General features: G+C 46.2%; 1 protein-coding gene across 1 annotated transcript; it reads right to left on the reverse strand.

Moving 5' to 3' along the window:
- Positions 1–11,678: 11,678 nt before the first annotated feature.
- R3HDM4 (R3H domain containing 4) lies at positions 11,679–117,367 on the reverse strand. The gene is made up of 8 exons (XM_082248002.1): positions 117,151–117,367; positions 66,191–66,345; positions 48,988–49,106; positions 46,617–46,734; positions 26,563–26,648; positions 19,594–19,679; positions 17,044–17,099; positions 11,679–11,788 (listed from the first exon to the last, which is right to left on the reverse strand). The coding sequence occupies exons 1-8, from the start codon at positions 117,210–117,212 to the stop codon at positions 11,685–11,687; spliced, it is 786 nt and encodes a 261-aa protein (XP_082104128.1). The 5' UTR covers positions 117,213–117,367; the 3' UTR covers positions 11,679–11,684.
- Positions 117,368–144,179: the final 26,812 nt, after the last annotated feature.

Genomic DNA, 144,179 nt, shown 5'->3' on the forward strand with positions numbered 1-144,179 from the left:
CATATGAAACTGAGTTGGTATGCAGGAAGCAAGGAGGTATTGACTGAGGGGACCACCCCCTGGAGGTGGGATATGCTAAAAGCTTTGATAATATATTCTGTTGCCTAGCACTCCTACGGAGCAAAGGTCAATAACCCCATTAGTGACGAATATGAAGAGGCGGCGACTGTCGGAGGACGTAAGAGAAACCTTATTTTATAAGCTTCTGCCAGTTGCTTGCATACTGACCATATCTCTGTTTGCCACCTGAACTGACCCTAAGCCTGTTTTATTGACAATGTTTCTGGCTGGTGCCTGGACTGATCCTTTTCTTGAATACTGACTTGTCTGCCTGCCGCGTGAACTGACCCTGGCCTGGAAATGTACATTTTTACCTGCCACCTGACTGATCCTTTGACTATTTCATGAACCATGTCTCTGCCTACCATGACCCTGGTCTAATTATCAACCCTGTTTTGCCTGTCGCTTGGACTAATCTTTTGCCTGCATACTGATCACATCTCTGTCGTCTGAACTGACTGTGGTCTGTTACGGACCATGTTTCTGTCTGCTATCTAGACTGGTCCTTTATATGCATCCTGACCACATCTCTGCTTTCTGCCTGAATGCACCCCACCATTTTTTACTACGTTTCTGGCTGCTACCTGGACTGATCCTTTGCATACTGACCACGTGTCTGCCTGCTGCCTGAATTGACCATAACCTGTTAATTGACCACATTTTTGCTTGCCACCTGGATCAATCCTTTAGTTATTTGCTGACTATGCATTTGCCTGCTACCTGTACTGACCCTGGCCTGCTTTTTAATCATGTTTCTGCCTGCTGCCTGGATCAATCCTTTGCCTTTACTGACCCATCTGCATGTCCCACTGACTACGTTCCTGACACCATCCTCTGCAGACAACTGCCATCTGCACTACTGGAAACACAGGTAGTCTTATTCACCCTTTTTTTCAGTCTCCTGTACTTCTTGGCCAGTGAACATATTGTGTTGTGAGGGCAGCCACGTACCAGTAGGTTAGGCCTCCCTGGCTTTTTGGAATGGGGAGTCTTGTAGGTGAAGCTACACTAAGCTGCAGAGCTCAGCATAAATGAGTACATCCAACAGATTTGTCAGAAAACCTTTACTTTCCTTTCAGAATCAACATTTTCTATGGGACACTATACTACATAATACGTCCACAAATGTGGGCCATTGATTGCAACTGTAAGGAAAGAATTACATTCTGTTAGTCAAACGCTGACAATACTGAAAAATGCTTGATACCTGCAATGTTCTTTGCAAGTTTTGAGAAAAATTTCTGTTATCTGTTTCCAGTCTCTGGTTCCTGAGAATATCTTATTACTACGGAATGTGTTCATGCTACTTTGTTCAAAAAATGTTCCACAAAGAGCGTGGAAAAAAAAAAAAAAAAAAAAGGAGGTTATGTGGTTGGTTTCACCAAATAGGCAGAGAGACCAATAGGGTTATTTCTGTCAATTTAATGATTGTAATGAAATACGTACCAATACAATAAACATGCAGGTACTTTGAGCATTAATAAAGGAATAAGAAAGTGACATAAAACACTGAAGACAAGACAATACACACGTGTGTACAAAAATTGCAACAACCGGCCAGTGTAGATTGATGTCGATTTGTCTGGGGTAAATAAATTCCACAGCATTGGCTGTATAAATGTCTAATAATAGGGATATACTTTCCTGACAAAAATCCCCTGGGAAGCACGAATCACGTGAGGAAGCCCAAACACTCATTGGAGTGTGTGTAGATGCCAAGGAATGGTATAAAAAATACCCGACTGTCAGAATAAATGGGAAACAATGTATTCACTATCACTGCCGATAATGACGTCAACGCATTTCGCTATTGAATAGTGTAGCTTCGTCATGTACGGCAAACCACTGGCTGAGTCCCAGTAATCGCGAGTGTCCAGGAATTAACCGGAGCAAATACAGCGGACATTTCCCCCATGGATACAAGCAAATAAATCTGCATCTCTGCCTGCAGGAGGAAAAAGATGAAGGAAGGAACAATATCCACTTGCAGCAGTGAGGTTAAAGTGTTGTGCACGAAACTGATAAGTAGTACCTATGCCGGGGACTGCACATATGATTTTATCATACAGCATAGGAATGCACCCCTTTATCACCCACAGCCTGCATTTTTGTTCTTTCCACCAGCAATTCAAGAAAGCAATATAGCTGCAGTGACATATCTTATGCAGATTCAGTATCCTTCATGGGGGGATACACCGCTACACTAAGGTCAATGTCAGGAATAATACAGACATTACAGGAGTCAAACAAATTTTTTGCAAACCTTCCCTGACCCTCCATATAGTGTTATTGGTGCTCCTATCAGACTCTCAAGAAAATGTATCAAGTATGAAACAATTTAACACTCACATCCTAACCATCTCGCAGCGGATTCTTTTGTATGATTAAAAGTATTAATTGCACTCCTCACACAGTACACTGCAAGATTTTCTCCAAACCAAGTTAACAGCCCTATAGGAAATTCTGCAGTTCTGTTTCAAGGATGTTACGCACCTATCTGGGATAGTGAATACATGGTTTTCCATTTTTTTCTGACAGTCGGGTATTTTTATACCATTCCTAGGCATTTACACACACTCCAATGAGTGTTTGGACTTCCTCACGTGATTCGAGCTTCCCAGGGGATTTTTGTCAGGGAAGTATATCACTATTATTAGACATTTATACAGCCAATGCTGTGGAATTTATTTACCCCAGACAAATCGACATCAATCTACACTGGTCATGTTACTTTAAGTTCTATAGTCGAGAAGATACTGGAGAGTTTAATAAAAGACCACATAGATGAGTTCTTGATGAAAAAACGGAATTTTTGTAAAATCTTACCTGTAAAATTCCTTTCTCTGAGTCCTCCGACAGTCGCCGCCTCTTCATATTCGTCACATATGGGGTATTAGACTTTGCTCCGAAGGAGTAGCTAGGCAACAGAATATGTTAACAATAAAGCTTTAACATATCCCACCCTCAAGGGGTGGTCCCCTCAGTCAATACCCTCCTACTTCCTGCAACCATATCTCAGTTTTAGTGGAATAGCAGTAGAGTATACATTCAAACCCCAAAAGAGGGGCGGGGGCGGCGACTGTCGGAGGACTCAGAGAAAGGAATTTTACAGGTAAGATTTTACAAAAATTCCGTTTTCTCTTACGTCCTCCGACAGTCGCCGCCTCTTCATATTCGTCACATATGGGGACGTCCCAAAGCAGTGCAAACATGAGGGGTGGGAAACGCATCCGCGCCGAAAGGCAACGCAGTCTCCACATCAAAGAAAGGAACCTTACCAAAGGAAGGAAACCAGCTGGGCAACAGCAAAAACAAGTGCTCAACAGGAGCAACAACCCAGGAAAAGACAAAAAAAAAAACCAGGGGATACAAAAAACTATCCCAACAGCCAGGAGTCCCCAACAAGGGACCCTATGGAACAGCCGCACTAAGAACCTTGCGGCCAAAGGAAGCATCCGCCGATGCCTGAACATCTACTTTGTAGAATTTTGTGAAAGTGTGTACGGTCGACCAAGTCGCCGCCTTACACACCTGGGCTACAGAAGCCCCATGACGGCAGGCCCAAGACGTACTCAGTGATCTAGTAGAGTGCGCCTTCACAGACACAGGGGGAACCTTCCCCTGCAAGGCATAGGCCTGTTCAATGGTCTGCCTGATCCATTTGGCAATGGTAGAGGCGGAAGCCGCCATGCCCTTCCGAGGACCCTCTGGAAGAACAAACAAGGAGTCAGTCTTACGAAAAGACTCAGTCGATTTAAGGTAAACCCTTATCGCCCGAACAACATCCAGAGAGTGCAATCTCACCTCCTTCGGATGTTTAGGCTTCGTGCACAACGAAGGCAAAACAATATCCTCGTTAAGATGGAATTCCGAAACTCGTTTCGGCAGAAAAGAAGGATTAGGTCGCAAGACCACCTTATCCAAATGAACAACCAGGTACGGAGACTTGCAGGACAAAGCCGCCAGTTCCGACACTCTGCGAGCCGAAGTGATCGCCACCAAAAAGGCGACCTTTTTGGACAACATAGACAACGAGATCTCCCTGATCTGTTCAAAAGGAGCACGTTGTAACACAGATAGAACTAGATTCAAGTCCCAAGGGGGCAAAGGATCCCTCCTAGGAGGAACCAGATGCCGCACACCCTGAATAAAAGTGCCAACCAAGGAGTTGGAAGCCACGGGACGTTGAAACAGAACGGCCAGCGCCGACACCTGACCCTTAATCGTAGCCAGCGCCAAACGCTGATCGACACCCGTCTGAAGGAAAGACAGCACACGGGAAACCGAGTACGTGCGGGGTGAAAACCCCCTGGACTCACACCAGGCAAAATAGGCCTTCCAAGTACGGTAATAAACCTTCCCCGAGGAAGACTTCCTCGCGTTGATCAAAGTATGAACGACCTCTGGAGAGAGACCCTTCTCCTTCAGGACCTCGGTCTCAACAGCCAGGCCGTCAAAGCCAGCGACTGTAAAGCAGGATGGTAAATCGGTCCTTGAGACAGTAGATCGTCTCGAAGAGGCAGACGCCAAGGAGCGTCGACCGCCAGATTCACGAGGTCTGCGTACCAGGACCGGCGAGGCCAGTCCGGTGCCACAAGAATCACCGTGCTGCGTTCCGAGTGCAACCTGCGAAGGAACCTGGACAGCAACTGAATCGGTGGAAACGCGTACATCAGCCTGTACTGATGCCACGGGGCCACTAACGCGTCCGACGCGTCTGCCCGAGGGTCGCGCGTCCTTGCCACGAACCTCTTCACCTTGTAGTTGAGGCGAGACGCGAACAGGTCCACATCTGGAAGACCCCACTTCGCGCACAACATCTGGAAGACAGCCGGGTGGAGAGACCATTCCCCCTGATCCAGGGTCTGGCGACTCAGATAGTCCGCCTGCCAGTTCTCCACTCCCGGAATGTGAACCGCCGTTATCGCCGGGACATGAGTCTCGGCCCAAGACAGAATGTCGGCCACTTCTCGAGCCGCTCGGGCACTCCTGGTGCCCCCTTGGTGGTTGATGTAGGCCACCGCCGTGGCATTGTCCGTCTGCACCCGAACCGGGCAGCCCTGCAGCCGGTCCGTCCAGCGATGAAGACAGAGCCTTATCGCACGCAATTCCAGAATGTTGATCGGAAGGGAAGACTCCCCCTCCGACCAGGTCCCCTGTGCGGACAGAACGCCCAGAACACCACCCCAGCCCGACAGGCTGGCATCCGTGGTGATTATCGTCCACGAGATCGGACGAAACGACTTGCCCCCGGACACCAACGGGGACTGGAGCCACCACAGAAGGTTTTCCCTGGTGCGATGACTCAACGAGATCTGAAGATCCAGAGATTGAGGTCGCCCGTCCCACCTGGACAGGATCCCCGCTTGGAGACCCCGCGTGTGAAACTGCGCGAAAGGAATCGCCTCGAAGGCCGAGACCATCAATCCCAGACATCTCATACCCGTCCGCAGAGACGAGTGTGGAACGTCCCTGAGGGACCTGACTTCCTCCTGAAGAGTCCTGAGTTTGTCTTCCGGCAGGAAGACCTTCGCCTGCACCGAGTCCAGTATCATTCCCAGATAGGGGAGACGAACCGACGGACTCAGTGTCGACTTTGGAACATTTATCGTCCAACCGAACTCCTGCAGAGTTTGCATTGTGACAGACAGGTCCTTCTCCAGACCCTGTCTGGTCGCAGACCGAACCAGAATGTCGTCCAGATACCCCAGGACAGAAACGCCCTGGGCTCTCAATAATGCCAGAACCGGTGCAAGCACCTTGGTGAAGACCCGCGGAGCCGAGGCGAGCCCAAAGGGCAACGCCACAAACTGGTAGTGATCCTCCGCAATGGCAAATCGAAGGTACTTCTGATGACCCTCGAATATGGGGATGTGAAGGTACGCATCCTTCAAATCGATGGAGGCCATGAATTCCCCCGGAACCAGGGCAGCCACCACCGAGCGCAGGGATTCCATGCGGAACTTGCGAACTCGCACAGAGCGGTTCAGAGCTTTCAAGTCCAGAATCGGACGAACCTTGCCCTCCTTCCTGGGCACGGTGAACAGATTGGAATAAAACCCCCGAAATCTGTCCCGATGAGGCACCGGAACCACCACTCCCTGAGCCCTCAGGTCCCGCACCGCCAGGTGCAGATCCCGCAGGCGCTCTGGAGACAGTTGAAGATTTGAGGGAAAAAATCTGCTCTCCGGCCGAGAGAGAAACTCGATCTTGTAACCAGATCGAACGATTTCCAGAACCCATCTGTCCCTCACACGGGCCAACCAGGGCTGAAGAAAACCGAGCAAGCGTCCCCCCACCCCAAAACTGGGTGAGGGCGCCCCTTCAGGCCGAACTGTTATGGGCCGCAGGTCCGGATTGACCGGACTTCTGTTTCCCAGACCAGGGCTTCTTCTGAGAGCCTTGGCCCTTGAACGGTTTGCCCTTGTAGTGCGGCCGAAAGGCACGAAAGGACCCCTGAGGGGGCCGAAAATGAGCATGCTTCTTCCCAGAAGCCCCCTTAGCCTTGGGGAAATGGGGCAAGAGAGTGCTCTTACCCCCGGTAATCCCCTTAATCAACACATCCAGGGACTCCCCAAAAAGGCGAGACCCATCATAAGGCAGATTGGCTAAGGTTTTACGTGAAGATTGGTCCACCGACCAACATTTCAACCAAACCAGGCGGCGAGACAACACCGCCACGCTGTGCACACGCGCGGCCAACGGAATCAGGTCCAGGTCCGCATCACACAGATACATGACACCCTGGTGGATCTGATCCACCATATCCAGGGTCGCCGCCGAGGCCGAGTCGGCCACTAGGACGCGCCTAAGCATCTGCGTCCAACTTGCGATCGCCTGGGCCGCCATGAGAGAAGCAAACAGAGCCTTAAGCATAGAACCCGTAACAGAATAAGTATGACGGGCAAGAGACTCCAGTCTCCTATCCGTGGCATCACGGAAAACAGGGGATCCCTCTGCAGGGATCGCAGTGGCTTTGTTCAAAACCGCAATAGCATGATCCACTGGCGGAGGCACACACCACCGTTCATCAGTGGCAGGCGAGAAAGGATAACGCAGCTTAAATTTACTTGGTACCGCAAAAGGCTTGCGCAAATCGCGCCATTGGTCCTTAACAGCGCGCTGAAAATCAGCATTGCAGGGAAAAACCTGCGGCGTCCTGCGTTTTCTCTGCGTCCCATAAGCCGCCAAGGCAGCTGGGGGACACACCTCGTCCTGCAAACGTAGCGTCTGCTTAATGGAAGCAATCAACTCATCCATGATTGCAAGCTCTTCAGGCGAGCCAGGGGGAGAATTATCAACCCCCTCAACTTCAGCCTCTACCTCAGACCCCACACTAGATCAAGAGAGGAGCGGGACCCCGATAGGGGGGTCCCCGCCAGAACAGCCCCATCACCTTCACCCTCAGAATCAGAGGACAGAGCAACTCTGGGCCGTTTAGTAGATTGAGCAGCCACCAGCATTTGCACCTGTGCAGCAAGGCCAGCCACAATAGTGGCTAAATCCCCCCCTGGGGGGGAAACAGCGGTCCCCTGGCTTTCCACCAATACTGTGGGAAACTTGCCCTCCTGAGAATCCATTGCCCCTGTATGCCAGACAACCAAGGGTTAACTGCCCCCTTACAGCAAGCGCGGCAAGCGCAGCCCACCGCACCACACTCAGGCACAATGAGACCCCCACAGGGAATATACAGACTGAATACAGGCAATGGAACACAGGAATAGAAGGATAAAACCTGAGGAGACTCCGCTGCTGCTGCTGCCTCGATCGGTGCTTCCAGGAGAGAGGAAGTGATGCTGCCAGGGCGCTCTATGTAAGCCTATGGAGGCTACAAGAAAATGGCCGCCGGGCATGTAAACCATGCGGCCGGAGCGGGCGCCGGTAAAATGGCGTCGTTTGGCGCCGAAATCGCCGCTCCACAGTGCATAAAATCACACACAATATTATCCCATTATATGGATACATGTTAGATCGCCGCAGCGATCGCTGTATATGCCCCAACATGCCATTAAAAACATGCCCCACAGCACACAGCTCCTCACACTGCCCAGCCTGACATACTCAGTGTCATACAGCTCCCCCCCCCCTTGCAGCCCACAGCATGCAGCCGAGAGATAGGGAGACAAGCAGTGTGATTAAAGGCAGGTTACACAGTCCCAGACTGAGACCCCCCCCAGACAGACAGGTCCCCACATAGATACACTTACCTCACATGGCGTGGGGAACCCGCACAGGCGAACAAGCCGCTGCACATGAGGCAGGGAGAGTCGCAATTCAAGACGCACACAATGGCGGTTCAGAAACCGCACAGCGTCCGGTGAGGTAGCCACCTCACCAATCATCCCTGCACCGAACAGGGATGGGTCGTTCACTGTGCCAGGAGCGTTACCTGGCTGAACGCTCGATGGCAGACTGGGAAGCCACTGACCCACGACCTGCGACCAGGGGGATCAGCCCGAGACCCAGTCCGCATGATCCTCTTCGTCCGAAGAACTAACTAATGCTGACAAAAATAACAGCTAAGTAAAGGTAGAGAGAAAACTCAAACAAAATATCAAAAAGAAGAAAGAGTCTGGGACAAAAAGTCCCAGCACAGAGAGAGCCAGCCACTCCTGACAAGCTAGACATTAAAACTGAGATATGGTTGCAGGAAGTAGGAGGGTATTGACTGAGGGGACCACCCCTTGAGGGTGGGATATGTTAAAGCTTTATTGTTAACATATTCTGTTGCCTAGTTACTCCTTCGGAGCAAAGTCTAATACCCCATATGTGACGAATATGAAGAGGCGGCGACTGTCGGAGGACGTAAGAGAAACAATATTTTAAGCAACTGACAGCATAGATTCATGAAAGACAGAAGTTGTCAAACAAACCTGATTTCTTTTTATGAGGTGGTAAGTAGAACCTTGGATAGAGGGGTGGCTGTGGATGTAGTATACTTGGATTTTGCAAAAGCGTTTGACACAGTTCCCCACAAATGGTTAATGTTTAAGGTAAAGTCTACAGGCTTGGAAAGATCAGTTTGTAAATGGATAGAAATTTGGCTAAAAGATAGAATTCAGAGAGTAGTGGTTAATGATTCTTACTCTGAACAGTCTAAGTTTATCAGTGGTGTACCCCAAGGTTCAGTGTTGGGACCCTTACTTTTGAATCCCTTTTTAAATGATATAGGGTCTGGGATTCAAACTACCATTCAGTCTTTACAGATGACACCAAGCTTTGCAGTGGAATAACTTTCTTATAGGATGTCTACAACTTATAAGCCAACCTCAATGCACTGTTTCATTGGGCAACTATGTGGCAAATGAGGTTTAATGTTGATAAATGTGAAGTTATGCACTTTGGGGCTAAGAATATGCACGCATCATACATACTAGTGGGGGTATAACTGGGGGCATCCATAGCAGAGACGGATCTGGGTGTCTGGACAGCCAAGTTCTTCTCCACCCTGAACTTGTCCAGTGGCTACTAGCAAGTCCCAGTATGGGACCAGAACCAAGGGAAAAACAGCGTTTATCACAGCTTTGGGACTATTTAAATTTAACTGTATGCCCTTCAGCCTTAGTAATGCTGTAAGGTGGGGCCAAATTGCGCAGTCTATGCATATAGGAGCACAGCTCCATAGACACACAGCTTGAGAGCAGACATGTGCCCCGATAGAAGGCAGCTTGCTAGGAGCCACATGGAGACAAGGAGGAGGAGTCAAGATCACCAGCTGGGGAGCCCAGAATAGGAAGTTCTGGGCTACTTGTGCAATACTACTGCACAGAGCAGGTGAGTATAACCTGTTTATTATTTTAATTTTTGTTTAAATTGCCTTTAGTAACATTAAGTTCTGTTCCAGGCAAATATTAAAAAAATATCAAATGGGGATATAAAAGTAGAGAACACCAGCAAGATAGTATAGCTATTGTTATGATAATTAACACACAGACACAAGAAACTCCAGTTCACATTGTATTGGCATATGTATTACACAGATTGGTAACATAAGCACAGATTTCACTCCATTTTCAGTACCCACAGAAGTAGTTTAAAACAAGGTGGCTGCATGCAATCCTTACAAAGTCTGAAAGGTTTTAACAAAATCATATGAAAAGGTCTCAAAGCTGCGTACACCTCCTAACATTTTTTGGCACTGTGAAGAAGTGAACAGACTCAGTCCTAACATCTGAAAATATAGCCTAGATTTAAAAAAAAAAAAAAAAATTCGTTTGATTAAGATACCACAAGGTGGTAAGGATAACAGGACATATATGACAGTGTCTCCCTACTTTCATATGGGTTACAAAATAGCACCATATTCTGCATCAAGAGCTAAGTATGCCATTTTACAGATTCTGAACCCCGGTTTAAAAAGGGCATGAAAAAGCATAATTGTGTAAACCATAAAAAGCCTAGCAAGCGACATGGTTACTAATCTACTATGCCTCAGCATATGTAATCTTCTGGACTATGAGATTTTGGCCTGCTTGTGCAGCCATCTATACAATTACATATGTACAATTTTACATTAATACATTCCACTTTAGGCCCATCTGTCAGAAAGAATTCTGCACATAATAGTATAAATACATTTGATTATACCAAGTTCTGAAAGAGCGTTAGGAATAAATACAAAGCAGCTTAAGACAAAGAAAGATAAGCCCACCAATAGCAAAAAGGCTGCCAGAAGCATTATTTCCAAATATTGCATTTGCATAAAATTTGACTTCGGGCCTGTTCACACCATTTCAATGCGGTAACATGCACAATAAAACGCATTATGTGCATTAATACAATGCCATTTATTCTCAATAGCACCCCTATACACCTTCTCAGTGCACTGCCGAAAAACTTTGTGCATAATTTTCAGTTTGTTGTAGTGTGTTAGATAGCCCTTTTAACTGAATGGGATGACCAAACACAAACTAACCTACAAACCAACACGTGACAATGTACTGTACATATGTTTAATGCACTGCAGTGGACTGGACTAGTGTGAAAAGGCCCTTAACCATAGCAACCAGTCATTGGTCCTTATGTAACTAGTACATAGTATGATCTGGTTCTAAACAAAGTTACAAGTAAATGCAAAATATGCAAATAAAGCCGGCCAATAGATGGATCAAAATGTAGCCGGTTCATCGGGAACTGACTGAATTTCAATCCATCTATGGGGACAGGGATTGTACAGAAGCCGATCTACCAATCGACTTCTATACATCTAGCCTGCCGGATAAATGCTGCTCAATCTGCCGCTATAGGAGGCAGCACTTATCACTGTATTCTTAACACAATAGCTCAGCGGGAGCGATTTTCCCGTCCACTTAGAATGTGTGGATGGGGAATCGGGGCAGTTTTTTTTTTTTTTATCAACCCATTGGTTGAATGAAAAAGAAAATCATCATCATCATCATCTACTGGCTGCTTAACTCTCTGGAGCATATAACAGGCAGGAGAAAAAGCACTAGTGTGCAATAACTCATAGAAACCAAACCACACAGTAGCTTCTGAGAAGTCAGCTTTTGTGCTAAAGTTACTGTGAATTATTGCACAGAACTGTTCTTTGTACCCTGTTATTAGGCCCTTTTGTTTAAATACATTGTCAAACTGACTCGAGCATCCACCAGTTTATTTATGGGTCAGCATTTCATTTGAAGATAGGCAGAGAGAAGCAATTCTGGGGGGCAAAAATCTCTGTTCCTGTTCACCACACGCATCTGACGTTGGCCTTGGAAGTCGGCACCTATAATAGGAAAAGATAGGAGAATGGAAATGAGGATGACAGTACTGATAGCATTTATTGCTGTCTAAAATTACAAGTGTCACAAATACGGTTTACAAAATCATTTGAACATTAGCTGTACAAGCAAACATGCTACTAAAAATTATAATTTTTCAATTTTAACGCTGAACTTCAAGCATGTATAAAAATCATCATTTAATTTATTTATGTATTGATATTACAATATTTGATTCTTAAAATGCAGGAGGGTAGAAAAAAAACAAAAACAAAATACAAATGAGAGTGTGGGCAAATCAGCTCCCTTTGCTTTGTGCATTGCTGTCAATTTAACTCAGGAAGCTTGCAGCCAGGAGGGAGCAGAGAGGTGACCTAATCACAGTGATGATGCTTTTGCATTGTCCAACAAGCCTGCTAGCCTTCCTCATAAGACTGTATGAGCAGATTTCCAACTCTACTAATATTTAGCAGTATGTCTGCAGCTTAGCTTTAAGAGTGACATTTTTTTGCACTATTTATACAGCAACTGGTAATATTGCTTAGTAAAAAAAAAAAAAAATTATAGCAAATGGGACAAACATTACATTTTTAATGCAAAACATTATACCATATGCTTTGGGCACTAGATGAACAGCGAGTTTGAGAATGCCATGACTAAACCTAACTAACCTAAAATGATTTTTGTACTCTCCATAAAATTTTTTTCTTTGACTCCATTGAGGCGCACAAGAAGTCTTATACCGTCAGGTTATACTGCCACCTACATGAGAATTGGACACTGGACCAAAAAAAAAGGCCAGTGCAGGATAACACCCCTCCCCCCCAACCACTCTCCCAGCATGCCTCAGTTTTGAGGAAAAGCAGTACAAAGCGCATGATCATATACACAGAAGCATGGGACTGGGACCTACTGTTCCTCAATGGATCCCAAGAAAAGGATTTTACAGGAGTACAAAAGCCGGTTAGCTTTCTTGTTCATTAAAGGGACACAAAAAGTCCTATTGTTGGGATGTCCACATGCAGTCCAACTGAGAGGTGGGCAACAACAAACAAATCAGTAACAGGCCCGCAACAAAACACAGAACTGGGGACCGCCTGCAGCTCAAACAGCCACCTGAAGAACCTTACTTTGACATCAGATGAGCCCTGAAGAGCCACCTGGTTAAAACTTGGAGAATAGGTGAACAAAGAATCAGGTGGCAGCCTTGCAAATCTGACAGTAGCCTGATGCTGAAGATCCTAAGAAGCACTTACAAATATAGTAAAGTGCGCCTGGACAGGAAAGGCACCTGATCTTTAAGACTAAAGCCCCGTACACACGTACCGAATGTCGGCCAAACGATCGGCCGTCTTTTGTCCGGTGCTGTCCTGTCGGTTGGAAAGTGCTAAAGACTGCACACAAATTTTTTCGGCCAACAACAGCCGACTGCAGAAGTGATGCCATGTGATGGTTAACTTTCCATGTGTTTTTTCTTCTCTGAGCATGCCCAGTCTTGCTCATCTGCTGTTAGTCGGCCGAATTCTGTACTGACTGGCGAACAATCGGCAGTTCTGGTGACGGCCAACAAAAATTTTATAGCCTGCACACCCGATTCTGTTCGGCCGAAAAGTCGCAGTCGGATGTCGGAAGCATCATACTAACAAGCCGACAATCGGCCGATCGTTCAGGGGCCGAATATTTACGGCCGACAATCGCTACGTGTGTACGGGCCTGAAGTCTGAATTATGGTCTGTTTGACCCACCAGGAAATGGTTGAACGAGAAGCTGGTTTGAACCATCAGGAATGACAAAAAGAAAGTCAGTCTTTCTGAAGAAAATACTGGCTGCGAGATAAACTCCCACAGGCAAACTACAACCGGGCAATGGAGGAAGATTTCCTTTTGATGAACTGGAGCCAGAGGAATGGAAGGACAGTGTCCTGGTTGAGATAATTGGGCTGAAACTACTTAGGGTAGGTAGAAAGTTCTGGGCCTTACCACCACCTTGCAAAATACCACGTTGTTCTTGTGCAAAAACCAAGTAAAATTTTTACAGCTCAAATGCCACAATCTGTTCATTCAGGTCAACTGGCCATTATGTTTGCAGGTGCATGTCGGGTTGAATACTGGTTCGTCAGACACATTAAGCACCTGTTAGCACACTGCCTCAGCATATAGTGAGCCCCTCACTAAAAATTAGCTTCACAATTAAGCCTCTACTGGGCAAAACATGTTAAGAGGGGGTTCTCTTATGGGTAGGAGACTAAGCTGAAGCCCTTTTTTACTAAGAGGAGCTCACTATATATGCTAAGGCAGTGTAAGGACCGGCCCCATTTTATTATAAAGTAGTCTATACAGGATAAGGTCACAAACTCAAAGAGAGACTTACCTTGCAGAGTTGGTGGATATTAAGAATTGCAACTTTGTGAGTGGAAAGAGGACTATCCCTGATAGGTTGTTAAAAGGCCATTGTTAAAGTGCCAAGAGAACCAAATTAAGATCCCACACTAACAGGGGAGCCCACATGGGAGATGCCCTACATGAAAGTCTGTATTAATGAATGGGAAGCCAGCAGTCCCTGGAACATGACTGCAAGAGTAGATCCCCTACCCTTGATGGTGCTATGGGCCAAATGCTGGTCCAGGCCCATCTGTAAAAAGGCAAGGATTTGTTACTTTGAGAATCTCATGGGGTGAAAGTTCCTCGTCCATCCCCAAGTGAACGTCCCCTACCATGTGCGGGGATAGGCCTTCTAAGAAGTAGACTTTCAAGCCTTTCAACATCGTGAAAATCACGTATTCACAAATACCTCTGTAGCTTACAACCTGGACTTCAACAGCCTTGCCGTTAAATCCAGCGACTGTAAAACAGAGTGGTAAAATGATCTTTGAGACAGAAGATCCGGATGATGTTGAAAAGCCCACAGAGCATCTGCCACCAGCCTTCTGAGGTTGGAATACCACATCCATTGGACCAGTGTGGAGAAGCAGAAGACAAAATGAGTTTTAGGGAGAAAAAGCATAGATTAGGGTGCACTGATCCTACAGAGCCACCAGAACATCCACTGCTTCTGCCAAGGGATCCCTGTAGCTGGAGACAAACCCGTCTAGTTTATTGGTGAAACGTAACTCCAGGTCTAGGTTCCATTAAGTTATGTGTCCCAGTGAATGTGCTTTATAAAAAATATGTAGCTGTATACGTTATTTCACAGCGCCGATCACGTGACAGCCCCCTGCTGTCTTCCCGATCTGAGAACTACAGCGGGAGGGGCAGAGAATCCCCTGCTGTGAGCTGGGAGGAGAGCGGCGGGCAGTCACGTAAACGCTGAACGACGCTCTAAAATAAGGTATACAGCTACATATTTTTTTTTTTTATAAAGCACATACACTGGGGCACATAACCTAATGGAACAAAGAGGATTCTACTGACAAAACACAATTATTATAGCTGCAGGAGGGGATGGGTGGGCAACAATGCCAAGCGATTTTGAGAATAAGTTAGCAATCATGTTGCAAGGATCTGCAGCTTCAGGTGTATAGGAGTGTAGGGGTGAGAAATCCTTCACACCCTCCTCTAAAACTGCCTCCATATCCTCTTCATTCCTTTCCATGCCCACCTCTTCTTGCTCAGGCACGTCCGAATCTGACTCCGGTATAAACAAACAAAGAAGATGGAAAAGCCCTGAACAGAGATGGCTGTATTATAGCAGTTTGTGGTTTGAGGAATTGTGACAAAGTTGAGGAAAAATCTTTTGTCAGGTAGGCCACTCTTTGCATTTGGGTCCTGCTCTGGTTCAAGCATTGTCACTCTGAGGTTGACTGTTGTACGGGCCTTTCGCAGATTGAATATCCACCTGAGATTTTGCCATGGCTTCCACCATAGCTACGGGCGTTTCTCTGTGGGGTACTTACGGAGTAGGGTATGAAATGTAGGGTAAGCATGTCTGGAAATAGAATGCAGCAACTCGGGGATGTACACCATCCTGAATTAAAGTCCTGGCAGGAGGAAACACCCAAGTTACCTTAAAAGGGCTATAGACAAAAGTGGCAGTAAAGTGAGCAACCAGTGGGGTAGTTGTAACACCTTGTAATCCACTTGAGACCAAGCTCTGAGTGGTTGAATTTTAGCACCCAGTTTGAAATATTTTCACTAAAAAGTTAATACATCCCAGTAGCTGTGAGATACAGGGTGACTTTGTCTGTCCACGACACTGCAACATATATAGGAGTCCAGGCTTTGCTCATCATGGTGGGCATACCCTGGAAGAGGTCCCTTAAAAGTCTGGATTTCATAAGGACGGATCACAGCCCTGGACCTGTATAGCACCCTGTGGCTAACTACATGTGTTGCATCAAGTGCCAAGGTAAATGCCCATGCAGGATCTAGTGCCTGCAGAAACGTTACAGGCCATCCCTACAGCGTGCGGTCCGGGTATGGCTCCAAAGGTTTTACCAAAGTTGCACTCATCCAGAAGCACAGTTTCTATTGTGCTATTAAAAGACCATGAAGGAGTTGATTGAATAATCCTAAAATAATAAATTAGGTGAAGAGTGATTTCTCTTCAAGAGAGGCGATCCATCACCTTTGGATACTAGCAAAAAAACCGAGGACTCTGAAAAGCTTACCTTGTCCAATCACCTTAAGGAATAAGTCTACAACGCAGGGTCTATGAAAACTTAGCCTGTGTCCTATATGATAGTTAAATGTTACTCAGCAGAGCTGAAGAAAAGAGGTCAATCCTCCTTGGGACAGTAGTTAGGCATGCTGGGATTAGGAGGAAATATCCTAGGCTGGCCTAGTTTTTTCTTTTTTTTTTGCCAGAATCCAAACCTCCTTGAGGTGGCAGTATAACCCGACAATATAAGACTTCTTGCATCTCTTCATGGACAGGAAAGAAAGAAGGTTTTGCTTTACTAAAAGCAAATAAAATCATCAGCTGCCTTTAGAATGATGAAGAACTGATACATTGTTTAGGCAGCTGTGTTAAAAATGAAACACACACTTTGATTAAGTGACTGCAAAAGTAGTTACCACTTAAACAGAACTGTGCTTCATCTCCACCGTTTATCTAACAGTTATTCAATATTATCATGTAGCAAAGAAGGAAGCTTGATTGACATAGTAAATAGACAGACAAACACCTATAGTTTTATACATACATACATATATACATACTTGAAATAGCTAAAAAAGCCCTCCAAGCACTTCAACAATCTGTATAATATGCCACAGACCTTCCTGCACTGCCCCCATCCCAAAACAAATCCCACAATTCTTACTAGCAGAGGCCAGATCCATGTACTGACACACAGCGTGCAGCAGGAGGCGCTGGTAACTGCGAGAAAACCAGATGAGATTATATATTTGAAATGTACAAGTTTCTATACAATTTATTATTGAAAAGCATTTAACAGAACAACAATGACAAAAAAAATAAATAAAAAACTGTAAATTATACATTGAAACCAGTTTCCTATTGACAGAGAATACATTTTACATGAATTTGAATTTATGAAGTATAACTTTAAAAAATAAATAATAAGTGATTGCTCAACTTAATTCCAGATATCAGACAATTTAAATATAAATGTAATTGCTATGGGTGCCATTTTTTAGGTTGTATACATAAAATCATAATTACAAAAAGTCTGACTGCTTTTTCCCCTTTAATATAAAACCCTATGTGGCATTACATCCAGTGTAAAACCAAGGGATTAGCCAGAAACAATCAGAAACCTAACCGTAGACATCAATTAGGGGCGATCATATATACAATTATTAACCACTTGCTGACCAGCCGCCGTAGATATATGGTGGCAGGTCGGAAGGTTCCCGCGAAACGACGTACCCATATGTCGCTTCGCGGTAGCGATCGTGTGGGGCGCACGTGCCCATTCTCCAGCGGGGAAGCTAATCTGCGGGCCGGCGGCCGCAATTGCTGCCGGGCACCCGTGGAGACCGAACGGCAGTCTGCTGTTGTAAAACACAGCACACCGTTGTACTGTCAGCAATCAACACAGGGCTCCGGTGTTCCTCCTATTTAGGAACACAGGTGACGGTGTGGATTCTATAAGCCCATCCTCCCCACAGTTAGAAAACACCCCTAGGCATACATTTAATCCTTTGATCGCCCCTGGCGTTAACCTCTTCCCTGCCAGTGTCATTAGTACAGTAACAGTGAATATTTTTAGCACTGATTACTGTAGTAATGTCACTGGTCCCCCCCCCAAAAGTGTCAAAAATGTCAGATAGGTGTCCGATCTGTCCGCCGATATGTCACAGTCCCGCTAAAAATTGCTGATCGCTACCATTACTGGTAAAAAAAATAAATAAATAAAAATTACGACAAATCTTTCCCCTAGTTTGTAGAAATGATAACGTTTGCGCAAACCAATCAAAATACGTTTATTGGGATTTTTTTTTACCAAACATATTTAGCAGAATACAAATTGGTCTAAAATGATGAAAAAAAAATTTGATTTTTAATTTTTTTTTTTTTAATTAGGAATGTTATATAGCAGAAAGTGAAAAATCTTTTTTTTTTTTTTTTTCAGAATTGTCGCTCTTTTTTTGTTTATGGGGACCCTTGCTCTCTGGGGAAGCAGTGATCTAGTTGCAGTGGTTTAACAACGCTTGTTCATACATATTGCGGTGACTGGCATTTTCCCTACACTGGATTATCTCCAGTCACAGCTATGGCAATTGTTTTCTATGTGCCCTGTTCACACAGAAATGCAGCCCAGAGGTGTGGTACATTGAGCTGCAGTAAAATGCAGACATAACATTTTACCGCTGCACACAGGTAGGCACCCCATGTCACAGAACACCACAACACACCGCATTGTTGTGAGGAGACATGAATAAAGGTGTCACTTTGTACACTTAAAAGAAAGCTTAAAAAAACCCAAAACACTGCAGTGGCGTACCAGTGGGAGGGTGGAGGCGTTTCTACCCCAGGTGCCAACACATTGGGGGGGGGGTACAGAGAATTGGATGAAAAACGGATTCGGACTTCAGTTTTTACATTCGGTTGTGTACATCCATTTTTAAACATATTTCAAATTTTTGGAATAATTAGAATTTTAAAAAACGATTGACCGAACAAGATTCTTTTTTTTAGGAATAGCTGGTTGCTAAGGAGCCTCTCAGCGAGCCGGCTGCCTCGTCCCTAACAGCCAACAATGACTCAGCGGGGAACCCTGCTGACAGCTGAATCGTCATCAGCTGTTAGGACGCCGACATGTGTCGGCTCTTAACCAATAAAAAACAGATGCAAAAAACGGACCATTTGTCTGTTGACACCCATTTAGATCCCCTCCTGTTTTTTTATTTTTTACCTGATGAAAAATGGGGCTTTTTTTTCCATTTCAAAAAACGGACGTGAGCGAAGGTGGATGTCAGCGGAAAAAGTAGTAGCTAGCAGAGCGAAGAAACAGCTATAAACCCTTCTAGGAGACCACCAAAAACTGAGGCATGCTTGGGAGGAGGAGGGGTTATACCAGGCCGGCCACAATTCTGTTTTAGTGTCAAAATCCTTCTTTAAGCAGCAGTGAAATTCAACAGTCTCAAAGTTCCTGTGTCCCTCAGTGAAGAAAGAAAACCCATTTGATGCAAAGTGCATCAGCTCTATAGTTTTATGTTGGAAAGGGCCAATGCTGTGACATGTTTAACACCATACCCTAACAATATGAGAATTACTAAACACACACATAAAAACAAAAGACACAGATTTATTTTTTTAACTTTAAGTTGCGGATAGGTTATTAAATGCTAAAAAAAAAAAAAAAAAAAAAAAAAAAAATGTAGTAGAGGAAATCTAGATTCGGTACCTGTTTTCCATCATGGCAGTATACACTGACTCTGGACTGACTGAGAAGAATGAGAGAATCTCTTCCTCCAAGCACTCAAGGGTACCCTGAAGGAAATGGGAAAAAAGGCAAACTGTTACCTAAATTTCAGCAACAGTTTCACCACACATTTAAGGGCCTTTGTGTTTTGCTTCTGACGTGAACTTAAGATTTTTTCCAGATGTGAAATGCAGCATTTACATTTTAAATAAGTCCTAATGGAGCAAAATTAATTTGCATGTGTATTGTTGCTTTTACTATGAATCATGCTGCTTTGCAAGTAATTTTTTTGCATTTAGTTTTCTTCAAAAGCTGGAACACTAGCACCTAAAAAGGCAGCTGGACCAACTTTATTAGGCAGAGCTGTGCTTTAAAAAAAGGTACACAAACACACCTAAAATGTTGCCAAATGCAGCGAATATTTTTTTTTTTTATTATTTATTTTGGGGGGTGGGTTAGTGGAATTGACTGCTTGAAATACATTTTTCTAAATGGCTATTATTACTGGAAGTAAAACCAGACCCATGAGTGGGCTACATAGAATATTAACAGATATGTGAATGTACACATTTATACCACACCAGTCCTATGGAACGAATAAGCAGCTCAGATTTTTTGATAGTTGTTTTATACCTGCAAATAACTTTAAAAGGAGGTGGTAAACACTTTAAAATGTCACATTGGATGGGTAGAGGAGACATGAGTAGAGGAGACATCTGCCATCCACATCCAGTGTTCCTGCTGCTTGGTCTGTATGTGACAGGATAGAATAAAAATCTCCATAGAAAACTAGGGGAAATCTTTTGGCACATAAGTTGAGCAAGAGGAGAATGTTAGATTGCTGGCAACTAGTATGAATATGGAAAAATTAGCATTAAAAAAAAAAAAAAAAAAAAAAAAAAATACAAAATATACTACTTAATACACCTCTTTATAATGACACAGATAAATCTACCTTTTCAGGGTTTTTTTGGGACCAGAAAGTGTAATAGATTTTGCATGGAACAAGTTTCACCAGCAGGCTGTGGTTTAAGACTGATAACCATTTCCTTGCAAGTCAGTAACTAATGCTGACTCACGAGGGAAAAGTTATCAGTTTTAAACATATTGATGATCACCTGATGAATTATTTCAGAAAGGGATGCTTCTCATCTGACTAGACTAAAAAAAAAAACATAAAATTAACCATCAGAGAAAATGAAGAACACAACCTGAATAAAGGCTTAAATGAAGGAATAAAATCAGATTTTTGACTTACCGTAAAATCCATTTCTCTGATGTTCATTGACAGACAGCTCCTGATTCTTCTTAACCATTGGGTTATACTGCCCCCTACAGGAGTAGGACACTAGGCAGGAAAAAGCTGGACTTTGCCTATGGGCAGCCCTGGGGGGGGGGGGGGGGGGTATACACACCCGCTCTCAGCTATAGGCACTCAGTTTTATTACAAGCAGTGTCAGAAGAAAGTCAACTCCACAGAGGGGTGGGTGCTGTGTCCATCAATGAACATTCGAGAAATGGATTTTACGGTAAGTCAAAAATCCCATTTTCTCTTTCATTCATGGACGGAAACAGCTCCTGATTCTTAACCATTGGGATGTCCCAAAGCAGTGTCAAACATGAAGGGTGGGAAACCGCAGAAAAAAAATTTCCAAGGCTAGCCATAGCCAACCAGGTCCTCTAACAGCAGCAGGCAAAACCTTGCGGCCAAAAGAAGCATCCGCAAATGCCAACACATCCACTTTACAAAAAACTGTAAAAGTGTGCATCGACGAACAGGTGGCCGCCTTGCAAACCTGCATCACTGACGCTGGATGACGGAAAGCCCCAGAGACAGCACCCTAGTAGGTGTGTACCTTGACAGGGAAAGGAGGAACCTGACCCTTGATGCAATAGGCCAGAACCAGCGTCTGATCCATCTGGAAATGGTCACAAAAGAAGCGGACAACCCTTTGAAAGGTCCGTCCGTGAGCACAAATACAGAGTCTGATTTCCTAAAAGACTCTGTAGCTGCAAAGTACACCCTAATTGCCCGCACCACATCCAAGGCATGCAAGGCATGCAAGGCAATTTCCTTCGGTTGTTTAGGCCTGGGACACAGGGTAGGCCACACAATGTCTTCATTCAAATGAGTCAGAGACCACCTTAGGAAGGAATGAGGGACAAAGGCAAAGCACCACCTTATCCTTGGGAAACACACCATAAGGTGAACGACAGGATAACGCCACCATTCCGACACCCTGCACGCAGAGGTGATAGCCACCAAAGAAGGCCACCTTCTGGGGCAGTGAAGCAGGTAAGCCTCCCAAATGTTTTCAAAGGGAGGCTTCTCTAGAGCTGAAAGCACCACATTAAGATTCCAGGGCGGCAACAGAGCCAACACTGAAAGAAGCATATGTCGGACGCCCTGAAGAAAAGGTACGCACCAGAAGTGTGTGGCCAAAGGTCGTTGGAAAAGGGCTGCCACAAACCGATATCTGGCCCTTGATGGTAACTCTAAGGCCAATTACTGTTCAACCCCCTATTGAAGGAAGGTTAAGATCCGATCCACTGAGAAGGAGCAACGATGAACCCAGAGAGACTCAAACCACGCAATGTACGTCCTCCACATACGATGGTAGATCTTTCTAGAAGATTATCTAGCTTTTAACAGCGTAGGAATCACAGACTCAGACAAACCTCCATCCTTCAGCACCTGGCGTTCAACAGCCAGGCCGTCAAAGCCAGTGACTGTAAAGCAGGATGGAAGATTGGTCCATGGGACAGCAGATCCTCCTTGAGAGCAAGTCCCCAAGGAGCATCGGCGACCAGTCTTACCACATGAGCGTACCAATACCGACGAGGTCAGTCTGGAGCCACTAGAATGACCGGAATCCCTTCTGCCTGGATTCTGCACAGGCGTTGTGGCAGACGTTTGAGAGGCTGGAATGAATTGGTCAGCCCACCTTAGAATGCCAGCTACTTACTGCCAGCTACTTACTGAGCCGCCGGGACACTTCTTCTTGGTGATTGATATAGACCATGGCCGTGGCATTGTCCGATGGAAATTTGTATCGCAGACACCTGAGGACGAATTATTCAATGAGCCAAACAAAGATCGCTCAGAGTTCCAGTACATTAATCGACAGTCTGGACGCTGCCAGAGTCTGGACCCCCTGAGCACGTTTGTGCAGAGGACGTTTTCATGCGCTGCTGGAGGAGCAGAGGAAACATCCTCAATATCTGAGCACTCCGGGTGCGGGGACGCAGACCCAGGAGGGAAGCTATATACCAAGCTCACCCCGAAAACATATCAGGAGGCCACCACTGCAATCCCACAAAGGGGACGCTGACGGGCCCAGGAATGGACCACCTACTGCACCCCGCAAAAAAACAAGGGGGGGGGGGGTCGCCCTCCAAGTTCTCTATAGAGGGCAGAATAGAATATAGCCCCCTTCAAAGGGGCCACCTGCCGGGACGCGAACGTGCAGGCAGGGTGCCCCGATGGTGCCGCAGCGCTAAAAAGGGGCAGATGCCCCACACAATAATGGCAGCAAAGCTGTCATTCACATAAGAAGCGCCCCCCACAGTGCCACCTCTTCAAAAGCGAGACGCCAAGCTGACCAAATAACCTAGCAGGCCACAAGCTGTGCCCTAAATTTTCGTGGAGGCCTAGCTGCAGGTGCACGGATCCTCAGCCAGGCAGATGCCCAAAAGGAAAAGCAGGGGCTTCGGCTAAAATGCACTGGGGACGCCCGCGCACCCCCCCCCCCAACGGAGGCGTCCTGAATTTTTGTGGGCGCCCAGCAGTTTGGACGCAAGCCCCAGCGGAGCGGACCACCCAGGGGAAGGCGGATGCCCAAATGGGAGGCAGTGGTCTCAGCCACTCTCACAGGGTCTGCCTCACAAAGTTTCCAACGAGTAGGCCGCAAGGGCCACGGCCTAAATTTTTGACCAGATCAGGCCGCGTGCAGCGCGTACCAGGGGATGTTAAACCATCCGCTTCCCCAGCCCAACAACTGCCGCAGGGAGCCCAGAGGAACCTTGCTCAACCTCCCCCGTTGCGCACCAGGAAACCCCGGTCAGCAGCAACTCCAACCAGCACCCCTTAAGAGCATGTGGCAATAGCCAGCTCATAACCTCACCCAGGGAGAAGGGGGACCGAAAGACTCACAGTGACCACCGAAATTTTAGAGGGGACCCAGGGTTCCCATTGTCCCAGGGAGGGGCCCCACGTCCACCCCAAAATGCTCCAGGGGTAGAGGGAAGACAGCTACTTACCACACCAGGAACAGGGTGGGCACCACAACATCGTAATGCGGGTGCTGTCGGCCGGGAGGAAGCGCTGCAATTCAGGCCAAATCCAGTTCATATGAGCTCTCGTGAGAATTAAACTCGCAGGCAGGCCATCTGTCCTGTGGGGCTATGTCAACGGCCGACCTACCGCGAAGCAACGGTCTGCACGCGCACGCTGGCCAGACTGGGGGGGTCCTAAGGATCTAGACTATCCAGTTCGTCGCCCAGTCTGGCACTTGATTGTAGATCACAGGTACAAAATAATAAAATTCCATTTAAAAAGAAAAAAAGTGCCAGGACCAGAGATCCCAGTCAATCCCAGAGTGCCAATAGCTGAGAGTTGGTGTACCTCCTCAATTTTTTATGCTGAAATGATTTAATTATTATTAAAAAAGATAGAACCTAACAGAAAAACAAACAATCTACTTACTACAGTGATTACAGTTACTAATTGTGGCACAAATCATCCATATGAATCGGAATTCAACATTTTCATTTGATGATGCAAAGTGTACTTGCTACTTTTTGGAATCCCAATATCCAAACTGACATTTTTTTTAGATCATAACTCATACTACAAACCTATCATAAATGCTGAAAACAAATCTAAACCCTTGGTTTATAATCAACCATCTATTCTAGTCACATTTGGCTTCCACATTGCCTCTTCTATACCAGCTTCTGATTTGCCTCCTTTTACCATCTGATACCACTTAGACACAGTCAGGTCTTATACTGCCCTCTCTATCCCCAGTTCACAATCAGCTCTCACTCTAAATGTCAAATACTCGCATCACAGCTCTTTTCCACCTGGCCATGATAGTCTCTCTTTCTGTTTTTTTCTCATCCATCTCCGATCTACAATTAGCTCCTGCTCTGCATTCCTCCCCTATTCCCCTTGATCAGTTTCTCCCACTGCCTGTTCTTCCAATAGTAACATGACCAACTCTGCCTCTAATCTCATCCTCCCAGTTATCAAGTCTGCCGCTCTTACCATTGCGCCACACTCTTCTCCACAGACCCCTTACCACCACTAAGAGTTTTTCACTGTCTATTTTACCCACAAATTGTCCTTGAATAGTTATTCTGCCAGATCCTTCTTCCCATGGCCCATCATCACTTCCCATTCAGCCTCTTTTCTGAAGAGACCAGTGTGTGATTATTAAAAGCTGCATTCCAGGTATGGATTTCTTATTGCATAGTTACTTTGGTCCAGCTATCCATATGCCATACCTGCAAGACTGCTGTGAAAGCAGAGAATCAGTGTAGTAGCTGACTCTAGTACACTGATTGCCACAGTCTTCTTGGTTCCATGCCTAATTGCTTTCTGACTGAACATTGTGGACAGGAGGAACAGTGATGCATTAATTGAGAAAAATGCAAGACATTCTCTGAATAGTGCTCATGCCAAGTAAACAACCCCCTGTGGTAAAAATGCAGCAGATCAACTGCTCAGCACATGACCTGGAAGATGGCAGCGATCACTGTAGTAGCGGCATCTACTACAGTTATTTTTAGCTTCCACAGCACTCAGGTGCCACAAGTATGGCATATGCATATCTGGAGTTAATAATGAAGCATGCAATCTAATTTAAAGCAGAATTCAACCCAAATGTTTATTAAATTGCAGCTCATCAGTTTCTAAATGTGTCAGCTTCAATTTTTTTTTTTTTTTTTAGGCTTTTTTCCTTTAATTTTCACCTGTGATCTAGCCGGTAACACATTTCTTGTTCTAGGGTGTCTCCACTCTTGATGGAGGAGCAACGAAGACACGCTTGGACAACAGCATTGTACACCTAGGGAGAAGATAGAGATAGATGCTAGTGCATCTAACACTATCTCCATCTCTCTGTCTATCTATATATAAAACCAAACTCCAGCTAACATTTTAATTGCAGTTACAACAGTAACTGGTATTTTTCCCCTTTGGGATAAAGGTTGTACATGAATGAATGAAAACTTACCACTGTAAGCATCCCTATCAGTATTAAATGATTTGTCTAACTGCCACTTTAGCTGGACAGTCAGTCCCAATCAGGGGACTCAGTAAGATCGAGGCAGCGGTGAAGCACATACCTCACTGGAGGGCCGCACAAACGTGATGATGCGGGGGGCGGTAACCGGTTTCGGAGCACACGTGAACCGCTCCTTCTTCATACCTCCGAAAAACGGTTAACGACGCAGCCCCCCGCGTCATCACGTTCATGTGGCCCTCTAGTGAGGTATGCGCTTCACCGATGCCTCGATCTGACTGAGTCCCCTGATTGGTTCTCCCCTAGTGTCATCTCCCAGCTGCTGGCCAGCCTCAGGGACAGAAGGACGCCGAGCTATGAAGATAAGTTTTTAATATGTGTCAATAAAATTATTTACATCTGCTACACTGAGTGGCACCCTTCTCTCTTTTCTGCATATTCAAATATACAGTGATTGTGAAACAAATTTCCATGACTTTTCCAAAACTTTGTGGGTTAAATTATTTTCCAATACTTTTCCAGGCCTGGAAATTGCCATTTTAAAATTCCATGACTTTTCCAGGTTTTTCATGACCGTACGAGCCCTGTGTAATACATTTTTGTTTTTGTGTTTAATACTGCTTTAACAATATACTCTGGATGAAACATAGTTTAAGGATGCGTGTCTGCAGCCACCTTTAGTATGTAAAAAAACAGTACTTGCCATCGGAATGTGACGTCTTTTAAGGGTACAGCGCAAACTACGGTTGATCCTCTGGTAACACTCCTCAGGCGTGTAAGCAGGGTGCTCTTGAAAAAAAACAAATAAATAGACATAGCGAATTTTAGCAAAGCATCAACAGAAAATTAGGACCCTTCCACTGAACAAGCTGATTAAGCATTATAATGTGTTTTCACATCACATTTTTGTGGGCGTCACTGCTGGTCTTTGGATTCAGTAAATGTATTTCTTTAAAATGAAAATAACATCCAAAATCTGGATTGTACATTTATGAAGTTCTGAATTACTTTTTCTTTTTTCATTTTCTTATTATTCATCTTTCTTCTGAAAATGGTACATTTTCTCAGTTGAAACATTTGATAGGTTTTCTATTGTAAGGTAATAAAATATGGGTTTATGAGATTTGCAAATCCCTGCACTCTGTCCTTTTCAAACTGGCACCGTATTGGCTTGTGTCAAACACAGCAGTGCACCAGAACCAGAACCTTAGCCTTGTGAAGAGGATCTGTAATCACTGGAGGGAAGATTTCTACTCTAGGCAGCAAGTAGATGAACGTGGGATACGCTTAATTACGGGTAAATTAAGTGACTGAAGCTTTAACAGAGCCTGCAGCTTTAGAGGCCAGTTAGAGCTCATTTTAAAGATCATATACTTCTTAAGAGTAATATTTCAGTGTTTTTACCATGGCTATCAGTGTATGAACACATGACTAATGCATAATAAAATCTACATTCCCAAAATGTGATTTTTTCCTGGAGATTGACAACTTACGATTGCTTTTTCAGTCAATGAGTACGATTCAAACATCTCTTGTGGAAACATTCATATAGTAATACGTTATTAACAAGCACTTGCGAACATTGGTAACACAGAACAAAAAAATTCCCCTTGATCAGCATATGCGTAAAACGGTCTATGCAGACAAGGGGACCCATTATGCAACAATGCACTGTGCATTTTTGCAACAGTGTGAATGGCACACCGGTAAACCTCTACTGGTATGTCATGAAGCCTGACCGATTTACTCCTATAAAGTTTACCTTGGGTTGTCTTGTCCCTAAAAGCTTCTGGGACATGGCAAAGGTTGGACACTCGTTCTCAGCATCACAACAGTGCACTTAACTGATGCATGTGCAGTGCACTCTTCCTAGAGAAGAGAGTATTGCTGGGAGAGAAGGAGAGAGCACACACTGCACATGTGCTGCTTTAAAAAAAATGAAAAAGGAAGAAGCACGCTTCCATGAAGCCGAGAAGGGGCATCCAAGAAGCTTTGATGTGTCCTGGAAGCTATCAGGCACAAGTGAAAGTAAACAATATGGGATTATATCGGGCAGGCTTGGGGGGATTCAGCAGATGCCTAAAGGTGTGGCAATCACATTACACTGCATTTTCCAAAAAGACAGTGCATTGTATTATACTGGAGCTCCTTGTCTGATGGTTCATTCTACTTATAAGATGGACTAGGAGTTTAGGAATATATACACTGAAAAAAAAATTTGATTTTGACTTCCTGTAAAATCAATTTCTCTGAGTCCACTGACGGACGTAGCTGCTGCTTTAAAATCAGAGACGAATGAGTAATAATTCCCTTCCACTAGGAGTGACCAGGTAGAGTCAAAGGCTTTGACACGCCCAGGGGGGCGGGGTCCATGGGTCTAGGCCCCGACCCCTTCAACCTTGGCAAACAGATAACACTAGAAGTCTAAAAAAGTATAGCCGTGCTCTTGAGCGCCTGTGGCGAAAGACTGGGTCTCAGATAGATTTCCACCAATATAAATCTGCCCTCCATAAATACAATTCCAGTCTCCACACCGCCAAGCAGACCTATTTTATCACTCTCATTAACAACTTGTCATCCCTCCCCCGGCAACGTTTCGCTACATTTAATTCTCTACTCCGTCCTCCACTACCTCCTCCCACTGACTCACTCACTGCCCAGGAAATTGCCAACCACTTTAAACAGAAGATTGATACAATTCGTGAGGAAATCACTGCTGTTCAGATACCTTCCATGCTTCACGCTTCATGCCCACAGGTGCGATCACTACTTCCCTCATTCAACCCCACTACTATAGATGAGGTTGCTAAACTACTTGCGAACGTCCACTTAACCACCTGCCCTCTGGATCCTGTTCCCTCGCAAATGCTACATTTACCCTCTGGCCCTATTCTACGCTCTCTAACCCACATCTTCAATCTCTCCCTCTCTTCCGGCATCTTCCCCAACTCTCTAAAACATGCACTAGTCAGCCCCATACTTAAAAAGCCCTCACTGGACCCAACCGATCCTAACAACCTACGCCCTATTTCCCTGCTCCCCTTTTTATCCAAACTCCTTGAACGTCTGGTCTACAACAGACTGTGTGACCACCTTGCCGAGAATAGCCTCCTTGATCCCCTTCAGTCTGGATTTCGGCCTCAACACTCCATTGAAACTGCTCTCCTAAAACTGACAAACGATCTACTAACTGCCAAAACCAATGAACCCTACTCTGTACTCCTACTCCTGGACCTTTCTGCTGCCTTTGATATGGTTGACCATCCCCTCCTCCTCAAAAAACTGTACGCCTTTGGTCTCCATGACTGTATTCTTCACTGGTTATCTTCCTACTTATCCAACCGCACCTTTAGCGTTACTTACAATTCTACTTCCTCCTCTCCTCTTACTTTTTCTGTTGGGGTCCCCCAAGGGTCTGTTCTCAGACCCCTCCTATTTTCAATCTACACGGCCTCTCTAGGTCAGCTGATAGCCTCCCACGGCTTCCAATACCATCTCTACGCTGACGATACTCAAATCTATTTATCCACCCCTCAGCTCTCTCCCTCAGTCTCCTCACGTATCACTAATCTACTATCTGATATATCAGTCTGGATGTCACACCATTACCTCAAACTCAATCCGTCCAAAACCGAGCTTATAATCTTTTCTCCACCACATGCCCCTTCCCCTGATCTCCCTGTCAATATCAATGGCATTACTATCAGCCCATCCCCGCATGCCAAGGTCCTGGGTGTTGTTCTGAACTCTCTTTTAAGCCCCACATCCAATCACTGTCCAAATCTTGCCGCCTCAACCTCCACAATATCTCCAAAATACACCCCCTTCTAACCAAAGACACAACAAAGCTCCTAGTTCACTCACTGGTCATCTGGCGCCTCGACTACAATTCCCTTCTCATTGGCTTACCTCTACACAGGCTATCCCCCCTTCAATCCATCATGAATGCTGCCGCCAAGCTCATCCACCTCACCAAATCGCTCAGTGTCCGCTGCTCCTCTGTCAAGCCCTCCACTGGCTTCCGCTCACTCAACGAATTAAAATTAAAAAATACCAACAACATCTTACAAAGCCATCCACAACTTGCCCCCAGCTACATCACTAGCCTAGTCTCAAAACACCAACCGAATCGCTCTCTTCGTTCCTCTCAAAACCTCCGGCTCTCTAGCTCCCTCATCACCTCCTCCCATGCTCGCCTCCAGGACTTTACCAGAGCCTCGCCAATCCTATGGAACTCCTTACCCTTATCTGTCCGATTAGCTCCTACTCTATTAGCTTTTAGACGATCTCTGAAAACCCTCCTCTTCAGAGAAGCCTATCCTACCCACACCTGACAACTGTACCTCCATTTTCTCCATCAGCTCATCCCCCACAGCTATTGCCTTTTGTTTCACTTGACCCCCCTTCTAGATTGTAAGCTCTGACAAGCAGGGCCCTCTAAATCCTCCTGTATTGAATTGTATTGTAACTGTATTGTCTTCCCTCATATTATAAAGCGCTGTGCAAACTGTCGGCGCTATATAAATCCTGTATAATAATAATAATAATAATAATTACCCCTGGCCTCATCGTTGCATCTTCAGTTTAGTTGCAAGCAGTGAATAACCAAACTTCAGAGAAAAGAGGGGTGGGAGCTACGTCCTTCGGTGGACGGTAAGTAAAAAATCCCATTTTCTCTTTCGTCCACTGACGGACGTAGCTGCTGCTTTAAATCATAAACGGATGGGACGTCCAAAAGCAGTAACCACTGAGGGGTGGGGAAAGGACATACTTAAAAGAATGCAATGCCCACGGCCAACATAGCTAACACATAACATGGAGCCCAACAAGCAACAACTGGGGCTCAATTGTAACATAACCATAAAAGGAGAAGGAAAATTAGACTGCTCCTTAATAACACATCCACTCTGTAAAACTTGGTGAACATATGTACAGACGACCAAGTGGCCGCCTTGCAAACCTGCATCACTGACGTCCGATGGCGGAAAGCCCAAGAGGCACTCAACGCCCAAGAATGAGCCGTGACAGGGAAAGGAGAAACCTTGCCCTTAAGAGAATATGCCTTCACCACCGTCTGTCTGATCCACTGAGAGATGGTCGCCACAGACACAGCCTGACCCTTATGGGGTCCATCCGTATTCACAAACAGAGAGTCCGACTTACGAAAGGACTCAGTAGTCTCCAGATACACACGTATCGCCCGAACCACATCCAAGCAATGCAAGGCAATTTCCTTAGGATGTGAAGGTTTCAGACAAAGTGACGGAAGCACTATGTCTTTGTTCAGTTGGGCGTCTGAAACCACCTTAGGAAGAAACTACGGATTAGGTCGTAACACTACCTTATCCATGTGTATTACCAGATAAGGAGAGCGGCAAGATAGCGCGGCTAGTTCAGAAACCCTGCGTGTAGAGGTGATAGCCACCAACAAAGCAACTTTCTGCAACAAGGCGAGCAAGGAAATGTGTCTTATGTTCTCGAAAGGAGATTTCTGAAGAACCAATAGAACCAAATCAAGGTCCCAAGGAGGTAACGGAGACCTCCTGGGGGGAGCCAAATGGCGAACCCCCTGAAGAAACATACGAATCAAAGAGTGCATAGCCAAAGGGCATTGGAAGTACACAGCCAAGGCGAGATCTGACACTGAGTGCCCAACGCCAAAAATTGGTCAACCCCTTTCTGTAGAAAGGTAAGAATCCTACTGATAGCAAATGATCTAGGATGCAGCTTCAGCAATTCGCACCAAGCAATGTACGCTTTCCACGTACAATGATAAATCTTCAGAGAAGTGGACTTCCTAGCCCTGAGTAAGGTAGGGAATCACAGAATCGGACAGACCCCTGTCCTTTTAACACCTTGCTCTCAACAGCCAAACCGGTAAAGCCAGCGTCTGTAAAGCAGGATGGAAGATCGGACCCGGAGATAGAAGATCTTCCCGCAGAGGAAGTGTCCACTGACCTACGACCTTCAGCCGAATCACGTCGGAGTACCAGGATCTCCGGGGCCAATCTGGAGCCACCAGAATTACCGGAATCCCCTGCAACTTGACCCTGCGTTGCAGGTGAGATAAAAGTTTCAGCAGAGAAAATGCATAAAAATTAGCCCGTACTGGCTTCTAGGGACCCACCAGGGCGTCTACTGCATCGGCCAGAGGATCTCTGGACCGAGCCACAAACTTCAAAACTTTCCTGTTTTGTCTGGCGGCGAACAGGTCGACATCCGGGGTCCCCCACCAGAGACACAGCTGGTGGAACACTTGTGGATGCAGGGACCACTCTCCCTGATCCAGGGTTTGACAACTCAGGTAGTCCGCCTGCCAATTGTCTACGCCGGGAATGCACACAGCGGATAGGGCTGGGACGTAGTCCTCTGCCCAATGCAGGACCTCGGCTACCTCCAGAGTCGCCAAGGCACTCCTGGTGCCCCCTTGATGATTGACCTATGCCACGGCCGTGACATTGTCAGACTGGACTAAGACAGAACACCCCTTCAGATTGTCCATTCAGTGGAACAGGCACAACTTGATTGCTCTCAGATCTAGAACGTTGATTGGGAGCTTGGACTCCTTTGATCTCCAACCCAAACGAACCAGACTGTCCAAGGATCTCCTGTTGCAAAAAGTCTCGTGTGAAAGGCCCAGCACCTGCATAGATGACCTGAGAGACACCAGGTCGCAAGCCAGCAGCGACAGAATCGCTTCCCTTAACTTCTGTAACTTCTGAGGTAGAAATACCTTTGCCCAAGCTGAATCTAGGATCATCCCTAAATACTCCAGTCTGGTTGTTAGGACCAGGGCAGATTTCTGAAGGCTGAGATTCCAACCGAACTGCTTCAGAGTGTGAATGGTCACCTCCAAATCCCGTTCCAATGTCACAGACGAGTCCGCTCGGAGAAGAAGATCATCCAGGTACCCCAGAATCGATATTCTGTTGTAGCAGAGCCAGGATAGGGGCTAACACCTTGGTGAAGACCCTGGGAGCAGAGGCGAGACCAAACAGCAACGCCACAAATTGAAAATGGTCCTTGCCCACCACGAGATAGGCATCCTTGACATCGATCAAGGCCAGCAGTTTCTCCTGATGCAAGAACGCCACCACTAACCGCAGGGACCCCCCCCAAGGAATCGCTTCCTGCAGCCCCACAAGGCGGTCTGGGGACAGCTGAACATTGGAGGGAAAAAAAAATCTGTCTGGCGGACGGGAACTAAACTATCTTGTAACCGGACAGAATTACCTTGTGGACCCACCTGTCGTGCAACAGTGAGGTCCAAGGATCCGGGAAGAAACGTAGACCGGATCTTTTCCGCCCAAAGTCTGTTTGGTTTTCTGCGATGCAGTCGCATGAAAAAGACACTTCTGGGCTGTAAAGGAAGGACCTCGCTTATGCGAGGGAGACTTACCCTTAGTTGAGTGAGGAAGGAGTGTGCTCTTTCCTCCAGTGACGGTCTTGATCAAGTCATCCAAGGAGGAACCAAATAGGCGATCACCCTGAAAGGGAAGATCTGCCAAAAGCTTCTTCGAAGCCTGGATGGCTGACCAGGACTTTAGCCAGATTGCACGTCTGATGAGCACACTTACCACTGACGCTCTGGCTGCGAGCGGAAGAACGTCCAGGTTAGCAATGCATATAAAATTGCAGAGTCTGCGATAATTGGTCAGCGAGTTCCAGGGCAGATGACGGTAACAGGGTTACCGTCAGTGCCTCTCTCAGAGCCTTTACCCATTCAAACAGTCTGAGAGACTAGAATGGTAGTTAGGGCAGGCCTGAGAATAGATCCCACTACCGTATACAGGTGTCGGGATAAGACCTCAATACGTCTGTCAACCAGATCAGGTAGAGGGGAGGATCCTGCCACTGGTAAAACCGTGGCCTTGTGAATACCGCAAATCTGGGGGTCCACCTGAGGGGGGACCGTCCATTTGCGTAAGATCTCTTCCTCAAACGGGTAGCGTCTAGCCAAATGTTTGGGAATTGCAAGCGAGTAGTTACCACATGGAGAACACAGCAAGGTCCATCAGCAGCATGTAGAAGGAAACGCCCCCGCCCAAAAGAGCCAGAAACTCCTTTGTCTCCGGCTCCAGCAAAATGGCCACCGGCATTACAGTGATAGGGATACCCAGGCAGGCTGCTGAGGCCTTTTTAGGCTGCAGGCCGTAGCAAAATGGCGGCTCCGCGCCGATTAGCACGTGACTTCGGGCCTAGTGAGGCCTAACCTAGTAACAGGCCTGGGGGCCCTGGTGGGGGTCATTCCGGTGGATGAAAGGATGAAACCCCCCCCCACACAAGGTAGCGGTATGAGGCGCAACCATGTACCCCCCTCTGGACGAAGTACCACTTTATCCCTGTGAACCACCAGATAGGGAGTACGACAGGACAACACCGCCAGTTCCGACACCTTGCGCGCAGAAGTAATTGCCACCAAGAAGGCCACTATCTGGGATATAGTAAGCAGGGGAATCTCCCGAATACTTTCAAAAGGAGATTTCTGGAGAATTGACAGCACCAAATTAAGGTCCCAAGGTGGCAGCGGAGGTTGCACTGGGGGTACCAAGTGTCGCACCCCTTGGATCAATTTACGCACCAGGGAATGGGCAGCCATTGGCCTTTGGAAAAAAAATGCCAAGGCTGAGACCTGACCCTTGATAGTACTCAAGGCCAACTTTTGATCAACACCACATTAAAAGGAAGGCCAAGATCCGAGCCACCGAGTAAGAGGGAGGGGGAGCTCCAAGAGAGAGACTCACACCACGCAATGTACAACTTCCAAGTACAATGAAAGATCTTACTAGACTTTCCTTGCTTTAAACAGAGTGGGAATCGCTGAAGCAGACAATCCCCTGTCCTTCAGCACCTGGCTTTTAACAGCCAAGCCATCAAAGCCAGCGACCGTAAAGCAGGATGGAAGATTGGCCCCTGAGACAGTAGATCCTCCCTGAGAGGAAATCTCCAAGGAGCATCTGCGACAAGCCTGACCAGGTCAGCGTACCAAGCTCTGCGAGGCCAGTCTGGAGCCACAAGAATGACCGGAATCCCTTCCGCCTCGATACTACCAAGAAATCTTGGCAGCAACTTGAGAGGAGGAAAAGCATACATCAGCTGCTACTGACCCCACTGGGCCACCAACGCGCCTGCCAGAGGGTCCCGGGAGCGGGCCACAAAACTCTGCACTTTTCTGTTGATCTGAGACGCCAACAGATCAACGTCTGGAGTGCCCCAATGAAGGCACAACTGCTGGAACACCTCCGGATGGAGGGATTATTCCCCTGCCAAGGCTGTCGACTGAGGTAATCCGCCTGCCAATTTTCCACTCCTGGACAGTGAACAGCGGAGAGAGCTGGAACAAAGCGTTCCGCCCATCGAAGGATGCCAGCTACTTCCAAGGCCGCAAGGACACTTTTGACGCTCTCTTGGTGATTGACATAAGCCACGGCCGTGGCATTGTCGGTTGAATGCGCACTGGACAACCCTGCAGGTGCTCGGTCCAGTGGACAAGGCAAAGCCGGATCGCTTTCAGCTCCAGAACATTGATCGGTAACCTAGATTCCTCCAGGAACCAGATTCCTTAAGCAGACAAACTGCCGAGAACTCCTCCCCACCTGGACAGACTTGCATCTGTGGTGACAATCGTTCAATATACAGGGAGGAAGGATTTCCCTTGCTTGAGCATCGGGACCAAAGCCACCAGATCAGGGACTCCCTGGTCACCTGGCTCAGCTGGATCGGATTGTCCAGGGAATTTGGATTCTTGTTCCATTTGAGAAGGATTTCCTTCCGGAGGATCCTCATGTAAAACTGAGCGAAAAGGACCCCCTTAAAAGGACAACACCATTACTCCCAGGACTCTCATACAGGTCCGAAGGGACGACCATTTGCCGGACAGCAACAGCTGAGCCGCAGTCTGGAGTTTTTCTGGAGGAAGAAACACCCTGGCTGAGGACGAGTCCAAAGTTAGGCCCAGGTAGTCCAGTCTCATGGACGGGACCAGGGACGACTTCGGAAGGTTCAGAATCCATCCAAACTCCTCCAGAGTTCTCATGGTGATTTCCAGATTTGTCACCAACCCCTTGGGAGACTCCGCAAATAGAATTAGATTGTCTAGGTCAGTGGTCCTCAACTCTGGCCTACAGGGCCCACTAACAGGCCAGATTTTAGGTATTACCTTGGGGAGATGCAGACTAGAGTACTGCAATCACTGAGCAGCAAATTATATCACCTGGGATGTATTTCAGTTATCTTGAAAATCTGGCCTGTTAGTGGGCCCTGTAGGCCAGGGTTGAGGACCACTGGTCTAGGTGACCCCCGGACCGATATCCCCCGCTGCCGTAACAGCGACAGGACCGGAGCCAACACCTTCTTGAAGACCCAAGGCGAGACCAAAAGGGCAACGCCACAAACTGATAGTGATCCTCCCCCTATGCAAAATGGAGAAACTGTTGATGTCCTGCCCATATTAGGATGTGAAGGTAGGCATCTTTGATGTCTATGGAGGCCACGAAATCCCCCTGATGTAGGGAGGCCACCACCGCACGAACCGATTCCATCTTGAATTTTTGAACTCGCACAAAGCAATTCAGTACTTTCAGGTCCAGGATTGGACGCACCTTGCCTTCCTTCCTGGGAACCGTGAACAGGTTTGAATAAAAGCCCCAAAAAAGTTCTGCACACGGAGCCTGAACTATTACTCCCTGTTGTACCAGGTCCTGAACTGCCCCAGAGAGCGCCAGCAAGCGATCCAGGGACAGTCGCACATTGGAAGGGAAAAACCTTACCGGCGGAAGGGATCGAAACTCGATCTTATAACCTAACCGTATGACCTCTTAAACCCATTTGTCTGGTATCCGGGATAGCCACATGTCCGAAAACAGGCAAAGACATCCCCACACCCCAGAGACGGGTGAAGGCGCACCTTCAGGCAGAGGTGGTCTTGTTCTCAGGTTTGGAGAAACCAGATCTTTGTTTGTCAGGCCAGGGTCGCTTGGAACGGCCCGAGGGAATCTTGAAGGGCTTTGCCTTATTGACTGACCCTGAAGGGAGAAAAAAAAAATCTTGTGTGCTGAAAAGGAGGGGCCCCATCTGCAATGAGGGGCCTTAGCCTTGTTAGCCTGCGGGAGAGAGGTACTCTTACCCCCCGTGAGACCTTTGATAATTGCATCCAGAGTAGCTCCAAACAGGCGATCTCCTTGAAAAGGTAGATCAGTCAGGGCCTTCTTAGAAGTCTGATCCGCAGACCAGCACTTCAGCCAAATTTTACGCTGGAGGACCAATGCCGAAACAGTCGGACAAAAATATGGGAGCAGTGTCCAGCATGGCATCGCAAACACATTGCAGCCCCTGCACCAGTTGGTCCAACAGCTCCTCAAAAGGCAGGAGGGAGACGTTTTCCCTCCAGGTCACGGCGTAGTAACTTAGCTCATTCAGTCAATGTTTGCGTGACAAGGGCAACCGTAAACACCGGTCTTAGTGCAGACCCCGCCAGGAAGTACATATTGCGGGCCACAGACTCCGCCTTCCTATCTGACGGATTCCTTAAAGGACGGGGAATCCTCCACTGGGATCATGGTAGCTTTATTCAGTCTTGAGACGGGAGGGTCCAACGCCGGTGGCACAGTTTACTTCTTTATAAAGGGCATTTTTCAAAAGGGTAGCATCTAGCAATCCGCTTCGGCACCCCAGGAGAACGCTTTGAGCGGTCCCATTCGTTGAGCATGTTTTCAAAATAAGCAGGAAAAGGGAAAAACCTTTGCCAGTTTGGATGGCTTGAGTGCCAAATGGTAATCTGTGCCTCAGTCGCAGCTGCGTCCTCCATTTTTAGGGTCTCATGCACAGATACAACCAGTGCGTCCACCAGCGCCCTATCTTGCGCGGCAGTGGAGGTAGAAATGTCATCCTCACTGTCAGAGGAGACAGGGCGCGAAGTAGCGGACCCGGCAGGGAGACCCGTGGCTGACTCAGATTCAGAACCTGAGACATCAGATGAGGCAAGAGTAGGCTGAGGGCATTTATTAGCACCTCGCCCTTTAAAAGCCACCTCTACCCGAGACACAAACTAATCCAGGACCGCCGAAATGGCATCTACAGACAGCTGGGGTCCGGAAGGCCCTGCGGCCTCCCCAAGGGGTTCTGTTGGGGACACATGATCTGTAGGGTCCATTTTGCAACAGGGGGACCTGTCAGCAAAAGTTTTTTTTTAAAGTCCCACCGGGCTACAGCACCCCACGGGAGGTCAGGCAAGCACACTGGAGGACCCCAGCAGAGAGAGAACGAGAGACCCTCAGACTCATCACCCATTACCAAAGATGCCCAGGAGGCCCAGAACCTCTGCACAGCACGTGTCAGCAGCAATCTCGATCCAAAAGGGGAGAATCTGAGAAAACAGCCCAGGGTATAGGGAAGGCTCCCCCCACAAAAAAGCACCTCCAGGAACTCCCATACTGATTCCTATTAGAGAAACCACCGCAAAAAGGCTGTGCCGGGTGTACCAAGATCGCAGCCGATCTCAGCACATGAGGGTACAAGAAAATGGCGGCTGCAGAGCAGCTGACGACCCTCGTGGGGACCCCTTGGACTCCAAAACGGGATTGACTGGCAGGGGGCCCTGGAGGAACAGGCAGAGACTTCGCCCGCACAATCGTTCTTCCGATGCCACAACCCCCACCCCCAAATCCGGCCTGAAGTGTGGTTCTAGCCCCCGGGAGTAGGCCCAAAAGCCCCCAGCATGGGGGGGGGCAGGTAGAAGAGGAGGTGCGTGACAGGACAGAGGGGAACCCGGGAGTGTGAAGTTCCGACCGTCCCAGGAAGGGGCGCGCGTCCACCCCAAAACCTGCCAGGGGAAGAGGGGGGGGGGGGGACATTTACTCACCATACCGGAACAGGTAGGCGCCATCTCCTGACAGAACCCCTCTCCGCCAAAGTGGGAGGCTGTTGGCCAAATAGAACGCTGCGACTCGGCGAGACGTTTAACTCGCAGGGCAAGTCCCCGTCCAGTGGCCAACCCATCGTGGAGCTAAGGGATGCGCGCGCTCGTTTGACGGCGGCTGGGGTTACCACTGGATCTATACATCCAGCCCGTTGCCCAGATCTGGCATAGTTGCTTGTAGATCTCAAAGGAAAAAAATCCGCAGAAAAGCTAACTAAAAAAAATGATCTAGAAAAATCTTTGCCAGGACCAGAGATCCCAGCAGGGAACTAGGTCCTTAATCCTGACTAAACAGATTAAAACTGACATCCTATGCAGAGAGGGTGTACCCCCTGGGACTGCCCATAAGCGTAGCCAGAACTTTTTTTCCGTCTAGTGTCCGACTCCAGTAAGGGGCAGCATAACCCTACTGATATGGATCAGAGACTGCATCCGTCAATGAATAGAGAAATTTAGATCCTTTTGGCAGGCAAAAAACAATATAATACAACCAAAAGGCTTTTGCGTTTTAAAACCTGGTGCTTTCGGTTTAGAAACTATCAAACAAGCCTGCACCTAATCCATACTAGACAAAGTAAGGGTCCTTTCACAAGGGTGTTCCGCCCGGGCGACTCCGCTTTGCCCAGCGGGGGATCAATCTGCTGACAATTCATCTCTGCTCACTGGGGAGATCGGGGGGAGAAAATGGATCGCCAGTCCGTTTTCATCCGATCCCATCCTCCAGAAGGATGGAAAAATAGATTTTTGTAAAATCTTACCGTAAAATCCTTTTTTCTTAAGCTCATTGACAGACGCAGTCCTCTTGATTAATATCAAATCGGGTCATACTGCCCTCTACAGGAGTAGGACACTAGGCAGAAGGAAAACGTTCTGGCCACACCTTAGGGGCAGTCCCAGAGGGTATATCCTCTCTCTCCCTGCTACAGGATGTCAGTTATGTCACAAAGCAGTGTCAGAGAATTTAACCCAACCCAACTCAAAAGTAGAGGGGCGGGTACTGCGTCTGTCAATGAGCTTAAGAGAAAAGGATTTTACGGTAAGATTTTACAAAAATCCATTTTTCTCTGTCGCTCATTGACAGACGCAGTCCTCTTGATTAATATCAAATCGGGACGTCCCAAAGCAGTGCCACAAATGAGGGGTGGGATAACAGAAATCAAAATTTAAATCCAGAAGGCCCAACCGGTGCCGACTAGAAGTCTTAAAGGCTCATCAAACCAAAGGATGAGACTCAACTGAAAATCCAACAGAAAAAAACCCTTGAGGTAGACAAACGGTCTCCTCAAATTGCGGCCTGCAAAACCTTGCGGCCAAAAGAGGCATCCGCCGATGCCATCACATCAACTTTATAAAATTTTGTAAAGGTATGAACCGACGACCAGGTAGCTGCCTTGCAAACCTGGACCACCGACGCCTGATGGCGGAAGGCCCAGGAAGCACTAAGCGCCCGAGTGGAGTGCGCCTTAACAGGGAACGGAGGATTCCGACCCTTAATAGAATAAGCCTGTACCACCGTCTGTCTGATCCATTTGGAGATAGTCGCGGCAGATGCAGGCAACCCCTTTTTGGGGCCATCCGTGATCACAAAAAGTGAATCCGTTTTACGAAACGAGTCCATAGTTTTCAGGTATACCCTGATTGCCCGAACCACATCCAAGGAATGTAACGCACACTCCCGAGGATGACTGGGCTTAGGACATAGGGAAGGTAATACAATGTCCTCATTCAGATGAAACTCTGAAACCACTTTAGGAAGGAAGGATGGATTCGGACGAAGAACCACCTTATCCCTATGAACCATCAGATATGGGGGAACGACAAGATAATGCGGCCAGTTCTGACACCCTGCGTGCAGAAGTGATGGCCACCAAGAAGACCACCTTCTGGGATAAAGTAAGCAAGGGAATCTCCCTGATATTTTCAAAGGGAGGTTTCTGAAGAACCGACAGCACTAAATTAAGATCCCAGGGCGGTAAGGGCGCACGCACTGGCGGAGCCAGGTGCCGCACCCCCTGGATGAAATTCCGCACCAAGGAATGAGTAGCCAAAGGTTTCTGAAAGAAGATTGCTAACGCTGAAACCTGACCCTTGATAGTACTCAAGGCCAGCTTCTGCTCAACTCCTTGTTGCAGAAAAGCCAAGATTCGGGTCACCGAATAGGCTCGTGGAGGAAATCCAAAGGATTCACACCATGCAATATAAGACCTCCATGTGCGATGATAGACTTTTCTAGAAGTCGCTTTCCTTGCTTTAATTAAAGTAGGAATAACTGAAGTTGACAATCCCTTGTCCTTCAGCACCTGAGTCTCAATAGCCAGGCCGTTAAAGCCAGCGATTGTAAAGCAGGATGGAAGATCGGTCCCTGAGACCGCAGATCCTCCCTGAGAGGAAGTCTCTAGGGAGCGTCCGCGACCAGCCTGACGAAGTCGGCGTACTCGGGTTGACGAGGTCAGTCCGGAACTACCAGGATAACTGGAATTCCTTCCACCTCTATCCTGCGAAGAAGCTTCAGCAGCAACTTGAGAGGAGGAAAGACATACAGTAGCTGATATTGTCCCCACGGGGCGACCAGCGCGTCTGCTGTGTTCGTTCGCGGATCTCGGGAGCGGGTTACAAAAACTCTGCGCCTTCCTGTTGAGCCGAGCTGCCAACAGATCCACCTCCAGGGTGCCCCAATGAAGGCCCCGCTGGTGAAATATCTCTGGATGAAAATCCAGAATCTAACGGCTGACCTAATCTGTCTGCCGATTTTCCACCCCCGGAGTGCATACTGCGGGGAGAGCCGGAACCAACCGTTCCGCCCAATGAAGAATGCTGGCCACCTCTATGGCCACCAGGGCACTCTTGGTGCCCCCTTGGTGGTTGACATAAGCCACGGCCGTGGCCTTGTCCAACTGAATCCAAACCGGGTAGCCCTGAAGCTACTTGGTCCAGAGAATCAGACAAAGTCTGATCGCTCTCAGTTCCAATAGATTTATCGGTAACCTGGATTCTGTCGGAAGAAATGACTTCCCCTGGCTGAGCATCGGAGACCGAAGCTACCAGACCAGAGACTTTCTGGTCAGCTCGCTCAATCGGATCCGATTGTCCAGAGAATAGGGATTCTGATTTCATCTGAAAAGAATCTCCTTTTGTGATCTTTTGCAAAAGTGAAGAAAACGTTCTGCTCAAGGAGCGGGAACTGCCGCTCCCTGTTGAATCAAGTCTATTACTGCTCCCCGCAAAGCTTTTAAGCGATCCGGGGATAGTCGAATGTTGGAAGGGAAGAATCGCACCGGTAGAAGTGATCGAAACTTGATTTTGTATCCCGACCGCATGACCTCGCAAACCCCTTTGTCTGGGATTCTGGAAAGCCATGGATCCGGAAACTGGTGAAGACGTCCCCCCCACCCCAGAGATGGGGTGGCTTCAGGTTTGGCTGAGTCGGGCTTTTGTTTTCCCGACCAGCGCCCTCTGAAACCCCCTGAAGGGGCTTTGGAGGACTTCCCCTTATCGCCCGCCCCAGCGGAGCGAACAAACTTTATGAGCGGAAAAGGAAGGTCCTCTTCTGTTACGAGGTCCTTTACCTTTAGCTGTCTGTGGTAAAAAAGTGCTCTTACCCCCAGTGAGATCCTTTATAATCTCATCCAAGGTGGCCCCAAACAGGCGATCCCCCTTAAAGGGAAGATTCGCCAAAGTCTTTTTGGAACCTTGATCAGCCGACCAGCACTTTAACCATAACACGCGTCTGAGGACCACTGCTGAAACAGATGCACGCCCTAGCAAGGGAGTGGCGTCCAGGGCGGTGTCACAGATGAACTGTAGCCCCTGTATAATCTGCTCCAGCAAATCTGATACTGCCGGGGGGATACTTCTCCCCTTTATGTCACGGCGTAACAATTTGGTCCATTCTGTCAATGTTTGTGAAACTAAACCAATGGCAATCACTGGCCTAAATGTTGACCCTATCAGGGAAAAAAAATGGAGCGGGATTCGGCTTTCACTTTTCGATCCACCGGATCCCTAAAGGACGGAGCGTCCTCCCAATGGGATAACAGTGGCTTTATTTAGTCTGGAAATTGGTGGGTCCACCACTGGTGGTACCGTCCATTTCTTAAGGAGGGATTCCTCAAACGGATAGCGTCTAGCAATGCGTTTGGAAATAGCAGGGGTTCGTTTTGGATGATCCCATTCCTCCTTAATTAGGTTACCAAAACATTTGGGCAAGGGAAAAACCTTCGCCATTTTGGTAGGCTTGCTGGTACCAAAGGGAATCTCAGTGTCATCTACCTCTGCCGGTGTAACCTCAAGACTTAAGGTTTCCCGGACAGACATGACTAGTGCGTTCACTAACGCTTCTTCTTGCGCTATGGCAGAGGCAGAGACGTCCTCCTCACTATCTGAGGAGACCGTACCCGAGACAGCAGCCCCAGCAGAGGGACCTGCAGCTGCAGTGACCAGCTCAGAATCCGTATCTGAAGTATCAGATGAAATAGGGGTAGGCGGGGGTCGCTTCCTTGACCCCCTTCCCTGACAGGCTACCTCCACCTGGGATACCAAAGACTCCAAAACTGCTGATAATGCATCAATCACAAGCGGGGTACTGCGGCCACCTCGAGGGGATCAGGTGGGGATACATGTGTGGCAGGGTCCATGATTATACAAGACACTTGCCAGCAAACAAAAAAAAAATAATAATAATTTCAAAGAAAAAACTTTTTTTTTTTTTTCTTAATCCCCCAGCGCAACAGCGCCCCTCAGTGTTACAAGAGAAAAAGAGAAAAAGAGAAAAAGAGAAAAAGAGAAAAAGAGAAAGAGAAAGAGAAAAAGAGAAAAGAGAGAAAGAGAAAGAGAAAGAGAAAGAGAAAAAGAGAAAGAGAAAGAGAGAAAGAGAAAGAGAGAAAGAGAAACATGGCCGCCCCCATGCTGGAGACACGAGGCTACGCCAAGATGGTGGCCCCGCGCGACCTGCGGGAAAATGGCGGCGGCCTGTGGAGGATGGCAGCGGTCTGTGCAAAATAGCAGCGGCCTGCGGGAGGTAGTCATCGGCCTGCGGGAGGTGTACAGCCTGTGGGAGGATGGTGGCCTGCGGGAGGATGGCGGCCTGCGGATAGCGGTGTCCAGGCACAGGCATCAGCCTGTATTGCACCTTATGTATCAGGTAAGCCCTCTTACATGGCCATCCTAATAGTAATGCCAGCCATTGACTACAGTCATGATCCCTTACAGTGCCCCTCATACAGTGACCGATTGTCAGCTCCCAAACCAAGCTTCTGGTTCATATTCACTAAATCACCCTCAAGAGGGGGATCTGTGGCACCTGTTATAGGAGAGAGGGGGGGGATCCAGGATTCCGGTCATCCCAGGGAGGGGCCTGCGTCCACCCACAAACCCGGCAGGGGGGAGAGGGGGGAACTTCTTACTCACCATACCGGAACAGGCGGGCGCCAACTCCTGACAGAACCCCTCTCCACCGAGGTGGGGGGGCTGTCGACCAATACGGACGCCGTGACTCAGTTCCTAACTGGTCGTCGGCGTCCAGGCGAGACGTTTAACTCGCAGGGTCAGTCCCCGTCCAGTGGGACTATGTCGCGGCCGACCCAGCGCGGAGCTAGGGCCTGCAAGCGCTCGTAGGCTGACTGGGGTGACCACTGGATCCTAACATCCAGCCCGTCGCCCAGTTTCAGCATACTTGCTTGAAGATCTCACAGGAACAACTGGAGAAAAAAAGCCGCCTAAAATTTTTTTTTCTAAAAAAAAAAAAAAAAATCTTGCCAGGACCAAGATCCCAGCAAGGAACTTAGGTCCTTAATCCTAACTAGACAGAAAAAAAAACTGACATCCTGTAGCAGGGAGAGAGAGGATATACCCTCTGGGACTGCCCCTAAGGTGTGGCCAGAACGTTTTCCTTCTGCCTAGTGTCCTACTCCTGTAGAGGGCAGTATAATCCGATTTGATATTAATCAAGAGGACTGCGTCTGTCAATGAGCGACAGAGAAATAGGGTTACGATCCATCTGGATTTCACGGACAGGATCAGGTCAGATTAGCAGCAGGTGTCAGCGGACATATCCCCATTGACCTCCACTGCCCCATAGGGGTGAATGGAGTGTCCGATCAGGTCTGCCTGAAAAAACTGACAGGCGGACCTGATCAGAAAGCCCGTGTGAAAGGGGCCGTAAGGTTTGGCTGGAAGTGCAAGTCACCTGTGTTGATCATTTACACCATCCCCCCACTGCCCAAATCTGCTGCCACATCTCTAAGAATCCTCAGGCCTGTGTAAAAATTACTAAAAAGTTAAAAAACACTTTAACAGGTGTTTTTAGTCTGGCAGTGGTGGTGCATTGGGGAAAAAATGAATGGCTGCTTATGGCAACTCCAAACCTGCAATCCTAAGATATTGCCAAATACGAGCAAAGAACACATTTACTTTGGCAACTGTTTGGAGAACAGGCAAATAAATCGAACATTTCACTGTGTAATCTTCTGTGTAAAAGGCACCATATATCAAATATAAGAAACTGTCAACTAAATTATTTATTTTTTTACTATAATAGAAAAGCAAAGCTTTTATTCTGTCCCTTCAGAGTAGTAAAAGTAGGTCATTTTGCTGCTGTCCACATTCTCCTGTGTACCATAGAATACTGCAATTTCGAAAGAGATGAAATCCTCCTTGTCATGACACTTAGACTTTTAATATAACAAGAATCACATTACATCAGATACCAAGTGCATACCAGACGCGTAACTAGCACCTTCAGGGGCCCGGTGCAAGAAAATCATGAAGGGCACCATGGACCCCTGGCTGGGGCCCTTCCCTTCAAGCCTGGGGCTCTTCCCACTGATCCTGGGGCCCTCTCGTTGCGGGGCCCTTTATTACTTTTCACAAGTTCTGCAGTGGGCTCCCTTCCTGCCATCTTGGGGCCTCCCCACGGTGGTGGAATGCCAGGGCCCTGTCGCCAATGAGACCTTTGCGATCCTGGAAGTTCACCAACTGGTGTCAGTAGTTTTTATTTTTTAGTATTTTAATTGTATTTATTATTTATTTTTTTTTTAAATTTCACTGACTAGGACTCTGTCCATTCAGAAAAGGAAGGAGCTGGTAAATTACAGATTTACCGACCCCTTCCTGGATCACTATTGTGACACATCCCCTACAGCAGCCAGCAGGAGAGGGAAGGGCAGCACAGTAGGAGGGGGGAACCAGGGGAGCACACAGGGGCCCAGAGACAGCAGAACACAAGTGAACTGCTGGAGAGGAGGAGTGGTGGGGGCAGCATACAGAGGAACCAATCTCCTCCATTTTCTTCCTGCAGCTACAGGAGGAAACAGGAGGACAGTGATTTCTCTACATGCTGCCCCCGCCACCCCTCCTATCCAGGTGTACAGGGGAGCTGAACAGGCCTCCTGGAGCATGTGGCCCGGTTGCAATTGCAACCCATGTAGTTACACCCCTGGTGCATACACTTTTTGGAAACCTGTGGCTGCTTTAGGGTGGTTAGACTCCAGCACAAATAAATGACAAAATTGTGCTGAGGCAAAATCCTGTCCCTTCACCATTAAGCCCCATCACCTTCCTATTACGCCATGGCTGGTGCAGAAAGCTTTACCAGTGCTTAACCTATAAGGAATGTGTTTCCAAGATATCGGTCTTCTTACCCACAGGAAGCTGAATGGTCTAGAAATGGTCCCCTTTTCTATTGAACTGAAAAAATATTCTAAATTTGACAATAGTTTTGGAATCAACCACATTCTTGTAAGTGAAGCCCTTCTTTGTATTTGGGGATTTTTTTAATTGTATTTCATGATCTGTTATAGCAAGCAAAGTACCACACATTACAGCAAAATTATTTAGTAAGATACCTGTCCTCTTATCCTTTCCTTTATTAATTCTTTCCCTAGGTCTCCTCACTTCCTGCTCCAAGTACAGAAGAACCTTCTCTTGCTCTTCCCCAGAGCGGTTCATAAACTCATTCCATATCTGCAAAAAAAACATGAATGTTTTTTTAGAGGAGCTATGTAGCAGGACACTACTTCAAAAAATAAAAAGCACACGTCAAAAATTTGGCATAAGATGGTTAGATGTGACCTTCAGAGGTAAGTACTTATTTCACAATGTAGTATGTGCAAGGTTAGAATGCTAATAAGACTTTACAATCCATATACTTTATTTGGAGCACTTAGCAAAGCAGACAAATGGTTCCTATTGTTACAGCATTGAAAAGACAACATTGAAAAAAAAAAAAAAAAAAAAATCACTTTCGACGACTCAAGACACCGTCTTAAAAACACAGACAGGTAAGTTCAAGTGCCTTACTGCTAAATGGATTAGAAGTGTTTGTGGAAGTGGCTAAAATACACATTGCATAAAATGGAATTGATTGGGAAAAGCCATACTCCTAATAGTTGAATTTAAAGAGAACATATTTTTTTGTCCTTCTCGCAATGGAAGCACTGACTGCCGTAAATGGTATAAAATTCAATAGAAAAAAAAAATATATTGCTGGTCACCAATCATTAGATGTGATGGCTGCATTAGTTTTCTTTAGGTTTTCCACCACATCACCTGTATTAGAATGCCTTCACTCTGGATGAATGAGCTTTATAAATCAGTTACAGCAAACATTTTTGTTTGGTGGGGGGGGGTAAAGGTTTTACACAGATAAAAGCTAATTGTTGTAAATCACCCTGCCAGTGTTAAAAAGTTTCTCTCATCTCTGTTAACTGATACAATCTGCAGCAGAGCTTGTTCTTTTGAAAAACAGACTTACTGGCTGGATTACCAGATGAAATTGGAAGATCTTAACATTGGAAAGTTGCAATAGAATAAAATGTTTAAGGGTTTAATACTACTTTAAAGACATTCAGTGGGGGGGGGGGGGGGGGGGATGATCGATTAGCAAAAACAGGTTGTCCTTTTCTAGCTATTATTTAAATTGATAAAATACTATGTAAACCCCAGCTAAAACATGGATCACTAGAAATAAATTAAAAACATGGACATCCCCATATAATTCATCCCACTAACATTGGTGGAGTGAGAAGCTGGGAAGACTGCAGCTTAGAGGTAGATTCTCACAGTGCATACTACAAGAATACAAGAATGTGGAAAGAAGTTTTCTTGGGATGTTTGGAGCAAGACAGAAGAAAAATATCCTGGTTAAAGAAGGAGGAAACCATCCTAGTGAAAAAGAGGGCTTTAGGCCACATCTTTCAGTAATATGAAGAAATGCTCACCTGGCTACACATTATACAATTTATTTGTTCAATTTCTTTTATATTTTCCTTCAACTATGTAGTGCTAGGGTCGGTCTAATTGCATACAAATTCAAAGTGTTTCGGTTTGACCTTCTGTTATATGGTTTTGGTAAATATAAAAGAAAAAAAATTGTATAATGTGTAGCCAGCTTAAGTCTGCCAATTCAGATACCTTGCACAAATGCAATTGCAACGAGAAAGGCCACCTTACAATTTGGGTCAGATAAGGGAGTCCGACAGTCCCTAAAAATGAAAGCCAAGGCCGAGACTTGTCTCATAATGGCACTTTACAGTGAGCTAGAATGGACTGTAGAAATTACAGGATGCACCTACCCCCCCCCCCCCCCCAAAGTATACCCTAGTATGGTTTCCTAACCTGGCACGATGCAAAATAGGCTTTCCAGGCAAGATGGTAGACTTTAAAGGAGGTAATGATTATTTTGAGAGGCTGCCTAAAAGCAACAAGATCTGCCCATTATGGCAAGAAGAGTGGTAAATTTGAGAGCATGAGGTGGGGGGGGGGGGGGGGAGGAGAGGCAGGGTCTGCAACCCCAGTTTGTAGCCCTTGGAAATGACAGTCAGGTCTCAGACATCTGAGATTTCCTGGCTGACAGAGGTCTCCCTACTTTAACAAATGGGGCACCCATTTATTAAGAGGAGGTCTTGTAGCCAGACTTGGCTGGATTGAAATACCATGTCTTCCAACAAAAGTTTGTTCCAGACTTGGGCTTAAAGGCTGGAGACCTGAGTGGGAAGACCACTTCCCACTCTATAAATGTAGAGCATTAGCAGGAATGGAAATCTTTTGTTTTAAGTCTTTAATTCCAAAATATTTAAAGGGTAATTCCAGTTTGGGGATTCTAAGTAATACAGATTTTCACATGTATGTGGAAAATGTCAGAATTGGCACAGTTTTAAAGTGGTTAATGAATGCAAATACAGAAGGCTCCATAATTACAATTTAATATAGGTTTACCTCAATGTATGTCTCATTGTTACAGGCCTCAGTAAATATGCTGGGGGGAGAACAAGGGCAGGTTTCACCCTCTTCTGTCAAACATTCATCCTTCTCCAGCAATGTCATCAAATAGCGATCTATGGTGAAAAGAAAATATTGAAATACATATCACCAAGCAATTAGTTCCCATGACCGGCCCTGTATTTATTCATTACAGGTACTTCTACAGTATTGTCAATTTATGCAGCTCTTTACACATTTACATCAGTCCCTGCCCCCAAATGGGCCTTTTTCTTTTAATTTTCATTTCCTAAAGCCATCCTGTCAGGAAAATAAAATTGGCCAGAAATATATCCCTGTAAAAGAAGAGAGTAAAAATACTTACCTTTCCCACTGCCTGCACTGCTTTGTTAAATAGAAATCTTCCTATGAGGTCTGCCGACAAACTGGCACTTAGGAAGAGTATTGATCTCCTGCAGTTATTTAGTGACTATAGGGTCAGAGAGGAACCACTGACTCTTCTTTAACAGGGATATATAGTATTTCAAGGCAATTTTCATTATCTGACAGACACACCATAAATGGTGAAACTGTAAACGCTTCACTAGCACTTTCTTCACTTATGTCTGTTGTGGATGCAGGGGTAGGGTCCACTGGGAGAAGCCATTAAAAGAGCAGCCCAAATGTGATGTTCTACATGAATAAGATGAGCGGTGTGCTCAGCTTCTCAACCAATTTATGAAGATCTGTGTGTGTGTGTGTGTGTGTGTGTGTGTGTGTGTGTAAAACAAAATTACTGGAAGTGAACGGGTTACTTGAGTCTGGGGTCCTCATATGCAGTGACATTCTCAGCCATATAACAAGTGTTCAAATTCAGAGAATTTAGGCCATTCACACTCCTGCGCTGCGGTAAGGCGCAATATGCTGGTTGGTCCCCAACGCGTTTCTCTCTCAACGTTCTGCATGCTTTGCAGCTTCTCCTCTACTCGTTCCTTTGGTTTACTTTCAGTTTCTGTCAATTACTTTTCAATTTCAAAGGACTACATATTCCACGGTACCTTGATGTCTGTAAGCAGATTCCTGTACTGACCCTGCCTTCTGAAACTCCTCCTTTCATCACCTTTGCCAGTCAGAAGGCAGGCTCAGTGAAATGTGTTTCATGGGTGGTGCCCTCCTCTTTAAAGCCAAACCTTTTGGATCCTTACAGCTTGCCTGTTTATACATCACTAACCATGGCCTCCTCCCACTCATGGGGTGGGTTCTATCACACCAAAAAAACATGAAACACGATCCAAATCTTCATAAAACCCACACGTGATTGGTACCAGATGCAATTTGCACCAGAACTGCAAGCTGTAAGGATCCAAAAGGTTTGGCTTGGATGAAGGCGGCACCACCTATTAAACACGCAAGTCAGTTGGATCCAGGTGATGTCCTCCCAAGCCTAGAATCCGGAGTGGATAGAGCAATTGCGTCAAGACAGACAAAGTTCATCAAATTAAGGGTGTGTCTAGTGAAAAGTTTTTCTAAATAGTTTCACTGCCTAGTCTACTCCTGTAGGTGGCGCCTTACCCAAGCCCAAGAGGGGGGGAATGGAACAAAGTCCTCCTCCAAGTGGAGCTCAGGTGGATCTACCTCTGCAAGGCCACCCAGCCCCCGGCCTGAATGAAATGGTATCTTTCCGACCATTTCTAGAAGGTTTCATCTCTGGGGGTATGGAGAAATAAACCTGCTCCTCCCCCCTTTGATTTGCACCCTATGTTAATTATCTGTGGTATTATCAACATGAACCCTGTATAATGTTAAATTTTAAATATTTTTGAGGGTAGCACTATCAGGTTCTTTTTCTCCTCTGAGGATATGGTCATATAAGCCTAGTAACTGTATATACCCTGCTTACTACGCAGTCTGCGTTTGTTCAACATACAGTGGGTACGGAAATTATTCAGACCCCCTTAAATTTTTCACTCTTTGTTATATTGCAGCCATTTGCTAAAATCATTTAAGTTAATTCTTCTTCCTCATGAATGTACACATAGCACCCCATACTGACAGAAAAACACAGAATTGTTGACATTGTTGCAGATTTATTAAAAAAGAAAAACTGAAATATCACATGGTCCTAAGTATTCAGACCCTTTGCTGTGACACTCATATTTAACTCAGGTGCTTTCCATTTCTTCTGATCATCCTTGAGATGGTTCTACACCTTCATTTGAGTCCAGCTGTGTTTGATTATACTGATTGGACTTGATTAGGAAAGCCACACACCTGTCTATATAAGACATTCCAGATCACAATGCATGTCAGAGCAAATGAGAATCATGAGGTCAAAGGAACTGCCTGAAGAGCTCAGAGACAGAATTGTGGCAAGGCACAGATCTGGCCAAGGTTACAAAAAGATTTCTGCTGCACTTAAGGTTCCTAAGAGCACAGTGGCCTCCATAATCCTCAAATGGAAGACATTTGGGACGACCAGAACCCTTCCTAGAGCTGGCCATCCGGCCAAACTGAGCTATCGGGGGAGAAGAGCCTTGGTGAGAGAGGTAAAGAAGAACCCAAAGATCACTGTGGCTGAGCTCCAGAGATGCAGTCAGGAGATGGGAGAAAGTTGTAGAAAGTCAACCATCACTGCAGCCCTCCACCAGTCGGGGCTTTATGGCAGAATGGCCCGACGGAAGCCTCTCCTCAGTGTAAGACACATGAAAGCCCGCATGGAGTTTGCTAAAAAACACCTGAAGGACTCCAAGATGGTGAGAAATAAGATTCTCTGGTCTGATGAGACCAAAATAGAACTTTTTGGCCTTAATTCTAAGCGGTATGTGTGGAGAAAACCAGGCACTGCTCATCACCTGTCCAATACAGTCCCAACAGTGAAGCATGGTGGTGGCAGCATCATGCTGTGGGGGTGTTTTTCAGCTGCAGGGACAGGACGACTGGTTGCAATTGAGGGAAAGATGAATGCGGCCAAGTACAGGGATATCCTGGACAAAAACCTTCTCCAGAGTGCTCTGGACCTCAGACTAGGCCGAAGGTTTACCTTCCAACAAGACAATGACCTTAAGCACACAGCTAAAATAACGAAGGAGTGGCTTCACTACAACTCAGTGACTGTTCTTGAATGGCCCAGCCAGAGCCCTGACTTAAACCCAATTGAGCATCTCTGGAGAGACCTAAAAATGGCTGTCCACCAACGTTTACCATCCAACCTGACAGAACTGGAGAGGATCTGCAAGGAGGAATGGCAGAGGATCCCCATATCCAGGTGTGAAAGACTTGTTGCATCTTTCCCAAATAGACTCCTGGCTGTATTAGATCAAAAGGGGGCTTCTACTAAATACTGAGCAAAGGGTCTGAATACTTAGGACCATGTGATATTTCAGTTTTTCTTTTTTAATAAATCTGCAACAATGTCAACAATTCTGTGTTTTTCTGTCAGTATGGGGTGCTATGTGTACATTCATGAGGAAGAAGAATGAACCTAAATGATTTTAGCAAATGGCTGCAATATAACAAAGAGTGAAAAATTTAAGGGGGTCTGAATACTTTACGTACCCACTGTAAGTCAGGGTTGTTTAAAGTATATGATATGTATCGATATAATAGAAACTTTTTTCCTGTTTTTTGATGTGTTGCCACTATATCTTTCATATGCAACAAACTGTACAACTTGTTTAAGGCTGCTGCGGGTTCTAAATATCACTCTTACACATTACACTGGAACCTTGGTTTACGAGTATAATTCGTTCCAGCAGCTTGCTTGTAATCCAAAACACTCGTATATCAAAGCAAGTTTTCTCATAGGAAAGCATTGAAACTCAGATGATTCGTTCCACAAGCATTTATAGTAATATAAAGATATGCTGTTATATATAAAGTAGTACATTACTGTACAGTATAAGTATGCCATCTCCTTTGTTAAACATTATGTGTCCCTGTATTCGTGCTGTACTACATAACAGATGCCGATTATTCTGTATTAGTGCTTGTCTGGCTGTTCACTCACTTCACTGCAGCCCTCTGCTTCCTCCTCCCCTCCTCCTCAGATGACGTCAGAAGGAGTGATCGGCCCCTCCCGCCGGGTAGAGCAGGGAGACGAGGTGAGAGAGAGGCAGAGAAACGAGGAGACACATACATACAGTAAGTGCAGGGACACTCTAAAACAATATAAATCGGCATGTTTATACAGTGTACAAGCGCTGGGACACATAATTGTATGTGAGAGAGTGCATTTACAGAGGGGATGGCATGCTTTTAGAGTATAAAACTGCTCGTATATCAAGACAGTGCTCGTATACCAAGACAGTTTTTTTAAAAAAATGTTGCTAGTCTTTCAAAACGCTGGTAAACAGAGGTACTCGTAAACCAAGGTTCCACTGTATAGTTAAGACCCCTTTAGATACATTAAGAATATATAATCCTTTATTATGGTACCGATCTGCTATTCTATAATTTTTATTAACCATACCCCCCCCCCCCCCCGCAGCAGTACACTCTGTCCCACTCTGATCCATTGTCTGGAGCGACCTGGCACGGAAAGGGCATCGCAAACTTGCGTGTGCCCTAATCTGAGCAGGTTTTTCCATCCCGGGATCCGTATATACCCGGCGCATGCTCAATTTTTGCTTCCTCCCACTGTGGAGTGCACAGCGGTGTGGAACTTCTGTGCCTGTGGGACGCAGAGGCTGGCCACCGTGAGACTTCGCAATCCCGCGCACGTGCGTGGAGGGGGCGGCGCCGAGCCCCGGCATCCCAGGAAGCCCCTTCAGGAATTCGGCTGACTAATTACTTAACTTCACCCTGTCTGCTGTGAGATACGGTCACAGGTCATAAATCCTCATGTTATATTAAGGCGAGACCTCCTTCATTCAAACTTTCTTTACTCTGTGGTCACATCTTTTGTGGCTTTAGGGCAATATTTTGACACCCGTTTGTATATCTATATCATTATGCACCCTGTATCCTCTGCATGCCTAAACAGGGTTTACTATTCTACTATCTCAGGCTGCCTGCTCTTATAATAAAATCCTGCTGCTTCTTCTTCTTAGAGGCCATTTCTTTTCTTATCTTTTAACGATATAGCTCCCTATGAGAATCCTGGTTACCTGCTCCCTATTGATGCTAGCGAAAACACCCCCCCCCCCCCACCTCTTTTTTTGCTTCATAAATTCAGATAGCTGATATAGATCTCAAAATTTTTCTCATTATATAAGGCCATACCCTTTTGCAACCTAGCTACTCCATTTACTATATGGGCACATTTTATACCATTCTCTATCAGGGTTCCTAACTTTTTGTGGGCTTCAGCCATTTACCAGACCGGGACTTAGGGGCACAGACTTCTGACAGTCTTGCTGGGAAAAGTACATCTACTAAAATTGGATGATTGATGATACTTAAACCAGCCAGGCAGGCACCTGAAACCAGTTGCTTTTATATAGCAAACAGGAATCTGCACACAAAACACAGTTGATGTAAGTGTTTTGATAGCGGCACCACTTGTATATTATGTTGTATACCAATTATGAATTTTGTACCATTTTACTGTAGAATAATATTTGACACTCATCTGTGCCATGTGTATCAGAATTAACACTGTATTTTAGGAGCTTTGTTTATATTTTTGTATAATAAAATGACTTTATAATTTTACTTCATGTGTTTCTTGTGGCGAGTGCCTGAAAAGTCCCAAACCCAGGGAATAACGGAATAACGGAATTTTTGTAAAATCTTACCTGTAAAATTCCTTTCTCTGAGTCCTCTTAATATTCGTCACATATGGGGTATTAGACTTTGCTCCGAAGGAGTAGCTAGGCAACAGAATATGTTAACATTAAAGCTTTTAACATATCCCACCCTCAAGGGGTGGTCCCCTCAGTCAGTACCCTCCTACTTCCTGCAACCATATCTCAGTTTCAGTGGAATAGCAGTAGAGTATACAACCAAACCCCAAAAGAGGGGCGGGGGCGGCGACTGTCGGAGGACTCAGAGAAAGGAATTTTACAGGTAAGATTTTACAAAAATTCCGTTATCTCTTACGTCCTCCGACAGTCGCCGCCTCTTCATATTCGTCACATATGGGGACGTCCCAAAGCAGTGCAAACATGAGGGGTGGGAAACGCATCCGCGCCGAAAGGCAACGCAGTCTCCGCATCAAAGAAAGGAACCTTACCAAAGGAAGGAAACCAGCTGGGCTACAGGAAAAATAATTGCTCAACAGGAGCAACAACCCAGGAAAAGACAAAGAACCAGGGGATAAAAAACTCATCCCAACAGCCAGAGGTCCCCAACAAGGGACCCTAGGGAATTGCCGCACTAAGAACCTTGCGGCCAAAAGAAGCATCCGCCGATGCCTGAACATCTACTTTGTAGAATTTTGTGAAAGTGTGTACGGTCGACCAGGTCGCCGCCTTACACACCTGGGCTACAGAAGCGCCATGACGACAGGCCCAAGATGTACTCAGAGATCTAGTAGAGTGCGCCTTCACAGGCACAGGGGGAACCTTCCCCTGCAAGGCATACGCCTGTTCAATGGTCTGCCTGATCCATTTGGCGATGGTAGAGGCCGACGCCGCCATGCCCTTCCGAGGACCCTCTGGAAGAACAAACAAGGAGTCCGTCTTTCGAAAAGACTCAGTCGATTTAAGGTAAACCCTTATTGCCCGAACAACATCCAAAGTATGTAGTCTCACCTCCTTTGGATGTTTAGGCTTCGCGCACAGCGAAGGCAAGACAATATCCTCATTAAGATGGAATTCCGAAACTCGCTTCGGAAGAAAAGAAGGATTAGGTCGCAAGACCACCTTATCCAAATGAACAACCAGATACGGAGACTTGCAGGACAAAGCCGCCAGCTCCGACACTCTGCGAGCCGAAGTGATCGCAACCAAAAAGGCGACCTTTTTGGACAACATAGACAACGAGATCTCCCTGATCTGTTCAAAAGGAGCACGTTGTAACACAGATAGAACGAGATTCAAGTCCCAAGGGGGCAGAGGATCCCTCCTAGGAGGAACCAGATGCCGCACTCCCTGAACAAAAGTGCCAACCAAGGAGTTGGAAGCCACGGGACGTTGAAACAGAACGGCCAGCGCAGACACCTGACCCTTTATCGTAGCCAGCGCCAAACGCTGATCGACACCTGTTTGAAGGAAGGACAGCACTCGGGAAACCGAGTATGTGCGGGGTGAAAACCCCCTGGACTCACACCAGGCAAAATAGGCCTTCCAAGTATGGTAGTAAACCTTCCCCGAGGAAGACTTCCTCGCGTTGAGCAAGGTATGAACGACCTCTGGGGAGAGACCCTTCTCCTTCAGGACCTCGGTCTCAACAGCCAGGCCGTCAAAGCCAGCGACTGTAAAGCAGGATGGTATATCGGCCCTTGAGACAGGAGATCGTCTCGAAGAGGCAGACGCCACGGGGGGTCGACCGCCAGATTCACAAGGTCTGCGTACCAGGACCGGCGAGGCCAGTCCGGTGCCACAAGAATCACTGTGCTGCGTTCCGAGTGTAACCTGCGAAGGAACCTGGACAGCAACTGAATCGGTGGAAACGCGTACATCAGCTTGTACTGATGCCACGGGGCCACTAACGCGTCCGACGCGTCTGCCCGAGGGTCGCGCATGCTTGCCACGAACCTTCTCACCTTGTTGTTGAGACGAGACGCGAACAGGTCCACATCTGGAAGACCCCACTTCGCGCACAACAGCTGGAAGACAGCCGGGTGGAGAGACCATTCCCCCTGATCCAGGGTCTGGCGACTCAGATAGTCCGCCTGCCAGTTCTCCACCCCTGGAATGTGCACCGCCGTTATCGCCGGGACATGAGTCTCGGCCCAAGACAGAATGTCGGCCACTTCGAGCCGCTCGGGCACTCCTGGTGCCCCCTTGGTGGTTGATGTAGGCCACCGCCGTGGCATTGTCCGTCTGCACCCAAACCGGGCAGCCCTGCAGCCGGTCCGTCCAGCGATGAAGACAGATTTATCGCACGCAATTCCAGAATGTTGATCGGAAGGGAGGACTCCCCCTCCGACCAAGTTCCCTGGGCGGACAGAACGCCCAGAACACCACCCCAGCCCGACAGGCTGGCATCCGTGGCGATTACCGTCCACGAGATAGGACGAAACGACTTGCCCCCGGACACCATCGGGGACTGGAGCCACCACAAAAGGTCTCTTCTGGTGCGATGACTCAACGAGATTTGAAGATCCAGAGATTGAGGTCGCCCGTCCCACATGGACAGGATCTCCGCTTGGAGACCCCGCGTGTGAAACTGGGCGAAGGGAATCGCCTCGAAAGCCGAGACCATCAATCCCAGACATCTCATGCACGTCCGCAGAGACGAGTGAGGAACGTCCCTGAGGGACCTGACTTCCTCCTGAAGAGTTCTGAGTTTGTCTTCCGGCAGGAAGACCTTCGCCTGCACCGAGTCTAGGATCATTCCCAGGTAGGGAAGACGAACCGACGGACTCAGTGTCGACTTTGGAAAATTTATCGTCCAACCAAACTCCTGCAGAGTTTGCATCGTGACAGACAGGTCCTTCTCCAGACCCTGGCTGGTCGCAGACCGAACCAGAATGTCGTCCAGATACCCCAGGACAGAAATGCCCTGGGCTCTCAATAATGCCAGAACCGGTGCAAGCACCTTGGTGAAAACCCGCGGAGCCGAGGCGAGACCAAAAGGCAACGCCACGAACTGGTAGTGATCCTCCGCAATGGCGAATCGAAGGTACCTCTGGTGACCCTCGAAAATGGGGATGTGAAGATACGCATCCTTCAAATCGATGGAGGCCATGAATTCCCCCGGAACCAGGGCAGCCACCACCGACCGTAGGGATTCCATGCGGAACTTGCGAACCCGCACAGAGCGGTTCAGAGCCTTCAAGTCCAGAATTGGACGAACCTTGCCCTCCTTCCTGGGCACGGTGAACAGATTGGAATAAAACCCCCGAAATCTGTCCCGATGAGGCACCGGAACCACCACTCCCTGAGCCCTCAGGTCCCGCACCGCCAGGTGCAGGTCCCGTAAACGCTCTGGAGACAGTTGAAGATTTGAGGTAAAAAATCTGCTCTCCGGCCGAGAGAGAAACTCGATCTTGTAACCAGATCGAACGATCTCCTGAACCCATCTGTCCCGCACGCGGGCCAACCAGGGTTGAAGAAAACCGAGCAAGCGTCCCCCCCACCCCAAAACTGGGTGAGGGCGCCCCTTCAGGCCGCACTGTTATGGGCTGCGGATCCGGACTGACCGGACTTCTGTTTCCCAGACCAGGGCTTCTTTTGAGAGCCTTGACCTTTGAACGGTTTGCCCTTGTAGTGCGACCAAAAGGCACGAAAGGACCCCTGAGGGGGCCGAAAATTAGCATGCTTCTACCCAGAAGCCCCCTTAGCCTTGGGGAAATGGGGCAAGAGTGCTCTTACCTCCGGTGATCCCCTTAATCAACACATCCAAGGACTCCCCAAAAAGGCGAGACCCATCATAAGGCAGATTGGCTAAGGTCTTACGTGAAGATTGGTCCACCGACCAACATTTCAACCAAACCAGGCGGCGAGACAACACCGCCACGCTGTGCACAGGTGCAGCCAACGGGACTAAGTCCAAGTCCGCATCACACAGATACATGACACCCTGGTGGATTTGATCCACCATATCCAGGGTCGCCGGCGAGGCCGAATCGGCCACTAGGACGCGCCTAAGCATCTGCGTCCAACTTGCGACAGCCTGGGCCGCCATGAGAGAGGCAAACAGAGCCTTAAGCATAGAACCCGTAACAGAATAAGTATGACGGGCAAGAGACTCCAATCTCCTATCCGTGGCATCACGGAACACTGGGGAATCCTCTGCAGGAATCGCAGTGGATTTGTTTAAAACCGCAATTGCGTGATCCACCGGGGGTGGCACACACCACCGTTCATCAGTGGAAGGCGAGAAAGGATAACGCAGCTTGAACCTACTTGGCACAGCAAAAGGTTTGCGTAGATTGCGCCATTGTTCCTTAACAGCGCGCTGAAAATCATCATTGCAGGGAAAAACCTGCGGCGGCCTGCGTTTTCTCTGCATCCCATAAGCCGCCAAGGCAGAAGGGGGACACACTTCATCCTGCAAACGCAGCGTTTGTTTTATGGAAGCAATCAAATCATCCATGATTGCAAGCTCTTCAGGCGAGCCAGGGGGAGAATTATCAACCCCTTCAACTTCAGCCTCCACCTCGGACCCCACTAGATCCAGGGAGGAGCGGGACCCCGATAAGGAGACCCCTGCCATAACAGCCCCATCACCTTCACCCTCAGAATCAGTGGAAAGAGAAACTCTGGGTCTCTTAGTAGATTGAGCAGCCACCAGCATCTGCACCTGAGCAGCAAGGCCAGCCACAATAGTGGCTAAATCCCCCCCTGGGGGGGAAACAGCGGTCCCCTGGCTTTCCACCAAGGTGGCAGGAAATTTGCCCTCCTGAGAATCCATTGCCCCAATATCAAATGTCGGATAATAAAGGGTTAACTGCCCCTTTAACAAGCGCGGCGAGCGCAGCCCACCGCACCACACACAAGCACAATGAGACCCCCACAGGGACAATAAAACTGACACAGGCAATGGATAAGAAGGATACAACCTGAGGAGACCCTCACCGCTGCTGCTGCCTCGATCGGTGTACCCAGGAGAAGAGGAAGTGATGAGACCAGGGCGCTCTATTAAAGCCTATGGGAGGCTACAAGAAAATGGCCGCCATGCATGTAGAACATGCGGCCGGAGCGAGTGTAGGCAAAATGGCGCCGTTTGGCGCCGAAACCGCCGCTCCACAGTACAGTAATGCACACATTTTATCCATATATAAAAAACATGGTAGATCGCCGCAGCGATCGCTGTATAGTGCCCAAACATGCCACAAAACATGCCCCACAGCACACAGCTTCTCACACTGACAAAGCTGACACACACAGTGTCACACAGCTCCCCCCCCCCCCTTGCAGCCCACAGCATGCAGCAGAGTGATAGGGAGACAAACAGTGAGAACAGAGGCAGGTTACACAGTCCCAGACACCCCCCCCCCCCAGACAGACAGGTCCCCACATAGATACACTTACCTCACAATGGTGTGGGGGACCCGCACAGGCGAACAAGCCGCTGCACATGAGGCAAGGAGAGTCGCATACAAGACGCACAGAATTGGGGTTAAGAAACCGCACAGCGTCCAGTGAGGTAGCCACCTCACCAATCATCCCTGCACCGAACAGGGATGGGTCGTTCACTGTGCCAGGAGCGTTACCTGGCTGAACGCTCGAAGGCAGGTTGGGAAGCCACTGACCCACGACCAGGGGGATCAGCCCGAGACCCAGCCCGCATGATCCTCTTCATCAGAAGAACTAACTAATGCTGACAAAAAGAACAGCTAAGCAAAGGTAGAGAGAAAACTCAAACAAAAAAATCAAAAAAGAAGAAAGAGTCTGGGGCACAAAGCCCCAGCACAGAGAGAGCCAGCCACTCCTGACAAGCTAGACATTGAAACTGAGATATGGTTGCAGGAAGTAGGAGGGTACTGACTGAGGGGACCACCCCTTGAGGGTGGGATATGTTAAAAGCTTTAATGTTAACATATTCTGTTGCCTAGCTACTCCTTCGGAGCAAAGTCTAATACCCCATATGTGACCAATATGAAGAGGCGGCGACTGTCGGAGGACGTAAGAGAAAATTTGTTTCGATTTCGCACCCAGGGATGTGGCACCATATATCAGATTCGGTTGTGAGCAAACTTTCTTAACCAAACTGATAAGAGGCATGGAGGACCCTCATGTACCCCGGCTCAACATACTAGGGGGGGGGGGGATAGAACTGGGAGAATTCATATCGGAGAAGGACCTCGGTGTTCTGGTAGATCCTAAGCGTAACAACAGCATGCAATGCCAAGCTGAGGTTTCCAAAGTAAGCAAAGTCCTTTCTTGTATTAACAGAGGTATGGACTCCAGAGCGAGAGATATAATGTTGCCCCTATACAAATCATTAGTAAGACCTCATCTGGAATATGCAGTTCAGTTTTGGGCACCAGTTCTTAAAAAAAGGATATTGGGGAACTGGAGAAAGTGCAGAGAAGGGAAACCAAACTGATAAGAGGCATGGAGGAGCTCAGCTATGAGAAAAGATTAGATAAACTGAATTTATTCTCTCTTGAGAAGGGGAGATTGAGGGGGGATATGATCAACATGTATAAATACATAAGGGGTCCATATAGTGAAGTTGGTGTTGAGTTGTTCACTTTAAAAGGTCAAAACAGAGGACAAGGGAGCACTCTATGTCTAGAGGAAAACCGATTTTGTCTCCAAATATGGAAAGGTTTCTTCACCGTAAGAGCTGTGAAAATGTGGAATAGGCTCCCTCCAGAGGTGGTTCTGGCCAGCTCACTAGATTGCTTTAAAAAAGGCCTGGATTCTTTCCTAGGTGTACATAATATAAATGGGTACTAATATTTATAGGTAAAGTTGATTCAGGGAATATCCGATTGCCTCTTGGGGGATCAGGAAGGAATTTTTTCCCCTGCTGTAGCAAATTGGATCATGTTTTTCTTACATTCCTATGTAACTATGTGAAAACACTGAAGAAATTACACTTTGATACAATGTAAAATTAGTGAGTGTACAGCTTGTATAACAGTGTAAATTTGCTGTCCCCTCAAAATAACTCACAGAACCATTAATGTCTAAAGCGCTGGCAGCAAAAGTGAGTACACCCCTAAGCAAAAATGTCCAAATTGCGCCCAATTAGCCATTTGACCTCCCCTGTGTCATGTGACTCGTTAGTGTTACAAGGTCTCAGGTGTGCAGGTATGTTAAATTTGGTGTCATCACTCTCCCTCTTGCACTGGTCGCTGGAAGTTCAACATGGCACCTCGTGGCAAGGAACTCTGAGGATCTGAAAAAAAGAATTGTTGCTCTACAGTTGGCCTAGCCTATAAAAAGATTGCCAAGACCCTGAAATGGAGATGCAGCATGGTGGCCAAGACCATACAGTGGTTAAACAGGACAGGTTCCACTCAGAACAGGCCTCTCCATGGTTGACCAAAGAAGTTGAGTGCACATGCTCAGCGTCATATCCAGAGGTTGTCTTTGGGAAATAGACGTATGAGTGCTGCCAGAGTTGCTGCAGAGATTGAAGGTGTGGGGGTCAGCCTGTCAGTGCTCAGACCATACGCTGCACACTGCATCAAATTGGTCTGCATGACTGTCGTCCTAGAAGGAAGTCTCTTTTAAAGATAATGCACAAGGAATCCCACAAACAGTTTGCTAAAGACAAGCAGACGAAGGAAATGGATTACTGGAACCATGTCCTGTAGTCTGATGAGACCAAGATAAACTTTGGTTTAGATAGTGTCAAGCGTGTGTGTCAGCAACCAGGTGAGGAGTACAAAGAGAAGTGTGTCTTGCCAACAGTCAAACATGCTGGTGGGAGTGTCATGGTCTGGGGCTGCATGAGTGCTGCCAGCACTGGGGAGCTACAGTTCATTGAGGGAACCATGAATGCCAACATATACTGTGACATACTGAAGCAGAGCATGATCCCCTTCCTTCAGAGACGGGACCGCAGGGCAGTATTCCAACATGATAACCCCAAACACACCTCCAAGACAGCCACTGCCTTGCTAAAAACGCTATTGAGCACCTGTTGGGCATCCTCATACAGAAGGCGGAGGAGCACAAGGTCTCCAACATCCACCAGCTCCATGATGTCATCATGGAGGAGTGGAAGAGGACTCAAGTGACAACTTGTGAAGCTCTGCTGAACTCTATGCACAAGAGGGTTAAGGCAGTGCTGGAAAATAATGGTGGCCACACAAAATATTGACACTTTGAGCCCAAAAACACAGTGGTGATCAAATATCCCCAAAAGAAAGCCATTTGTGTGAAAAAAGGACATAATTTTGGTGTTACCAGTTAAAGTAGCGCAGTGCAGAATAGCAAAAAAATGACCTTGTTAGGAAGGGGGGTAAAACCTTCCGGAGGTCAATCAGTTAAAATCAGTAACAAACACTAAAGCATCAGTTAAGGAACGAATCTGTGAACATTACTTGTCATTTTTAAAATGATTAAATAAGTGATAAGCACAAGCTTGGAGACAAAGTTTCAAAAAGTGACTGACTGATTAGATTTCTTATGACATCTTATCCACACTTAAACCAGAAGGGGTTTCTTTCTATATTAATAGTAAAATAATCTTCTCCTTTGTATAACCCTTCTGATAAAAACAGTTAGGGGCATATTTATAAAGCAGACAATGTGATTTTCACCAAATGTTTACTGGTGGTGAATCAATCAATCACTTTAAAAATATGCCAGTAGGGGTTACAGACAGTGAATGTTGGGAACATGTCAAAATTACGTTTAAAGCAGAAGTAAACCTCCTATTTTTCAGCCAAGGAAGCTGCCATCTTGGCCTCTGTTTAATCTTCAACTGCCATAATGTACATGTGATCAGTTATGACACCAGCCATTGGATGGTTTGACAGTTAAGAGCACAACTAATGTGACAATTACATTCCCGACACATGGCGGAAAACTTAACTGTTAAAATAGATGTGTTTACTTTCGCTTTAAAATGGTTGTAAACCGTTGCATATACCCAGTGAAGTGACTGGCCTCAGATTATACAGAGATGAAAGAAATGCTCCTACATAAGTTTTACTTGTTTATCTGCGTCTTCGCTTCTCTAAAGCCATTTAAAATTGCAGAATTGCAATAAAATCCTTGTTTATCTGTTAGCATCACAGAGGAGGGGGGTGGAAAGCTGCAATTACAATGTGTGAGAGCTGATTGGAGGAAAGTAACACACCCCCCTTCAGAGATGGCACAGGAACGAAGGAAGGATACAGAGCAGAGTTCTGAATAGACAAACTGTGTGCAGAGCTCTCCTCCCTTTCCCAATTTTTTCTCATGAAGTGTCAGGAAAACTTCTTAGAAGTGACACATGCTGATCACAGAGGAACGAAGCACTGGAGAGAAACGACACTTAGAGCTTTGGAGACAGACAAGTAAACACTACAGATATATGTGCCCAGTTCAGATTTCATGACTGAGGTTTACAACCACTTTAAGAAACATGTCCCTTAATTAGACAATTTTACCAAAGTCAATAAATTTAGGTGTAAATCCAATTATTGTACACTTACAAATGCATGAAAAATGTGAATAAAAAAACTATTTTTTTTTATTCTCGAAGAAAACCGATGGACACTGCAGTAGGCTGCACTAGCATCTGTTGGCCAAAGGCTTATTTTAACAATTATTTGGTCCCCCAATTTTCAGTGATGACCAGAGTGGTCAGTGACAGCCAGAATTGAAAGCCACCAGCCATGCAAAGTATCAGCGGATAGCTTTCAAAACACAAAACATTTGTTAACCTATTCTTAATGTGGGGTCTGAGGATGGATAACGTGCAGACTGAGCATGAAGGGGTTAAGGAAAACCTATGCAGAGAAAAATATGGAGACCTATTGCTGAACTTCTGGATATGCTACAAAGCCTCTGACTTTGGTACTGGGTCACTTGTAACATGAATGTTACCTTACAAAGTCAGACTGACTGAAAATTTTTGTTTTAATACTTGTTCCAGGTTAGTTACTTTAGGAAGCATTGAATTTATTAGATAGGATACTTACTTGACTAAAATTGCAAAATGTCCTGCCTTAAGACCACCTGGCACTGATGCATTTCACCATTATGGACTTGCTATTAAAATGGCTGTAAAGTCATATCCATTATATTCTTTTATCCTCTCAGTTTTAGGAACATATATTACAGTGTGTGTTTTTTTTTTTTTTAATTATAAAGCAAAATACCCTCCATTGCCTAGCTCTGCTATGTGGTCACATGTCCTCCCTCTGCTCTCCTTCTCGATCTAAGGAGTACAGTAGAAGGGGATGAAATGCCCCATTGATGTATACAAGCTTGCAGAGGGAGGACACGTGACCACATAGCAGAGCTGAGCAAAGAAAGTATTTTGCTCTCGAATTTTAAGATAACAAAAAAAAAAAAAAAACACACGCACTGTACTTAATAGGTTTCTGAGAGGTTAAAAGTATACAATAGATGTTACTTTACCAAAAGGAAAAGGAGCAGCTGCAGCAGAATACTCATTTAAAGGCAGAGAGGGGAAGGGCAGGGAGCATATCGGCTTCGCAGTTCATACACAGAAAACCAAAATGACAGATTAAAGGGGAAGGGGAGGGGGAAGATGGACGTGCCGTGTAGAGAGCAGGATGATAGAGGCACATAAATCTGACCACACTATCAGGAATCAGCAGCCATGATAAGCCTGGTCAGTACACTCAAAAGGAACACAGAAACAGGCAGCATCAACCAGGTATTGTAGAACATAATTGGAACATACATATTGTGTTTACGATGTGGCTTTTGTTTTCGTATTTCAATAAAACTTATGGAAAAAAAAAAAAAAAAGAGAAAAACAAAAAGGTAAAAAAGGACATGGCAAAAGGCACTGTGCTATAGCTCGTGCCTTAAAGGGACATGGGCATGCCTTTTTTTTTTTTTTTTTTTTTAGGGTTACAAGCACTTTACGCCCATTGGTTTTCTGGTCTACACTGCTCAACGTGAGGACACGCTTGTGGGTAAGCAACTGACACAGAAGAGTATATTGACAATCTGAGCTACTTTTCATATATAAAAACATTTTTTTTTTTCCCCACTGTTTATGCAAGATGGCTTTCTCTTATGTGCACTGAGTATATTTACCCACACAAACCCCACACTTTCACAGTGTTAGCAAGATCTTTGGTCAAAGCCAATCACGAGTATAAGGTAACTTGATGAGCATGTGGTATACAGCTGGAACTGTGTTACATATCTGGCCAAACATGATACAATTTTTTTTCCAATTTTCTTGATATTTACCTTCAACTATGTAGTACAAAGGCCTGCCTAATTGGATACAAGTGAAAGTGTTGTTTAGCTTTGACCTCATATTATGTGGTTTGTGGTAAATCTAACATAAAATTGTACAAGAAAATTGAACATGTATGGCCAGCCTAAACACTGTCAAAATTTGGCAGTGCTCCTGAATAGTAGAAGCATGCTGCCTGAAAAAAAATATACAACAATAATGGCATTATAGAACATGCAGCAGCACACTGTTAAAGTGCCACATGCTGCAAACAATTTTGAAGAGAAGAGGTGCCACAGATTCCATATTTGTGAGTGCTCTCTATCCTAATTTGTCTCACTGTTTTCTAGACGGCGTAGACTCTTTCTCCCTTTGGCCTTTGGAGTCAGGTCAGAGTTGCGGATGGCACGATTTATGTAGTACTGCTTCCGTTTAGCAGCATAGACTTTCTTAGAAGGAGAATTTGGCAGTGGTGGGAGGCAGTCCTCTATTAACCTGTGATAAATAAAATACAGAGAATTAGCTGGGATTTAGGATCACATATCAAATATAAAAAAAAAAAAAAAAAAAAAACGCTAGATACAAAGACCATGTTAAAGTAAGAAGGACAGACCAACCATTAAACTGACTTATCTTCTCATGGCCCTTTATGTTCTTGGTCACAAATTGCTGAGTAAATAGCTTTGATCAGTGTTTTCTTCCTGCAATCGTGGCCGCAAAGCCCTGGGTCCTCTACCCTTCTGATTTGGCTGCGTTTGCTTTTGGGAGGAGACTGTCCTCCCCCTCGACAACAGATAGAGCAGGCTGGTGGTGGGATCAATGTTTTATTCCCGTTGCCTAAGCATCCCCATGGCAAAAAGCTGACAATTTGCAGTCACTTAATCGCATATATAAAACATTGAAAAAAAAGGAATTTCGTTGATTAAGCGAATTGTGATAAAGGGAATCGAGGGCCATGGGGAGAAAAGGTGAGGGAATACTTAACCACTTAAGGACCGGGCCTATTTCTTGTTGTTTACAAGTTAAAATCAGTTTTTTTTTTTTTTTGCTAGAAAACTACTAAGAACCCCCAAACATTATATATTTTTTTTTAGTAGAGACCCTGGATAATAAAATGGAGATCGTTGCAATATTTTTTATCACACCAGCTTCCAAACGCAATGTTTTTGGAAACAATTCACCTTTTTGAATAAAAAAAAAAAAATAAGAAAAAACAGTAAAGTTAGCCCAATTTGTTGCTATAATGTGAAAGATAATGTTACGCCGAGTAAATAGATACCAAACATGTCATGCTTCAAGATTGCGAACGCTCGTTGAATGGCGACTAACATTGGTACTTAAAAATCCCCATAGGCGACACTTTTAAAATTTCTACAGGTTACCAGCTTAGAGTTACAGAGGAGTAAAAATGATTGCTCTCGCTCTAACGATCGCAGCGATACCTCACATGTGTGGTTTGAACACCGTTTACATATGTTGGCTGGACTTGCGTATGCGTTCACTTCTGCGTGCGAGCTAAAAGGGACAGAGCGCTTTAATTTTTTTTTTCTATTTATTTTATCTATTTTTTTATTTCTACAGTTTTTTTTTTTTTTATCATTTTTATTCCTATTACAAGGAATGTAAACGTCCCTTGTAATAGAAATAAGCATTACAGGACCTCTTTATTGTGAGATCTGGGGGGTCAAAAAGACCTCAGACCTCACAACTACACAAAAAAAAAAAATTGTCTCTTTAAATCGGTTGCTAGGAGACAACGTTTGGTGTCGCTCTGGTCCTGCAAGACCATAGAGTCGAGTGGGGGCCATCTTGCCCTCACTCGACTCCCTGTCTGTGAGAAGCGGTAAGCGGGGAAAACTACCGGGAATTGGCGGGAGGGGGCACCTCTTCCATGGCACCGCAGGGAAGATCACGCTGCAAATCCGCCGCTGGGACCACCCTTATCTGAAAGAGGACTGCCCGCCGTTTCGAAAAATACTGGGGTTATGGTAGCTATCTGCTGCCATAACCCCGGGATTTAACGTCAAAGTACCAACGTAAATCGACGGTGGGCGGTCAGTAAGTGGTTAAAGCGGAACTTCACCCAAAAAGGGAAGTTCTGCTTGTTTGCATCCCCCCACTGCCCCTCTCCTTCCCCTGCAGTCCTCTGGGACACATCACAGGTTTCAGAAGGCTACGGGACCATTAACAAGGCACACAGTGGCTCGTGCATGAGCAGTAGGAAACAGGTAGTGAAGCCGTGAGGCTTCACTGCCTGTTTCCCTTACTTGAGATTTCAGTGTCTGCACTTGAATTGAAGAATCAGCTCGGGTGATTGGATCGCTGGATCCCTGGACAGGTACGTATCCTTATAGTTAAAGTCAGCAGCTACAGTATATTTTTTTTTTTTGAGGTGAGCCGGGAACTCCTCTTTAAAATGTCAATTTGATAGGTTAGCCTTTCCCTCTACTTTACAATGGATTTATTTCCCTCTACTATAGATAAATGATGGTTAATAAATTTGTCTGCCTGCTTAGATCTAAACATTTGTATTCATACTGAAAAAGCAAGATAAATCAAAAAACACACATTTTCAGCAATAGCAGGAACAATAATAAAAATGATTGTTGAGGTTATTAAAAAGGCGCATACAAAAATGTTAAATATGGTTTTCAAAACAACCATTTGATCTGAATCTGACCATACTAAACATTTACCACCATATACTCTAAAAGCCAGACATTTTAGGAAGGCACTCGAAGAAATATTCAGCCTCATGCACACTGGACGTTATAAAAACGCCAGTAGTGATAGCTGTAGCATGAGTTTTGCAGCGTTTTTGCAGTAGGGTTTTTCAGTGTTTAGCGTTAGCAATTTTTAGCCAAACTATCACACAAAAGATTGTGGCTCAAACCCAGAAACGCTGAATAGCCATGTTTTTCAGAGTTAGGGTCCTTTCACACGGGCAGTCCATATGCCCGTTTTTCCTCCCATCCGTTTGCGGATGAAAAACTGACATAATGTAGGTCTATGGGATTGCGGACGTTAGCGGATGACCATCAGCTGACATCCGTTTTGCGTCCATTCCATTCAGATCCGTTTTTTGAGACGGAAGAGAACCCTATTTTTCTTCCGTTTAAAAAACGGAACGGACGCAAAAACGGATGTCAGCTGTGTCATCCGCTAACGTCCGCAATCCCATAGACTTACATTATGTCCGTATATCATCCAAAAAGATGCGATGAAAAACGGACATATGGAATGGACACCTACAAAAGTGCATCCGTTTAAAAAAAAAAAAGTGACTGAACGGATAAAAAAAAACTGAACTGACTGTGTGAAAGGATCCTTAGGGCTCTTTCACACAGCCGCTCCCTGTGTCCGCAAATCATCCTATTTTTTTGCGGATGATTTGCGGACATAATGTATGTCTATGGCATTGCGGATGTCAGCGGAATACCATCCGCTGACATCTGATTTTCTTCCTTTCAGTTCTGTTCCCTTTTTTGGAACGGAACAGAACCCTATTTTTCCTCCGTTCAAAAAAACGGAAAGGAAGGAAAAAAAAAAAAATCGGATGTCAGCGGTGTCACCCGCTGACATCCGCAATGCCCATAGACTTACATTATGTCCGCATATCATCCGCAAACGGATGGGATGATATGCGGACATACGGAGTGGATGACAAATGTCATCCGCTCCGTGAAAAAAAAAAAAAAAAAGTCCCGCAGTGGAGCTTTCACACGGAGCGGCCGTGTGAAAGAGCCCTTAGAGTGTTCTTATAACTGAAAAACTTCTCTTCAACCCACTAGTTTTGGATTTTTTTCCAGCCAGAAAACGCCCCTGCCAAAAAACACTGATAACAGCCTATGTGTGTGCATGGACACATAGGATAACATGCTGGAGAGTTTACTGGCTGCAGAAAAAAAGCCTGAAGCTGTAAAAAACATCCAGTGTGCATGAGGCCTTATGTATCAAGCAAAGATATCACACCAGGGAGAATGAACAATAAAAGCTCCACTTTATATATAAAAGGAGCGCATGTATAAGTGCACATAAATCAATCATAATACATGGTACATTACCAATCTGCACTGTACCCAATAAATAATTCTAAAATAACGTATGATAAAATCTATACATATATTCATCTCAAAATGCATAATAGGATGAACGTGGTTGGGAACATTAAAAAATATCTTAATATATATTAAAAAGTCGGAAATGACGAAACGCGTCAGAGCATGAACCTTACGGCGACCGGAAGTGCACGGGTGACACGAGCAGCGGCTTTGAAAGTCCATGATACCAGCGTGGAGAGGGTGAGGAGGATCTACATTGCCCACAACGGCACCCGTAGCACTATGAGAGATTGAAGGTTTATTGCAATCTTACGTTTGTGAGTGATATTTTAATCGGGGTTTGTTTGGAATAAAATCTGTTTGGTTGAAACAATATCACGCTAGTGCGGTTCCTTCTTTCCCCTTTATGTGTGCTATTTGAGCAATTATCGAGAGGAAAAGGGACACAGGAGACCAGCAGTGATTGATGTCCAGTAACAGCAGCAGCAGTCGTTTCTAAGTGGGATCCAGTACACATAAGCTTGATTGCCTGTCCTATGCGAATAGGTGGGCCAGAGGTGATCCCTATTTGGTGCATAGGACTACTGCTAGATAACTCACACCCCTTGATGTTTGGAATGGATGTCTTTACAAGATACCAATGTTTGGACGTTTAAGGACTTGATTATATCTTGACTAGACTCATGTTGGATGATTCATGTCATTTCCCTCTTTTATATCAGCGCTACTTATGCCATTTTCATTTGATGCAGCTGACTAGCTTTTAAATAACATGGCGGTTGAATAGAAGTCAGTGGATCGACTTCTGTTCAACTGCAGTGGCCACAGATGAATTGAAATCCAGCCTTTCCCTGCTGAATCGGATGGATTTTGATCCATTCATGGCCACCTTAAGGGCCATGATCCGCCGATCCCTGCTGAGCCGGCGGATGACAGCTCCGTCTCCGCTTGCAGTGCGGAGAGGGAGGTGTCATAGCTCCCGCTGCTCTCTATGGGGGATCGGATGAGAGCAGACTGCTTGTCCGCTCTCATCCGATCCGATCCCTGACGGATGGAAAAATAGGGTTTCCATCCATCCGGATTTCACGGACAGGATCGGATGCGGGTGGCAGCGGACATGTCTCCGCTGACATCCGCTGCTCCATAGGGCTGAATGGGACATCCAATCAGATCCGCCTAAAAAACTGACAGGCGGATCTGATCGGAACACCCGTGTGAAAGAGCCCTAAGACTACATTTGTCCACGGGTAATAAAACTACTGTGCAGTTTAAAAGAAAGAATTAACAGTAGTGCCAGTCTAGGGCTGGGCGATTTTGCCTAAAAAAAAATCTTCGATTTTTAAAGAAAAATTCGAGTTTCGATTCGATTTTCGATTTTTTTTTCAATGCACTTAAAAAATGAATGCAGACATCAGATATAGTGTCAAAAGTGCAACTTTATAAAGTGCTTGTAGACTGTCTTGCTGAAGAAAGCATAGTAGAGTTCTATTGGAGTGAGTAGTAAATAGAGTGATTGTTGACTGTCCTAAGCAATGTAGAATGTTTGATGACGGTCTTGCTGGAGAGAGCAGTATAGAATTCTATTGGAGAGAGCAGTATAGAGTCTGTAGACCGACTTTGTGGAGAGAGCAGAATACAGTTCTTTGTGACTGTCCTGCTGGAGAGACTGGACTGATTATTCCAATCAGAAGGGAGAAGAAACTGATGATTTATGAAGGCCTTGTATGGCCACCATAAGGGCTTCTTTACACTAGCTAGAGGCAAGGACTCCTCTGAAAAGTGATCTGTACTTTTCAGAAGTGTTGAATAGGCAGTGAGGCGATAGGATGCCATTTTTATCCCCTAAATGTCACACTCCTGTGTCCCGCAAACACTGCATTGGACATGAATGGGTCTCGAATTCCTGGCAGCAGCAAAGGTCAAACACGACAGTAGGCAATTCCTGGTGTGACCGCAAAACACTGCGACTGCAGCATATGTACACCCCCCCCCACCTCCCCAGCGACTGCAGCTAAAAGTGGAGCGGTACAAACCTGGCTTAACAACGTGATTTTACTGCACCCCTCCCTGTAAACAAGACTGAGTGTTATATCAGAGCAAACCTGAACAATCCATTCAGTCTGCATCCAATCAGTCACACCCACTACACAGCTGAAGGGAGATACAAAGGAGACTGTACTGTGTATAGCAGATACAGTCTATACAATCTGATTGTACAATCTCTCTTAGATCATCCAACACCAGGCACAAGGATCTGCCTGACTGTATAGAGATGGATAGGCCAGGTCCTCATATTATACAGATTCAGTAGATCTGAAATTTGATTGTACAATCAGATTGTGACAGGTGGGGTGACCCTACGGAGACTCGGTAGATCTGAGGTTGCCTGTACGCATTAGGTGACCCTAAAGGAGACTGTACAGAGTCTATACAATCTTATTGTACGATCTCCTGTAGGCTCTCCCCACTGTTCACACCATCAGCTTGAGATCTACTGGATGTATGTATGTATGTATGTATGTATGTAATAGAAGGACCTACCTACTCCATCTCACCCACCTCCATACAAGCAGGCCTGCCCTGGCACTACATACTTATAACAGAGATCATACAATCAGATAGTAAGGTGTGTGAGCTGACCATGCAATCTGATCGTACGATTTGCAGCAGGGAAGAATTCATGTGGCAGAGGAAGACCCACAGTGATCTGCAGAGGGTGGAGGGAGGACTTCGCCTCTCCTGTACACATGGGAGGAGAGGACCAGGCTGGCCGGATGCTGTCCGGAGGAGTATGCAGGTTACACCAGCCCGGGACTTTCTCGGCCTCCTCCCCGCACACACACACACACGCCGTTCTCTGCTTCCAGCAACAGACGCCTCTGCTTAGCACTCAAAGCTTTACCGCGTCCAATCTCCCCCACACAGATCCTGCACACTGCGCATGCCCACAACAGGACCTCCGTCACACAAACAACCTCCTATCACAGCGCGCCGCAGCCCCTGTACAGACGCACCGCCCACAGCTGACGTCACATCCAGGCGCGGCGGTGGTCCGTTACTGGGGAGTTCGGTTCCTGTGAAAACTCGAGTTTGAAAAAAAAAAAAATAGTTTCACACTAAAAAAAAAAAAAAAAAAAAATAATTCGATAAATCGATTAAATCGATTTATCGCCCAGCCCTAAGTGCCACCTTGTTAAAGGAAGTGCAAAATTAACAGATCCAGTGCTAGGAGCAACATGTTAATAAACCTATTTTATAGGGCAAAAATCAAATGCAAAAACTGCTGTGTTAACAGTAGTCACAGACTGCAACGTATACGTATGTCATTTTTGCCTATAGTTCCACTTTAATGCTTTGTAAATTGAGGAAAAAGAAATGTATTTAAAGTGCACCTGTATTTAATCCCATTTTCTTGTCCTCCCTCTAATATTTTTTATCTCTCCCCAGAGCAAGATAGTGGTATAAACACCGACCGAATTAATAAACATTTTTTCCTTCGTATTCAATTCTTGTCTCAACTATCAATCATATATGACAACACTAAGTCAATCATTGAACAACAGTTATTCATAAGACATTTTTATTTATTAGAGTCCATGTTTGCAAATTTTTTTCGCTTCAATTTTTGTTTGTGCTAATTGGTCTCTACCCAGTTACAAAGGGGATGTAAACCCCAATTTGTTTTCATAAAAATACCAAACATGCCTACACTTACCTGCTCTGTGCAATGCTGCTCTGAGCAGCCTGAGCTTTTTCTGGGATGCCCCGTCGGCACTCCAGGCCCCTCCTCTTCATCAGGTACCCCCACGGAAAGCCGCTTTACCTGGGGGCACCCGCGCAGGCTTGCTCCGGAGTCCTGCTGCTGCGTCCATTGACTCAGACAGCAGGACTCGACCATGTCACTATTAGGGATGATCGAACTTTTGAAAAGTTTGGTTCGACCAGAACACCCGAATTTCAGAAAAGTTTGGGTCGGATTCCAGAACCCCATTGAAATCAATGGGACCCGAACTTCTGGAATAAAAAAACACCATTTTGAAGCCCTAAAACCCAATAAATGCCCCTAAAAAGTGCCTAGGGTTCTGGGTCATGCCCCAGGGACTATTAACCACACAAAAAAAAGTTCTTAAAAATTGTCGTTTTTGATAGAGAGCCAATTATTGAAAAAATTAAAAAAAAAAAAAAAAAAAAAAAAAAAAAGAGATTTCTTTGGATTTAGTGTCTGGGTGGTCTAAAAGGTGTACCTGTGAAGTTTCAGCTCTGTAGCATGTCCAGAACCAGAATTATAGCATACCAAACCTTCAAAAATGACTTTTTTGCTTAACCGCACCTTTCTTTTGCTCCTAATCAACGGCACAGCCAATGTGTATGATGGGGACATAATGCAGTGCCCTGGGAACAAGATTAGAGTTTTTTTTGGAAAAAAGGTGCTGTCTCTTTAAATGTGCATATAATTAATGGGTGTATTTCCACAATGGGGCTATTATTACCAAATGTTTTCAAGAAGTCCAAAGATGTATGCAATTGCACTTTATTTAATGTAAAATGGTGTTTGGTGCACGTTAACTTGAATTCTCACAAGAAACAGACATATATGCACGGATACATTGAGGGTTAGGGTTAGGGGTAGGGGCCACAATGTAGTGCAGAGTGAACAAGATTAGAGATGTTTTGGATGAATACTGTTGTCTCTTGACTTTGAATAGAAGTAAAGGATGCTTAAAAATTGGGCCTTTGGTGGTGCCGACGATGCCTTGACACCATATCCCTATGAAAGTGATGGTAATGAAGGCAATAATTGCCTTTGTAAGGAAAAAAATTACAATGATATGCATCTGTGTGACAGGTGCGCAAAAATTGTTGTTTGGGTGTTGGCGGAGCCATACCACTGTAAGCCCAAAGAGCTGGTGTTGAAGAAGGCGTAAAAATTATGAAGGTGTGCACTTGTGGAACAGGTGCGCAAACATGGTAGTTTTGGTGTTGGCGGAGCCTCCCCACCATAACCCCAAAGAGCTGGCTTTGAAGGAGGCCCAAAAATTGTAAAGGTGTGCACCTGTGGAACAGGTTCGCAAACATGGTAGTTTTTGTTTAGCATAGCCTCCCCACCTTAACCCCAAAGAGCTGGTGTTGAAGGAGGCCCAAAAATTGTAAAGGTGTGCACCTGTGGAACAGGTGCGCAAACATGCTAGTTTTTGTTGTAACCAAAATGAGGTTCTGTGAACGTAAAGAGAATGAGAGGAGGGTTTGAGGGTGGCACCATGGTCCAGGCTTAAACTGAGGCTCAGCTGCCACATCACAATGATAGCCTAGTCTACAAGGTCTGCATCAGGTGCATCAAAGCTTGATATCCACGACTGATTCATTTTGATGAATGTCAAACGGTCGACTGAGTCAGTGGAGAGTCTCGTTCGATGGTCTGTGACGAATCCTCCTGCTGCGCTGAATGCCCGTTCCGATAGGACACTGGAAGCAGGGCAGGCCAACAACTCCATGGCATACTGGGCCAGTTCTGGCCAGTGGTCTAATCTTAAGACCCAGTATGCCAGTGGATCGGCATTGTCACATGAAAAGCCCTCTGTGTCACTTTGTGCCCTCACGTAATCGTCCACCATGTGATGCAGACGCTGTCGATGCAATGTGGCAGCTGAGAGGCCTGGGCGGTGAGGACTAAAAAAAGACCAAAAGGCATCCGTCAACCGCACACCTTCTCCAACGCTCCTCTCGTGACCACCAGTAGAATCCATGGTAGGTTGTCCCCGCCCCTGCACCCTACCGGAGTCCGGGAACGTGTTCACCAGAATCCTCTTGAGACTGTCCTCAAGGGATTTGATCCTGTGGACTCTCTGGGTGGATGGGAAAAGCTCAGAGACTTTAGACTTGTACCGGGGGTCAAGTAGGGTGGCCAACCAATAGTGGTTAGTCTCTTTAATGGCCTTGATTCTGGGGTCCTTTCGCAGGCTCTGAAGCATGATGTTTCCCATGCGTCGGAAATTAGCGAAGGCCTGAGAAGCTGACTCCTCGGGGTCACTCAAAACGACATTATCTTCAACGGGCTCCTCCTCCCAGCCACGCACTACTCCAAAGGGTCCCGAGGGAGTCAAACTAGGCCTTGCAGATTGCCGCATGTCTTCCTCCTCCTCCTCCTCAAACCCTGCAAAAGTTCCCGCAGAATCGTCCTCCTCCTCCTCTTCCACCCCTGGATCCTGCTCGGGCCTCTGGGAGCTAGGCATAATGGGGTCAGGATTCTCAGGATAAAGGGGGCCTTGAGAGGCAAGGAAGTCCTCCTCTTCCTCCTGCTGCTCTGCCTCCAGTGCCCTGTCCATAATGCCACGCAGAGTGTGCTCCAACAAAAACAGTACCGGTAGGGTGTCACTGATGCATGCGCTGTCCTGGCTGACCATCCTTGTGGCCTCCTCAAATGGCGAGAGGACAGCGCATGCATCCTTAATCAAAAGCCACTGCCGTGGTGAAAAGCAGCCCAGGCGCGCAGAGCCAGTGCCGTACTCGCATAGGTATTCATTGAGGGCCCTCTGCTGCGTGTACAGGCGCTGCAGCATAGCCAAGGTGGAGATCCAGCGGGTGGGCATGTCACAGATGAGGCGGTGTACCGGCAGGTGAAACTCGCGCTGCACTTCGGCCAAACGTGCAGTGGCACTGTACGACCGCCTGAAGTGACTGCACACCCTTCTTGCCATCCTTAGCACATCCTGCATTCCCGGGTACGAGTTCAAAAACCGCTGTACCACGAGATTCAGGACATGCGCCAGGCATGGCACATGGGTTAACTTTCCCTGACAAAGGGCGGCCAGGAGGTTTGACCCATTATCAGTAACCACCATCCCTGGTTGCAGCTGGCGTGGTGTCAACCACCTCTGGGCCTGTGCCTGCAGAGCCCCAAGAATCTGAGGGGCAGTGTGCTGCCTGTCCCCTAGACACACAAGCTGCAGCACTGCGTGACACCTTTTGGCCTGAGACATAGAATAGCCCTTTGAACGTTTACGTGGTACCTCATCATATTCAAAGGACCATTCTGCAGAGGAGGGCATGGAGGGAGCAGGAGGGGGTAGAAGTGATCGATCTACCCGGATCAGCGACACCACCAGCTGTTTGCAGACGTGGGGGCAACACTGGCTGCAGCACCGAGCCCTGGCTACAATCCCTTCCGCTGGCAAGCAGTGTCACCCAGTGAGCAGTGACAGAAATGTACCGTCCCTGCCCATGTTTGCTTGACCAAGTGTCAGCCGTCAAATGTATCTTACGGCTGACTGACTTGGCCAGGGACGACACTACATTGCCTTCCACATGTTGGTATAGGGATGGCAGGGACTTACGGGAAAAGTAATGCCGACTTGGCACCTGCCACTGTGGAACTGCACATTTTGCGAAGTCATGGAAGGGAGCAGACTCTACCAGGTTAAATGGTAATAGTTGCAGAGCCAGTAGTTTAGCCAAACTACTGTTTAGACGCTGGGCATGTGGGTGGCGGGGAGTATACATTTTTTTTCGTTCCAGCATGTGTGGAATCGAAATTTGGCGTCTAGATGTTACAGCTGGTGGTGTGCTGGAGGTAGATGCGACACTGCCTGCTATATCATCATCCCCGTCAGTGGAGGCTGCCAACAGGTGACGAGTGACTATAGCAGGGCCAGGAACAGACTGATGTGCAGGTTGAGCAGGTGAAGCAGATGGAGCATGAGGTGGAGCACGAGGAGGACTAGGAGGCCGACTGACCGATCTTTGGCCCTTTTGTGGGTTCTTTAAATGCTCCTGCCAACGGGCCGAGTGGTGGGTTGTCAAATGCCTGTTTAGGCAGCTTGTACCCAGGTGGTTGACATTTTTGCCATGTTTTATACCCTTCTTACAAATCTTGCAGATCGCAACTGTTTTGTCTGCATGAGAGGTCTCAAAAAAGGCCCAGCAAGATGAGGTGTGTATAGTGGCCCGGGAGACAACAGGTGCGGCCTTAGATGGAGCGGGCCGTCTACTCTCCCCTCTTGCTTGCTCTGCCTCCTCCTCAACCTCAGACCCAACATCTGACTCCATCAAAGACTGAGCATCAGGCCTGGCCCGGGAGACAACAGGTGCGGCCTTAGATGGAGCGGGCCGTCTGCTCTCCCCTCTTGTTTGCTCTGCCTCCTCCTCAAACTCAGACCCAACATCAGACTCCATAAAGTACTGAGCATCAGGCTGGAGTAGATGGCCGACACTGTGGTCAAACAGCTCAGCTGACTCCTCTGTCATGTCTGAAACTGGGTCTAAGGGAGGACGTGAAGTGGACATGGACTCATCTGTATTTGTTCTGCCAACTGCAGAAGACTGACCACTTTTCTCTGCCTGGGTCACTGCAGTTGCAGATGATGCCAATGATGAGGGTTTGGTTATATAGTCCATCACCTCCTGTACATACTGTGGACGTATAGCTTGGCCACTGCCGGAGAACAATCCAAATGGTGGCCTAGCTGAGGACTGACCACCACGTCCACCCCTGCCTCTAGACACCCTAGAAGCTGTGCCCCTTTCCGCAGCAGGGCCACGTATGCCTTTTCTTGGTCTACCAGGCATATTGGTCACTGATGCGTTGGCAACTGTGTGCCGTGAAAAACGCACACTGCTATGCGACCCACAGTTGTCGCTGGATACAGCACAGCAGATGCGGGTCACGCACAGTTGCAAAGGCTTTTGTACAGTGCACCTAACGCTTTGAACAACAGGCGTTAAGTAGTCACTGTATTTTGCTGCCTAGCAAGCACGTATACCTGCTGTGATACAGCAGCACTGTGCAACGTGCTCACTAAACAGAACCCTCACACTTTCACTTTCCCTACAGATACTCAATTATTAAATATAACTAATGTAGTACAAAGTTCCCTAACTACACTAGATATCCCTTTCCACTAAATAGAAAGCTCCATACAGCAGAAGACTGACACTGTCCCTTAAGTTTTTTTTTTTTTTTGTAACTCTAAGAACCAGCACAATCGCTGTATCTAACTACACTGGCTGTAAGCTAAATACAATTCTGCTATATGGAGCTTTAGAACCACCCGATATGTAGGAAATGTAGTGTAGCAAAGCAGGAGTCAGAGAACTGCTTCAACTCTCTTCAACAGGATCTGGATAACTGTTCTAGGGGTTAGGCGGGGCCATCTTATATAGTGTGGGGCCTATTCACTCCTGATTGGCCTCTGGTCCCCGTAGTCACGCCAATCACGTTCCTAGGAGACTCCTGCCCCCTCATTGGCTTTCGCAGACGTTTCTGGGCCAATCACGGGCTTTTAAAGCCCAGTTCCTGTCCCAGTGCATTTTGGGCGGTTCTGGTGGCCGAATACCGAACTTTTGCCGCAAAAAGTTCGGTATTCGGCTGAATATCGAACATCCAATGTTCGACCCGAACCAATGGTCGACCCGAACCGTTCGATCATCCTTAGTCACTATGTGCAGTCCTAGCTGGTATACATCCCCTCCTCTGCTATAGGCCTTCAGTTTAGTAACAAGCAGTGTCAAAGTATTAAAACTCTGAGGGGTTGGTGCTGTGTCCGTCAATAAACTCATAGAAATGGATTTTACGGCAAAATCAAAAATCCTATTTTCTCCTTTCGTTCATTGACGGACACAACGCTCCATATTCAGAACCATAGGGACGTTCCCAAGCAGTGCCAAATACATGAGGGGTGGGACAACAAAAAAATCCCAAGGCTAAACACAAGGACCACCGGGAAGGGGGGGGGGGGAACGACAAGATAACGCCGCCAGTTCCGACACCCAACGAGCAGAGGTGACCACCAAAAAAAGCTACCTTCTGAGAAAGCGTAAGCAGAGGGAATCTCCCGAATATTTTCAAAGGGAGGCTTTTGGAGAACAGAGAACCAAGTTTAAATCCCACAGTGGTAGAGGAGACTGCCCCGGCAGAGTCAGGTGTCGAACCCCTTGAATAAAAGTACATACCAGTGAATGCATGGCTGGGGGGGGAAGGTTGCTGGAGAAAAAAAAAAAAAAAAAAAAAAAAAAAAACACTGCCAGGGCAGACACCTTGATGGTACTCAAGGTTAAACTTCTGCTCAACACCTTGTTGAGGCTGGGTTCACACTTATTCAAATGTATGCGGGGAAACCCGCCTTCAAAGTCGCATGTCAGGAGATTGTGACTGGCTCTCCATAGAGCCGGTTGACATATCTCCAGAGCGAACTGCACAGGAGTCCTGTGTGTCTTCTGGTCCATTAAAAGTCCGAATTCAGCCAAAAATTCGGCCTGAAATCAGACTTGAAACAGTGAACGTTGACGCACCAGACCCCTGTTGTGAGCCACTCCGTGTGAACCCAGCCTGAAGGAAGGTCAAAATCCAAGCCACCGAAAAAGAACAAAAAAGGTGAACACTGATCGACTCACGCCAGGAAATGTACGCTTTCCATGTATCATGGTAAATCTTCATAGGGAGGTAGACCTTAGCCTTCAGCAATGTGGGAATCACCGACCCAGGCAAATCTCTACCCTTCAGCACCTGGCTTTCAACAGCCAGGCTGTCAAAGTCAGCGACTGTAAAACAGGATGGAAGATCGGTCCTCCCCAAAAAGGCAGTCTCTCCAAGGGACATTGGCTACCAATCGCACCAGGTCAGCGTACCAATACCGGCGAGGCCAATCCGGGGCCACCAGAATGACAGGAATCTTTGGCCTCAATCCTGTGCAGAAGTCGCGGAAGAAGCTTGATAGGAGGAAAGGCGTAGATCAGTCTGCGGCGTCCGCCAGAGGATCCCGTGGCCTTGCCACAAACCTCAGTACTTTTTGTTGAGCCGAGATGCCAACAGATCCACCTCGGGGGTGCCCCACCGCATACATTCGAAAAAAAAAAAAAAAACGCGTCCGGATGAAGGGACCACTCCCCTTGGTCCAATGCCTGTGGACAGATAGTCCGCCTGCCAGCTTTCCACTCCTGGAATATGTATGACAAAGTGTGCCGGAAATAAGCGTTCTGCCCACCAGAAAATGCCGGCTGCTTCCAGAGCTGCCAACACACTCTTTGTTCCACCCTGGTGTTTGACATAAGCTACCACGTGGCATTGTCCGACTGGATCCGTACTGGGAACCCCCATAGCCGACCGATCTGTTCTTGACCGACTTAGCCACCCTGCAAACAATCTCAAACACCAGAATTGGATTAATAATTTGGTCGAACCAGGCACCGATAAGCATGACATTTTTTACTAACTCCTCAACAACTGAAAAAAAATTGGAGACCAAATAATTGCTCAATCCCCGTATAAAGAACAGATTGCTTCTGAGATTGAAAACTTCTTCCAGAAAAATAAAGGCTCCGTGATTAACCCATATGTCTTATGGAATGCTCACAAAGCCTCCTTAAGAGGATCACTAATAAAAATAGGAGCTCATGAGGAAAAAAAAAAAAAAGTGTGGCAAGATTACCCAACTCTTACACCAGATCAAATCTTTAGTGCAGACTAACAAAACTAACCCCTCCCAGAAGACCGCAGACACTCTAAAAACACTTTGCCAAGAATTAGGGAACATCATGCACCACAACTTCGACTTTCACCTCAAATGAACAAAAGTGACCTGGTATGTCCAAGCAGATAAACCAGGATCCCTTCAAGCCAGACAATATAAAAACACAGACAAATGAAATCCAAAATCCCATATATCCTCAATGATATAGGGAAAAAAAGTTGACCAACCCCTAAAGACATTGCAAATCAGTATGACACTTTTTTGTTTCAAAGAATTTATTACATTTGTTGCAACTCGGTACACACCGAGAACAGTCATTAACAGCGACATAGTCCAGAATAACAGCCTTACAGTATTACAACGTAAGGGGAGGGATTACATCATGGACCAGATTGAGAAAGGTGCACCTATAGGAAAACAGTTCTAGAACAAGGTATAAATACTGAATGACATAGCTGCAAGTTTAGCTAAAATTGCAGAAAACACAATTCAACGGTTAGAACTGAGGAAAGGAGGACAGGTAAGAGGGGGATGGGGAAAGAATGAGCATTACAGAAGGAGTGGGGAAGTTCCCACTGTAGATATTACTGCACGTGAAAATGGTTATTCGACTCTTGAGAGTAAAGAAAGATAAAAGGGGAGTGACTCAACAGAAGGGGAATATCATCCGTCATCTGGTCTTTATTTACCCCTTAAGAGAAGATAATGTTATGGCAGGGTGCAATGGATATGACAGCCAGCCGCCCTATCCACCCAAGATCTAAGGAGTTGTGGTAGCACAAAGTAAGTGGGAAAATGCTAATGTTGGGGGAATAGGAAAGTGTATAGAACGGAGGATGTGGAGTCGTGAGGTGTCAGTGGAGCGGGTCGAAGCGGGGGGGGGGGCCTGGCTGGCCACCATCATACCCGGCATTCATGACCCACTACCACTCGTCCGTCCCAGTGGTCCAACATCAGATGGCTACATAGAGAAAAAAGAAAGGAGGAAAGAAAAATGACGACAGGTAGATAGTGACAAAGATTTCAGGCAATTTTTGGATACATATTCCGGTTCTCAGTTTTTGGGATTCATAATGCAGGTATAATCAGGGGTGGATCTAAACTGAGACCAATAAGACCATGTCAGGATGTATTTAGAGATGTTGTCAGTGGAGACGGCCATTAATTCCTCAATTTCAGCGGTTTTATCAATTCTATGAAACTATTCAGAGCTGGAGGGGGCTCGAGTTTGGCCCCATAGTACGGGGATACTCATCTTGGCAGCATTGATCATATGCATGGTCAGTGACTTGAAATATGTGCGGTCTGCCTTAGGATTGAGATGTAGTAGATACTGTGAGGGCGAGTACTCCAGGTCAGACATGGATATTTTGAGGAGGGTAGCATGAACTTCTTTCCTGAATTTTTGGATTATGGTGCATGAACACCAAATGTGAAGCAGGGATCCCGACTTCCGGCCACAACTCCAACAAAGCTTGGAAACGGAGATTTATGAAGGGGGGGTTGGGACCCTATACCATCTCGTAAGGATTTTGTAGCCGTTTTCTTGGGCTGAGACATTAGATGAACCTTGGAGGATAATGTCAAACGAGCGTTGCCATTGGGTATCAGAGATTTAGTTGAAGATCACATTCTTAAGTTTTAAGGGTTTTATTCGTTACATTCCAGAGATAAGACTATAATCCTTCCACTTTATAAAACTCTGGTCCGACCGCATCTGGAGTATTCTGTCCAGTTCTGGTAGCCAGTCCTCAGGAGAGATGTGTTGGAGCTGGAGAGAGTCCAGAGAAGGGCAACTAAACTGATTAGGGGGTTGGAGGACCTTAACTATGAAGAGCGGCTGCAATCGCTCGATTTATTCTCCCTGGAGAAGAGACGTCTGAGGGGGGACATGATAGCAATTTATAAATATCTCAATGGTGATCTTAGCTTAGAAAAAAAAAACTGTTCATTCGAAGGAATTGCATGAGGACTCGAGGACATACAATGCGATTAGAGGAGAAGCGTTTTAACCTCAGGCAACGAGGAGGGTTCTTTACTGTTAGGGCTACAAGATTGTGGAATTCTCTACCACAAGAGGTGGTTTCTGCGTGTAGTATGGTGGCTTTCAAAATACCCCTAACCCCTTAAAAATCCAATAATTCTTGCAAGACTTACACTTACCCTCTATCCTGCAAGTCTACCTTGACCAAATATCAACCCCCCTATACATTAAAAGGAACTACAAAACAGCCATCGCCTCACTTCCTCTCCACAAGGCCTGGATGGCTATGGAAACAAGTACTATAAAACAATCTTATCAAATTTTCTCCCCACCTGTGAGGCATTTAACTATACAGCTGAAACCGGAACTATTCCTAGTAAGGGCTCTTTCACACAGGCGGTCCGATCAGATCCGCCTGTCAGTTTTTTTTAGGCGGATCTGATCGGATCCTCCATGCAGCTCTATGGGGCAGCGGATGTCAGCGGAGACACCTCCGCTGACACCCGCTGCCATCCGCATCCGATCCTGTCCGTGAAATCTGGACGGATGGAAACCCTACTTTTCCATCCGATCCCCGTAGAGAGCAGCGGGAGCTGTGACACCTCCCTCTCCGCACTGCAAGCAGAGACGGAGCTGTCATCCGCCGGCTCAGCGGATCGTTCCCTGCTGAGCAGCATGGATCCACCTACGGAGGCGGACCGTGTGAAAGAGCCCTTAGTCGCCCTAATAATGACTATTCCCAAACCTGGTAAAGCCTTTGACTCCCCTACCAATTTTCACCCCATATGCCTACTTAACAGAGACTCAAAAATATTCGCCAAATTAATAGCAACCAGACTTTCACCCATCATCCCACTCTTAGTAAATAATGACCAGGTAGGATTTGTCGCTGGAAGACAAGCCTCCGACGGTACTAGAAGATACATAGACTGGGCACAACACCTTCAGAGAAGGCGTTTGACCGCGTACATTGGCAGTACTTAACAGTTGTACTACATAAATTTGGTTTCCAGGTAAAGATATTTTATTCCATCCTTAGTTTGTATACCAACCACAGTGCAAAGGTTTGGACCAATGGAATGACATCCAACTCCTTCAATATTACTAATGGCACCAGACAGGGGTGCCCTTTATCACCCCTGATATTTGCTCTAGTGATGGAACCTCTAGCCCAAGCTATCTGCACCTCATCTTCTATATCAGGCATCCAAATAGGTACCGCCTCACACAAAATGGGTTTATATGCGGATAATGTGATAGCATCTGTGACCGAATCCCTGACATTGTTACCGACACTTCAGAACATTTTAGATAGATTTAGCTCTATCTCCCTTTATAAAATAAATTATAGTAAAATCCTCAATGCTTGGCATCTCTCTTCCACAATCAAAGACTTGATCTCGGCTAACAACCCCTTCTCGTGGGCTCCTAACTCCACACTATCTTGGTATACAACTAACCTCTCCCTCCAATAGACTTCTTCACATAAACCTACAAGCTTTAATATCCAAACTTTTACAAATTTCCCAAGGTCTACAGAAAACTGATGTATCCTGGGCAGGCAGAATGGCCCTAACAAAAATGTTTATGCTACCACATCTATCTTTTTTTTTTTTATTAGAGCAATTCCTGTGTCCATCCTTTCATCACATATTACAAAAATCCAAGCTATATTTAACACTTGTATCTGGAAAAGCAATCGCCCCAGAATCAATCATAAGTTACTATGTACACCAACCAGATTAACAGGTTTGGGAGTTCCCAATATCGGAGCTTGCTACAAAGAAGCCATGAGAGGAGGCTCTGCAAAGTGAGAGAGGCACTGAATGGGACCATAAAGTCCTTTAGCTATACCAGTATTCATCCAGACAAAGGCTCTGAAGAAGAGGGTAACCTTGAAACCCATTAGCCGATGTGTCTACAAGCATTGTGAATTCATGTTTGTGTAATTAAGCAAATTATGTTAGGTCTAAGCTATGATACATGCATTGGTTTGCGAGTACATTTACCTCTGTTTTATACCATTTAATAAAACATGTTTTGAGGATAATGTGCTAAGCCCATGTGCCTTCTTTATTTCCTATACATACTGGATCAAGCCAAAGCTTGGTGGGCTCTCTCCTACCAGACAACCTGGCTCCAAATTGAGCATACAGCCCTGCCAATCTCCACAAAAAGCGTACTCAGCACCATACTACTACACATGCAACCAATTAAATGCTACCCACATATGCCCAGCGGCTCCCTCCACCTGCTGGAGGCAATGTGGTTACTACGGCTCAATGCTTCACATTTGGTGGAGCTGGCCGGCACTGGGAAAATTCTGGTTGAACACAGCATCATTCATCACCTCTTCCTTAGGCCTATCTCTCCCTGGCCCCTTAGATGGTGTTATTCAGCATGGACTAACCTCTGGTCTTCAAATTTCAATATTCTAATAACACACATTTCTAAATCCCTTAGCCATTGCAAGAAAATGGAATACAATAACTTAAGTACTCTGTATCTTGGATGAAAACGGCAGGCTTAAATATGCCTTTACAAAGGCCAACCTAAAAATCCACTCTCATCAAAAACTAAAAAGCCTGGATTACACACCCGAAAGGTCCCGGTGAACTCAAATAACAGACCTTCTCAATGCCTGCCACCTACAAATTATTAATATCAGTGGCCACTTCCCTGCTGAATCTCCACACACCCTTTGACTTCCCTTAATACTCAGTTTTTATACTACAGACAACTACTACCTAACTTGAAACTATGCTCTCTTCTATACAACACGCTACAATGTTACTCAACTTTAAATACCGTATTTAAATTGGCGTAAAACACACACTTTTTCCTCCTAAAAATGGAGGGCAAAGCACCAGTGTGTGTTATACGCCGATATAGTGAAAAAAAAAAAAAAAAAGCGGGGCAGCGCTGAGAGGAAGAGGAGGGGGGCGGGCCGGGCGGAGCAGAAGGAAGGGCGAGTGGCTGCCATCATAGGAAGTCCTGCCTCCTATGATAGGCAGCACAGTGGCCCAACGCCAGGACACAGGATGTGTGACGTCTATCATAGGCGCCGGGACGTCAGATGACAGCGGCAGCTCGTATTCGCTTCTCCTCGCACGGCCCGCCCCCCCCTCTGCTTCAGCGCTGCCCGGCTTTAAAAAAAAATAAAAATATATGGGCGATCTGTGCAATATGGGCGATCTGTGCTGGCGAGGCTGCACTGGGGACACTGCGCGGGCTAGGCTGCACTAGGGACACTGCGCTGGGGAGGCTGCATTCATGGACACTGTGCTGGGGAGGCTGCATTTATGGACACTGTGCTGGGGAGGCTGCATTCATGGGTACAGGTAAGACTGCATTTGATTAAAAAAAAATAGTTCTGGGTTCAATGCTGTTTATTTGAAACTTTAAGCTTTTTTCCTAAAATTTCCCTCCTAAATGTGAGGTGCGTGTTACATGCCGATAAATACGGTACTCACATTAGCCTGATAATTGTATAAAGTTTTGCTTGAAACACTGTATGCGTCTTATCTTTTTGAATATTGTACTGTTACTTGAAAAAAAATAAAAAAAAATTTAGGAAAAAAAAATAAAAAATAAAATATGAACAGGTAGCTCCAGTCGCACAAACAAACTGTTCATTCATACGTTTTTTTTTTTTTTTGCAAGAAAACCCGTGTGGATGAGCCCTTCATTTTTTTAAATCTTTCACGCCAACATAACACAAACACTATATTACCAAAAATATTGGGGTGCCTGCCTTTACATGCACATGAACTTTATAGGGGTTGTAAAGTCAGAAGGTTTTTTTATCTTAATGCATTCTATGCATTAAGTTAAAAAAACACCTGTGTGCAGCAACCCCCCTTAGTTCTCCCCATTGCTTACCTGAGCCCCCTCTCGATGTCCACGCCTGTCTCAGCCATCCGGGACTCCCCTCATTGGCCAAACCACAGCAGTGGCGCCATTGGCTCCCGCTGCTGTCAATGAAAGTCATTTAGCCAATGAGAAGAGAGAGGGGGCGGGGCCCAACCGCAGTTCTGTGTCTGAATGGATACACGGAGCTGCTGTGCCTTGATTCGGGTGCCCCTGTAGCAAGCTGCTTGCATGCTCTGGGGGCACTTGATGGGGGACCTGAGAAGAGGAGGAGCAGGGATACTCTGTGCAAAACTGCTGCACAGAGCAGGTAAGTACAACATGTTTGTTATGTAAACAAAAAAAAAAATTAAATACATATGTTGCCTTCATTATCACTTTAAACAATTTTTGCCTTTTAAAAATGTCAGTGGTAATAAAACTTGTTTCTGCTACTTTCACCTACAGGCAAGCTGATAAAGCTTACCTATAAACATCATTTAGGAGATATTCCAGTAAGCCGCAACCAGTGACATCACCGGCGCATGCGCCCTGAGGGCATGATAAACTCATGCTGCCTTCAGAGCTCTGTGCTGTGGCCATGACTCCCATTAATCACGGCTCAGCCATTCAAGCAGTCGGAGCCTGCAAACCCGGAAGGAAGGCTTGGTGAAGATGGAAGCCCTGTCAGTGGGGACAGCATGCTACAGGAGGGCTTCATTTTAAAAGGAGTGCTTTTGCTTTGGAATTTGTCCCTTTTCTATGTTCTAAAAAACCTGGTTGATCCTACCTGTTCCTATGTCTCCCTATGTGTACTGATCACAATATTACCGGGTGCTGATCCATAATATCATGTTCAGTTTACGTGTCTCCCGTCATTCCGCTGTGTGTACAGTCTCTCCCACTTCCTTCTGGTCTACCATTTTTTTTAAAGTTCGTGTGCGAGAGCCCATCTCCTCCCCACCTGCCTCTATTGCACTATAATACATAACAACTACTTGTATCCTCTGTGTTTTAGCAAGATATGAAAGTACAGTGGGTCAATTATTTATTTTAAATGCCAAATGCATTCTTTCACAGTCCTACTGTGAGGTCACGTGATCTCCCTCTGCTGGCTGGCATAAGTCAGAAGAGAATCTCCTCCCCTTTCGCTGCTCTTCTTAGATCAGGGAAAAAGGGGGGGGGGGGGGAAGTCACATGACTACACAGCGCTGTGCAAGAAGGTACTTAGAATTTTTGAAAGAACTGACCCACTGTAAACTAAAACAGAGAGGATACAAGAAAAAAAAAAAAAAAAAAAAAAAAAAAAAAATGGGCATTTTTAAATTTTGAACCAAATACATTTTATAAGCAGCACCCCAAAGAAGCACTATGAAAAGGTTGATGAAAATCCACACTAAGTGCAGAAACCATATACAGTCGGTACGGAAAGGATTCAGACCCCCTTAAATTTTTCACTCTTTGTTATATTGCAGCCATTTGCTAAAATCATTTAGGTTCATTCTTCTTCCTCATGAATGTACACATAGCACCCCATACTGACAGAAAAACACAGAATTGTTGACATTGTTGCAGATTTATTAAAAAAGAAAAACTGAAATATCACATGGTCCTAAGTATTCAGACCCTTTGCTCAGTATTTAGTAGAAGCCCCCTTTTGATCTAATACAGCCAGGAGTCTTTTTGGGAAAGATGCAACAAGTCTTTCACACCTGGATTTGGGGATCCTCTGCCATTCCTCCTTGCAGATCCTCTCCAGTTCTGTCAGGTTGGATGGTAAACGTTGGTGGACAGCCATTTTTAGGTCTCTCCAGAGATGCTCAATTGGGTTTAAGTCAGGGCTCTGGCTGGGCCATTCAAGAACAGTCACGGAGTTGTAGTGAAGCCACTCCTTCGTTATTTTAGCTGTGTGCTTAGGGTCATTGTCTTGTTGGAAGGTAAACCTTCGGCCCAGTCTGAGGTCCAGAGCACTCTGGAGAAGGTTTTTGTCCAGGATATCCCTATACTTGGCCGCATTCATCTTTCCCTCGATTGCAACCAGTCGTCCTGTCCCTGCAGCTGAAAAACACCCCCACAGCATGATGCTGCCACCACCATGCTTCACTGTTGGGACTGTATTGGACCGGTGATGAGCAGTGCCTGGTTTTCTCCACACATACCGCTTAGAATTAAGGCCAAAAAGTTCTATTTTGGTTTCATCAGACCAGAGAATCTTATTTCTCACCATCTTGGAGTCCTTCAGGTGTTTTTTTAGCAAACTCCATGCGGGCTTTCATGTGTCTTACACTGAGGAGAGGCTTCCGTCGGGCCACTCTGCCATAAAGCCCCGACTGGTGAAGGGCTGCAGTGATGGTTGACTTTCTACAACTTTCTCCCATCTCCTGACTGCATCTCTGGAGCTCAGCCACAGTGATCTTTGGGTTCTTCTTTACCTCTCTCACCAAGGCTCTTCTCCCCCGATAGCTCAGTTTGGCCGGACGGCCAGCTCTAGGAAGGGTTCTGGTCGTCCCAAACGTCTTCCATTTGAGGATTATGGAGGCCACTGTGCTCTTAGGAACCTTAAGTGCAGCAGAAAAATCTTTTTGTAACCTTGGCCAGATCTGTGCCTTGCCACAATTCTGTCTGAGCTCTTCAGGCAGTTCCTTTGACCTCATGATTCTCATTTGCTCTGACATGCTTGTGATCTGGAAGGTCTTATATAGACAGGTGTGTGGCTTTCCTAATAAAGTCCAATCAGTATAATCAAACACAGCTGGACTAAAATGAAGGTGTAGAACCATCTCAAGGATGATCAGAAGAAATGGAAAGCACCTGAGTTAAATATATGAGTGTCACAGCAAAGGGTCTGAATACTTAGGACCATGTGATATTTCAGTTTTTCTTTTTTAATAAATCTGCAACAATGTCAACAATTCTGTGTTTTTCTGTCAGTATGGGGTGCTATGTGTACATTCATGAGGAAGAAGAATGAACCTAAATGATTTTAGCAAATGGCTGCAATATAACAAAGAGTGAAAAATTTAAGGGGGTCTGAATACTTTCCGTACCCACTGTATATTCATAAATTACTTTATATATGCGCATGCTGTATATTAATGATAGGGACCATCAAATAAAAATCACATAAAACGTAATCCTTAAAAACGTGCTTGCAATACAAAACCATAAAGTTTAAAAACAGGTCTCTCGACAAACCCCGGGCACCAGGTCACATCGGCACCTAGAATTAGCGGCCTGGCAACTGGGTTAGACTGCGGCAGGTGTCTTGTCTCCATGTGACCCCCGCCGGCTGGTAACTGAGGCCATGGCTTTGCGGCCTGCTGGAGCGAGATGCACCGCCCTTACATTGTTTACACCGGCAGGAGAACTGGCACCCTCTTCTGATGGCCAGGGCTTCTACAAGCAGTCACTGGCCACGCTGAGGGCTTCCCCTGCCTGCTCTCTCTGCCTGACAACTGGGAACTAGTTGAAGTTGCTCTCTCTGCCTGACAACTGGTTGAAGTTGTTGCAGGCATGATCTGGTGCCCTTTCCATAATGGTGAGTGGACAGGGAGTGTCGGGCAGTTGGTTGGAACAGCTTCAGTTTCCTTTACACACTCCCCTCCCCCACAAAGAGAATAACGGTTTCCCTCCCCCTCACTAAAAATTTGTATTCTCTTCAGATTTTTCCACTCTCTCCCTGCCATGCCACAGCCGAAGGCCCTTTTCACACGGGCTGTCCAATCAGGTCCACCTGTTTTTCAGGCAGACCTGATCGGACCCTCCAGTCTCCTCTATGGAGCTGTGGACGTCAACGGACATGTCTGCTGACCCCGTCCGATTCGATCTGATCCTGTCCACCAAAAACAGACGGATGGTGGTCCTATTTTATATCTGTCCGGCAGATCGGATCAAATAGCATTGGTTGTTAACAGACAGGCGGTCCCTTTCCATCCGATTGTCCTTTAAAAAAGGAGAGTGGGACTGTGTCCCTATCAAAAAACAAAACTGGTATACCAGTGCCGTCCCTTCAGAGCTCCGTGCCGCAGCTCTTTCGTGCATGCGTGGGAGTGATACCATTGTGGCTCGGCCAATCGGACTCTCGAACCCGGAAGGAAGATCGGGTAAAGATGGAAGCCCTGTCAGTGGTGACAGCGTACTAGCACACCATTGCATTGCCTTTACAGGTTTTTTTTTTTTTTTTTTCCCCCCCTTTAAAAAGATGCGGTTTACTACCATTTTAATAACAGACAGCCAGCGCACCAACATGGTGACGTTCACTCTCTGTCACACCATGCACTCACCATAAATATATGACAAAAATTAGGGTAATAAAATCACTTTACATACAAGTATGCCGTCACCTTCATAGGATACCACCAACTCCAGTGCCCTGGCTCCACTCCAAGAGATTCAGGCCCGAAATGGTCAAAAGTGTATATAAAAGAGACCACAAAGAGGAACTCATTGTATAGTAATTTATTGATCCAAAACCTGTGTACACATTAAAGCCCCCCGTCAGATGTTTACTCACATTTTAACTAATGCACAGGCTCTATCTATTTAGGTGCAGCTAAGTTGTAAGAAACTGCTTTTGAAAACACTGCTGTCAAAGAACCCTGAGTCGAGCATAAATAAACCACACTAATCTCCCAATGTTCACCCAAAGTGACCTATGAGATGTGCAGTGTGTCAATTTTCAGGAAATATTTTCTAACTATACTACAGGAGAGGTATTATGGATCAGTACTGTGTGGGAATGTTCAAACAAATGCAGGGAAATGGCAGCCAGTTTTGTCGGAGTCTGTCTTACGGCGTCATAGCTTGTGGTTTTCAGCTGCAAGGCGCAGAGGGGCAGATCAGCACCTAGTTGCACCAGACATCCAGGTGTATGCCGTGGCCAGAATCCTAAAGAGGACCATCCTGTTTCTCCCAGGGCAGAAGTTTTCTGTAAACATGTCTGAAGCAGAGGTGCCTGCAGCAGCGGCTACAGGCGCATCTGGCACTAGGCATATATTTAGATAAGGGAACCATGGTGGTGACCTCTTCCTGGCGGTTGCATTCCAGATTGCTTCCCAGTTTCTTCCCTCTTGGTGGCAAGAGGTTGTTGGTTCAGACTCCTGTTCTCCATTTGGTGGCAGAGCACTGTGGTGGTTGTGGCACTAGGTCTGGCAGCAGGCTGATGAGTCTTACTGTTTTTGTTGTTTCAGGGTAGAGCCTTCGGAAAGAAGTATGGCTTCTCCTCCAGGGGATTGCCTTGTAGGAGTCTAAGACCAAGGCTTTTTGTAGGTCATGTACTGCTAGGCTGGTCAAGGAGGAGTCCGCAGCCTAGTGTAGCGATCTTGTAACATCTGTAAAACTAGAGCTTTCTGCCACCTTACAGTCTCTCAGACTTCTGGTAGCCAGCATTCCTCTTCCACAGCCACCATCCAGTCAGCAGTGTCTGTTAGCTTCTCTGCCAGTTACCCCATCTGTTGGTGCTGGGATCCTGTTGGAGTCTAGGGAGCAAGAGGATAATCTAGCCACCAGCTCCAGCACCAGGGTCTGAGGAAGAGGGGCTAGAAGGGGAGAACAGAGGAGCTTCCCAAGTAATAGGTGTCGCTTGACGACATAGACCATCTGTTAGGGGCAATTTACACTACCCTAGATATACAGGAAGAAAAGAAACAGCTCTCCCTCCACAAAAAGATGTATCGGGCTGGGGGGGGGGGGGGGTCAAAAGAATAAAATGTTCCCTGTGCATGAAGTCCTTGTAGAAGCAATAAAGTAGGAATGGGAATCCTTAGGAGGATCCTGAGAGGAAACAGTTCTTTTCCATGGCCCTCATGCAAAAATTTCCATTCAAGGAAGACACAGCTTTCGTTTGGAATGAAAGTCTTAAAGGGTAAGGCCACCCTAACACTAAAATCGCTACATCTACAAGCATCCACAATCTAAGACTAACCCATTTAGCCCTGTAAAGAAGAAAAAATCAGTATACATACCTTTTTTGAATCCGATCCAGTTCAGTCTCCAGCGGGGGGGAAGCTCTGCCAAAAACAGCTGTAAAATGCCTGGGAAGGGACGTCATCCATAGAGTTACTACGAGGCTTCCATTGTCGATTGCCTCCTCTGCACCCGCCTCTACAGTAAAGCTGCCACTGACAGCTCAGCGTGAGACCGGACAGAAGCAGCTTCTGAAAAGGTATGTATATAGATTTCTTCTCTACAGGGCTAGATAGGTTAGTCTTAGGTCATGGATGCCTGTAGGTGTATCGATTTTAGTGTTAGGGTGGACTTCCCCTTTAAGCTCAACTCACCCCTTTCTCAAGTGTCAAAGAATGCTGTTTTGGCCTTCAAGGGTATGGGGGATTTGGATGGATCCAATGGACAAGAGGATGGATTCTAGGGCTGCAACTAACGATTATTTTGTCTGTCCACTAATCTAGCAATTATTTTTCCGATTAGTCGACTACTCCAACAATTATTTTTATTGCTTTATCTAGTGTTCTTTTGATTAGCTAATTAATCCTTTGAATAACTTTACAAAAAATGATGATACGTACAACTTCTAATATAGCATTTCAACTTTTATTACATTTTTTCCAAAAAATACTTCAATGTGGTTGAAGTTTTTACAGTATAGAAAAATGAAGTGGCAAAAATAAAACGTAAACACTCTTTAGCATCAGGCACGAATAATGCCATATCTGCCTAACACTTTTACTTCTTTAAACTACAAGTCAGCTCTCTGCCTTCAGGTAATCTTTTGCTGTATTGGCCATTATTTTTGGCCATTACTTTTGCAGTGTTGAGCAGCAGTGCTTGCTTTTGTTGGACTTGGCTCCTTTAAAACTAGGTTACCTTTTAGATATGTGTTACATTTACATAGACAGTGTTATTGTTGACCAGTATTTTTGTGGTGTGTTACTTGTAAACACCACTTTAGGGCATCAGGCATGAATAATTATGCCATATAAATTCTGCCTAACACTTTGCAAAAGATGCATTCTGAAGGCATTATGTGGTGGCTAAAGTAGTGTATCTCATTCCTCACAATTCACTGTGAATTTCTTGATCTTTGATGTGACCAGTGTCATCCTCACCATACTGTGGTGGTCATCTAAATCTGAACCAAGCAAAAGTGTCCAACAGAGACACTTGCCTCTTCTCTGAAAATTTAATGTCTGCACTGGCTGACTGAACCTTTTCCTCCCATTGACAGTGATTTGTTTGCTCTTCAAGAGCTTGGACCTTGAGGTGAACTTTTCAACTGTCCTCTGCTGCCAGGAATTTTAGTTTGTGGAATATGGGGTCCAAGGCTGCTGCAATAAGACATATTTTCTCCACCGTCATCTCTGAATTTAGTTTCCCGCTCCCATCTTGAGGTCATCTCCTGTGCAACACTTTGGAAAGTCTTGACTGCTGCCGTCTTGCAAATTGTGCTCTGTATGAATTTCTGGAGGCCTTTTAAAAAAAGGAGGTAGAGCGGAACCAAGTCACATAGGACTCTCCACTCAAGAAAACAGTAGCACATTCGAAAGGCCTCAGGACTTGTTCCACTTCCTCAAGTAAGCTCCACTGATCATGTTTTAAATCCAGGAAACGCTTCCCTCGTGATGTGACATCAGGATCGGAAAGTGTTGCAGTCACAGGCCACCTCTGTTCAAGCAGGCGGCTGATCATGTGTAAAGTATTGTTCCATCTTACGGATACATCATATTTCCGTAGTCTACGTAATTGATTACGTCGACGCGTTTTTGCAGCACTAATGGACTCGCATCTCAAAGCGACCTGGGATTCCACTTCTGGAAACTTTAAGCCAGTCATGAGCTAGACCAGCGTTTCTCAACTCCGGTCCTCAGGGCACACTAACAGGCCAGATTTTAAGTATTACCTTGGGGAGATGCAGACTAGAATACTGCAATCCCTGAGCAGCAAATGATATCACCTGTGATGCATTTCAGTTTTCTTGCAAACCTGGCCTGTTAGTGTGCCCTGAGGACCGGAGTTAAGGAACACTGAGCTAGACAGCAGTGGCCAGGAACATAAGAGTACTGGCTAACACAGTTGAAAGCCCACAGAGGGGGTAACCCAAAGAAGTAGAATCTTGCCTCTTTTTCCTCTATTTTGCAGTGTAGGCTATATACGCTTCGGCAAAGTCTATTCAGATGTCTGCAAGGTCTTCGGCCCTGGCAATCTCTGCCCGCAGGGAGGGGCAGGAGAATTGCACATCGGTTCCAGGAGTTCTCTTTTGGCCTGTCATTGTCACCCAGATTTGTCTCCAAAAGTGAAAACTGCCTTGCAAAGAAGATCTGGTCCTTTGTCCTCAGGTCGAAAAGTTAAAACTGGCACCATTGTTACTGAGGAACAGCTGTTAAGGAGCAAGGGGTTTTAAGATGGTCTTGTGGCCACTCTTAAAGTGGATGTAAACCCCATTCATGAAATCTGACCTAGGCACATATATCTGCAGTTTTTACTTTTCGCTCTCCAAAAGCACTAGATCCTGTGTCTTTCTACTGCGCTGTTCCTCTGTTATCAGCATAATAACTCCTGACAAGTTCTCAGACACAGGAGATAACAGCAGCTGGAAATTTGTGTCGGGGTGGGTGCATGGAGATAGATTAGCAGAGAGCTGGTCTATGCACAGCAGAACTCTGCATGTTTCTTCCTTCTTCTGCCTATGTGGAGGAGTGTGTGCCTTTCCTCCAATCAGCTGTCACCCAGTCCATGCCAAGACTCCTCACCCAGTGGTTGAACAGGAAGAAAAAAAAAAATCTAACACAATGTTCACTTTCTAAACAGTGTGGAAAGCTGAAGACAGCAGCCAGATATACAAATAAAACTTATGAAAGATTGGTTTCATCCCTGTGTATTATCTGAGGCTGTTTACTTCACTGGGTATATGCAAGATTTTACATCTACTTCAAGCAGAGGGAGGGTAACAGGCACTTTCCACTAGAGCAATCTGTGAGAAGGCGGATGCCAGTCCAAAACAAATATGTACAGCCACGACTTGGACAAGCTTTGCCATCTTTGTCAGAGATTACAGGTTGGACTTAATGTCAGACAAAGAACAAACCTTTGGCTAAAAAGGTTATGCAGGCCGTTGTTCCACCCTAGTTGATAAGTACTTGGTCATCCTTTCAGAGGTGCTGACCTGAAAAACACCCCAGGAAAAAAGTTACACTTACCAGTAACATATTCTTCTGTAGTCTTTCAGGACAGCAGTGACTGCCCACCAATCTGCTTTTTTTTTTTTTTTTTTGGGGGGGGGGGGGGGGGGGTTAACTGGACTATGCATTTCCCCCCCCCCCTCCCCCCACCTTTCTTTGGGTCTCTTTAGCAGGCCTCTTTAGCATAACGTACTCGGAGAGAACTGGAAAGCCAGTGGGAAACACTTCTATTGAGAAATTGAGGTGCAGTGTTTTCTGGGAAAAGGGAAGGAGCCATATCTAAGATGTGCTGCCCTGAAAGGCTACTGGAAAAGACATTACCGGTAAGCGTAACTTTGTTGTTTTAACATATATACAAAGAATAAAAAAAAAAAAGCAGCATGGCTCTTTTTTTTTTGAATAGTTGCAATGGTCCAGCGTGGAAACAAGTATGGATGTGCCATACCCGACTGATGCCCATAGTAGGCACTGCTACTACAGGGATTACCGTTGGCTTCTGGCTCTCAGCCCAAGCGACTATCTTGCTGCTTAATAAATACAGGGGGCCCCATTTAGAAAACACTCTGCATTCTCTCAATGAACGCAAAAGGGTTTTCTGATTAGATAAGGTGGAGGTTGTGATGTAAATTCTCTGCTTCTCCACCTCGTCCAACTATAGAACTCTTTGCATTCACTGAGGAAATGTAAAGTGCTCTCTAAATGATGTACATTCTAAGCAAAGGGACCTAGTGTTCACTGAAAAGCAGGGCAGCCACATGGCACGGGGCCTGGAAGCCATCGGCTATCACTGGGCTAATGGTGCCTACTACAGTAATTTACAGTTTCCACAGGGATTGGTCAGGTAAGGCACATACACAATTACATTGATCCAAGCTTGACCAATGTAACTATGCAAAAAAAAAAAAAAAAAAAATCATACCTAAAAAAAAAATTTGAGCTTTAAATACAGCCTCTGTGAAAAGACAGGCAATGTATTATATTAATATGCAAGGAGGAATGCTTAGCATTTTTCTTCTAAACTGCTTTTCCCCAAAACAGTTATTAGGTACACACATTCAAACAAGAAAACTGAGAATTGTATAACACAATGAACTGCCTACATCTGTATCTCCCTTTTCTATGGGAAATTAGATTTTCATATTTCACCACCAGGTATGCTGTAGATCGAATAATGAAAACCACCCACACCAACATAAAATGTACTACTATCAACAGGAGCTGCAGATCCCAATGTACCCAATTAAATCACTATGGAGACACAAGCTTAAAAGGCTTCTACACAGTTAGAAACATACAGTGCTCAAAAAAAAAAAAAAAAAAATTATAATAAATGAAAGGAACACTTTGAAAACACATCAGATCTCAATGTGGAAACATATCTCGCTGGATATCTATACTGATATGGTCTGGGTAATGTGTTAGGAATGAAAGGATGCCACATCGTTTGATGGAAATGAAAAATGATCAACCTACAGAGGGCTGAATTTGAAGACACCCCGGAAAATCAAAGTGAAAAGAAAAATGATGCAGCAGGCTAGTCCATTTTGCTGAAATTTCAATGCAGCAACACAAAAATGATAGTCAGTAGTTTGTATGGCCCCCCAACGTAAGGGCATGATCCTAGTGAGAGGACGGATGGTGTCCTGGGGTATTTCCTCCCAGATCTGGTGCAGGGCATCACAGAGCTCCTGAGCAGACTGAGTTACAATCCGGCGGCATCGGATGGACCAAAACAGTGTGCCAGAGGTGTTCTATTGGATTTAGGTCAGGCGAGCAAGGGGGCCATGGTATCAATTCCTTCATCCTCCATAAACTGGCTGCATACTCTCGCCTCATTAGGCCAGGCATTGTTGTGCACCAGGAGGAACCCAGGACCCACTGAACCAGTGTAGGGTCTGACAAGGGGGATTTCATTTCAATACCTAATAGCAGTCAGGGTGCCATTGTCTAGCCTGTAGAGGTTTGTGCCTCCCTCCATGGATATGCCTCCCAAGACCATCAATGACCCACTCCCAAACCGGTCATGCTGAAAGATGTTACAGGTGGGATAACGTTCTCCATGGCTTCTCCAGACCCTTTCACTTCTGTCACGTGTTTAGGGTGAACCTGCTCCCATCTGTAAAAAGCACAGGGCACAAGTTGCGGACCTGCAAATTCTGGTGTTCAATGGCAAATGCCAATCATGCCAGGCACTGAGCACAAGGCCCACTAGAGGACGTCAGGCCCTCAGACCAACCTCGTGAAGTTGGTTTCTGATTGTTTGGTCAGACATTCACATCAGTGGCCTACTGCAGGTCATTTTGTAGGACTCTGGCCATGCTTATCCTGTTCCTCCTTGCACAAAGGAGCAGATACCGGTCCTGGTAATGGGTTCTCAAGTCTTACAAACATAAATAGATCAGTTTGTCATAGCATAACATTTTTGCTATGGAGTGTGTAAATGGAAAAAGATGAGCAGCACCGGCATAGGGTACAACAGCAAACAGAGGTGGTTTTCTAACTGGTACAAACTGATGGCCATGGTTTGGCTACGCTTATAGGGTAGTCCCAGGAGGTATACTCCCACTTCCTGCTATAGGCCTTCAGTTTTGTAACAAGCAGTGTCAGAAGAATATATAACCCAACTCATTAGAGGGGCGGGTGCTGTGTCAGTCAATGAACATCAGAGAAAAGGAATTTACGGTAAGACAAAAATCCAGTTTTCTTTCGTTCACTGACAGACACAGCTCCATATCTTCTGGACCCTTGGGATGTCCCAAAGCAGTGTCAACATAAGGGGTGGGAAGAACACAGCAATAAACATACTTCTCAAAGCTAAGCATAGCCAACCAGGTAAAACAGAAGCTCAACCAGAAAACAACTGGAGCTCACCTGACAAAAAAATACACCCTCAAAGAGGACTAATCCTCTCCCACAGCGGCTTGCAGACCTTTGCGGCCAAAGGAAGCATCTGCAGATGCCAACACATCCACCTTTTAAAGTGTGTACGGACGATCAGGTGGCCTCCTTGCAAACCTGCACCACTGATGCCTGATGACGGAAGGCCCAAGAGGCAATAAGTGCCCACGTAGAATGCGCCTTAACAGGGAAAGGAGGATCCTAACCCTTGATGGGATAGGCCTGCACCATCGTCTGCCTGATCCATCTGAAAATGGTCGCAGCAGACGCAGCCAGCCCCTTATGGGGTCCATCAGTAAGGACAAACAGGGAATCCAATTTATGGAACAACTCAGTCGCCGCCAGGTACACCCTAATTGCCCAAACACATCCACAGAATGTAAGGCTACCTCTTTAGGGGGCTTAGGCTTAGGACACAAGGAAGGCAACACAATGTCTTTTTATTTAAATTGAAACCAGAGATGACTTTTAGGAAGGAACAACTGGCAGGGACGAAGCACCACTTTATCTCCGTGAACCACCAAGTAAGGTGAATGACAAGACCCCATTCGGGGTCATAGGTGGTGAACCTCCACAAACATATACCCATACCGGGTGAACCCCCAAAATCATGTCCTGTACTTACTTGTTACCATACATCCTTTTTTTTTTTTTTGATACTCTGGTGGCATCGCCCACTTATTGCCATACACCTCACACTCATAACCCCATTGCTAGGGTATGCACTGTCCCAGGTGCATCTTGGCACATTACCCTTATAAGTTCAAGAGTTTTCTTTCCTTTTTTTTTTTTTTTTCCTCTCTTGTTATAATGATATTCTGTGTTTCGCCACCGTTGTATTCATGTATATGCTTGTTATATGGACTTATCATGGCTCCTGTCATGCCTCCAGGGTTTTTCCCTGTTTAACCTAATGCAGAGTTTATGTTTGAAGCCACACTAGCACCTCGGCCCGCCCCTTTTGGGACCCACCCTCTCCGGACTTATGCTCTAATGAGCTACTTATCAACAGGGTATATATTCCCTGTCCCTGATAAGCCACCCCCACCGCCTAATGAAGGAGCACGGATGCTCCGAAAGCTAGCAACGCCCATCTTTCCCTCTACCTCACAGGAAGTGATGTCGGGCTGACAGGAAGTAGGAAGTGGAGCACCATTGAGAGTCCTCCACCAACACAGCACCATCAGACAGGCTGCCAGACAACAGCCTCCACGCACCACCGGCACCCTGCACCCCTCCTTTCTGCAACGGTATCCAGGACAAAAGATGGATGATCCCATTTACCTACCGAACCGGCCTTTACTTACCTAAGAGTAAGTCACTATGTGTTTTTTTTTTTTATCAATAAACCTTATGCTTCACTAAGCTGGTGCTGCTTTCTTTTTGTTTGAATGACAAGACAAGCTGCCAGCGCCGACACCCTCAGTGCAGAAGAAAAAGCCACCAAGAAGGCTACCTTCTGGGACAATGTAAGCAGAGGAATCTCACGAATATGTTCCAATGGCGGTTACTGAAGAACCGACAGCATCAAGTTGGGATCCCACGAGGACAATGGAGACCGCACTGGGGGAGCCAAGTGGTGAACCCCCTGAACAAAGGTGCGAACCACAGAAGCGTAGCCAAAGGACGATGAAAGCAAATCACTAAGGCTGAACCTGGCCCTTGACGGTACCCCGAGGCCAGAGGCTGCTCAACACCTTGTTGGAGGAAGCCAAACGGAGTCACCGAAAAGGAACGAGGGTGAACCCCAAGAGATTCCAATTCCCAAAGCACGCACTTAAAATGCAATGGTTAATCTACCTAGAAGTAGATTTACTAGCTTGCAGCAGCATGGGAATCACTGATTCAGACAACCCTCTAGCCTTCAGCACCTAGCGTCTGACAGCCAAGCCGGCGACTGTAAAGCAAGATGGAAGATTGGCCCTTGAGAAAAACAGATCTCCTCTTAAGAGAAAAACGTCAAGGAGCATCGACCACCAACCATATCAGATCTGCGCACCAGGACCGGCGAGGCCAGTCTGGAGCCACTAGGGTGGTCATAATACCTTTTGCCTCGAGCCTACGCAGGAGTCTTGACAGTTCTAGAAGAGGAAAGACGTTTATCAGACGATACCAGACCCAAAAGAGCCACCAGTGCATCTGTGGTGTCGGCCAGAGGAACAGGAGACCGTGCCACAAACCCAAACTCCTTCCTCTTGAGACGTGAAGCCAACAGGACCAACTCAGGAGTTCCCCACCAGAGACACAAATGATGAAAACACCTCCAGAAGGAAATGTCCATAATATATTTGGTAGTCTGGATTCTTCCAGAGTCCAGACCCCCTGAGCACAATATGTGCCAAAAATCGCCACCTCACTCAAACAGGCTGGCATCTTTGGTGACCACCGTCCGGGACAGGTGAAGGAAGATTTACTCTGTCAGTGCTGGAGAGCAAAGCCACCAAACCAGGGACCCTCATGTACCCCGGCTCAACATACTAGGGGGAGTAGAACTGGTGGAATCCATAGCGAAGAAGGATCTGGGTGTTCTGGTACATCCCAAGCTTAATAATAGCATGCAATGCCAAGCTGCGGTTTCCAAAGAAAAGTCCTTTTTTTGCATTAACAGAGGCATGGACTCCAGAGAGAGAGAGAGATATAATTTTGCCCCTGCACAAATCATTAGTAAGACCTCGTCTGGAATATGCAGTTCAGTTTTGGGCACCAGTTCTTAAAAAGGATATCGGGGAACTGGAGAAAGTGCAGAGAAGAGAAAGGGAAACCAAACTGATAGGAGGTATGGAGGAACTCAGCTATGAGAAAAGATTAGAGAAACTGAATTTATGTATAAATACATAAGGAGTCCATATAGTGAACTTGGTGTGGAGTTATTCACGTTAAGGTCAACACAGAGGACAAGGGGGCACTCTTTACGTCTAGAGGAAAACTGATTTAGTCTCCAAATTACGGAAAGGTTTCTTCACAGCTGTGAAAATATGGAACAGACTCCCTCCAGAGGTGGTTCTGGCTAGCTCACTAGATTGCTTTAAAAAAGGCCTGGATTTTTTCCTATGTGTACATAATATAAATGGGTACTAATATTTATAGGTAAAGTTGATCTAGGGAATATCAGATTGCCTCTCGGGGGATCAGGAAGGAATTTTTTTTCCTCTGCTGTAGCAAATTGGATCATGCTTTGCTGGGGTTTTTTCACCTTCCTCTGCATCATCTGCGGGTAAAGGATTCTGTATATGGGATTGTATGGTTGGGTTCTTTACTGTTAATTGGTTGAGCCAGATAGACTTTTTTCAACCTGACCATGTAACAGGATTAGATAGTCTAGAGACTGTAGACTCCTGCCTACCTTGGCAAGAATCTCTCTTTGCAGAGGTTTCGTGTGGACAGATCTTGGAACTCGCCCCATGGTAGGAACACCCTGGCTGAGGCCAAGTCCAGAGCCAATACCTGAAAATTTAATTTCCAACCGAACTCCTGCAGAGTCCGCATAGTATTTCCTTGTTGTCCGTCAGAGCAGTCGGAGACTCTGCTCGCAGAAGATCATCCAGGCACTCCAGTACCGCAATTCCCCCGCTGGCGCAACAATGCCAACACTTGTGAAAACCCAAGGGGTTGAGATGAGACCTCTTAATAATGCTCCTTGTCCACGGCAAGCGAAGGAAGCGCAAATGACCGGCAAATCAGGATATGAAGGTAAGCGTCCTTAATATCGATAGAGGCCAGAGGATCGCCCTGATATAGGGATACTACTAACATACGAATGGACTCCATTCAAAACATCTGTACCCGCACAAAACGGTTCAGAGCTTGAGGTCTAAGATTGGACGTAGCTTGTGTTTCTTCCTGGGACCTGAAAACATGTTTGAATAAAACGCATTAAACACATGGTCCGATTCGGAGACCGGAACAACCCCCCTTTGTAGTGTCAAGTTATGCAAAGCCCCCCGAAGAGACCTTGTAGGCAGTTGGGGAATAAACGCAGGTTCGAAGGAAAGAACCTCCCTGGATGAGAAGACCAAAAACTCGATCTTGTAGCCAGACCGAATCAGCTCGTGGATCCACTTTCTTGAGTCGTGGAGGTCCATGGATCTTGCAGGAAGCGAAGATGTCCTCTCCCCCTCCCCCAAATACAGGTGACGGCGCCCCTTCAGGCAGAAGAGGGCTTGTCTGCAGGTTTGGAAGGACCCACTTCTCGGCAAACCAAACCAGGTCCACATGGAACCTCCGGAGGAGGTCCTTCCAGGGAGGCTTCAAACAGGCGATTCCCCACAAAGGGAAGATCACATAAGGCTTTCTGGAAAGTCTGGACCGCAGACCAGTAAATTAGCCATATCATGCGCCGAAGGATAATTGCCGTCACGGACAGCCCAGAGACTAAGGGAGCCGCATCCAGAGAGGCATTACAGATGAACTGCAACCCCTAGACCAGGCATCACTAAATGGCGGCCCGCGGGCCAAGTCCGGACCCAATCAATGTTCTGTCCGGCCCTGCAGCGGTCGCGCCATTTAGGATCTGTTTTTTCCCTCTGCCGCCGCTGCAGCTCTGTCTTTACAGAGCTGACATCGGAGGAGCAGCGCAGTGATTCACGGAGGACGGGGGCTGGTAGTTAACTGATTGGTTGCTAGAACTGCCCTGTATTGTAGCAACCAATCAGTTACCTGGGGCAGGTCCCGCCCTCCGTGCATCCCTTTGAGCACTTCCGATGTCAGCTGCTGTGCCTCCGATGTCAGCCACGCTGCCCTGTTAAAGGTAGGACAGGGAAGAGGCACTGCTAATGTAAAGGGTGAAAGAGGGGTGATATCAAAGAGGCAGAAAAGTAAAGGAGTGATACGGTATGAAGGGGGATGGGGTTCTACAAAGGGGGTGAGGATTAGAGTGTGAAGGGGGGCTGGAGACTGCAGTGTGAAGGGGGGTTTTAAAAAAAAAAAAAAAAAGGAGATGCACAGGAATGTCTGAGGGTGCTATAAAGGGGGTGAGGACAGAAATGTTAATGGGGGGCTGGGGACTGAAGTGTGAAGGAGGGGCACAATAAAATGGGGGGAGGACAGTTATGTGAAGGGGGGTGCTATGAAGGGGATGAGGACAGTTATGTGAAGGGGGTGCTATGAAGGGGGTGAGGACAGTTATGCGAAGGGGGGTGCTATAAAGGGGGGGGGGGGAGGACAGTTATGTGAAGGGGGGTGCTATAAAGAGGATGAGGACAGGAATGTGAAGGGAAGCTGGGGACTGCAATGTGAAGGAGGGGTACTATAAAGGGGGCGAGAACAGGAATGTGAAGGGTGAGTGATATGAAAGGGGCTTGGAATTGCAATTTAAAGTAAGGGGTGATATAAAGGGGGGCCGCTGACAAAAATGTGAAGGGCTGAGGACTGTAATGTGAAGGGGGGATGATGTACAGGGGGGACTGAGAACACTGATGTAATAAAAAGGATTGTGATGTGAAGGATTGTGGACTAGGTTCACATTGTTGCGTTAACGCGTGTAGGTGGCCCATTTATTTCAGTGGGCTACCTTGTAAGCAGAAACGCAGAAATAAGTCCCTGACCTTTTTTTTTTCTTTTTAATTGCGCAGTACCAAAATGCATGGTACTTTGGCGCCATGTTTGCGCATTGTGCAGAGGTTCTTGAGAGCCAAACATATGATTCGGACCTCGGTTGTAAGAAAATTTTACCTACTGGACCTTCATGAATTTTAAATCATTACCCTTGCCCTAGACCAAATACTTTGCCAGCTCCGCAAAGGCAGGTAGAAGCTATTCCCCCTTCAGATCCTGGCGCAAAAGCTTAGCCCACTCAGGACAGTCAGGGACACCAATGCTAAGGCTTTCCTGTCAGAGGGATCTTTTAAAAACCGGAGACCCTCCACCGGAATTAAGGTGGATTTATTCAGCCTGGAGACCTGACAGTCCACCACAGGTGGGACTGCCCACGTACTCAACAGAGACTCCTCAATGGATACCGTCTATTGAAATGCTTAGGCACCACCATATTGCGTTTAGAACAACTCCACTAATTCGCGCCACCTTTGTCACAATAGGCGGGAAAAAAGGGAATACCTTTGCCTCTTTACAGGAACTGTGGGCCCCAAGGGGACCGGCGCCTTTGACGCAGCGGCTGCATCCCGCATGTTTCAAGTTTCTCGCACCGATACAATCAGTGCATCCACCAGCATCTTTTCAGGTGCATATGCAGTAAAAGAGGAATCATCCTCACTGTCAGAGTACTCGAAATGCGTGGACGCAGACCCAGTAGGGTCGCATTATACTAAGCTCACCCTGAAAACATAAGGCAGCGGGGAGGGGGAGGCAGATGCACGTCAGCAGCTTGGACAGCATGGTCAGTCAGCCACGAGTAGGCTGCAAAGCCGCGGCCTAAATGTTTGACCCGATCTGGCCACCAGAGGCGCATGCCAGTCGGCAGCTCGGACAGCCTACATTTTTGGCCCGATCCGGCCATGTGAGGACCCACCATATCTGTTTAGGGGCTGGGGGGATGGAGGGGAACCCGGGGGTCTGACCATCCCAGGGAGGGGCCCACAATCACCCCGAAAGACCACCAAGGGAGGGGGGTGACAAACACTACTTACCACACCATGGAACCAGGTGGGCACTACTCCAGGCAGACCACCACACCATCTTGGAATGGGGGTGCTGTGGACCAGAGGCATGCTGCGACACAGGTCGTGACCAGGGCTATGTGTCCTCTCAAGGCGTTTAACTCTCAGGCCAGTCCCCGTTCAGTGGGGCTATGTCCTAGCGCGAAGCTAAGGTCGGGTTGCGTTTGCTGGCCAGACTGAAAAGACCATAAGATCTAGGATATCCAGTGCGTCGCAAAAAATCGGCAGTTGATTTTAGTCTTTTCTGTTCGTGTGAGAACTACAAAACAAGAAAAATTCAGTTTAAAAAAGAAAAAAAAAAATTGCAAGGACCAGAGATCCCAGCAAGGAACTAGGTCCTTAATCCTGACTAGGCAGAAAAAAAAAACTGAAGACCTGTAGCAGGAAGTGGAAGTATACCTCCTGGGACTGCCCTATAGGTGTAGTCAAACTTTTTTCCTCCTAGTGTCCTACTCCTGTAGGGGGCAGCATAACCCAAGGGTCAAGAAGATATGGAGCTGTGTCTGTCAATGAAGGAAAGATACATTTTTTTTTTATAAAATGTGTAGCCAGCTTTAGTCGAGGCTTATAACCAAATTTCCCATGCTGTGGTTTATGAGCCATTACTGATACTATAATATGTGCAGAGGGATTCTATTGCTTGTTTAACTCAGCTTCAAATAAAAGTTTAAAAAGCATAGATCACCTTTACCAAAAAAAATGCCTATGTATGAAAAAGGAGCCTATAGACAAACTGAGCAGCTTTCACTAAAGTTGAATGGTGTAGGCCATCTACATACCTCCCGAAGCCTGAGTAAAACTCCCAGAGATTTCAACTTCCATCCTGCCCTGTTTCTAGGACATTGCTGAGAGACTTCTGGCACTTACTGTTCACCTTCACAGGAGCAAGCTCTCAAACACTGAGCTACTGTCTGTCTACCAGCCATCTTGCTGCCTGCAAATCTGCAAAAAAATTCCTGCAAAACCATTCCTCTAATGACTCTCTCCTTTCAGAACAGTATCTCATCACTTGTGTAGTTCATAAGGCAGGCTCTGTGAAATGCGTGACATAGCCGTGCCTACCCACAGGGCATAGTGAATACTCACAGAATAAACAGAAGTAAATATGTACTCTGCACAATGCAACAGGCTTTACTGAACAGCAAAAGGCTTTATTGATGCCAGATTGGGGCAAACAGGAGATGTGACTACTCCTCTGACACGTTTCACCCCATGGGATTAATCATAGGACTTCCTGAGAATAAGAAATACACTCATGAGCAGCTTATGTGTTTGCCTAGAGAGTTGTCATTTATACATGTTTGCACTCACATTAAAACTACAGATAGGGTTGTTGTATAAAGCCACAGTGGGGAGGGAGAATGCAACAAATGGGGCCAGCGGTTCTGCAAGAGGACAGTGAGGTTTTCTATGATTTTATTGCATGTTCGATGGTATTCTTATTTTAGGCAGAATAAACTTTTTATGCGGTGACAGATCTGTACACCTCCTTCTCCAATTCTGTTTAAAAGTTATTTATAAGCATTGCTTGAGCTCTTTAACCACTTGACCTCCGGAAGATCCCCCTTCATGGCCAGGCCATTTGTTGTGATATGGCACTGCATTATTTTAGCTGACAATTGAGCGGTCGTGCAACACTGTACCCAAAAAAATTTGTGTCATTTTCTCCCCACAAATAGAGCTTTATTTTGGTGGTATTTGATCATCACTGCATTTTTTTTTTTTTTTTTTGCGCTATAAACAGAAAACGACTGACAATTTTGAAAAAAAAAATATATATATATATGTATTTTTTTACTTCCTGCTGTAAAACATATCCAATAATTAAAAAAAAAAAATAAATTCATAAATTTAGGCCAATATGTATGCTGCTACATGTTTTTGGTAAAAAAAAATCCCAATAAGTGTATATTAACCACTTGCCGACCGCACGCCACAGGTGTACGGCGGCAGTCTGGCTCTCTCAGGCAAAGTCCCGTACATGTACAGCGCTCGCCTGGAAGGAGCTAGGGTGTGATTGCGCACTGCCGGAGGCACGCTCTCGCCCCCACTCGTTAGCGGGGAAGCTAATGCGTATGACAGGCAGCTCCTATGGCCGCTGTCCACTCGCGACCTCCCGCTGCTGACAGAGAAGGACGGACGGCTGATGTAAACCCAGCCGTCCGTACTTCTCCCTGAAGTCATCATAGATGTCAAGTGATCCTGCTATATAGGATGACTTCACAAGCCACACACCCCCTCAGTTAGAATCACACCCCTAGGGTCACATTTAACCCCTTGATCACCCATACTGTTAACCCCTTCCCTGTCAGTGTCATTTTTACAGCAACAGTGCATATTGTTAGCACTGATTACTATAGTAATGTCACTGGTACCCCCAAAAGTGTCAAAAATGTCAGTTAGGGGTCTGATCTGTCCGCCGCAATGTCACAGTCCCGCAAAAAAAAAAAAAAAAAAAAAAAAAAAAAAAAAAAAAAAAAAAAAAAAAAAAAAATCGCACAGGTGATCAAATACCACCAAAAGAAAACGGAAAATTGATATCAAATACTTACCGTAATTTTCCTTTCCTGATGGACTCCATGGCAGCATACGTTTGGGTAGGCCCCGCCTCCTCTCCTACCTCATAGGACCCCACTCCCATAAATCTTTGCTCCCTTTCAGCATCAGTGTTCTGTAACTAGCCTACTCAGGAATTGGGAGGGGACTCCTGCTGCCATGGAGTCCATCAGGAAAGGAAAATTACGGTAAGTATTTGATATCAATTTTCCGTTTTCCTGACAGACTCCATGGCAGCATACGTTTGGGAAATAACTCGCTATACACTCCCGGGTGGGAAGATGCTGAACAAGAAAACTTTAATTGGCACTGTCAACTGACAAGACTTGAACGCCAAAATTAACGGAAGACAAAGCAGCAGGTTCAAAACAATAATGGGAAAGAAAAGTATTAACAGATGACCAAGATGCTGCCTTGCAGATCACGTCAGGTGCGACGTGCTTGGAAGCTGCCCAAGACGTAGCGACACTTCTTGTAGAGTGAGCTGTAATCGCCTCTGGAGGAGCCAAGCCCTTTGCTCTATACGCCCATTGGATAGCCTGAACGATCCACGCAGCCACTGCTCTGGAAGATGCCCGCATTCCTTTCTTTTTGCCATGTAGCAGAACGAAAAGGAAGTCCGATTGGCGGAAGGAGGATGTGGCCTCCAAATATTGACTTAGAGTGTTGCCCACGTCTAGAGGATGGACTGAAGAATTCTCATCAGTTCTGAAGGTGGGAAGAACTATCTCAGCATTTTCGTGGAAGACAGAGGTCACTTTTGGATTTGACCCTAGCATGGGGGTAAGGACCACCCTGTCTTGAAAAAAGGTCAAAAAAGGTTCTTTGTGACCCAGATTGTGTATCTCGGAGACCCTCTTAGCAGAGGAAATAGCCACCAAAAATGCTGTTTTCAACGTAAGTTCCTTGACAGACATGGAAGCAACATCCTTTGAAGAAAAAAAGTCCAAAACTAAAGGAAGATCCCATTTTGGGAATCTTGGCCTTCTCTGAGGCCTAAGCCTGACTGCTCCCTTAAAAAATTGCTGGATCAGATGATGGCTTGCCCACTGAATTCCGGTAAAGGCTGAAATGGCGGATACTTGCACCCGGAGAGAACTAACCGAGAGGGGCAGATCCAGACCAGACTGCAAAAAACTTAAAATCTGCTGAACAGTAGGCGTACCTACTGGACCTGACCCCTGGGCCTGATGACTCATGAACCTGGCCCATATCCTTTCATATACCCTGTTGGTGCTGGGCCTTCTTGAACTCATGAGAGTCGGAATCACCTCCTCTGGACATCCGAGAGCTTCCAACCTCCCCCTCTCAAAAACCAAGCCCTGAGGTGCAGCCGTGCAGGGCAAGGGTGTAGAGTAGGACCCTGAGATAGAAGGTCCGACCTGAGAGGTAGAGGGATTGGATCCCTGAAGCTCAGAAGGGACAGCAGGGGAAACCATGGCCTGTTGGGCCAGAAGGGAATTATTGCCACGATCTCTACATCCTCCATCTTCAGTCTCCGCAGGAATTGGAGTACTATTGGCACTGGTGGAAAGGCATAAGCAGACTGGAAGTCCCACCTGTCCGTGAGGGCATCCACTCCGAAAGCTTGAGGATCTCTGAATCTCGTGTAGTACTTCCGAAGTTTCCTGTTGCGTGGACTCGCAAACAGATCCACTTCGGGTGAAATCCCCAGAGATAACACCCAGTTGAACACCTCTTGGTGGAGGGACCACTCGTTGTTGTCTAGTTGGAAACGAGATAGGAAGTCTGCCTCCACATTCAACACTCCCGGAACAAAGACCGCTGAGAGATTGGCCAGATGATGCTGAGCCCATGTCATGATCGGTTCTGTTTCTTGGAGGAGAGACATACTGCGTGTCCCTCCCTGCCTCTTGACATAAGCCACTGCCGTGGTGTTGTCCATCCTTAACAGCACTGAAGCCCCCTGTGTTAGATGGTGAAAAGCCTGGAGTGCTTTGAGGGCGGCTCGAAGTTCTAAAACGTTGGACACTACTCCGTGACCTGGGAAGTTCCATCTGCCTTGTGCCACTTCGGTCAGACAGTGGGCTCCCCAACCGGTATTGCTGGCATCGGAGGTTATCGTTACCCAGGAAATCGGAGCGATTGAGTGGCAGTTGGTCAGATTTGTACGGCGTAACCACCAGGGAAGGCATCCCTTCATGAATGGAGTTAAGTGAATAACCTGTGACAAATTCTCCGTCGTCCACTGTTGGAGAAACCCCTTCTGGAAGGGTCTCAGCTTCCACATAGCCCACTTCACCATAGGCGAGGCGGCTACAAGTGTCCCTACTACCTTTAAACACTGGCGAGCAGTGAGACGAGAGGCAGCGAGAGCGAGAGACACCCTGCTCTGAATTACAGGAATTTTCTCTTCTGGCAGAGAAATGGTGCACTTCACCGTGTTGAACAGTGCCCCGAGAAACACCAGTGACTGCGTAGGCACCAGATGGCTCTTCTCTAGATTCAGAATCCAACCGAATTCCTGAAGAGTCGATGTCACTTGCTCCAGATGTAAGAGTAACTGATGTCTGTCCTGGGACAGAAGGAGAAGATCGTCCAGATAATGATGCAATCTGATGCCTCTGGTCCTGATGAGAGCCACAACTGCCAGCAAGGTCTTGGAGAACGTGCGAGGCGAAGTTGAGAGCCCGAAGGGAAGACACGTAAATTGCATGTGGGCATGACCTACAGCAAACCGGAGAAACTGATGGTACTCTTTTGCCACAGGAACGTGGAAGTATGCGTCTTTTAGATCGATCGATGCCAACCAATCTCCTGGAAGGATCGAATGTTGAATGGTGACTAGGGACTCCATCTTGAACCTCTCTTGACGGATAGACCTGTTGAGATATGTGAGGTCTATTACCGGACGCCAGGTGCCGTTCTTCTTCTGAACGAGAAACAGAGGTGAATAGATTCCCAACCCTCGTTCTGCCTCGGGAACTGGCACAACAGCTCGCTGAACCAGTAAGGAGTCCACGTAGGCGAGAAGAATTTTCTTTTTTTCTGCCGAAAGAGGAAGTGAGGTTGCGACAAACCTGGGTTTGGGAACGTTGTCGAACGCCCACGAATGTCCCTGGGACACGATGTTTAACACCCAGGGATCCTGGATCGAGGCCGCCCAGACATCCCGAAATTGGAGCAACCTGGCCCCTACCGGGAAGGCCTGGACGGGCCCAACCTCAAAAGGATTTGGTGGCCTCCCGGTCACCAGACGAAGAGCCTTTAGGGCCTTTCTGGAAGGTGGATTGCCTTGACTTCCAACCTCTTCCGTAAGACTTGCCTGGTCTGTAGCTGCGTGCTTCCCTGGCACGATTGGTAGTTTGTCTTCTCGGGAAAGAGCGCTTCTGAGCGCCTGGGCGTTTATCCTGAGGGAGGAACCCAGATTTTCCACCCGTGGCCCGAGTTATGGCTGCATCCAATTTGTTCCCAAAGAGGGAAGAACCCTCAAAGGGAATTCGGCACCACGCCTGTTTGGAAGCAGCATCAGCAACCCAAGGCCTAAGCCAAAGGGCGCGTTTAGCCGTAACCGAAGCCAGCATAACTCGAGCCAAAAGGCGAATGGTGTCTAGAGACGCCTCCCCCAGAAAACCCGCAGCCATCTTCAGCTCCTGGATTGGGGAGCCCTGGAGCACTTCTTCATAAACTCCTCCAAGAGTGCCCTCGAGGGCATTAATCCAGACTTCCATGGCCTTTGAAATTGTAGCCAAAGCCAAGGCTGGCTTACAGGCCATGCCGGCCGAAAGATATGCTCTTTTAAGGTCAGCGTCGATCCTCCTATCCAACGGATCCCTAAAAGAGGCTGTATCCTCCATTGGAAGGGTGACATGTTTGACCAAACGCATCACGGCTGCATCCACACTTGGGGAAGATTCCAGGTACTTCACCTTTTCCTGTTTAAATGGATACAGCTTTGCCATTTTTGTGGTCAGAGAATTTTTCCTTTCCACTTTGCTCCACTCCTCTGTAATTATATCTCCCAGCTCCCCTAGAAATGGAAAGTCCAAGCGCTCTTTGCATAGCTGCTTGAAATATTTTCGTTGTTTTGGGGAGGAGACAGCTGGATCTTCCCATTCAAGGGCTTCTCTCACCGCCTTCACCAGAGGGGAGACATGGCTGAACTCAAATCCTGAACCGGAGTCATCTGAATCAGATTCGGACTCTGACGGAAGGATAGAAGGATGGCTGGGCTGAGAGGACTCAAAAGGATCCTGAACCAGAAGATCTCTTTCCGGAGAGCGGGATGGCCCTGCGGAAGTACTTGGCTTTTGTAACTCAGCCAGAGAGTCTTTGAGGACTCTGCGTACCACTTCCTCAATATGATGGTCCGACTTCTCCCTTTCACCCGTAGCTTGGGCATAACAGGGTTTACACAGAGAGGAACCATCTGTTACTATGGTACCACATCCCCAGCATTTCTTCCCGTGTGGGCGAACAGAACGGCCATGATGTGTTGAACCAGAAGTTTCGCCATCACGTCCCCTACTATGGGGGGAATTGCGTCTGGACCTGGATGAGGAGTGCCGGTGATGCGACTTTGAACGTCTATCATCTCTGCGTTCTTTAGGCTGCTGATCAGACCTAGAAGAGCTAGAGATAGAAACATGCAGAGGTATATAAGAGAAACACCGAGAGATTCCTCCCCCCCCTTCAATGCCCAGCACATACCTGGTATGAGCGGGCTGGCCACTAGGGGGCGGAGAAGCGTCCATGCCACAACAATAGAGGGCAAACACACTCTTCCTACAGCGAAATACAAAAGACACACTGTACCAAAAATACTAAAGGAAAGAGAGAACTGCCGAAAGATCCTTTAAAAATGTGAATCTTACCTGAATCAGCACTAGTCAGAGTCTGGGGGAGGCTGTATCAACGCTGCCGACCTTCCCACCAGCTCTGACAAACACAGGCTTTTAAATATGGCGCCTTGCGGCCGCCAGACGTTACCGCGCATGCGCGAGTGACGTCACGCGTCATCCCCGCGCATGCGCACCGAATCCTGTGCCCGACGACTACCGCGCATGCGCAGAAGCGCCGCGCAACCCGGAAGCGGCTGCCGCAATTGCGGCCACGGCAAGACCGGGAGCCGCCGGGCACCGATAACAGGGGCAAAACGCTGTGAAGTGACACTCAGCTACAGAACCCACACTCAACCAAGCCACAGTAAGTACCTAAGACACTGACAAAAGTAAAAACGAAGTAAAAAGAGGTCCCATAACAGGGCTTACCACCCTGCCCAGAGCAGAGAAGAGTCCCAGAGGCACACCACCGGTCCATATCTTCGGGCAAATTAAGGCCACCCGCGGCAGCAGGGCTCTCTCGGCCAGACCCCCAGGCTCCTGCAAGGGGGTTTCTTCCATTGCCCCCTCCATACCCTGCTAATAGCCAGGGCTTAGCGGAGACTCTACGACCCCTTCTGCTCCAAAGTATAGGACTGGAATAGTAGGAACATAACACCGTATGTATGAGGAGGACGAAAAAAGAACACCGATGCTGAAAGGGAGCAAAGATTTATGGGAGTGGGGTCCTATGAGGTAGGAGAGGAGGCGGGGCCTACCCAAACGTATGCTGCCATGGAGTCTGTCAGGAAAGCTCTATTTGTGGGAAAAAAAAAGGACGTCAATTTCGTTTGGGTACAGCATCGCACAACCGTGCAATTGTCCGTTAAAGTTACACAGTGCCGAATCACAAAATAGGGCCTGGTTGAGCAGCCGAATCCTCCGGTCTGAAAGTGGTTAATTGGTTTACGTGCACATTATAACATCTACAAACGGGATATACTTATGGAATTTTTGTTTATTTTTTATACTAGTAATGGCGCCAATTAGCAACTTATAGCGGGACTGCGATATTGTTGTGGACAATCGTACACTGACACTTTGCGAGAACCAGTGAGACTAATACAGTGATTAGTGCTAAAAATATGCACTGTCACTGTACTGACAATCAAAGAGTTAAATGTGCCTAGCCAGTGTTTTTGTGTACACAGTGTGCTGCTTTCACTAGGGTAAGAGATCAATTCTACTCCCTGCATTGCAGAGACACAGAATATATCCATTCCCCCTGTCAGAACTGAGATATGCCTGGTTTACTTAGGCATATCTCAGGTCTGTGTGTTTTACTGACAATCAGCGGTGATTAAAGTGTTTGTTTCCCCAACGCTTCATATTCCTGATATATGCCTGCTGTGCCATGTACTTGTAGGAGAAAGTATCCTGTTCTCTTTATATTGCTTCCTTTATGTGAAATCCCTGGTGTTCCTGCCAGTCCCTCTGCTTTCCTAATAAAAACTGACCACACTAAGCATGAGAGCACAGCGTGGTCAGTTCTCTAGCTACGCTAGGAACTCAGTGTATTCTCCGCCAATGACCAGACTTGTCCTGACACGTATCCCCCCCCCCCCCCCTCCAGCTCTTATGCAGCTGAGAACAGAGGGAATGTGATCCCTTATAATATAATAAAAAGGTATTTATAATTTTTTTTTTTTTTTTATCTATACAAACATGTTTTGGCGTTCATTCCTATTTTAAACTAAATGGGTTGTTTTACAAGGTGATGGTTTACAATCACTTTAGGAGCATGCCTTTTTCTGAAACGACACTAGTTTACCTGTTAAAATCAGTTTTTTTTTTGCTAGAAAAACACCCAAACATATATATATATATATATATATATATATATATATATACATACATATACATATATACACACACACTTTTTTTTTTTTTAGCAAGACCCTAGAGAATAAAATGTAGACCGTTGAAATTTTTTTTTTTATATCATACTGTATTTGCGCAGCGGTCTTACAAAATCTAATTTTTTTGGAAAACTTTTCACTTTTTTTTTTTTTTTTTTATTTAAAAAATGAGAAAACAGTAAAGTTAGCACATTTTTTTTTCTATTATGTGAAAGAGAATGTTACGCCAAGTAAATAGATACCCAACATGTCATGCATCAAAATTGCGCACACTCGTGGAATGGCGACAAACATTGGGACTTAAAAATCTCCATAGGCGACATTTTAAAAATGTCTATAGGTTACCAGGTTAGAGTTACAGAGGAGGTCTAGGACTCAAATTATTGCTCTCACTCCAACGATCGCAGTGATACCTCACAAGTGTGGTCTAAACACTGTTTAAAATGTGGGCGCGAGTAGCGTATGCTTCTGCGTGTGAGCTAACTGAGACGGGGCGCTTTAATTTTCTTTTTCCTATTTATTTTATCGTGCATTTTTTATTTTTACACTGTCCTTTTAAAAAAAAAAAAAAAAAAAAGTTTTGATCATTTTTTTCCTATTATAAGGAATGTAAACATCCCATGTAATAGAAATAAGCAGGACAGGACCTCTTTAATGTGAGATCTGGGGTCAAAAAGACCTCAGATGTCACATCTACACTAAAAAAGAAAAAAAAAAAAAAAAAAAGTCATTTTTTTTTTATGATGAAAAAAATGGGCTCTTTAAATCCATTGCTAGGAAGCAACGTCGCTCCGGTCCTCCAAGGCCATAGAGTCGAGTGATGGCCATCTTAAACTCACGACTTCCTGCCTGAGGGGACAGCAGGCAGGATCGTTTTTCCTGCTACCGACAGGTCTGGTAAGCAGGGAAAAACGACTGGGAAGTGGACCTCTCCCGCCGCCCATAAGGGTGATACCGCGGCTGGGACCACCCTTTTGTGAAAGTGGACTGCCCGCCGTTTAAAAAAAATTCTGGGGTTATGGCAACTATCTGCTGTCATTTGTGGGAATAAATTAAAAAATTCATAGGAGTACAGCGTTGTATTGCTGCGCAACTGCCAAAGTGTGACAGCGCTGAAAGCTGAAAATTGGCCTGGGCAGGAAGGGGGTGAAAGACTGAGGTGGTTAAAAGAAGTACGGTATTCTCTTTTGTCACCCATTTATACTTACCTAGGTGAATACAGCATAGGTCCAATGCTGCATCTGTCCCCCGGAGACTCTCTGAAAACTGAGCGATCGAACACCGCCGATTGTTCAGTTCGGACAGCTCCTTGAGCAGAGAGCGCTGACTGTCAGTCACAGCTCTCTCCGCTCTGCCCCCCTCCTCACTTACTGGAGTGCTGGGCTGTGGAGGGGTGGGAGCGGACGGCTCAGGCTCTCAGCAGCTCACTGAGGGGCTGAGCCGGGTGTCAGTCCTGGGACCAGACAGATCCCGACGTGCCTGGACCGACAACTGACATTAGCAGAGAGCGGACTTTAGATTGCTTTCTGCTGAAAACGGGTCACAGGGGTGCACACCACGATCTGCACTCCTGTGATCCAAAGATGTACAGCCAAACCAGCTTTGTCTGTACGTCTCCTTTAACAACAATATGATTTTTAGAACCACAAAAATGATACCACTGTGGCATTATTTGACACTTTGGAAGGACAGGCCCAGCCAGCTGCCATATTACTCTGCTGCTTTATATTTAGACACGACAATTCTGCTGTGCATACCGTCAGAAAGAAAGAAAGAACCCCCAGCAGAGTGTGCATTGTAAATAAAGCTACACTGATCATCCACAGAATAGTTCTGTGTGGCAATGACACACACACACACAGCCCCTATGTGGAAGAGCAGTCAGTGACACATTGCACAGAGGAGACATTAAGGAGAGCCCGCCCTCTCTCCTGTCACAGCCCCTATGTGGAAGGGCAGTCAGTGACACATAGCACAGAAGAGACAATAACGAGAGCCCGCCCCCTCTTCCTTCTCCTGTAACAGCCCCGCAGCCAGCTCACCGAGGGCTCTCGATCTCCAGCTCCAGCTCTCCCCCACATTCCAACAGGCGATTATTCACCATCTCAAAGTTAGAAGGTTCGCTCGTCTTGTTCGGTCCCGACGGAAGTGACGTTCCTCTGGGCGCGCCTCTGTTGCCAAGGTGATGACGTCATCCGTGTTTATAGTTGACGGGTTGACTCACCTTATCTGGAAGGGGGAGGATCCTGAGCTATTTTGGAGGTGGTGTGTTCTATCAGAATACCGCTTGTTCTGTAACGCATCCGACGAACTGCGCATGCACAGATCAACTGGCGTGACGATTACACTGCCATGCGCAGTTCGTCGGATGCATTATCCGACGAGAGACAGAGCGCAGAGGGATTAGAATCTAAATGTCAGATTCTGCCTCGCTCTCTGCGCTATCTGCGCGCGACGGGAAACGGTTCTTATTGGACGGATTATTCTTATTTTAGATTCCTATTGGGAAATTGCAGGAATAGTGTCATGAGTACAGAACACACAGCTCTGACCGGGGCACTCTGACTGGGCACATAAAGGGGCACTCTGACTGGGCACATAAAGGGGCACTCTGATAGGGACACTGATGTAAAGGGGAACTCTGACGGGGGACACTGATGTAAAGGGGAACTCTGACTGGGACACCTGCTGTAAAGGAGGACTCTGACGGGGACACTGATGTAAAGGAGAACTCTGACAGGGACAGTGATGTAAAGGAGGACTCTGACAGGGACAGTGATGTAAAGGAGGACTCTCGACGGGGACATTGATGTAAAGGGGCACTCTCGACGGGGACATTGATGTAAAGGGGAACTCTGACGTGGACACTGATGTAAAGGAGGACTCTGACGGGGACATTGATGTAAAGGAGGACTGTGACGGGAACACTGATGTAAAGGGGCACTCTGACGGGGACACTGATGTAAAGGGGCACTCTGACGGGGACACTGATGTAAAGGGGCACTCTGACGGGGACAGTGATGTAAAGGGGCACTCTAACGGGGACACTGATGTAAAGGGGAACTCTGACGGGGACACTGATGTAAAGGGGAACTCTGACGGGGACCTTGATGTAAAGGAGGACTCTGACGGGGACACTGATGTAAAGGGGAGCTCTGACTGGGACACCAGCTGTAAAGGAGGACTCTGACTGGGACACCTGCTGTAAAGGAGGACTCTGACGGGGACACTGATGAAAAGGGGCACTCTGACAGGGACAGTGATGTAAAGGGGCACTCTGACAGGGACACTGATGTAAAGGGGAACTCTGACGTGGACACTGATGTAAAGGAGGACTCTGACGGGGACATTGATGTAAAGGAGGACTCTGATGGGGGCATTGATGTAAAGGGGAACTCTGCTGTGGACACTGATGTAAAGGAGGACTCTGACGGGGACATTGATGTAAAGGAGGACTCTGACGGGGACACGGATGTAAAGGGGCACGCTGACTGGGACAGTGATGTAAAGGGGCACTCTGACTGGGACACTGATGTAAAGGGGAACTCTAACGGGGATACTGATGTAAAGGGGAACTCTGACGGGGACACTGATGTAAAGGAGAACTCTAATGGGACATTGATGTAAAGGAGGACTCTGACGGGGACACTGATGTAAAGGAGAACTCTAAAGGGGACACTGATGTAAAGGAGAACTCTGACGGGAACTTTGATGTAAAGGAGGACTCTGACAGGGACATTGATATAAAGGAGGACTCTGACGGGGACACTGATGTAAAAGATGACTCTGACGGGGACACTGATGTAAAGGAGGACTCTGATGGGGACACCTGATGTAAAGGAGGACTCTGCCGGGGACACCTGATGTAAAGGAGGACTCTTACGGGGACAATGATGTAAAGGGGGACTCTGATGGGGACACTCATATAAAGGGGGACTCTGACAGGGAGACTGATGTAAAGGGGAACTCTGACGGGGACACCTGGTGTAAAGGAGGACTCTGACTGGGACACCGATTTAAAGGAGGACTGACGGGGACACTGATGTAAAGGGGCACTCTGACAGGGACACTGATATAAAGGGGGTTCTCTGACGGGGACACTGATGTAAAGGGGGTTCTCTGACGGGGACACTGATGTAAAGGAGGACTCTGTCGGGGACACCTGATGTAAAGGAGGACTCTGACGGGGGCAATGATGTAAAGGGGCACTCTGACGGGGACACTGATGTAAAGGGGGACTCTGACGGGGACACAATCTAATCGCCAGGGTTTCCCCCAACAGCTTGTAAATACCTGACTTAGACAGGGGGAGAAAGCCTGCTTGAGAAATGATGAATTGCTTGCAGTGAAATGGAAGGACAAGCAGGATGTTTTTGTCCTTCAATGATGACTGGTGTTGTTGAGAAGCCCTTCTGTGTCCACGACTACAACCTTAGCATGGGAGGGGTGGACTTCAACGATCAGATGATGGCGCTATACTTAATTTCTCATAAAGCCGGACACTGGTACAAGAACATAGCTGTATATTTATTTCAATTGACTCTGTTCAACTCTTTTGCAATGTACAAAGCGTCAGATAGAAGTGGATCCTTCCTAAAATTTCAGGAAGAGATCATCACAGCCCTTTTGTATCAAGAAGGTACTGTGGCTCAAATTCCCAATCCAGATGCAGTGAGCGGCTGCATGAGAGACATTTTCCAGATGCCATTCCTGGTACCCTGACCCAAAAGTCACCCCAAAAAAGATGTTGTGTCTATAGCAGACACGAAATAAGAAGAGGCACCCGCTTTTTTTGTCCCTTCTGTCCTGGCCAACCTGGTATCTGCCTCAAGGACTTCTTCCGTTGCTACCACACTCTAGTGAAGTATTAGTACAGAATACAGCACAGTGTAGGGCATGCACTCCCACAGGGTTTTGAAAAAGATTAGATAGTCAGGAATCTGGCTACCGCATTTTGAGAGACACTAGTCTGGAAAGTTTACAGTTTGTAAATTACAAAAAATAAAAAAAAAAACATTAAAAAAGTTAAAAAATAAATAAAAAAAATCACAACAATTGTTTTATTAAGGTAATGTTCTTTTCTTACTGTGTTTTATTGTTAACCATTGTTTGCTTTGCAGGAATGCCATTCAGCTTCAGCACTGATCTGACAGCAACAGGGGATATATATCAGCACTGCTGGGCGAGATTTCTCATCCGCAGTTACAAAAAAGAACATATATGCCCAAGCATGAGGGGCCTGGGGTGGTCAGTGGGCAGATCGCCCCTATACTTTGACATCCATATTTTAATTTTTTTTTTTTGGCAGATTAAAAAAAAAAAGTTACTTTATTGAGTTAGGCCCCTTTCACATGGGCACCTCGTGCAACGGATTCTGCTTGCTCAGCAGGGGGTCGCTCCTTTGATCCCTGCTGTGCAGGGGGATGACAGGTTCTGCCTATTCCGCTGTGCAGAGCAGACACAGACACAATCCCGCTCTCCTTTATGGGGAAATCGGACAGAAACGGACTGCTTGTCTATTTTTAACCGATACCATTCATTTTGCCAGACGGATAGAACATAGGACCACCCTCCATCTAGATTTTGCAGGCAGGATCGGATAGCGCCCTTTTGGAGTGGCAATGACATCTGTTGTTCTATAGGGGTGACAGCAATGTCCAATCAGGTCCACCTGAAAAACTGACAGGTGGACCTGATCGGGCAGCCCGTGTGAAAGGACCCTAAATGTTCGGTTCTTACTGTGTTTTATTGTTAACCGTTTTACTTTGCAGCACTGATCTTCTTATTCTGACAGCAGTAGGGTATGCTTTCAGAATACATACGTCAGTGATTGCAGCATTGTAGGAAGATATTTATTTATGGGGCCTGGGATAGTCAATGAGCAGATCGCCCCTATGCTATGGCATATATCTTTTTTACTTTTTTTGGCAGTGGGGAAAAAATGGCGTGGGGTCCCCCCAAAATCCATACCAGAGCCTTATCCGAGCATGCAGCCCGGCAGGCCAGGAAAGGGGAGGGGACGAGCGAGCGGCCCCACCCCCCCTGGACCATACCAGGCCACATGCCCTCAACATGGGGGGTGTGGGTGCTTTGGGGCAGGGGGGCTCTGCACCCCCCCCCACCTCAAAGCACCTTGCCCCCCATGTTGATGAGGACAAGGGCCTCATCCCCACAACCCTGGCCGGTGGTTGTGGGGGTCTGCGGGCAGGGGGCTCATCGGAATCTGGAAGGGAAACAAGGGGGCCCCCCAGATCCCGGACCCCCTCCCTATGTGATTGGGTATGGGGTACACTGTACCCCTACCCATTCACCCCATAAAAGGCAGTGTGTGTAAATAACGACAGGAGACGTTTTGAAAAGTTTATTAAAAATCTTCATCCGGTCTTCTCCTCTCCGCTCTTCTGCCCTCCAATCCGCTGTGGTCACTCTGCATTGATGGGGGCACGCTGTGGTCACTCTGCAAACAATAAAAAATATGCGCATTGGAATTCGATCATATTTTTTTTCAAACTATAGTCCGGCCCCCAACAGTGTCTGAGGGAACGTGAACTGGCCCCCTGTTTAAAAAGTTTGAGGACCCCTGGTCTAGCTTATCCTTACCTGTACATGGCTCACCATTTTGTCACCTTAAATGCAAGTGCAAGAATCCTGGGTCAGCAGCCACTGTCAAGGTGAACAGCCAAGGCTTCCCAGAGCCAGTCCTCATCACACAGGTACTTGTTGATCGTTTACTGCTGGTACAGTCTGTGTTGCTCATGCAAGGTGGAATTCCAGTACATGGGGGTTTTGCATACCATACTGTTGGAAAGAAGCCGGTTTTGGCACTACATTTCTGCCAGGTAAGCCATGGCATGGCAAAAATATCCACAAACCCTCTTGGCCTTGTGTCTGTGGTCATGTGTACCCTACTGTTGACAGTTTGTTACAGAAAAAGAGACAGATTTCAGTCTACTTGAAGAAAGAGGGCAGGGATAACCTTGTTCAAAATATAATCTCGGCTGTGTATCTACCACTGTGGGGCTGTGAAGGTCTTGAAGTTGTGGAGGTGCAGTAATAGGAAATTATGTAAGTGGGTATTAAATCTCCTTTTAGAAAAAACCTTCTTGTAGTGATGTATTGGCTAAAGTTTGTGCCCATATAAATGCCAGGATGGGAGGAGCCTTGTGAGAAAGGGCATAGGTGTCAAACTCTCCACATGGCTGTGATCAGCTACTGCCATGGGCTCCTGATGGGGCTGAAACCCAGGTGAGGTAGTTTAACACCTAGAAAAAATGGCTGTAGTCGTCCTGACTCTTGTTACGGTCTGATGTGGACTGGGAGCAGGATGCAAATGGCCTTTTTGGCCAGACAAAGTGTTCTCTGATGTGAGTACTAGTACACCTGTGAGTGAGAGAGTAACATTTGGAAAAATGCCTGGCTGGGCAGAGCAATAGACAGGGACATAGAGGGTGACTGGTATACTACAGAAAAGGATCTTGTTAATCTCCGTTTGACAGAAGCAGAATGCTGTGGCTCTAGTATACATGGAGGTTGGTCCCAAGATTGTGACCTCCCAAGGAGAGTAAGGGGAGGATGGCTTAATATTTATGTGCCTGCTACAGAAGGTTTGTTTTTGTGTATTGTAATGTGATTTTGAGGTTGCCATCTTTGCAAGCTAAAGTAAAGTGCAGAAAATATATTTTGTATGTGAGACATAGAAAAATGACAGCAGAAAAAGACCAAGTGGCCCAGTACGTGTAGCACTACCCCCTAGAGAACTGCTGGTGATTGACACTTTTGGATTCCCCTGGGTTACCCGTAACAACTGCATGCAGAATTCTTAGCACTTTGCATTCTTTGCTCAGTCAATGATCAGTCTAGGGGTAGATGTTTTTATGGTTTTTATTTTATATTGGGATGGGAGAAGGGATGTGTGGGATACTCCAACCTTGAACTATGCACAAATGCTTAGGACCTCTAACTTGAGGATGCGGCAAGGCCGCTACTTCATCCTGCCACTTGAATGAAACTGAAGTAAATGTTGCTGGTTGTATTTCTCTTCAGGGTACTCCCCCAGTACCCCCTTTCTCTATACAGGCTGACACCCATCCACTGACTACACTCTCCGGAGTGGTCCCCTCCCTGGGCAGACCCCTGGGCAAGATCCTCTGTACTCACGATACTGCTTTCCAGATTCTCGCAGTGCCCCAACTCCTCAGTCAGCTCTCCTGGACCTCTGGGTTCAGCTCCACACTGTAGGTTCACCAGGCGGACTGCCTGTGACCTTCACCAACTGCTGCAGAAGAGGAGACAGCTGCCACCCTCCTTCTGGGACTCTGCTTTCCACCAAAGACCTCTACCTCACGTGCCCCTGGCTTTTTATACCCTGCCCCACAATGCACCGAGACAAACAGTCTGTGCCAATCCCTGGTGCTGTATCAAAAGCCTGTGTGTCAATGGCCAGGTTTCATCCACTGTCCAATGTGCTTCCCCATTGAACACAGTGGGGACACTCCCTCAGACCAGATGAATCACACACTGGTTACACTAAGCAGACCTAACTTACAGATCCTGCTCCCTGCTAAGCAGAGTGCAATATAGAATTTACCTGCTGCTCCTCTGATAGGCAGACAGAGCCAAACATATACTCACTCTCTTGCACCTACTGTATCTAGGAGGGTGCTACATACACGTTTTGTATTTTTAAAGCAAAGTTACACCCAAAAGTGGAACTTACAATTTAAGGCCTCCTGATCCCCTGACATGCCACATTTGGAATTTGGAATGTCATTTTTTTTTTGGGGGGGGGGGAGCGGGTACTTAGATTTGACAGGTACCTGCTCCTACTTCCGCTCAGGCTGCCTAGGAAATTCTCCTTTCCCCCTCCCTGCAATCTTCTGGGATATGTCACAGGTCCCAGAAGATTGCCCAACCACTTAGGACACGCAGCGCGACTGAAGCCACAAGCTGTCAAAGCCGGGTGCCCACACTAGAGATGCCTGTGCTGCGGGAAAAGAGGGAGAGATCCAAGGCTCTCATCGGTCCGTGGGACAGGTGAGTGTGTTTAATAAAAGTCAGCAGATACACTTTTTGTAGCTGCTGACTTTTAATAAATACAAAAATGGGTGGAACTCCACTTTAACTATAAATAGTAATGACTTCAGGCCACACAGATATATAATCTTCCTAATTAAACAAATAGTATTCCTTTTTCAAAAAAGCATGCTGTTGAACCCTTTAAGGCCCAACAAATAAATTACAAATAGTGTTGGTGTGTTAGAGCTGCTGTGGGAAATGTTGACAGTTTGCACAGGGAGAAATTAGGGAGACCTGTTGCTAAGCTGTCATATAGTTCTGTGGATTGAAGTGGGTAGCTACATTGTCCTATGTGCTATCCCAGTGTTCACAGTCCTTTACTTAACCCCAATTTACACCACTGCGGCTTGTCATGTGATTTGACAGTTCAAGACAAGTTGCACCCTATTGCCGGAAATGGAACCGGTCATATCGCTGTGACTTGTATGGCTGAAATTATGAAAAAGGTTCCTGCACTACTTTTTACCGATTTTTTTTGTGACTTGCATAGACTTCTGTTAAATGAAGTAGCATGCTGCAATGAAATCGGCAATGTAAATCGCACTGATGTGCGGCTTTGAAATCGCACTAAATTAGCAAGATTTCAAAGCCGTTCCTGTGTGAACCAAGGCTCAACCCTATTGGTCTTATTTAGGACTACTATCTCTACTATCTGTATCAGCAAAATGTGTGACTATTTGCTAGCTGTGGACACCCGTCCCCCCTCCCCCATCCCACTTTGCTCCCTTTTTTGATATTTTAATAATTGTGGACTTTTTTCTTTAAAGCTTAGTTTGTGCTTGACATCAAGCTACACCTCAGAGTTTGGTGGTAGCGATAGATGACCGAAACAACTTGGCAGTAACATTTCCTACTCCCGCTCCCCAAGATTTACTTGTATTGGCAGCTACCTCTGCCACATCCTGCAAGATAGAAGAGATCATTGGGAGGTTTACTAGGGGTCTCAAAGGCTTTTCATTTTATACTGTCAGCATTGAATAGGTTAATATGGGCTAAACAGAGGCCCATTAAGTGAAGTTTGGAACCTAAATAGCACATGCCAACTTCCGCCCCACCATCTTTAGTAGCAACTTTCCCATGCCAGGTTTTACTTTCCAGTTTTGGTATGGGAAATTAAGTTGTCTCCAAACCACACCCAACAGTTTGGAAGTTTTCTGGTTTGGCAAAGTTGCTGGCTCTCTAATTGTTCCTATATAATCTTGTAAAGAGGACTTTGATTGGCTGTGTGTTGGTGTCAAATCACTGGAGCCCCAAATCCACTTCGGAGACAGGACAGTGACCAACAGCTGCTATACAGTATATAAGCCTTTGCCATATTGTATAAAAATCCTGGCCATTGCCTGCCCATGATGGAGGTAGCATGGTGTTTGTTAGCAGAACCGTGAAGTGGGCAGATGCCAGGAAGCGGGCACACTGAGTGTTTAATATTTGTTTAAAGGCATTGTTTTATATAACTTTTGTGAGTGTTTTTATTGGCTGTGAAATACACTAGTTGTGGTTATGGTACTGCACTTTCTGAGGCTTCCTATTTTTTGGGCGATAATTGGATAGAAAGTCTATAAGAAGATATGACTGCCTTAAGCAGGAGGACCCTAGGAAAGTTGGGAGCCAACTTTCATCATTAGAGTGTTATACGCCGATCATCATGTGCGCCATTGATTTTTGGTGAGTTTATTAAATCTATATTAAATCTACATCGTGGGAGCAGTTGTCACAAGCATTGCATGAAGATTGATATATTGTTGAAGATTTATGGACACTAGAAGATTTATGGGACTATTTAAGTTATTTTAAATTATTTGTGATATTTGGTAATTTGTATTTGATTGCATTTTTGAATTGAGGTTATAATGTGCAGCACCACTTAATGTTTGTATATATTTAATTCTTACAGACAATATGGCTGCTGTGAGCCCAGGTTTTTGTAATGAGCCCAGGTTATCCAATTTCCCCGATTATTGGCTCTTTTAAGTCTGCTGGCCAATTCGAAATTCGTGCAAAAACTTGCTGGTTTACCTGAATTCAAATCTCATGGGTTTGTTGCGAATCCATGGTGGGGCACATCTAAACCTCATCCCAGGTGACATATCATTAAACTTCAAATGTTTGTGAGCATTATGCAACATTTTAGTTTTTCAGAATAAATCACAGTATCTTTTGAGCATGCTTGTATCAAATCTTTTGAGCATGCTTGTATTCTACAAGCTAGAGAACAATATATTAAGCATTTTTGCTATTTTATCACACTGTTTATTGTATTCTTCAACAAAACAAGCTTAGTTACATGGTATTACAGATTTTATATCTTTTTTGTTTTTTTTTTAGACAAGGTGGGGGATTATCAACTGTATCTATATTTAAATATATATTTTTTTAATGTTTAGTAGTTCGGTTGCAGGACTACTAAGTTTTGAGGGAATGAATGTGCCCTATCCATGATTTGAGCTGCCCATGTTCTAAAAAAGTGCTGGAGGTTTTCTTTCTTCACCATCGTACAGTTGTGGTATAGTGCTTCTGAACTTCTCCTTTTAATAAAGAGTGAGCTTACATTCCCCTACGTGTGCACCAGTGGCGACTGGTGCTCAAAATTTTTTTTTTGGGGGGGGCGCAAACAGAAAAATGTAATAGGCATTGCTTTGCGGCAAAAAACGCTGTAAAAAATTGCGTGACTTTGAGGTCACAAAAGTGTGAAAGGGGCCTTCAGTAATCAAGGTATAGTGTGCCCCCTTTCAATGCAGAGTGACCAGCGTGCCCTCTTTTAATGCAGAGTGATCAGCGTGCCCCCTTTCAATGCAGAGAGACCAGCGTGCCCCCTTTCAATGCAGAGTGACCAGCGTGCCCCCTTTCAATGCAGAGTGACCAGCGTGCCCCCTTTCAATGCAGAGTGACCAGCGTGCCCCCTTTCAATGCAGAGTGACCAGCGTGCCCCCTTTCAATGCAGAGAGACCAGCATGCCCCCTTTCAATGCAGAGTGACCAGCGTGCTGTGCCCCCCTTCAATGCAGAGAGACCAGCGTGCCCCCTTTCAATGCAGAGTGACCAGCATGCCGTGCCCCCCTTCAATGCAGAGAGACCAGCGTGCCCCCTTTCAATGCAGAGAGACCAGTGTTTCCCTTTCAATGCAGAGAGACCAGCATGCCCGCTTTCAATGCAGAGTGACCAGCGTGCCGTGCCCCCTTTCAATGCAGAGTGACCAGCGTGCCCCCTTTCAATGCAGAGAGACCAACGTGCCCCCTTTCAATGCAGAGTGACCAGCGTGCCCCCTTTCAATGCAGAGTGACCAGCGTGCCCACTTTCAATGCAGAGAGACCAGCATGCCCCTTTCAATGCAGAGTGACCAGCGTGCTGTGCCCCCCTTCAATGCAGAGAGACCAGCGTGCCCCCTTTTAATGCAGAGAGACCAGTGTTTCCCTTTCAATGCAGAGAGACCAGCGTGCCCCCTTTCAATGCAGAGTGACCAGCGTGCCGTGCCCCTTTTCAATGCAGAGAGACCAGCGTGCCCCCTTTCAATGCAGAGAGATCATCGTGCCCCCTTTCAATGCAGAGTGACCAGTGTGCCGTGTCCCCTTCAATGCAGAGAGACTTACCTGCAGTGGCGGCTTCTCCTCAGTCCCCTGCGTCTCCTCCTCAGTCCCCTGCGTCTCCTCGAGTCCTCCCGCCTCCTCCTTGGCCAATGGCATGCGTTCGCCTTTCGCTCAATCAGGAAGCAGGTCTCGGACCCGCTTCCTGATTGGCCAGGAGGAGGATCTGTGTGACAATAGCGAATTTTCATTCGCTATTGTCACACAATGGGTGGGCTCAGGGTGCACTGCTCTGCGCGCCGGGTCCACCCTTTTCTGAAGTCTATTAGAGCCTCTGGCTCTAATCAGCTGATTCAGAAAAAAAAACCCCATTGAACTCCATGCATCCAGGGCCCCGCATGTAGATTAGGGGGCCAGACGCATGGATGGGGGGGCCCCCAATGCACCAGCCGCCACTGGACTGTGCACCTTTATAATATGCAACAGCAGAGGAGTTCTGAGCAAGCAGCCTATGCCCTTCAGAACCCTGATTAAAAAGAAGTGATGAGCTGAATGCCCGAGGTTTTGATTCAGGGGTAAGTCCAAGAACTTAACAAAAGTTTGGAATCCGAACTCAAACCCCAACGTGTATCGATGGGAGCAGAATCTTAAAAAAAAATAATAGCCATTTTCTGGGCTAATAGGCAAAGTATTTGAAAAAAAGGGCATAGGGAGCTGGTATCAGTGCTTTGGGGGACATTTAGCAATTCTTTTTTTTTTTTTTTTAATTACTGTTCAGCAGGAAAAGGGTCTTTTAAGGAGGCTTGAATGTCAATTAAAAAAAAAAACAAAAAAAACAATTACTTTTAATTACATGCACCAGTGCACCACAAACCTACATTCCAGATATGAGGCAGACAAAAATAAAAATTACAATGTCGTATTTCAGAGACAACAGCCAATCATATGTCAAAGTGGCTGGAGAATATGTCTGTAGTTTTATTGGGTCCTGGGGCTGCAGTGTAAGAGGGAAAGATAAGTAAATTATTTTCAAGAAAAAACACATATGATATTTGAAAGACAGTAACCATAAATTTTTAGACTCACTGCACGTAATGCAAGCAATTGTACTTGGGCACTATGTAAGATAAAGAGATTAAGCATATTTTATTACAGTTTATTATGTCACAATCAAGAGCCAGAAATATGTCATTAACATTTTTATCAATGGAAGATGGAGAGACTTGACAAGTTTTATTATGAAATAAAAATTTGAGTGTTCTATTTCAGAGCTACATTCCAGACAAAGACAACTAATTTTCTGAACAATATGTACTTCTTTTTTGCTAAAATAAAATAATGGAGAGCAGGTGGAATTAATCTGGACCAAACAAATACCAGTGACTTTTTACAAAGACTGGAGACCGAAAAATTTAATAAATTTGCTGCAGAGTTTTTCAAGCCACTTTGATGAATCTGCTATTTCAAATGGAGGAAGCACATAGATTTCATGTATAAAAATAAATTACAAGACTGAAGACTGAAAAATTGTATTAATTTGAAGCACACCTTTTAAGCCTTTAATGTATAGGCTGCAATTTTGAGGGAGGGAGAAGGCAGATTGAATCTAGAATTAAAAAATGTGCTATATCTTTTAGACTGAAGATAGAAAATATTACTGTAGCCCTGCCCCCAGGGGAGTGGCTAAGTGTAGACACATCCTCCTCACTTCGATTGCCCTGAATGATGTCCAACCCACTTAACACTATAGGTTCTGTCATTGTGAATGATCAAGACCACCAGAATTTGCGATACAGAATTTAGTTTACTAGTCTTTGACTTGAAGTTTGTAAAATGCACAAACAAGTTCAATGAACCATGTAATATAAAACATTAATGACAGAATGGATCCTGAATCCCCAACCTTTAATTTAGCAGGGTTCAGCGCTCAGGATCAAAGATACAATCCTCACATAAATATGTATTCATTTACATATGTATGCTAGAGGACTGACATCCCAGAATTCTGTGAATACAATAAGTTTTAAACGTAAAGCATGAGTGACCACAGATTAATGTCTGACAGTGTTTAAGGAATAACTCATTTAAGCAATAACCATTAATAACTTCTCAGCAGTATTAATATATCTGCATCAACCTAACAATCAGAGTGCACTCTGTATACTATTGGGGGCCCCCTTTACACTAGATTGCAAGAGTCTCTTGGATGAGTGAGGCTTTACTAGTCTTCGCCGGCAAGGATGTCCTCAGCCAATCCAAATAAAGTATTTGTAATCCACAGTAAAGGTGATTAAGTAACTGTAATCCCCACGGTAATGGTTAATAATTGTAATCCAGATAAGAAAGGAGAAAATAGGTTTCTGTACTCCGCAGTAGTAGTCAATCTAACACTGTGGAGCTACAGTGTCCTGTGGCGACTGTTAGAATTATTAGGGCCTTCTGCTAATACAGCGATGCAGTCCCGCCCTGGCTCAATCTAGAAGTACAGTAGATACTTTAAGTTGGATGTCTCTCACCCAATGTGATGAACTCTGTTTCACAGTCCACTCCGACAGTGTCCTGCTCTCCTTGGCAACACTCACAGCCTCTCAGGGCGTCCTTCTGCTCAGTCACACTACTGAGATCCTTCCATGCACATCGCTCACTCTGACTCCGGTGTCCTCCACTAGGCCTCCGGCCTACCCTTCTGCTATCCACAGCAGCTCTATCCCTCCTCACAGCGCACTGTCCTCGAGGCAAGAGAGTGAACATTGGACCCGCCCCCCTTTATAAAGCCACTCCCAGCAGGCTCCGCAAGTCACACAGCTTCCTGGGAGAAGAGTCAAACCCCACTGGCCATCTATGGTCCTTGCTCCTCCCAGAACTACATCTCCCATAATTCACAAGTCAGTACTTCTGTAAAACTTTAATAACAGAACAAAAGTCTGAACAACACTAGCCTTGTGACCAGGCTACATCACATATTTGACCACAGCGTTTAGGCTTTTTGGGCCGGGCCACATTTTCAGAGTAAATTAGACAGAGAGATTTCATGACTGAATTAAATTTAAAAGAGAAGTGCAGGTTTTGAAAAAAAAGCAATCATACTCACCTAGGTGGATGCAGCATCAATCCAATGCTGCACTTGTCCCCCACTTGCCTCTACACCAAGAACTGAGCGATCAAAGACCACTTATCACTCTTCAGTGACTGTCAGTCTCAGCTCTCTACTCTTCCCACTTCAGCTCTCCCTAGAGTGCCGGGCTGTGGAGAGGGTAGAAGTGGATGGCTCAGGCTCTCCGCAGTGCAGTGAAAGCCAGCTGCTGGTCAAGCATCTGGGTGGATCCCAAAATTAAATTTTCCAGAGTCTGAACCGGCTGAGTGACATTAGCCAACAGTAGGCTCTAGCCCGCTGACGGCTAAATATGGGTCACAGGAGTGCACTCTTGTGACCTACAGTACAGGAGAAGTGGAGCCAAAAGAGCTTTGGCCATACTTCTTTAAACAGGTTTTCACCACTGATTGTAAGTCAGTTTGTGCAGGCCACTATATAGTATGTAAACCAGAGAACAAACGGATTGCATCTTAAAATAAAACATTTTGGTTATTTTTTCCCCCAGACAGAAGAGGGAAAAATATACTGTATATAAATTTACAGCCCAGCTTTTATGCCCTTTTGTACAGGCTTAAAGTAGCTGTGCGGGTAAAGAAGACCTTAATACGTTGTATAAAGAATATTTTACGACTATATATTGATAATCATGGCACCCTTCTCAGCTTGAGAAACCTCATATGTATAAAATGCAATCAAGAGGGTATAAGCAACACAAGTGACAGCAACTTTAGTAACATTTGGCAACAAAGACAAATGTAGAAAATATATATGTAAACCAAAAAAGAAAAAGGGAAGTAGTAAATAAAACAAAGGAAGGAGGGTAAAAAAGAAGGTAAAGGATGGAAAATAGAATGTTCCCAAAATCTCCCCACGGACACAGAACCAACTTCCGCCATTACCCTCAGTCTGTACAAGGACCAAGTCAGGGAAATGAGTGGTTCATATTGTGTTTTCTGTCATGTGCCACAACTCCCCGGTCGTATTGCAATTTTCCTTTGAGTCACTAAGGGAAGCTGTAATATTCAAGATATTGCATTCATTTGACATTCTGGGTCCTGGCAAGTAGATCCATTAAGTTTGGAGGCTCAGTACACTGATACATACTCAGTACTATATATTCAATAATAGTTTTGTGGCAAATATGGAGGCAGGAAGTTAGAGGTAGACCCAAAATGTACATTTTAAAAGTGAAAGGAATCCAGGAGTCAAACACCTGATGTATAAGTGTATAGACAGATTTCTAAAACGGTATAATAAGTGGGTAACACCAATAAATATGCTGAAAGGAAGCCTATATGAGCTTTGCATCTCCAGCATCTGTTAACCACTTAAGCCCTGGAAGATTTTACCCCCATTCCGACCAGGGGGTATTTTGCGATTCGGCACTGCGTGACTTTAACAGACAATTGCGCGGTCATGCGACGCTGTACCTAAACGAATTTGGCGTCCTTTTTTTCCCACAAACAGAGCTTTCTTTTGGTGGTATTTGATCACCTGTGCGATTTTTTGATCATGCGCTATAAACAAAAAAAGAGCGTCAATTTTGCAAAAATAGCAATATTTTTCACATTTTTTTATATGAAATTCCCCAAAAAAAAAATGTAAAAATCAAAATTTTTTTACTTTTTCGGCCAATTTGTTTTATGCTACCTATGTTTGGTAAAAAAAAATCGCAAAAGGCGTATTTTGATTGGTTTGCGCAAAAGTTATCGCGTTTACTAACAAAGGGAAAGATTTTTGTCATTTTTGTTGTTTTTTTTTTTAACGTGTAATGGCGGCGATCTGCGATTTTTTTTGCGGTACTGCGACATTGGGGCGGACAGATCGGACCCTTGACTGACATTTTTGACACTTTTGGGGTTACCAGTGACATTTCTACAGTAATCAGTGCTATATATATGCACTGTTACTGTAAAAAATACACTGGTAGTGAAGGGGTTAACTTTATTTGGGAGGGAGGGGCTGTGTGTATCCCTAGGGGCGTGCTTTCTACTGTGATTGGCTGTGGCTTGAGCTGTATGGACACTGATCAACGGATCTACATACTAGATCCGAGTGATCAGTGTCTTAACAGCAAGGAGAATGACAGGTGGCTTGTTTACACAAGCTGCCTGACATTCTCCCTCTCCCCCGCCGATCGCCGAGTGACCGGCGGACATCGGGTCCGCTGGTCACACGCGCGGGGGGGTCCGTGACCACGCGGGAGCGCGCCTCCGGGGGCGCGCGCTCGCTCCCTAGACCCTCACAAGCTAGTGACGTAGCCCTACCTCACTTTGCCTGTGAGGGGCTGACTGCCGACGTAGATCGGCGTTAGGCAGTCGGCAAGTGGTTAATAGCTGTGGGCTAGATTATGCTTAACAGTTCTGAAGTTAGATTTTAGTAAAAGAGTATTTGAAATAAATTTTCACTTGTACAATGTATAAACAGAGCTTTTACATTTATTTAAATTTAAGATAGAGCATAAATTAACAATTGATACACACAATTCTTTGTTTATGCTCCTTACTGTACACTAATAATGTGAGCCCATACACGTTAATATTATTTGAGACAAATACATCAGATGGTGAGCATAGACTGCTTCAACAGTAGATATTTTTTGCACCATCAACCTTATTCAACAACAGATTAAGTAGGAGTTATACAACATGGCTCTGTCAATAAAGATAAGCTACATGACCTTTGAGGCTTGACGTTACAAGTTGTTTTAAAGCGGAGTTCCGGCCTCAGGGGTGAATTTTAGATAAAAATACCTCAGAGACAGTCAGGGCTAGTACATTCCACAACGGATAGCCTCTGAACTGCCCCGGGTCGCACTTACCTTTTAGAAGAAATATTTACCTTGAAAATTTCTTCTACAGCGCTGCCATCTCAGGTGTGGGCAGCTGAAGCCAGCGCATCCTCTTCTGCATCCTCTTCGGTGACGTCGGAGTCCCAGAATGCCCTGCACCGGCCCCGCTTGTCACTTCCGGTGCAGGCGCGGTATCCCTGCACAGCTTCTGCGCATGCCCAGAAGCTGTTTAGCAGGGAATGCCGCGCCTGAACCGGAAGTGACGAGCGGGGCCAGTGCAGGCGCATTGACTCCTGGGAGCGATGACGTTCAGCTCCCAGGAGTCATCGCAAGCCGGAAGAGACAGCACGGGCCGCGGCCGGAGAGGGAGGAAGTGGAAGAAAGGTGAGTATATTTTCTTCTATAACAAGGTAAGTAAAAAAAAAAAAAAAATCGGAAGCATCCATTTCTTTTTCAGGTGACCCTCAGCAAGCGGATGGCCCTAAATCGATTTTTCTCGATTTTGAGGCCGGAACTCCGCTTTAAGGTTAAAATAGGTGAATGCAGCAGAAGGGATAGAAAAGCAAAACAAGGCAATGCAAAGCTGAGAAACATAAAGAGGGTTCTGGACAAGAAAAGAACAGGACATGAGAGAAAAGTGTTATCTGGGAAGAAAAGAGAGAGTGAGATGTGGAGATGGGTTGCCTGATCCAAGGGGGATGGGAGTAGCTAAGCCTCACAGTTTCAAAAAAAGCTGGGTAGCTATGTGCCTCTATTACATCATAGGGTCTACCGTATGTTAGACATCTGGATAGGAAGAATCCAAACCATTAGGCTTTCACCAACTGTGGAGCATAGACATTAGAGGATGGCTCCCAGGAATTATCCTCTGGAACATAGCCCTTCCACTTAATGAGGACCTGGGTCTGACCAGAGCAGCGGCACTCTGAGGGCCCGCAAATTCCGCCTGTCCGCAAGTTCCGCCGCTGTGTGATTGGGGAAGTGGCCGGCGTTGTCCACTCGCTGCTAAGGGGAGGCTGAGCAGTGTCACTGCAGACCGAATATCCTCTCCGCCCATAGCTGCGGAGAGAGGTGCTGAAGGCGGAAGCAGAAAGTCAGCTGATCAGCTGACGACCATTAGAGTGAAGGGGAGGAGCTCGTCAGAAGAAGCATCCCTGCAGGCACATGTGAAGAGGCACTGAGGATGAGGGGGACTTGACTGACAAAGTAAGTAATAATCAGCAGTGCAATTGATCCCATCCTCCACCACCACTGCCCCCTGCTGATCTCACCACCTCCACAGATCATATCCCTGATAGGATCGGGAGGTGTTCAGTAAGAGGCAGCAGTGGTGGTGGGGAGGATGGCACCCCCCATCACCTCTGCCACTGATCCCCCCTCACCACTATAGCTGCCACCGATCCCGCCTCCCTCACCACCACCACCCCTGCCACTGATCCCACGCCCCTGACCACCACCACCCCTGCCACTGATCCAACCCCCCCTCCATCCCTGCCACTGATCCCACCCCCCTCACCATCACCACCCCTGCCACTGACCCAACTCCCCCTCCACCCCTGCCACTGATCCCACCCCCCTCACCACCACCACCCCTGCCACTGATCCAACCCCCCCTCCACCCCTGCCACTGATCCCACCCCCTCACGGCCCCACCCCTGTCACTGATCCCACCCCCCTCACCACTACCACCACCCCTGCCACTGATCCCAACCCCCCTTCACCACCACCACCCCTGCCACTGATCCCATCCCCCCTCACCACCATCCTTGCCACTGATCCCACCCCCCTCACCACCACCCCTGCCACTGATCCCAACCTCCTCACCATCCGTGCCACTGATACCCTCACCACCACCGCTGCCACCGATCCCACCCCCCTTATCACCACCACTGCTGCCACCGATCCCAACCCCCTCACCACCACCGCTGCCACTGATCTCACCCCCCTCACCACCACTGGTGCCACTGATCCCACCCCCCTCACCACCACCGCTGCCACTGATCCCACCCCCCTCACCACCACCACTGCCACTGATCCCACCCTCCTCACCACCACCACTGCCACTGATCTCACCCCCCTCACCACCACCATTACCACTGCTGCCACTGATCCCACCCCCTCACCACATCCACTGCCACTTATCCCACCCCCTCAGCACTGCCACTGATATCACCCTCCTCAACATTAGGGATGATCAAACGGTTCGGGTCGACCATTGGTTCGGCCCGAAACATTGGCTGTTCGAGGTTCGGCCGAATTTAGAACTTTTTGCCCAAAAAGTTCGGAATTCGGTAACCAGAAGCGACCAAAATGCAATGGGACAGGAAATGGGCTTTAAAAGCCCATGATTGGACCAGAACCATTAGCAAAAGCCAATTGAGGGGGCAGGAGAATGCTAGGAATGTGATTGGAGTGACTAGGGGGGTCCATAGACCAATCATTAGTGAATACGCCCAACAGTATATAAGATAGCCCCGGCCAAATTCCTAGCATTCTTATACGGGACATGGAAGATAGTGGAATGCTGTTCTGTTACTTCTGTTACAAAGTGTTACAAAGTGTCATTTAGCAATTTTTAGTGTGAGGAAAAGGATATCTAGTGTAGTTAGAGTGCTCTTTTACACTTTAGTTAGCTTTAATTTATTCAGTTTCTGTAGGGAAAGTGTTAAGTGTAAGGGGACCATAGTGTAGTGTAGGGTTAACTGACAGTGACTGCTATGGCAGGGTGACAAAACCCTTCCATATCATGGTGACCGCTATAGAGAAAAGCTATTTTCTCTGAAGTCACTTTTGCTGCAGTAATATGGCTTCGCCGCCGTCAGCATTCTTTTTGGCTGCAGGCGCCCATAGGGATCTTTTTAGCACATGTTTGGAGTCAGACATGACATCTGAACATGTGTATAGGGGGTATATATACACACCCATGTATGTATATATACACCTAGACATATATAGGTGTGAAAGGAGAAGAAAAAACTACTTGCGCTAATGAAATAATTAACACCAATATAGTTACGCTCCTATCACACCTATATATGTCTAAGTGTAATATACATATAAGTATGTGTGTATATATATCACTATACACAAGTTCAGATGTTTTGCCTGCCTCCAAAAACCCCCAAAAAATGCCTGCAACAACACATCTGGGCGTTTTTTTTTTTTGACGCTAGCGTTTTTTTGGGCATTTTTTGGGGTTCTTTGGAGGCAGGCAAAACATCTGAACTTGTGTATAGTGGTATATATACCACTATACACAAGTTCAGATGTTTTTCCTGCCTCCAAAGAACCCAAAAAATGCCCAAAAAAACGCTTGCTACTTAACCGGCAATGTGTGAAAAGCGAGAAGCCAACAACCTGTTCTATAAGTGACAAAATACAAACAATCTTTTTTTTTTCTGGTTCTGGACATGCTACAGAGCTGAAACTTCACAGGTACACTTTTTAGACCCCCCAGATACTAAATCCAAAGAAATTTTTTTTTTTTATTTTTTTTTAAATTTTTTCAATAATTGGCTCTCTATCAAAAATGACACTTTTTAAGAACTTTTTTTGTGTGATTAAAAGTCCCTGGGGTATGACCCAGAACCCTAGGCACTTTTTAGCGGCATTTATTGGGTTTTAGGGCTTCAAAATAGTGTTTTTTGATTACCGAAGTTTGGGTCCCATTGATTTCAATGGGGTTCTGAAATCCGGGCCGAACTTTCGGGAAGTTCGGATGTTCTGGCCAAACCGAACTTTTGAAAAGTTCGATCATCCCTACTCACCATCACAGCCAGGGCTGCCGTTAGAAATTATGGGGGCCTGTATAGCCTACAGGACCTGCTTTTCGTCCTGAAGCTATTCTCCCATACCCTGCAGCAGCCAGCAGTAGAAAAAGGAGAAGAAGCCGTCCACGCTGCTGGAGGGGCACAAAGGGCAGCAGGGGGAAAGAGGTCATCAACAGTGGTTTACTAGAACAGATCTCCTGTAGTTCCCCCCTCTGCAGCAACTGAAAACTGGTGGGAGGGAGAGAAGATGAAGCCAGCAGCGCTGCGAGGAAGGGGGGGCGCATACAGGGTAGCCTGGGCAGCAGTGAAAAGGGGGAATCTGATCATGGACAGGAGGGGGTGATCAGTATGGAGGGGGAAAATTGCAAGAACCAAAGCAGCAGGAGAGGGAGGAGAAAAAGCCAACTTTCAGCTGCTGCAGGGAGACCCATACAGGGCATCCGTTCCTGTAATTTTCCTCCAGCTGCACCAGTCACCCCCCTTTTTCATGATTTGATTCCTCCTACTTCCTGGGCCCTCCTGCTGAACTGATGGGACCTGGGCCTCATACAGGAGGCCCTTACCCAGCTCACTCCCCTTGGCCCTGCTTCCTAGCCGGGGGGGGGGGCCTGATGGCAAAATTAGGTTTTGCCTAGGGTGTCAAAAATCTTTCCACCAGCCCTGGGGGCACCTGTACAGTATATGGCTGCAGCTGGGCCAGGGAAGGCCAGTACACGCTTGCCCATTTTCGAGTAGGCAGGCGCGTAGTGATGTAATGGCACTGGGCGGTGTCATTTTTATAGGAAGGCACTGATCTTGGACTGGGCGGTGGAGCGCGCCTTTCTACACCATCTGTACATGTCTGCACAGCCTCTGACATCTCCTGTACCATGTCTGCAACCTCTGACATCTGTACCATGTCTGCAACCTCTGACATCTCCTGTACCATGTCTGCAACCTCTGACATCTCCTGTACCATGTCCGCACAGCCTCTAACATCTCCTGTACCATGTCTGCACAGCCTCTGACATCTCCTGTACCATGTCTGCACAGCCTCTGACATCTCCTGTACCATGTCCGCACAGCCTCTAACATCTCCTGTACCATGTCTGCACAGCCTCTGACATCTCCTGTACCATGTCTGCACAGCCTCTGACATCTCCTGTACCATGTCCGCACAGCCTCTGACATCTCCTGTAACATGTCCACATAGCCTCTGACATCTCCTGTACCATAATAAATATATGTGTTTGCGCTACTCAAAATTATGTTAAATATAATAAATTAATCAAGTTAATATGTGCTCAATGACTCTCTTGGATATAAAGTGCTACATATATAAAGTGTACACGTGCCAAATAATATTACATATAATATGTATGACGCCCAGAAGAAGTCTTTCTTATGACGAAACGTTGGCGATCCCAGACGTAAACGTCCACACGCCCCCAAACGAAGCCGGCTGTTTATCCATATGCTGATCTGGAGACTTGCGGGACGCCGCGGTTAGATCCATGACCGGCACATACTACATGCCTGTTTTTGTCTTTTAAATTGTAAGTAGTTTTTTTAATAAATTTATCTATTGGTTTACGGGATTACGCTATGGGCCTCTGTTTCTTTCTACATATGGCTTTACGTTCAATGGAGTATATGAGAAGTTCCAAGTGTGCCACATACTAATGTGATCGGTTTAACAACACACCGGAAACGGCTTTCGGCTTTTGGAGTCTTTGGAAGCACCTGAGCTTGATATCGGTTGACCTACTGGTTTATTACTAGCTGGGAGAGGCTGTCTCATTAAATTGAGCAGCCACGGAATTTCGGTAAGCTGCTTGTTATACCTGAGCACAAGGGTGTCCCCTTCCTACACTTTTCCCTGGTGTCACCGGAAGAAAGTTATTTTGCACGTGGATTCACATCTCTGCACCTAATATTGGGACTATTCATTTGGACACTATCCCCTCTCCTTTTTTGTTTCCTTTATATGAGCTTTTCAGCTATATAATTGTATACTGATTTCAGCGCTGCACTTTTTGGTTTTTATTGTATTTTTTGAATCACTGTTAGTTGATTTTGTGCCAGCTGCTCACTATTGTTCTCAATCATTTGGTTTTCTGTCACGTCTAGCGCGGAAATTTCTCTTCTATTTTATATTACACATAATATGTGCAGCGTCCCACTCAGGACAAGTGTCTACCTCATTCTTCAATATTGCTACTACAACTGGTTGTACCACCATTAACGGTACTGGCGTCACGACAAATACCATCAAGGGACCCAGCCGCCACAAGCACTCTAAACACCACTGTCATCACGGGCACCTCAACCACCATCTTGGCTGGTGTTTCCCTATCACAGAGCGAGCGCCGGAGGATTTCGTGCTGTCTTCCTCTTCACTGTGCGACCAGCCCAGGGAGGCTTTCTGCTAACCGTGAGTAAACCGATGAACTGTATTATTGCTGTCTCTCATTGGCCCACCGTGCACCTCACGTGTTGCCCCTGCGGTTCTGGCACGTCGCACATATAGCAAATAAACAAATAGATAAATAAATAAAAAATATTAATAACAGTCTACAACAAAAAGTCTTTTCAATTAGGGATTATGTGCCAAGTTTCTCATTCAAAAGTGCTCTTGTGCTCAAATAAGTGGGTCTTCATCACATGAGTGCCAGGTGATTTCACACAGTGCTCCCCTCTTAGTCCCTCACTCACCGGACTTATGAGAGTAATATGCCTGTCACAGCCTCCCACGCTGAGTAATCTGGCTTGTATATACTCCAATAATCACTCCAACTCTATTTCCAATTCAACAGGTTTATGTGGCTTAGAGAATCCTTATCCTCGCTATTCAGACGGCTCCCCCCATAATAAAAGAAAAAGTCTCCATCGTGAGGTACCTTCCAGCAGTTTTATTCAATAGAATTAACCACTTGCCGACCGCCGCCCGACTATATATACGGCGGCGGTCAGCCCCTCCCAGGCAAAGTGACGTATCGGTACGTCACTAGCCTGGGAGCCAATAGGGGGCGAGCGCGCGCAGCCAGAGGTGCGCTCCCGCCCCGCTCGTTTCCTAAGAAGCTGATGTCTACGGTCACTCGCCATCATCGGGTGGAGAGGGAGAAAGGCAGGCGGCTAATGTAAACAAAGCCGCTTGTCATTCTCCCCTGCGTAAAAGCACAGATCATACGGTCCTGCTATGTAGGACCGTTGATCTCTGCTGTTACACACACAGCCACATCCAATCACAGTTAGAAGTACGCCCCTAGGGACACACTTAACCCCTCCCTCTCCAATAAAGTTAACCCCTTCCCTCCCAGTGTCATTTTTACAGTAACAGTGCATATGTATAGCACTGATTACTGTAGTAATGTCACTGGTACCCCCAAAAGTGTCAAAAATGTCAGTCAAGGGTCCGATTTGTCCGCCGCAATGTCGCAGTCCCGCAAAAAAAATCACAGACGCCGCCATTACTCGTTAAAAAAAAACAATAAAAATTACAAAAATCTTTGCGCAATAACTTTTACCCAAACCAATCAAAATACGCTTTTTGCGATTTTTTTACCAAACATATGTAGCAGAAAACAAATTGGCCTAAAATGTTAAAAAAATTTGATTTTTACATTTTTTTGGGGGGAATTTCATATAAAAAAATTTGAAAAATATTGTTATTTTTGCAAAATTGTCGCTCTTTTTTTGTTTATAGCGCATGATCAAAAAATTGCATAGGTGATCAAATACCACCAAAAGAAAGCTCTGTTTGTGGGAAAAAAAGGACGTCAATTTCATTTGGGTACAGCGTCGCACGACCGCGCAATTGTCCGTTAAAGTCACGCAGTGCCGAATCACAAAATAGGCCCTGGTCAGGAAGGGGGTAAAATCTTCCGGGGCTTAAGTGGTTAAAAGTTACACTTGCATACAAACGGTAGTAAAAACGCCTTGCATTAATTTCCTGGTGTTGGACGCCGCTTCCCCGTTCTGTGCTCCAAACACCGGATATGACGTCTGACTTTTTCTTTTATTATGAGGGGAGCCGTCTGAATAGCGAGGATAAAGATTCTCTAAGCCACATAAACCTGTTGAATTGGAAATAGAGTTGGAGTGATTATTGGAGTATATACAAGCCAGAGTACTCAGTGTGGGAGGCTGTGACAGACATATTACTCTCATAAGTCCGGTGAGTGAGGGACTAAGAGGGGAGCACTGTGTGAAGTCACCTGGCACTCATGTGATGAAGACCCACTTATTTGAGCACAAGAACACTTTTGAATGAGAAACTTGGCACATAATCACTAATTAAAAATACTTTTTGTTGAAGACTTTTATTAATATTTTTTATTTATTTATTTGTTTATTTGCTATATAAACAAGTAATTTTGCACATGTACACTTTATAATTACAGAATGGTCACATTGGTTGTGTGATATATTTATATTGCATATTATATGTAATATTATTTGGCACGTGTACACTTTATATATTTAGCACTTTATATCCAAGAGAGTCATTGAGCACATATTAACTTGATTAAATTATTATATTTAACATAATTTTGAGTAGTGCTGACACATATATTTATTATCACTTTAGAAGTACCCCTTCTTGTCTAGCTGCAGCTCTTTTATTAAATTGTAATTATTTATGTAAATGTATTAAATGTATTAAATGCATAGCATAAAAAGTCATAAAAGACAAAGGGAAATTCATTCTCAAGAAGACATAGAAATCATATCATACAAAAACTGAGTTAAACCGGTAATTGCACTTAAGACAGAATGTGACAAATCCGTTGGGAGTATCTGTCACATTGACATGTTTTGTGGTTATAGTCCGCTTCCTCAGGAGGATTACAGATATACACACAATCAAGGAAGACGCATCAAAGCGCCCTGACCGGGTAGCAACTCGGTTCTAGAAACTGCCCCCCCCCCCCCCAGCAAACATGGGGGACTGTGATCATATTCAAAAGAAAAAAAGGGGATGCAGCAACAAACACCAGGGGGACAGGAGACCACCACACTTAGTTTGTAAAAATGTATAAAAGATACACAAGCAATTTCCTCATAATGTCCTGGGCAAAAGCCCATATAGATATGGGGATTTCTTCTGAGCAGATACAATGCATATCCCTCAATGTGTGGCAACGGTGTGTTCCCCCTGGTACGACAGTTTTTATAAATCTTTGAAATGTCACTGGCAACAGTGGTGATGATGTGGAGGGGGAGGCTTGGTGTCTTTCCATCTGCCAGGGCCCTTAAAGGTTCTGCAGCACCAATAAAAAAATATATATATATAAACTGCGCTAACTAATAGAAATGAAGCAGCTAGCACACTCAACTGACATGTGTTGAAAAACAGAAAAAAAAAAAATAACGTGCAGCGTTAAAAGAAAAATATACTCAATTAAGATGTATAATCAATCGAATACGATAAATAATGTGAATCAAATATCAAAATGTCCCAAGTGAATAAGATTCCAGGGTGATGTGTGTGACCCCCAGAGGACATCAGATCCCAACACCAACAGGAAAGACAAATAATGTCCTACTGGAACAAATGGACCCATTTTGCCATATGACAAAAGGGTCAGATAGGCTCATACAATGTCCTGCGGATCTTCAAAGAAAACTACAATAACGGATGTTCAAGTTTGCGGTCAGAGGATGAAATGAGATGAAACTCCTCTCTCCCTAGGTGACATGGAAAGGATAATCCAAGACAAAGCAAACATAGTGTAATTCCACTTTAGGTATTTTTATTAAAAATAAAAGGGTACACTTACAAACATCCAGGAACATTGAGCAGTGAGTGAAAGATACACAGATCAAGCAGTCTTTGGCATGGTCCTGGCTGTATAAGGCAAAGTGCTGATGCGTTTCTTTAAAAATGACTTTATCAAAGGTAAATGCCAACTAAACTGTAGAGCCATAAAGTTATTTATAGGGTAACTAATCAGATAAACATGTATCCTACCTGAATTAGACTGCCAGGTACCGCTATACCGGCCAAGATGGCGCCGGAGTGCGGTCCAAGCCTTATTCTCGCATAGAACCAGCACCGCAACGTCACTTCCGGGAAAAACTGAAGTTAGGTAGAGGTCGCATCATCTCCAGGAGGCTCGCCGCTGTGTAAACATACAGAGCGGGGACCAGGAAAGCGAATGGAACGGCGGTGATGCGGTCTGATAACATGGGGACAGCCTCCCCTTATCACTCTTGGGTAGATGTCATCTCTACAAAATGGTAGCATTTCCTAAACTGTTATACCCCCTCCAGACGATCCCATTATTACTGAAACACGCAGACATTACCTCCTTATATAAATCGCTCTCATTATTCCTTTGGAACAAGAAAAGACCTTGTATCTCCCTTACTAAATTATTTTTGTCAAAACGCGAGGGCGGGGCCAATCTCCCAGAGATTACAACCTCTCTAGCCTTCTCAGAGTGAATGTGGACTGGCTAAATGGTTCTTTTAAATACTGAAATTTTGTCTTGCAATCGCAAATGGTTGACCCGTGTGGACTCCCCGAGCGCCTACACTGAAAATTGTCCTCCCACCTTAAGCAAAATATCCTATTGCGTGACACGTTAATAACCTGGAGGGAAATACATAAAAAGCTAGGCTTGTCCCCTCTATTTTCCTCCAGATTACCTATTGCGGGACATCCAGTCTTTACACCCTCCGGTAGTGAGGCGGTCTTCTCCACATGGGCCAACCGAGGTCTTAGTTATTTCTGTAACAGGTTCCCCCCTATCTTTTACCACACTTCAGTCCCGCTATGAGCTGCCGACCTCCCACTTCTTACTTGCACATCAGGCATCCCCCTTCTTGCAATCATT

The sequence above is a fragment of the Pelophylax lessonae genome (genome assembly GCF_965119305.1).
Source record: "Pelophylax lessonae genome assembly, chromosome: 1".
Lineage (NCBI taxonomy): Eukaryota > Metazoa > Chordata > Amphibia > Anura > Ranidae > Pelophylax > Pelophylax lessonae.

What these genes read in the sequence shown, in the direction of transcription:
- R3HDM4 (XM_082248002.1), bottom strand. Translation starts at nt 117,212, where the DNA reads ATGGTGAATAATCGCCTGTTGGAATGTGGGGGAGAGCTGGAGCTGGAG. An exon ending in CTGGAGATCGAGAGCCCTCG is followed by an intron (nt 66,346 to 117,150) that starts GTGAGCTGGCTG and finishes TATTTATCACAG; the next exon opens with GTTAATAGAGGACTGCCTCC. An exon ending in AAAGACGTCACATTCCGATG is followed by an intron (nt 19,680 to 26,562) that starts GCAAGTACTGTT and finishes CATTTCCTTCAG; the next exon opens with GGTACCCTTGAGTGCTTGGA.